The sequence below is a fragment of the Triturus cristatus genome, chromosome 1_1 (genome assembly GCF_964204655.1).
Source record: "Triturus cristatus chromosome 1_1, aTriCri1.1, whole genome shotgun sequence".
NCBI classification, from domain to species: domain Eukaryota; kingdom Metazoa; phylum Chordata; class Amphibia; order Caudata; family Salamandridae; genus Triturus; species Triturus cristatus.
The window spans coordinates 51,625,193-51,769,371 of NC_140579.1; the positions used below are offsets into that span (position 1 = coordinate 51,625,193).

Sequence of the window (144,179 nt, forward strand, 5' to 3'; positions counted from 1 at the left end):
CCAGTGTGTCCGTCTGGGGTCACCAGAAAAATCAGAGAGACTCACTGAATCAAACTGTGGAGATACAGCAAAAGAGTCCTGAATGGACTTGATCTTGTTATAAAAAAATGTGGCAATATTTGCAGTCCATTCGGCAGTGGGAGTGAAAGGATTCTGGGTAACACTAGGGGCAGTAAAGTCTTTCACTACTTTAAAAAGTGACTTACTGCAATTATTAGCGGACTCAATTTTATTTCCTAAAAACTTTTTCTTCTCGTTGCGGACCTTCAAGAAGTGAGCTTTAAGAGCCTGTTTATAAATGAGCTTGCTCTGGGGAAGATAATTTTTCCTCCAAGAGCGCTCGAGGCATTTACAGGCTTTTTTACTCTGCCTCAGTTCCTCCGAGAACCAGGGGGCCGAGGGGCTATTCCGCGAGTCCCTGTGTGCTTTAGGAGGAGCCAGGTAGAGTGTCCATGTATAAAGCCAATTGTCAAGAGTTGGGGAGAAAACAAAAGGAGGCACGTCAAAAGTATTGAATAATTCACATAGCTTTTTAGCTTCCAGATCGGTGTTCTGGTCAAAATGTAGAGTAAAATCCCCTAATACCATGCACTGTTTATATCTAGCAACGATGGGGGCCATAGCCGTGGTGATAGATAAATAACTGGTGCACGGCAAGTATACATGGACCAGCACAGAGAAACAACCCAGGCATTCAGAAGCGGCAGGCTTCTGAAGAAAATGTGAGCCCCGGCACCTATTCTTATACAAATTAAGCACTGCTATATTCCTGGTGGGGGCAGGATAGTTAAGACTGTCTCATTAAAACGAACATCCAAGACAAATAAAACCAGAATAAAAACGATAACATTCCTCTAGCCGCCTAACCGCTGTTTTCACGAGTAGTCCTTTGCCCTTTAACCTCTTCGATTACAACAGAAGTAGAAGAGCTGGTTATGTAAAACAAACACAGGGACCTTGGAACTCTGTTGCTCTAAACCAGGGATACTCGGGGACGGAAGTTACGCATATTACAGTAACCAGTGACTTATTCTTTTCGGTGCCTTTGCTTTAAAACAGTTTTGTCGCTTCTCCTGCTTCCAAACCCATATGCTGCCCCTCCAAGTCTCTTGCTGGTGTCCTCACAGCAGACATGCCAACCCTCCCGATTCAGGCGGGAGACTACCGATTTCAAGGCTAGTCTCCCGCCTCCCGATTCCTGCAAGCAAAAACCCGATTCCTCGGGGTTTCAGCTGACAGGGCTTGGTATTGTGTAACGTGCTAATTCTTCCAGTAATAGTCAGAGTGGTGATGCAGGGGCTCTAGAAGGGGTGAAAAACCAACAAAGCCTCATTAACAACCGAATGGTCTTTTAAAGACCTGTGAAGTGCTCGGGGGCGGCTGTGTGTAAGCTGTTTCAGCCTGGGCTGCCACACACGGAGAGGGGGGGTGGTATGCACTGCCAGCAACCTGCCAGGCCAGTGCAAAACTCTTGCATCACCCTCTCTCTGCCTGCCATTGTGCTCCATGCTTCAGAAAGGTAAGAAAACAACGTGCGTTTCAAATGTCCAGTCCTGCAGCAGCACGCTTCCAAAGCCCCTACATGTCAGTAACCCGATTCAAGGCTCCATTCTCCCGATTTTTTTTTTTTTTTTAGATCTACCACTTTGCTCTTATGAGATGTTGGCATGTATGAAATCCGCCAATGTCAATCAACAAATCGACTAAAGTGGAAGGGTTGACATCCAAGATAGCGCCCACTACCAGGACTACCTGAAACCAGAGGGGTAAGAATGGCTGTCTAAATAGAGTAAATCTTCAAAAGTGTTGGTACGTCGCAAAAGGGTCTACCCCCACCCAAGTATGAACCAACTTACTTTCAGATGGGCGACACCTTGGGGCTCAGCAGCTGTAGCTTTGCCACTCTAGCTCTTTTCAAAAACACCCAATCCCGCCCGAAGGTGCGCGCGCTGCCTCATGGGAAGGCTGCTAGGGCGAGCACTCTAAAGGCGGGGCCTATGTCGTACACTTCCTCGGTTGCTATGTGCACCGTCAGGTTTCACTATAGTCGTAGCCACACGTGATGTAGAAAAATGACTAAAAGAAGTCCAACTTACCAACTGATGTGGAAACAAATTGAGCATCCAGAACACGAATGAACCCAACGTAATCTAATCATCAAACTTTGCTTATGACATTATGTGCCAGCTACGGTGTTATAATAAAGAATGCGGGGGTTTGTATGAAGAACACATTTGGCAAAAGTGGTGGGAATTTTCGCACCACTGAATGGAATGATATATTGTAAACCGACCTATTCATAAATGCCAATTGACCCGAATCCAACGGGAAACTCTCTGTTTTAAAGCCAAAAGCTGCTTTATTTTATCCTCCTGAAAATGTCCAAGCAGCGGCTTTTTTGGATTCGGGGGCGTGTTTTTTTCTTTCTCTCCTCTTGCCATTGGCTGGAATGTTTACATTCCAGAGGAGAGAAAGAATCGAAAAAACACGCGCACGAATCTGAAAAAGACGGGGCTTGTTTGGAGAGACAAAGCTCTTCTCCAATGGCTGCCCAGCATTTAAGAGGACAGCCAATGGATAAGAGGAGAGAAGAGGGGCGGGTTCAAGCCCCACTACTCCGTCATTAAATCTCGCGAGCGAGACTGCGCAAGCGCAGCCTTCGCTAGCCGAGACCTAAAAAACGGCAGCTGACCAAACCCTACTGGAAAGTTTGGCATTTTATATGGACATACTATCTTAAATAATTTAACCTTTGGATAATTTTGGTCACTTGAGCTCCTTGGAAAGTTGTGAATAATAGAACTTTTACAGATTGTTTAACCAGTTAGCCAATGTTTTATGATCTTTATTAATGTTATTCAGATTTTAATATTGCCAAGCTCATTGCTGATAAAATGATATTTAATGGAAGAATAAGTTTAATTCTTTTTTTAAGTGTAAATTGTAACAATTTTAAGAAATCATAAACAAAAAACTTTTGACTTAACTTTCCAGTGGCTGTTTTCACTGATGCTAAAGTAGCGCAGAGGATTAAGATGCCTGCTGCAAAGAACATGCTCTTGTGTGCTCAGAAGTTTTAAGGCAACAATACAAATGTAAAGGTAATTTTGGCGATTAATGGTCCTGCTGGAGAGAGATGGAAGTTTTATCTAGTGGCTGTTTCCACTCATGCTAACATGCTAAAGTAGCGCAGAGGATTAAGATGCCTGCTGCAAGGAACATGTTTCTGTGTGTTCAGATGTTTTCAAGCAACAATAAAAATGTTTAAGGTTACTTTAGCGATTAATGTTTATGTCAGGCAACAATAAAAATGTAAAGTAAACTTTGGTGAATAAAGTTCCTGCAGGAGAGAGACAGAGTTTTATCTAGTGGCTGTTTCGACTCATGTTAAATTGATGCAGAGCATTAAGAGCCCTGCAAAGAACATGTCCTTGTGTGTCTGTAGGTTTTCAGGCAATAATAAAAATGTAAAGGTAACTTTGCCAATTAATATTCCTGCTGAAGAGAGATCAGAGTTTTATCTAGTGGCTGTTTCCACTCATGGTAAAGTAGTGCAGAGGATTAAGATGCCTGCTGCAAAGAACATGTTCTTGTGTGTCCTGGGATTCTCAGTCAAAAATAAAAATGTAAAGTTAACTTTGTAAATTAATGTTCCTGCAGGAGACAGATCGGAGTTTTATCCAGTAGCTGTTTCCACGCAAGCTAAAGTTTCGCAGAGGATTAAGATGCCTGCTGCAAAGAACATTTACTTGCGTGATCAGAGGTTTATAGGCGACAATAAAAATGTAAAGTTAACCTTTGCAAATAATGTGTCTGCGGGAGAGAGATCGGAGTTTTATCTGGTGGCTGTTTCCACTCATTCTGAAGTAGCGCAGAAGATTAAGATGCCTGCTGCAAAGAACATGCTCTTGTGTGTTCAGAGGTTTTCAGGCAACAATAAAAATGTAAAAGTAACTTTGGCGATTAAGGGTCCTGCAGGACGGAAATGGAAGTTTTATCTAGTGGCTGTTTCCACTGATGCTAAAGGATCACAGAGGATTCAGATGCCTACAGCAAAGAGCATGTCCTTGTGTATCGAGAGGTTTCCAGGCGACAATAAAAATGTAAAGGTAACCGCGGCAATTCACTTTTCTGTGGGATAGAGATCAGAAGTTTTATCTAGTGGCTGTTTCCACTCATGCTAAAGTAGCGCAGATGATTAAGATGCCTGCTGCAAAGAACATGTCCTTGTGTGTCTGTAAGTTTTTAGGCAACAATAAAAATGTAACGGTAACTTTAGCGATTAATGTTCCTGCAGGAGACAGGTCGGAGTTTTATCCAGTGGCTGTTTCCACTCAAGCTAAAGTTTCGCAGAGGATTAAGATGCCAGTTGCAAAGAACATTTCCTTGTGTGTTCAGAAGTTTTCAGGCAACAATAAAAATGTATAGGTAACTTTGGCGATTAAAGTTCCTGCGGGAAAGAGATGGAAGTTTTATCTAGAGGCTGTTTCCACTCATGCTGAAGTGGCGCAGAGGATTAAGGTACCTGCTGCAAAGAACATGCTCTTGTGTGTTCAGAGGTTTTCAGGCAACAATAAAAATGTAAAGGTAACTTTGGGGATTAATGTTCCTGCTGGAGAGAGATGGGAGTTTTATCTAGTGGTTGTTTCCACTGATGTTAAAGGATCATAGACGATTCAGATGCTTACTGCAAAGAACATGTCCTTGTGTATCGAGAGGTTTTCAAGCAACAGTAAAAATGTAAAGGTAACTTCGACAATTAATGTTTCTGTGAGAGAGAGATCGGAAGTTTTTTCTAGTGGCTGTTTCCACTCATGCTAAAGTAGCGCAGAGGATTAAGATGCCTGCTGCAAAGAACATGTTGTGTGTTCAGAGGTTTTCAGGCAACAATAAAAATGTAAAGGTAACTTTGGGGATTAATGTTCCTGCTGGAGAGAGATGGGAGTTTTATCTAGTGGCTGTTTCCACTCATGTTAAAGTAGCGCAGAGGATTAAGGTGCCTGCAGCAAAGGACATGTCCTTGTGTGTCTGTAAGTTTTTAAGCAACAATAAAAATGTACTTTGGCTGATTAATGTTCCTGCTGGAGAGCGATCGGAGTTTTATCCAGTGGCTGTTTCCACTCAAGCTAATGTTTCGCCCAGGATTAAGATGCCTGCTGCAAAGAACATTTACTTGTGTGTTCAGAGGTTTTCAGGCGACAACAAAAATGTAAAGTTAACCTTGGCAAATATTGTGTCTGACGGAAGTTTTATCGAGTGGCTGTTTCCACTCATGCTGAAGAAGCGCAGAGGATTAAGATGCCTGCTGCAAAGAACATGTCCTTGTGTGTCTGTAAGTTTTTAGGCAACAATAAAAATGTAAAGGGAACTTTGGCGATTAATGTTCCTGCTGGAGAGAGATGGAAGTATCTAGTGGCTGTTTCCACTCATGCTAAAGTATTGCAGAGGATTAAGATGGCGGCTGCAAAGAACATGTCCTTGTGTGTTTATACATTTTTAGTCAACAATAAAAATGTAAAGGGAACTTTGGCGATTAATGTGCCTGCTGGAGAGAGATGGGAGTGTAAATTAGTGGCTGTTTCCAGTGATGCTAAAGTAGCGCAAATGATTAAGATGCATGCCTGCTGCAAAGAACATGTTCTTGCGTGTTCAGAGGTTTTCAGGCAACAATAAAAATGTAAAGGTAACTTTGGCGATTAATGTTGCTGTTGGAGAGAGATTTAAGTTTTATCTCGTGGCTGTTTCCACTCATGCTCTAGTAGTGCAGAGGATTAAGATGCCTGCAAAGAACCTGCTTTTGTGTGTTCAGAGGTTTTCAGGCAACAATTGGGCCAGTTTGATTTCTAATGCTGAAGCATCACCTGGAAGGGCTCACACTGGCGCATAACCTTAAATATTTCAACTGTTGGGGGTGAGCAGCACTCGCGGAGCCGGAGTGTTGGCACGAAGAACTCAAAATGTCATTATCCTGCTCCGGATGACAATTAGATGCTCCGATGGCAGGCCGAATAGAGCAGCGGGAGGAGAGCAGCGCCCTACTCGCTGACTGCCCCTCCCCAACATGCTGCCACGACCCCGAGAGGCTGTGGCCGTGCTGGTCGGCACACCCAAGCGGCCAAGGCCCTGACCTGTTCTGAGATCCCGCATAGCGGAGAGTGAACAGCGCGGCCTGATTACCCCCCATGCGACACTTGCCCACGTGGGCAGAGGCCCCGTCTCATCTGCCCCCAAGCCTTTAAAGACCAATACGCCTTGGAAAAGACCAATAACATTCGCTCCTGGAAACGAGGGGAGAAAGTAACTTTAGGGGGACACTTTCTTCCCCTGCTACCCTGGCCGAGCCACTGTGGCGTTGCCCATCGTGACACTTCCCCCAGTACCTGATGATGCTTGTCTGGGAGTAGCCGAAGAAAGAGGGTGGAAATGCACTGCTGGCTCTTGCCTGCACAGATAAACAGAAAGTAAAAGCCTTAATCCACATTACCGCCCCCGTGCTGCGTAAGTGGCCCAACACAGCCAAACGGAAATTATTGCTGAAGTCACGATGAGGCATGTAACGCGTGTTGAAGCGTTTGAACCAATGACCGGATGTCCAGTAAGCGGGCCGGGCCCAGTCCTACTGCATGTGCCACCCCAAAATCACAACCATTAAGACCCAGGAAATAAACGCAAACCTTTGGGATAAGAGTCAGAGACCTTGCACCCTAGGCCATGGTGACTCATGCGAGACATCCCCGAAACCACCCCCATGGCCCGCAGACACTGCGCTAACCTGATGATTCCGAGGCACCGAGGGGGGCCAGGTGGGAGGAGAACCTGTGCCGAAGAGCCCAGCATGTGCCTGGCCAAGAAGCCCCCCACACCATAATCACAATGCAAGACCTTGTGTGCAAAAACTTCAAAACCTTTTCATTTGCAAAGCCCATTGCTCTTGATTTATCTACGACCTCCCTAGCGAGAAATTTCCTTTGAATTCTCCGATGTATTTCCCGGCATCTCCTCCACTATTAGCAGAAGGATGTACAGACTGTATGGCACAACTGGGAGACACAGAAATATGCTCTTCTGTATATGGAATTTGCATTACAGAAATCTGGTAAAAGGCAGGGGTGAGATAACCATGGTCAAAGGCAAAAGGGGAGCTTTAAGCGAGGCCCGCCATAAGCCCAGCCAAGCGCATCTAAGTCGTGATAATACAATACAATCTGACACGCACCAGAATGAGGCAGGTTTCCAACAACTATCGCGATTCCACTCTGGCCCTTGCTGTGACTTAGCTGGAAATCGAGATGTTCCCCATGGGCGCACAGAGAAACATGTCAAGGTGCCTGAAATCACGCAGCACCTCTCGCCGTCTGGCCACTAAAACAAGGCATTACACCAAGAATGTTTAATTACTCTATACCGTGCTAGTGATGAAATGCAGGAAACCCATTACAATAGTAATGACAAAACTCTGGCGTGTACGGAGACCATAACCGAGGGACAGTGCCACCCCGTGGCATAACACCTTACTGCACCCAGAGTATTGTACATGTACAGCTAATAATAGTGCAAACCCCAGCGGTCCCACATGCCTCCAATCACTCCAGGGACCGCTGACATGGGGACCTCAAGGGGGGAGCAGGGGCTTTGCGCACGCGACCCTGAATGCCTGCGCTCCCCTGATAACACCGATGCGGACCCTGGATGAGCGGCACGCCGCATCCCACCATTCAAGGCCTCTCCGAGGAACCAAGCACCATATGAGCCCTCAGTACAACAAAAGTGGGCCAACCCAAGCGACCCCACATGCCCCCGATCATTGCCGAGGCCGTGCACCGGAGTACCTCCCGGGGTGCAGGGCAGGGGCTTAGCGCACGCGACCCGCGGCTTGGCCTCTGCACCCCCACTGTCCCCTCACCTAAATACGGCGTGATGCCTGAAAGCACAACACAACCTGTGAAATCACAACCCATCCCCGAGAGCGAACGACTCACTGCAATAGAAATCAACCCGGCCACCGGAGGAAAAAACAGCACACCGACACCAGACCAGGCCTCTGGACGGAGCGACCAGAAAGCACACAATCGGCGTCAGGGCGAGGGGACAAAGAGGCCGCCAGGTGGGCGGGGGAGGAATTTATACCTCTCCCCGAACCCCACCCCGGCCGGAAGTGACGCACGGGACCCCAAAGGGGTCTCTGGACACTAGGCTGCCCAGTGTGCCATCTTGTGGCCCTAAAGGGGCCGCCCTCTTATGAGCACTGTGCACCACCCATAAGATGCTTGGGGGTAAGGGCCCAGATATTGTTTCCTCTTTTGTCCAACCTTACAAAGCTCAAAGACAGTTACGCTCTAGTGATCTTCATCTGGAGTTCGTTCCCAGAATTAGGAGGTCTAGAAGCGGCGGCCGCCTCTTTTCTTATAATGCCGCTGTATTTGCGTAAAGAATCAGATCACTCCGTCTTTCGTAAAAAGTTCAAGACCTGGCTCTTTCCACACTGATTGCCTTAGTCTATTGCGGTCTCGACCCTAGCGCTGGGATGCCTTTGGGTAACCATGCGCTTTATAAATGCTATTTCATTTAATTTAATTTTCATTCATTTCCCCTGCGGTGACTTTGTCGGTCAGCCTGCAGTGTGCGGGTATTAACCACAGCATCCCCGTGAACTACGTGGTTCATTTGAAAACCTGCAGTGCGCGGGTATTAACCACAGCATTGCCGTAAACTACGTGGTTCATTAAGGGGCGTTAGCGGACCGACCGTACATGTTCACACGTACCAGCGCGCACCTTGTTTTAGTTATTGTCTGTGTCTTCACCAGGTTTCAGGCTGGCCACTGTATAATTGTCATTTGAAATAGAATGAATACGTTGGTGCATCGCATGTGTGTCTTGGAATGCATTGTTGCCAACGACGCTGAACCCTTTTACTTTGCAGGCTCAAAGCCATACATACCCTCGTTTAGTGCAGCCCTTGAGCACCATACAGTCGCAAGGATCTTTCCTCCGGCAGGCTCATGCGGCTCCTGTTCACTCGCCACTCCAGCCTCACACTGATCCACCTTCCCAACCCCCTTTATAAATGCATGCGCAGTCTGCTGTCGGGGGACGTGAAACACTAGCGCAAAACGTATTACTGCTGCTTGATGTTGATACAGCTTTCTAAAGGTGGTCACATAAACGTCCCTGGCTCCCAGCAGCGTGCAACTGAGAACATGCCCCTTAACTCACTGATCTATAGAACAGTAATACATTTTGATAATCTAATACTCCATAATGCTCTAGTACTCCGTAAAGTTCTAATACTGTGTAATAGTCTGTAATATTCTAGTATTCTAAGTCCCGTAATACTCTGTAAACGCAAGCTTGACCCCAACCCTGCAAGATTAATCTCCCTAATCAGGCGCATAATTAAATCGTCGCAGAAAAGGATTCTTCTACACCAGTGAGTGAAACTTCGCCGCCTCTCTCGGTCTATGTCAGTTGTGTAGCTCTGCAGCAGTCTCGCTGCTCCAAGCCCCCGTAACTGACAGGGAGCGCTGCTTGTACCCCAGACTCTGCGAAGGGTGGGTGAGTCTCAGGACGGTGCTGCAGGGGGTCGGTGAGATCCACTCCTGTGATATCAGGCTTGCTGTTGACAGCCCTACAGCGCCTCCTGCTGCTGGACCAGGCCTTTAGCTTAAGCTCTGACATTATTTAGTGAAGCGCCTTGTAATATTGTGGGCGCGTGGGGCCTGGACACAATAAAGATGACTCTGCACACTGTGATATAGTTACGGGGTAGCTTTGAACTAACTCCCGCCCAGAGCCCTGGGCATTTTATTGACTCCCTCACGTGGTCTCACACTCCGTCGAGACCACTCCTGCTAACTCAATTCACGGGGGTCTTTATTGCTTACACTCCCCCTATCGTGGCGAGAGGCGTGGGCTGTCCCATCGCCTCTCGCGATATTACATTCCTCCCCCACCAAGTAATAACGAACACAAAAGCTACGAAACACAGTCAACATTAACTTCTAGTCCAAATCGTTGGTTTTCGGTCACCCCATAATATAATGAAACAGTCTTACTTGGAACGTGGCCCACACCGCTTGTTCAGGCTGCGACCCGACACTTGATCGCCGACTAGCCACACGTTACATAGTCCTTGTACCTCTGGGAGAGCTTGGGGCAGGGCCGGAGATGATACCGGCTTTGGCTGTCCCGCGGCTGCGAGTCCGGCGGCTGGTCAGCTGACTCGTGGGCGGGCTCTCTGCTCTGTTCTCCACACGACTCTTGGGCTGATGGCGGTGGCAGCTGCAGTCGGGGTGACTGGCCGTCGGGATCCGATGGTGCTTGGTCCGTCCTGCGGGTCCCTGGGCTCACGGACCAGCTGGGGGGCATTCTTCTCCGAACAGACGAACTGGCTGGAGTGTCCTCTTCCGCGGGGGGAACCTTCTTGAAGAATGATACATTTCGAGTGACAGTCTCGGAGCCTCTCTGGGCGGTGACCATGGTACCCTTGACCGCCGTGACAGTCCATGGGTTCTTCTCAAATGGTGTCCGGAATTTGCTTACGGGGTGCCGGTCTTGCACCAGTACCTGGTCACCAGTGGCGATGGAGGTCTCTCTGGCGCCCCTCCTCTGGGACGCTGCTTCATTGGTCCGTGCTCGCCTGAGATCTGATAGATTCGGAGGGTTTTCTGCTCTTTCCCACGTTGAGTGGTGGGGAATGGTGTCTGTCACCGTTCGGCCGAAACATAGGCGGCTCGGCGATATCCCGGTGGTGCAATGGGGGGTGAGCCAGTACTCGCGCAGTAACTGATATACCGCTTGCTCTATGTTGAGGCCCTCAGACATCGCGATTTGTATAGTCTTATTCAACGTTCGCATTAGGCGTTCTACTTCGTTGTTGGCTTGGGGCCATCGAGGCGTAATCTTGCGGTGTTTTATCTTGTGGGCTGCTAGGTACTCTGCCATTTCCATGCTGGTGAATGGTGGCCCATTGTCCGTCCGTAGTTCTCCAAATAGCCCGTGAGTGGCTATCACTTTTTCGAGTTTCGGGATGACTTCAGCTGCGGATGTGGAGAGAACGAATTCCACCTCTGGGTACCTTGAGAAATCGTCGACTACTACCAGCATATATCGTCCTCCCAGGAGACTCCCGAAGTCCGCGCTGACTCTTTCCCATGGTCTGCTGGGGCCTTCTTCCGTAATGACCGGCGCTGGTCTGCTTGGGAGACTTGTAGCGAGGCATGCTGGGCATTGCTGTATGAGCGTTTCAATCTGGTGGTCGAGGCCTGGGAACCATACTTTGCTTCGAAGTCGATTTTTGGACTTAACTATTCCCTGATGTGCCCCATGGGCTAGGAGCGCCGCTCGTCTGGTGAGGCTCGCCGGTAGGACTAACGGGCCTCGCAGGAGACATCCTTCCGCCGACACGGACAGCTCATGTCGGACTTGATGGAGCGACTTGAGCGTGGCTTGAGCGGTAGCCGTACGCATGGGTGACGGGTTCTGGAGTAGCTGCCAGTCACCCGACCTGACTGCCTGTATCGCCATCTGGAGGCAGTCGTCGTCCTGTGTGGCTACTGTTACTTCCTGTAGCGACATCGGGAGTGCCCGGGACCGCTCGACCACCATTCGGACATAGTATTCAGTCGCTGCCGCTTCCTCGGCTTCCGGAGGGGTCCACCTTCAGCTGAAACTCTTGCAGTTGCAGTACCCACTTCTCGATCCGTGGAGGGGGACGGGATGATGACCCTTGAAACAGCGGAACCAGTGGCTTGTGGTCTGTTATGACTGTGAAAGGGTGGCCGTATAGATAGATGTGAAAATGGCGGCATCCCCACAGAATCGCTATGGCTTCCCGTTCGATTTGTGAATAACGCTATTCCGTAGGCGTTAGAGTTCTGCTCCCGTAGGCTACCGGTGCCCAGTCTCCGCAGCTTTGACGTTGTGCCAACACCGCTCCTAGGCCAGTGGGACTGGCATCCACGACCAACTGGGACTCATGGCGGGGATCAAAATACACCAGAGTGGTGTCTGCCGACAACGCGGCTTTGGTCTGCTGGAATGCTTGTTCCTGCGTCAGGCCCCAGGTCCAATGGGCCGTAGTCTTGGTGAGCTCTCTCAGTGGGCCCGTCAGATCCGATAGGTTCTTGATGAACCGGCCACAATATGTAACCATTCCCGGAAAACTGCGGACTCCGGTCACCGACGTGGGGGCTGGTGCTTCTTGAATGTCTTTGACTTTGGCAGGATCTGGTCCGATCCCTTTGTCCGAGAATCGATACCCAAAGAAACTTATGTCCTTCCGCAGGAACTCGCACTTCTCTCTGTGGAGCGTTAGGCCGCGGTCTCTCAGGCGTGTGAATACTGTGTTGAGGCGGGCAATGTGTTCATCCAGAGAGGGGGCATGGACGAGGATGTCATCGCTCACGTTGAGCACCCCCTCTAGCCCTTGCAACACCGTCTTGATGATGTTTTGGAATACTTCAGCTGCGCTGGAGATCCCGAAATTGAGGCATTTGTATCGCCATAGGCCAGCATGAGTGGAGAACGTTGTTATTGGGCGCGAGTCAGGGTGGAGCGGGACTTGATGGTATATTTTTGAGAACCACTTGGAGCCTGCCAGCTCGCCTATGATGTCATCCACTGTGGGCGTCAAGTGGCGCTCTCGTTTGATTGCCAGGTTCGGGATGCGCATTTCGATGCATATGCGAACGGCATCTGGCTGTTTTGGCTTTTTCGCGACCACAATGGGGGACACACATGGCGTGGGTCCCGTCACCCGCTCTATGATTCCTGCCGCTTCCAGCATGCGGAGTTCCGCCTCCACTTTCGGCCTGAGATGAAAAGCAATCCTCCTGTGTCTGAGGGCCACCGGGGCTACCGTCTTATCAATGTGCAGTCGGACCGCTGGGCCTTTGAGGCATCCGATTCCATTGAAGAGGGGTGCGAATTCAGCTACCAGTTGATCTAGGCTATGCGTTTGTACTGCGCACGCAAACTGGATGAGATGCAGCTCCAGAGCTGTGCGACAACCAAGAAGAAATCCGGACCCTTCTCTGGACACGTATACCTTGGCTGACTGGCAGGACTCGTTGTGGGAGAGCTCTGCTTGAAACATTCCGCACATCTGGAGAGGGGTGTGGGTCCCAAACGCATATACCTGGACGTTGGTGTTGCGGAGCGCCGGCGGGTTGGGCAGCTGCTTGTACGCACTGACAGCCATGAGGTTGATCGTGGCGCCGGTGTCGATGAGTGTCGTCACTGGGTGTCCTTGCACATTCACAGTGCACATGGGTGCAGCTTGCGGAGATGCTGACAGGGCATGCAGCATGTGCACCACGTGCACCGTAGCAGCTTCATCATTGTCCATGTCACTGTTCGACGACTCTCCAGGTGCAGCTTCCAGTGTATGTACGGGTCGAGCCGGACCATGCGATCGCCGTGCGGGTCTTGAGCGGCACACTTTAGAAAAATGGTTGACCTTCCCGCAGGCACTGCATGTTTTTCCTTGCGCTGGACACCCGCCTTCATGTGGGAGTGGGCCTCCACACCAACCGCAGGGACGGGGTTTGGGACTTTGTCCGGGTCCTTGAGCTGCCTGCTTTCTGGGTTTCGGCCGCGGGCCTCGTGGGTTAGGTTGGATGGCACATACCGGTTCTTCTTTGATGGTTGCCGGAGCCTTCAGTTCCATATGGGCTGCTCTTGCTTTGGAAAGTTCTTTGGAGCGTCCCAGGGTCAGTATGTCCTTCATCGCCATGTTGTGTTCTTCTAGGATGCGCTCGCGCAGTTTTGAGGATGCGCACCCCTGGATGAATTGCGCGCGCACTTTATCATCTTCGTCGGGCAGGGTGCATGTGCTTGCTAGTTCCTTAAGCCTGGCGTAGAACACGTCAACCGACTCTTCTGGGAGCTGCTTCGCAGAAATCGCTCATAATCCGGGTTCACATATGGTTCAAAGTGCGCTGTGATCGCATCCCTCAGCGTGGCATAAGTCCTCGGGGGCCCGGCTTCTTGGACGGTCTTCGCAATCTTGTGGATATCCTTTCACCCTAAGTGGAGGAGCATGGACCGCTGACGTCGATCTTTAATTTCTGCGGCTGCGAAGAATATCTCTAACCGTTCCACCCATTCTTTCCACCGCACTGCTTGGGAGGGCGGCGGGCCTGTGACTGTGAATGGCTCCAAGGTCGGGACGGTGGTCATGATGGTACCTTTGGTAGCGACTACTGGGTTGCAGGCAGGTAATGAATCTGAGCCAGAGGGGCGCTAGTGCGTCGATGGCAAAAGTGGCTGGTGCGAATGTCTCGCGGCAATGCAACTTCCCGTGGTTCAGAGGTAAGTGGTGGCGGCTGGGGCCACAGTGGGGCACGCAGCAGTTCCTGTGCCCACGAAAAAGGGGTGTGTCCCCAAAGCGAAACCGTGTGGTGCAGTGGAGGCAGAGTCCTATGCAGGCGCTGTCCCTCCACAGGCCTGACCTTTCCCTCTCCTGGGCTTGCTGGGGAGGGATGAGAAACACTGTGAGGTCGGATCGCGTGGAGCGCATATGCAGCGCTAGTTGCCTTGGCCGGAGCACGTGTAGGTGAAGCAGGGTGACGGCCGAGACAGGCGCGGTACTGCTAGCGGCCTCAAGGGGGCAGCAGAGAGCACGCGCGCACTCACCGCGCTTCCCGGTACAACGTGGGACTCCAGCTGGTGCGTGTCCTGGTCCCGGTCGGGACGTCCTCCGTCAGATGCGGGCGGTTGTCGGGGACGCAGCAAGCCCACTGCGAAACGCCACATCCGAAGGGCGCGTAGCGGGAGTCACGCGACACTTGGGGCTTTGAGCCGGAGGGGTGACACGAACGGTGCGGTGCAGGCAGCGATTGCACCCTGGCTGCACGGCAGCACAGCACGGCACACTCCGTTGAGACCACTCCTGCTAACTCAATTCACGGGGGTCTTTATTGCTTACACTCCCCCTATCGTGGCGAGAGGCGTGGGCTGTCCCATCGCCTCTCGCGATATTACACGCCTCATGATCACTGTAGCGCCAAAAAACATATAATTAGCAGAGCACTGCTCCCAACGTTAAATTTACATTCCTTTAGAGTAGGTCATTTATGCCTGCAATATGCTGTACAACTACATCAAGGCAGCCGCTTGCATAAGGCAAAGTTGCACTAAATAACACCAATAGGTGGCAACAAATTTCACGACTAGACAATGGTCTTTTACTAAAAATAACATTACCGCGTTGTTTTTGATTAATTTACAGATTATCTGACACGGGCAGCTGTTCCATTCTTTAGTCACCTTTCCAACATGGCGGCACCTTTATTTTAAAGCTTTAGAGCGTATTTGGATAAACGTCAATTTTTTTGTACGTCACCAGCATCAAATAAACTGACCACGCACGTTAACACCATTATACTCCAGGAGACACAATGGCAGAAAGGCAGGAGCACAGATGCGATCTTATTTGGACACGGTGTAATGTTCCTATTTAATGCTATATACAGCGGGTCTGACACAGTGTGTTGAGCCAGCTTTCCTTTAACGACAGGAGAAAGACAAGAGCTTTCACATGGATACACTCTGTGAACCAATATAGTTGGATTATTTAAATCAAACCTGCCCTTTATCATCGATCAGCATGGCATCATAACCGGTAAGAGGAGGGAACCCGACTTTGCACTCAATTGATTCACCGCTATATCTTTTTTTAAGAAAAACACGCAGCATTTGTTTTCCATTGAGGTCCCAGCAGTTGCACACTGCTACCAGGCTGCCTGTTTAATTGTGTTAGCGCTCATACACATATATATATATTTTTGATTTACCATTGTAAAATGCTTATCTGCCATTTTGGAATGGTATATTAAAAGTGGCAAAATGACTGCCTGTGTGTTATGCGGGAGGCACACATGCATACCGGCATGCATCTTGCAATGGTGAAAAGCTTTTTTTAGGTCTTCCAAAATGTATACCACAGGCGTGCATGCATGCGCCTACATTGTGACAAACTAGCAGCAGTTTTTCATTTTTTTAAATTTAATTTTACTATAAAATATATATCCAAGGAGTGCAAAAACACAGTGGCATAGTCGTCACTTCGCTTTTGAAGGCGCGACCTATTGGCTTTACCAATGCTTGTTGTTATTGGAGCAGGGAGACCGCTTGTCTCTGTTTGGTGGAGGCCTCGTGAACACAGCCCCTTCTGTCAGACTGTCACTGTATAGCACTAGCATGTTGTACCACAAATCATTATTAGAGCTTATAGTTGCGTCCATCCCCGTCGGTACAACGTAACGCTGCATGCAAGCTTTCCCACCACAGAGGTAAACCTGACAGCATGCTTCCGCATTTACGGGGCGCAAACCTTATTTTGTTGGTGTGCGGCAATTAGAACCGAAATTAAGGGTCATCCGATAGGTCTGTGCCAAGCGTCGTTTCATTTAATCATATCCTGTATTTCCGTTTGGTTATCTTACATAATTGTTCATGTTTTTGGCCATTTCCTGACCACAAGTATGTCTGCGCACGTATACTACACGTTTTCTTCTTAAAGATAATCCTTCAGAAAAGCTACAGGCGCCGTACCTGGCTGAGAGCCGGCTGTTCCAAATTTTCCTGGAATCAAATTGGAACTGGGAAGGTAAAAGTGGCATCTGGACTTATTACGTGTGACAGTGGTCGAAGTGGGGGGGAAAAAGTAGGGGAACTGTGGGCGGAGAATCAGAGGGCGGGAATAACCCAAGGATTGGCTCATTGGGCGGAGCCAGAGGTGTGGCCAGAATGCGCAAACATCCCAATTTTTAGTATTTGTTTGGCATTTCACTGCCTAGTTTAATCAACCAATGGATACACATGATTATATAAGGTTATAATGAGTTATTGACATTAAAACACATTCACAAAGTGGGATATGCTTCTAATCACAGAATGTCCCAAATAGGATAAAATGTGGAAGCACAAGCCATTTGTCGCCGAGCCATGGAGTTTGTCATCAGCACTTCTCTCTTTTTCCACAACAGCAGTTCAAACATGAATGGCAAAATATCCTAGTTTGCAAATGTTTTCTATATAATTATGGCTCTTCCATATTTGCCATCTAATGCGAGATCTGTTGCATGATCTGACCATTTAAACTAATAAATTGTTTACAGCTCAAACGTATCAAAAGTTAATAAAAATGTGAATTGTTTTCCTATGAGTGGATGGCTCATTGCAAAGGTTGACTGATCACCTTTCTCACTGTTGCATTTGTATGTTACACTGGCACTGATAAGGCAGAATCTTTCCAAAGACTGTTAGCATGTGTACACATGTCAAAATAATAAACCATACACTCTTAAGTGCATTATAACCAAACGGTAAATGCGAACTTTGGGATGGCTGCACGGAAACATGTCGTGTTTGGTGTCAAACACCTTGGAATCATACCCCCACACCAGTAACTGGTGTGGGAGTATGATCACACCCTTCCAGAGGGAGAGACATGACAGCACCGGTATACCCGGTACCAGCTAACAGAGCCCTGGCATCACAAAATGGATGCTGCCAGCCACAGACACAAGTCTGCCCTCCTGCTGCTGGATGAAACTCTGGCAGGGGAGGCCTGGACAATAGGTTTCCTGGCACAGGGAGGTGTCACCACCTCCCAGACAGGCTTTAATGTATTGGGGCTGGGTGGGTGCACTCCAAGAGTGCTTTGAAGTTCAGCACTGGGATCACATTTGGTGTCCCTGTGCATAGTCCAGCTCAAACCGGTTGCAGGGGCTACCAGCCCCTGCTCTTGCACAAAACTGGACAAAGGAAATGGGTGTAGCCACCCCTCTTTCCTGACCCTCCCATAGGTGGCTCCCTAGAGTTTGTCCCACCCCTTCCTTGGGTATAAGAAAGGAACCCCTGGCTAAAGGACTTTAGATTACACCTGGACGAAACTCTGATACTGAATCCTGGAACTTCGATGATCTACGTTGAACTACATGAGTGAAGAATCTCCCTTGGAGATAAGGAGTTACTCCCCTGCAAGGCAGGCACCAAAGACACATCTAACCGGTTTGCATCTCCAAAGCTCCCGCCGGACTCGAAGAATTTTGCAACACAGGAGGTGGGTTTCCATGGTCGTAGAGGTTGATCAGTGTGCACAGCAAGTCTAAAGCCCGTATCCCTTGTGGCGACCGTGTAACTCGAACCCCTCGAACCCCTGGACACCGCGTCACATTGCAGAAGCATCAGCTTTCCAACGACTCCTGCAGCTGAGCTTTGGGTTACTTGTAGTCCTGACCCCGAGCAGCATTTGCATCGAAGATTGCTCACCTACACTCCACGAGTGTTCCGTGAGCTGGCCCTTTGTGTTTTCTCTCTAGGTCACTTCGCGATCCCTAGTCCGTCGACTGGTGGGTCCCTGTGAAGGTAACTTTACTTCTAATTGGGCTTACCTGGTTGCTCCAGACATGCCCTGACTCTCTGTTGCTTGGGGAGTCCTCAGAACCTTGCTGTTCAGCACCGAAGCATCTTTTCTCTTCCTGCGTGGGTTGCTGTTTCCAAGGCTTGTTGTGTTCAATCCGAGCACCAACACCGCAGCACTCGACATCCTTTGTGGGACAGCTCGAATCCAGCTCCTGGTTGTCGTCGACGCCTCCTGGTCCTCGGGGCTGCAGAGTCAAGCTTCGCCTTTTCGCATCTGAATCACCCGACATCGTTGGGCATTCGTCTATCGTGCCCCTGGTCACTGGCAAGTGACCCAGACACTGTCCCCTCTGCTTTCAGGTTCTTCTGATCTTTGATCCAGGCTTGGATCACACCAGACACTTTTCTCCTTCCTGGCAGCAGCACTTTGCAGCAGTTCGCCATTGAAATCAATGACGATTCCCGACACCATTTGACAACTATGCACCCGGCGTCCCTGGGTGAGGTAACTCCAGTACTCCAGTGCCCCCATGGGTGCTGGCCCTAGAAACCCCTAAGTGCTGCCGAAAATTGCTGGAGGCCAGGAAGGAGGCACCAAGCGCTTTTAAAACCTTAATATACTTGCAAACATAATGCCGCCACCCAAAGTCAGCACCCGGTGCGGTCACACCGGTTGCACTGCCCTAGAGCTAGCCCTTCTCAAGTGTCCTGTGACCTCAGTGACCGAGTCACTGTCACTATGGTATGCTGCTTCATAGGCTTGTCTGCAAGACTGGAGGTGAACTTTAGTATGGATTGTGGTGGACAAACCTTGAAGGTTAACCCACACTTGCCACTGCTAGGGTCCACCTGCTGGTCTAAGGTCTTGCGCAGCCTTCTAAGGTCTAGCATAGGAATGTGCTCCCTCAGGAGAGTGGTCAGGTGGACTGGTTATTTTTTTTTTTTTTTTTTTTTTTGAAACCGTTTATTGCAATCTCAAATAGTTACAGGTATGGGCCTACAACCGTCTGGCCGGCCGCTAGAGTGGCAGAAGCATATGACATATATACAGAAAAATCTCTTGGCGGTGCAAAAAGGTAAATCAGGAGATACCAGTAGTGCAGGCCACATAACTCCAAACCCACAATACGGTTTCCTTTTGTCAAAACACAACAACACAAAAACCACACCCGCAAGGCAACCCGCAATCCCAAATGACAGCACGCGCTCCTTAAGTGGGGGACCCCAACCAATCGCCAAACTCTGAAGAGGGGAATGAGAACAGATCAGGGACTGGGGAACCACGTGCCCGTGGCTGGGGGAGGGGGTCGGCTAGGGGGACGGAGCTGGTGAGGCAGCCGGCAGCAGTGGCGGCTCGCAAATACCCCCACGATAGGCGTTCCAGGGGCCCCAGATTTTCACCCACGCCCCAGGCTTACCCCTCGCAACATACACCACCTTTTCACGAAACATACACCAATCCATGTGTTCTTTCCAGGCCGACACCGCCGGGGGCCTCTGGGATCCCCACAATTGAGCAATGTCACGCTTAGCTATCATGTATCCCAGAGTCACCCACCGCGTCTGCGGTACCGAGTAGTCAGTTGGCTCCCACACATTCAGCAAGCATCTCCTCGCTTCAGGCAACAGCGCGACACGCGTAACCACTCGCAGGACCTCGTGCACACCACGCCAGAATCGCTCCACCTTTGGGCATTCCCACAGAATATGCAAGAAAGTTGCCAAAGCACCACAGCCACGCTTACACAGTCCATCCTCAGCAAAGCCCATACGTAGAAGCCTTGGCCCCGTCACGTAAACCCGGTGGAGGATCTTAAGCTGGACGAAGCGAAGGCGAGCCGGGATGGCCACCTCCTTCGGAGAGGCCACCGCGGAAATCCAGTCCTCGTCGTCCAACTCCAGCCCATCGGCAACCCAGGCCTCGCGGAGGCCAGTCAGCAGGCCCGATCGGTCGTTGATCAGTTTTTTATATATAAGGGAGATCGTGCTGTCTGGGACATGGCCATCCAGCACTCTGTCCTCCAGGGGGGAAGACTCCGGAATGGACGCGACATCCGGGAAGACGGAGCCCAGCGCGTGGCGGACTTGTAAGTACCGAAAGTACTCACTGCCTTGCAACTGAAACTCCGTCTGCAGCGTCTCGAAAGTTTTGAATCCCCCCCTCGTCCAGAGATCTCCCACTGTGCTGATGCCGATCGTGTCCCACTTCTCGAAGCCCTTCGAGGTCCACAGGGAGCCCAACCTCGCAGACGCATATAGCGGTGACGCCCGGGTCAAACGGTCCTTCCACCCCATAGCTGCGTTAGCCGCGTGCCATACACGCACCATGACACGCGTCGGTCCCGTCAGGCGAGGGTCCGGCACGCCAGAGTAGAGCGCTCGATTGTAGTCGCCACCGGGCAGGAGCATCTTGTCCATTTCAAATGCCGGGTTCAGGGCGGGCCCGTAAAGGCCATGATTAATCGCAGCTAGCTGGGAGGCCCAGTAATACCGTTTAATATCCGGGAGGGCAACCCCCCCATCGTACCACGGGAGCGTCAATTTAGCCAAGGCAATACGTGGCCTCCCGTCCCAGAACAGGCGACGCTGCAAACTCTCCACCTCACGGAAGTAGCGCGCCGGGACCAAGTCCATAGTGTTCTGGAGAGCGTACAGAAAGCGCGGCAACAACATCATCTTAAACAAGGCCGCTCGGCCGAGCGGCGAAAGCGGCAGACGCCGCCAACGCACCACGTCCTCCTTCAAGCGCTGGAGGGGGGGCAGCAAATTCCGCTCGTAGCGGGCCTCCGGGTCCAGAGTAATATATATACCCAGGTACCGAAACCCCTGGGAGGCAATCTGGATCGGACAGTCCCGTGGTAGGACCGGAGCCTCCCCGGCAAGCACATATACACAGGATTTCGCCCAGTTGATGACGAGGCCTGAGTTGCGACCGAATGAGCGCAAAACATCAACTAGGACGATCAGTGATTTACGCGGGGAGGCGAGATATAGAAGGATATCATCAGCGTAGAGGGACACACGGTCCTCATGCTCGGGGGTCCAGCGGAGACCACGGATGGAAGGGTGCCACAGCAGCCACTCCGCCAGGGGCTCCAGGGCCAGTGCAAACAGGAGAGGCGACAGGGGGCAACCCTGTCGCGTGCCCCGTCCCAGTGCGAATGGGGCCGAAACTCGTCCATTCACCACCACCTGCGCCAATGGGCCGGAATACAACAACTTGACCCAGCTGATGAAGCCCCGTCCGAAGCCAAACTTCGCCAGCATCGCCCAAATGTATGGCCACTCGAGCGTATCAAACGCCATGGTGGCGTCCAAGGACGCCAAGATGGCCGGTTCCCGCACGAACGGGACACGCGCTAGCACCCCGTGCAAGCGTCGCAGATTAAGGGCCGTGTTGCGATGGGGTATGAAGCCGGACTGGTCTTGGTGGACCAAATCGCCCACCACGCCGACCAGCCGGTTGGCCAGCACCTTGGCGAGGATTTTGGGCTCCGCGTTCAAGAGCGAGATAGGCCTATAGGATGTGACCCGCTCACGGGGTCTCCCCTCCTTGTGGATCACCACGATCGTGGCCAGACGCTGGTCCGGCGGAAGGGAACCCCGCGAGCGGGCCGCCAGGAACATCGCGCGCAGGTGGGGCGCCAGTACATCCGGTCGCAGCTTATACAGCTCGATAGGGATGCCATTGGGGCCCATGGCCTTGCCAGATGCGACCGAGCGGATAGCAAGGGCAATTTCGTCCGAGGTGGGAGGAGCGTCCAGCGAATCCCTGTCCTCCACCGAAAGGGAGGGCAGCGCGATGTCCCGAAGCAGGGCATGGGAATCCTCCTCCGAGCAGGGAGAAACCGGGGAATACACCTCGCGGAAATAATCCGCGAAGCAGGAGACAATGGCGTCCGGCTCGGTGACACACACACCATCCATCCTCTCGATCAACGGAACCACACGACTAGCTCTCTCCTTTTTGTCCAACCACGCAATCAATTTACCAGCCTTATCACCCACATCATACAGTCGCCCCTGTTGCTCTCTACTGAGGCCCCTGGCCGCCTCCGTGACGAGGGCCCTATAGGCCGCCTGCTTGAGGTGTAGAACATGCAATGTGGCATCCGTCACCCCGCTCCCCAGGTCACCCTCTAGTTCAGTAATTTCGGCCTCCACCCGGGTTACCTCCTCCCGCTCGCGCCTCCGGGCATGGGAGATAAAGGAGAGGGCCTCCCCTCTGAGAACTACCTTAAAAGCCTCCCACAGGGAGATAGCCGAAGGGACAGACCCCACATTCTCCTCAAAGTACCGCTGCAAGGATTTGATCAATTCGGCTCGAATAGTGGGGTCGCGCAGGTACCAGGCATTGATTGGGGCTACCCTGCCCTCCCCCCTCGGGAAGACATCAAAGTGCAACAATAGTGGGGAGTGATCTGAAATACCCCGCGCCAAATGGCGCACCTCTCCCACTCTCCCAGCATAGGCCGCAGGGACAAGGACATAATCAAGCCGCGAGAGGCTACCATGGGCACCCGAGTGGAAGGTGTATTGCAGCTGCGCGGGATGCTTTAGTCGCCAGCAATCCACCAATCCTAGTGTATCTAAAAGGCCGGACAGCCACGCCTGTGCCCGGGGGAGGTCCCTGGGGGGATGACGATCCATAGACCCAGAAGCCACCGCATTGAAGTCCCCCCCAACTACCAGAAGCCCACCCGGGAGGTCAAGGAGGAGGCGCCCCAGGTCCGCAAACGTGGTAGATTGCAACCCCGGCGGAACGTACACTGATACAAAAACGACCACTCTGCCCTCCATTCTACCCACCAAGACAGTGTAACGTCCCCTCTCATCATGGCGCACCTCATCAATCTCCAATGGGAGCGAGTTCTTAATCATGATGCCCACCCCCCGCGAGCCCGAAGTGAAGCCCGAATGGGCCACCAAGCGATAGCCTCGCCGATTCATGGCATGAAAGGAATTACCTATAAGGTGTGTCTCCTGCAGGAAGACCACATCTGGTGAAATTCGTTTCAGATACTGCAGGACCACACCACGCTTAATCCTATCCCCCAGTCCGTTAACGTTCCATGATAACACAGTCAAATCCCTACCCCCCATCATACATGGAAGCCATCAGTCGTCCCCCAAAGAGCATCTCGAAAACAACAATACAGTAAAGGGTTCGCCTTGCGGTGCAAACAAACAACACTCCACCCCCGCCCACCCATCCCAACAGAACTCCCCCCTCCCTGCACCCCTGCATGAGCCCAGACAGCCCCCCCAAAGTGCAGTGTGCCTGTCGCCCCATAGACGAAAAACTAACTAGTCCCCCAGAGGAGGAGGGAAAGCCCCCAATGGACCCCGTACGACCTCCATAGGAGGGGAACATACACGATCAGTGAATGGTAACCGGAATGTTGTCCAGAGCAAGGCCTACTATTCACCCCTCAGTTCTGATCCGGCGAGCCCTCCCCGCCAACCGCACCCCCCCCACCCCCCCGGCCCCGATCCCCAGGCAGAGTATCCAACCAGTCCCCAACCGCCTCGGGACGGTCAAAAAAGTGCGTGCGACCATCCACCTCCACCCTCAGCTTAGCTGGAAAAAGCATTGAGTACTTAAGGTTCAGGTCCCGTAGGCGACGTTTAACTCCGAGAAAACTCAGTCTCTGCTTTTGGACCATCGGAGTAAAGTCAGGGTAGAAATTCACGTCCATATTATCGAGCTTGACCGGTCCCTGTAGCCTGGAAGTCTGCAGGATAGCGTCTCTGTCCCGAAAGTTAAAAATCCGGGCAATGAGAGGCCGCGGCGGGGCTCCGGCCTTAGGTCTTCCTCCGGGGACCCTGTGAGCACGTTCCACCGCAAAAAGTTTACTCAGCCCCCGGGGCTGGAGACGGGTGAGGATCAGGTCTTCCACAAACAAATCTGCCGCCTCCTCCTCCCGTCCCTCCGGCACCCCGACAATACGAACGTTGTTCCTCCGGGCCCGACCCTCGGAGTCCTCCAATCGACGGTCCATCAGGGCGCTCGCCTGGCCAAGCCGGTGCACCTCCTTTTGAAGGGCCGCCACGTCTGTAGTGAGACTCGAGGTAGTGTGGGCCAGGGAATCGACCCGGTCATTTGTTTTAGACAAGTCGGCTCTCACCAGGCCCACATCCACCAGGGCCGAGTCTATCTTCTGCGCCAGAGTATCAAAGCGCTGGTCCACCGAGGCCTTCATCTCGGCAATGGCGCCCATGACGTCCCGGAGGGTCAGATCCGCGGGCTGAGCAGACGCCTCAGTCGGGCCCGCGGGGGATGTACGCGGTGCCTCTGGAGAACCCTTCTGGAGGGTGTAGCGGTCCATGCTGTTAGACTGAAGTGCCGGGCCACGGCGGGTCGATTTCACCTTTGCCCGGCCGCCATCTTGCTTTGTGGACATGTCGCACTCCCAAAGTCGTGCCAATCTCCTCGAAAGGGCCGATAAACCAGTTCACGGGTACCGGGGGGGGGTGACCACTGGGCCGCAGGACAACTCACAGCCGGCGGGTCAGCCGGGCACCGGGACAAGGCCACACCACCGCACCCTGCTCCGCAACCCTACCTCGCTTGAGGGCAAGGAGGGTGCAAAAGCGAAAGTGAAAGCGCGGGGTACGCGAGTCGCCCAGCCCTGCCCGCCGCTGTTGTTCGCTTTGTCCCCGGATCGCCCCACAACTCCAATCCGGGGGGCCGGCGCGGAGAAGGCCGCAATCTTCGATCGGTGCTCCCACCGGTGTCCGGGGTCCGATTCGAAAACGGAAAACGGGTGCCGCCTCAGCTCGGGTACACAGACACAGTCCCCTCATCAAAGACAGGATATAATCAGGATTAATTCAGGAGGTCGCGGAGGTCCTCGGGAGCTTCGCACCTACGCGGCCATCTTGGTTGCGCGCTAGGCTCCTCCTCAGGTGGACTGGTTATTAAGGCTGAACCTGGTTCCCCAGTTCCAAATTCAGTAGCTCTGGCCATAGTGCCACATCCTCTCCCCCACTGAACACCATACTGCCCCAATGAGAAAAACTCACACTGCCTTCAACTACAACCCAATTGCTGCCGGCTATAAACACCTGGATGCGGCTCAATTTAAATGACGCACTAGACAAGAGCAATGTGCGGCCTACAAAAAAAAAGTAACAACATCCTGGAAAAAGCAAACCCTCATAGGGAATGCAAAATTTAGCAAACCATGTGAAATGTAAGCAGGAACAACATGGTTACCTTAACACGTTTACACTCACTATTCAGAAATCAGTGAGTGCTTATGCCTGAAAAGTTAAGGACATGACTACAGGGCCCTGAATGGACCCATTTCAATGTCCATTGCTTATATCCTTACAAAACGTAAGCAGTATGGTAAAAAGACCACATCCCTGGACACAGAGTCGCAGTACACATTTTGTTTTCCAATCCACACTTTGCAGTACCTCACGGATTGGTGCACTAGTTGAAGCCCAAGACAAGAATACAACAAGCATTGGCATAGCCAATAGGTCTCGCCTTTGGGACCTTATAAGTGTTTAGCCATGCAACAGTTGATGCTGTTGCACCAAGGATATTGTGCTGCATAACTAAATACTTATAAGGTCCTAAAAGCGAGACCTATTGGCTATGCCAATGCTTGTTCAATATTATATACAAGTCATAGTTGCTGCTTATCTATCTAGTGCAACTAACAACCATTGACAAAGCCAGTAGTCCCGACCTGTTGTAGGTATGATGTTACTTGTTGTATCAGGTTCAAATGAAGGACTCTTCTTATGAATGAAGTAAATCCAATGGAAAACAAGTAGAAGTAGTTTTGAAGGTTTATCAAGATAAAGCGATGACACCACTGGAGTGCGTCCTTCCTCTCCGAAGTCCAAACGGAATCTGTTAAGTGAGACCGTTCATACTTCAGGAAGGAGGTTGAACGCGTGAGAGTTTGACGGATAAAGACGTCCAGTTCGCGGACTCCATTACGTGGAGATTGTTGTGACAGCACCACTTTCCTTTTCAAATCAAATTACCGTCCTTCAGAATTCACTATCAAAGTAGATGTCGGCTGCCTGCATAAGAGAGATGAGGAATCTATTTCCAATTAATTAAATCGTTGTCCCAGGTTCCCAACCCATCCCTTGTCCTGATGAAGACCCCCTTTGATGCATACTAATTGGCACCACCATATTGGGTCGAAACGTCGACGTTACTTGTCCTATGCTTCCGTGCAAATCCACATACAGAATAAGGAAATTACAGCCTATAGTGGTTTATGTACTTCAAGTTGGATCTGATTGTTTATTAATTCTATGTATTGTCTATTGTATATATCTGTTACATGTGATTTTTTGTCCAAGTACCCATTGTTTCACTAATTGTTTCATTTTGTATGTGCTTTCTGGTTGGGTCACCCTGTAAACACTTCGGTGTTTTCCATATAATAATTAATACAATTCCATCCAGCAACACGAATTCATTTCTGTTTCTTTGAGTTTGTGTGTGTTCCTTGCAGTTCTTCAGTGTATTTAGTACATGTCCAAATTAGTTTGCTTATTTCCCGACAGAACCAATGTTTTTTGCTTTCACTATTATGCCCAGGTTCTGAGGGCTACTGGGTTACCCCATTATCTTTAATGGGTTTCCTAGTTTCAGGACCATGAGGGTTCACTTCTGTGTTACCACTTGTGATCTTGAGGGACTGTGCAAGGGTCAGTGTTCCGGAGAGCATCATAGCTTGATGCCCTCAATTGGAGTCGGGTTCAGCCTGAGGACATCTGGATAGGTGATAAGAACATCTGGGGTTTTCGTGAAGTCCATGATGTGGGTCATTGTCACAGCTTGTAGGGTAATAGAGACGCTGTAACCATCTAACGTGACTGCAGAAAGACTCGCTGAAAGGGGCAGAAGTACGTGCATTTAACCGGGGGGTGTTGACTCCAGTGTACAGTTAGCTTGGCGACAATCTTTTTTAAAAATTTAATAAAAGGAAATTTTGTGACTGATATTTTATAAATAACTGTGTCCTCATACCTGCACCATAAAAATATTCCCTCACTTCGCCCTTGGCGATACCTCATCACAGTAGGGACATACCCGGGCACCATCTTTGTTCGCGCTCTAGCGGCCTACGGTATTTAAATGAGAGGAACGCAAGCGCGCAGCGCACGCGCGCAGCGGGCGCGCCGATGGCGCGCCGGAGGCGCGCCAGAGGCAAGCCCGTCTGCGCCCGTCCGCGCGCCGGCCGTGCCTAGTGCCACCAACGCTGCCCTAAAGGGATCAGGTAGGCGTTGTTATTCTCGAGACACCCTCCTTAAACTGGGCCACAGGCAAAAAAAGGAATTCCAGTATGTTCTGTCTTGTGGATTGATTAACAGCAGATCTCTCGTGAAACATCACCAAGATATCTATAATCTGCTGGAAGACCTTAACTTGGATTAGCTGTCCATAACCGAAACATGGCTGAACCCGAACTCCAGTGTGGAACTAGGATTGGCATGTCCTGCAGGCTATAAGATTCTTCACAAGCCTCGTTTAACGGGGAAAGGAGGCGGGGTAGGACTTATCTTTAAGCAGAAGTGGGATTGTGCCCTATTCTCTATCAACGATATAGTGGGCTATGAAATCATGGGTTTCACCCTTCAGGAGGCCAAAGGGAGAATGCTGACAGGGATGGTCTGTTACAGACCCCCTGGCTCGGATGTTAACCATCAGGCACTACTGGACACTATTGTCGCCTTGGCAGCTACTCACTCTAGACTGCTGATCCTAGGGGATTTTAATTTGTGGGGAACGGGAAGCCTTGGAAGCTATTTGCAAACCCTAAACCACACTTGCGAGAATTGTGGCCTTCATCAACTTATTCAACAAGCTACGCATCAGGGAGGTCACACGCTCGACTTGGTGTTTGCAAATGCATTGGAGACAGAGATACTCAGTATTTCCCCTCTAAATTGGACAGACCACTTCCTAATTCAATTTAGGTTATCTTTACATGAAGGAAACCTGGTAGTAAATAAAGCTGTGAATTTCAGGTGGGGAAGGGACTGGGCCAAGCTCCTGGGGAAGGATAATGTCCAACTCCTTTCCAAATGGGATCGGTTCGACCCAGGAAAGACACCTGGAGAGAACTATAACAGCTATAGTAACTCCATCCATCTAATACTGGAGGATCTCATTCCAAAAAAAAAAAGCTTCGCATGCGCAATACTCCATCAGCCCCATGGTTCAGTGAGGAGCTCAAGGCACTACGATTAGTGCGTCGTCAGGCAGAAAGAAGCTGGCGCCGACGGTATCTGGATACAGATAAAAAAGAGCTAAAAATAATTCAACATCAATATAAAAGGGCTATTAGGGAGGCCAAGTCCCAATTCTTTGCCAATTCCATTCTGCAGGCATCCAACGGAACCAGGGCTTTATTTAACATCGTGAAAGATCTTAGCAATCCAGGCTGTCTGGCTAGTACTGTCCAACCCTCACAAAACCTATGCAATGAAATTGCCACCTTCTTCATTGACAAGGTTAATAACATCGTAAGCGGGTTTGATCAAGATGGTCCTGAGACCTCCCCGATGTTAGAAGTCACCAGGAAGGTTCCCTCCCTGAGCAGGTTCCAACCTCCTACGGAGGAAATCTTCATCAACATTGCGCGGGAGATCTCGTCCGGGTCACCTCTTGACCCCCTTCCACATAAGATCTGGAAGGAACCTGGCCTTAACCTACTCCCTGAATTGTGGCATATCTGCTGCCAATCATTGACGGAGGGTACCGTACCTAGTGTCTGGAAGCAGGCGATGGTCACTCCGCTATTAAAAAAACCCTCGTTGGATCCCTCACTGCCAGCCAATTTCCGCCCAATATCCCTTTTACCTTTTCCAGTCAAAATTCTGGAGAAATTGGTCAGTAAATCCTTGTCCAATTTCCTGGAAGAACATCAGCTCCTGGATAGAGACCAATTTGGCTTTAGACCAGGGCATGGAACAGAGACCGCGTTGGTGACCGTTTTGGACAAACTTCGAATGCGGGCCGACGGCGGCAGCTCCTCAGTTTTGGTGCTGCTGGACATGTCGGCCGCTTTCGACACGGTTAGCCACTCGGTGCTACTGGCAAGACTGGAAGGACTAGGGATCACGGGCGGGGCTTTGAAATGGCTGAAGTCCTATCTGTCTAATCGTCAACAGGCAGTGACCCTGACACCTTTCGTCTCTCCTTGGCTCCCGGTTCACCATGGAGTACCTCAGGGCTCAGCCATCAGCCCAATCCTCTTCAATGCATACTTGGGACCTCTGATCCCCCTGATAAAATCTCATGGGATCGAGGTAGTTAATTATGCGGACGATATACAACTGATGTTCCCCCTGGAAGGAGAGCAGGCAGTCTCCTTAAACTCGTTCCAGGTTTGCATGAGGAAGGTCTCTGATTGGCTGAAGCTCAATTCGCTCCAGTTGAATGCCGGGAAAACGGAGCTCTTACACTGCGGTGCAGCTAAAATTTCAAAATTTCCTCTGTCCGAGTTTCGACTATGGCCGGAGGACCCTCCCATAACTGCAGTAAAATCAGTCCGCAACTTGGGGGTTATGATGGACAATGACCTCCAGTTGCAATCCCAGGCCAATAAAACTATTGGTTCCTGTATCGTTTTGCTGAGAGCTCTTCGCCAAATCCTCCCGCTCCTCCCAGATGAGACTAGGTCTCTGGTGGTCCAGAGTGTGATCCTGAGTAGACTGGACTATTGTAATTCTCTGTACTTGGGTGCTCACCTTTTTATTGTACAGGGATTACAAAGAGTTCAGTCGATGGCAGCAAAACTGGCTCTCAGAAGGCGGCGTGAATCATCTGTCACGCTGGCACTAAAGGACCTCCATTGGCTCCCGGTTAAGAGGAGGGTTGAGTTCAAGTCGCTAGTTATGGTTTATAAGGCCTTACACAATCTTGGCCCGCTGCCTCTGCGAGATAGCTTCTCCTGGTACCAACCAACAAGGTCCCTCCGCTCCGCTAGCCAGAGTCTGGCAGTTGTCACCAGAGTAAAGCGTGCTAGGATGGGAGGTAGGGCTTTCAGCACGACGGCAGCTCGTCTGTGGAATCAGATGCCTCTAGAACTGCGCCAGGCTAGTACATTGCTGGGTTTCAGGAGGCTTCTAAAGACCTGGCTCTTTCGTCAGGAATAGTATGGCACAAACTCTGACTCCTGGCTAGCAGTCTCTGTATTGTCCTTTGTTGCTGTGTCTTAGAGCACCAGGATACCCGTTGGGTGGCAGACTCGCGCGTTACAAGAATTTATACAATACAATACAATACAATATTGGTGAAAGTAGCCCCTCGGGGGCTCATGTCACACCCGTCTGTTTCCCCTTTGTAGTTATACTTGGTCCAGCCAATCATAAATGTAAAACCTTTAGAGTGGTCATAGCATGTTCGGGGGAACTGTCTATTTAAGATAAACATTAAAAATGTCCGTTTTTAAACATGTTTTCTGAAATAAGGACTAAAACTGCTATTCCTTTTCTTAATAAAATATATTTAGACAAAAAGTTAATGTTGAAAAAGATGATGCCCAGGGCTTCTTGTATTAATAAGGAAGCCAGGTTCTACTTTCAGATGTCTGGTTGCTAAACTTCCTCTTATTGGTGGTACCGCCTCCGTCTAGTTCTTGGCCCCTGGTGATCTGAGTTGTTTGCCCATTCTACCATTTTGCTGACCCACGTGGCGTCATTTCATGAAATAAATCCTTTCAACTTATCTCAGAATTTTCTCGTCTTCATTTTACTTCATTTGGCGATGACCGGATCCACATTGCCAGCACCCACCAACCAACTCCTCACTTATTTTCAGCGCCTTCATTGCCATTTTCTGCTTCACCGCGTACAGACAATGCGCACGACCGCGCCTTCACCGTAGATTTTTATGGACCTTATGATGTCTTACCCCATAACCTCAAGTTTCTCATCCTGATAGTTGACTACCATTCTAAATGGATTTATCATATGTTCTGTGACTCAGCCAGCACCTCTAATGCTTTCACATTTTTGAAAAATGTTTTTGATGTGGAAGTTTCGCCATCTATTATTGTAAGTGACAATGGTACCCATTTTGTCTCGAACAAGATGTGTACATTTTTAGCTGAAAACTATGTCACTCATTTTAAAGTTGCTGTGTATTCCCCAGCGTCCAATGGTTTGGTTGAAAGGGTGAACAGATTAATTAAGGATGCCATTCAAGCAGCTCTTTCGTCTGGTCAAGACGTTCAAGATTGTGTTGAGGCTAAATTATGGTCTTCTAATATTTCTCCTCACTGCACCACAGGAGTTCCTCCTTTTACCCTTTTAAGGGGTAGAAATGCCCACACCGATTTGTGTCTCAATTGGTTGCAAAACAAACATGATAAGGGTGGCCCTCGTAACAGAAGTCTTGAGTCTAGTGTGTTGCATTAGCAGAATCTTATGAAGTCCTTAAATGATTCAGGTAAATATTTTAATAATATGGAATTGAAAGTCTTTGATTGGGTTCTTATCAAAAATCCCCCAAAAGTTCCCAAGGAGTTGTCTACATTTTCTGCCCCTGTTCAGGTCACCGGTGTAAGTAAAGGTTCAGCACTCCTTGGTAGTAAGGGGTGGTGGAATAAAAGATCGCTTGTGCATCTTTCTGGATCACAGGTCAAGTCTTTACTGAAGTTGTCTAAACAAGAGGTTGAACATTGTGGCTGGACTAGTTGGTTGCATGATCCTACTTCTGGTGTTTCACCAACTGTGCGAGAACCTGATACTGGGAGAGTTTTTCCCTCTCAATGTTCACCCTCACACGTCAATCTGCAAGAAAGTCTTGTCTCTAAGACTGTTTCGACTTCTGCCGGTTTTCCCATGCGATCTGCTGATTTGGGTTCTCGCAATAGAAGATTACCCTCCAGGTTCAACGATTATGTTTTGTCATGAATTTGTAACCAGGACTTTTCAATACTCCTTTTGCATTCAATTTCAAGTTATGCTTACCATTGTTTTTGACAAATGTTTTTCTTCTGCTTCATAGTTCTATTTTCCTTTTGTTCTGGGGGGGGGGGGGAGAAGTTGTAGTGCGTAGCGTTGCTTACTTTGCTTGGAGGCATCATTGCGCTGCAGCGAGGGTGTCTCACTCTCTATGTATTGTTTGAATATGGTTCCATGATCGGTCTCTGCGCTGTGCGTGCCAGGATTCTGTCAACGTTAATCAGTTGGCCGAGATCCTGGCACGCAGCGGGAGCGCTCGGTCGTGGGTGCTTCAATTATTGGAAATAAATCCTTTTCACTTATCTCAGAGTTTTCCCGCCTTCATTTTACTTCAGCCCAACTCTGTTTTCCCGGGGCCCGACCTACCATGGATCCTGAGCAACTGGGCCAATTGCCCCTTCTGCACTTGACCCTGAGCAGTAGCTTTGGATGAGCAGTCAAAGGCTCCTTCAGGAGGGCGGCGGGGTAGGGATGTGTAGGTAGAGATTAGTGAACACAAGTCGTAACTCAAAGTGCACTCAGTAAAGTCAATAAATCAATCTCCAGTCAAATAATTGTTTTTACCATAGAAAGAAGGGTTTTATTTCTAACTCTATTCATTCAAAGAAGTGTACGATATTCGGAAACAATAACACAATCCACTTGAGGCCGGGGCTCTAGTCGTTATCCAGCAAACCCCTTTCGCACACTCTCCCTTGCAGTGTGTACAGGATAATTCTGCTTTCACTGATGGCCGCATCCAGGGAATGCTCACTAGTAGGCCTTACTCAAGAGTCCTCTTTGACTCTCAGGAAATCGTCAAAAGTGTCTACAGTGCCACATCACCTTCAGCAGCTAATCACCCGGGGCACAAATCAAGTCTTGCCCGCTCCAGCAGCACAGAAGCGTTCAGCACTTCAGCGGGTGCCCGTCTGTTGGCCCTTGCAATGCTCTGAACCTGCTCAGCATATTCGGGCAGCTTGTGGTACGCGCAGCAGCAGTCGCAGGCTCTCTCCCAAGCAGTGCTGCCTGTCTCGACAGCGATTGGAGGGGCTTCTGTTGGTGCGATAAGTTCAGCCAGTCCCCACACGGGGGGAAGGAGTTGATCTTGTACTCCCAGATTGGATGTCAGCGGCGGAATGAAGTCCACTCGGCGTCCTCCTTAATCCACAGGGTCAGTGAGGGGGCAGGTCTTGGTGTTCAGTTTCGACCCGCAGGTCGCAGCTTTAGTTTTCCCTGGTGATGGGGCGAACTTGACAATACTTTGTACCATGTCGCTCCTGGCATATGGGGTTGCTGCAGTAACTCTCCTGTGCCGTAACCTATACCATATAAACACGAAACAACAATAGGTGGCTGCGTCATTTTAACAATTTTACTTCTTTGTGAAGATCATTTTTACTCAATAAACATGACCTCTGTATATTTTTTTACAAATGCTCATATTACTTTTTAATCTTAAATATCTTTTCAAGCAAGAGGGAAATATCAACTTTCTATTATGAAATGTACAACGTTTAAAAAAATCTTTGTGTTCATTGTGACAAACAAATCTTAAAGCATAAACAAATAAAAAACATGTAAAATTCAATATTCAACCAGTCCTACATTTGGGGAGCCAGAGCGATAGATTAACAACAGGGGCTCTTGGTGTACAGTATGGGGTTCAAGATATCTAATATGGACTTGATGGGATTGTTTTTCTTTTACACTGAAAATTAACTTTTAGTCCTTCATATTGATCTACGTTGTGCAAGGATACCCCATTAGTCGTGGTCTATGCGTTTCAAACCCTAATTCCTTTACGGGTTCTCCTCAGGACAAGGTCTGGGTAATTTCTGAAATGGGAAACAATTGTGTATTACTTGAAGAGCGAGGAAAAGATTTTTGTGTTGGAAATGTCACTGTTTCTTTAGTTTAGGAAGAGTAAAAATCTTTCCGCCTCAAGGCAGAACCCAAATTTCTTGTTTGCGTGGCTTGGTTCATTAAAGGTTCATTTGTAGAAACACCAAAGAGTAGAACGATCCTCTTTGTGACCTTTTATGACTTGTATCATTCTTTCTTAAATAAAGATGAATAATAGCCGGCGGCGTCAAAGCACTAAATTCCTCATTTGTGACTTGTTTCAATTTTTCTGATACTAAATCCGTGAGTCACTGCCAGGGCTCATTCGAATCAGGACGTCAAAACATGTACCATGGCAGCCCCTCTTGGCATACTGGGTTGCCGCTAAGGCATACAGAAGTCTTGGCACTTTGTTGGCAATATTACTTCTATGGTCGCTCCCTCTGGCATTCTGGGTCACTTCAAAGAGCCAGTATGGGCTTGGCGGTCCCTGCACAGAACTCAATGCATGGCACAGCCCACAGTGTCCCTCTCCTGGCTTACAGGGGTCACCGATTCAGTCTTGCACACGGGCAAAATAAGCCTTGCAGTTACCATCTGGGATGGGTCAAGCCAAATATCCCCTTCCCATGCAAGATTACAAGCTCACCCTCTCAAGGGACCTACAAAAGGAAAACCGCCTTAACAACCGAGCTGACTCATGACTGCCTTTCCACACAAGCAGAACAACACTTGCCTAAACCACGCATCTGCCTTAACCATGCATATGTGTGGTTAAGGCATTCAGCGGTCTAGATGGGCGGGGAGAGGAACACATGGAGTATCTCCTGGCAGAAACCTGGACTTTGACAGACGTGATTAAAAGCCATGGGTGGTGTTAAGTCTAGCTGGGTGGCTGGATGGCGGTGGTGGAGCCTTTGGTTACTTGGGTGGCTGTTGGAGGTGTGCTGAATGCTGTGCGCTCCTCTTGTGTTACATGCGCAGAGCATGGCTGGTATGTGCCCTAATGTTGGAGAGGCACAAGTCGCACCGTACTAGTGCCGGCCGCCTCCACGCCTAGCAGCTGTTGTGTCGCGGCTCTAGAGCCTTACCACCTTGCTTGCTTATGCCGGACCCTTGCTCTGGACATGTATTGCCGGACGGTGGACCTGAGCATGGGGCACTGGGGCGTATGGCAACTGACGGGGATAGGGATAAACCGCCAACTGCAACTGGATCCTATTCATCCCCGAGGAACGTTGGCCAGCAAGTGTTGCTAATGGTGGTCTTGCGTTTACTGAGGAGATGACTTGCTGTGTGCTGCGGGCAGGTTGCCCCGGAGCAGTCAAAGCTGCCACTGGTTGCTGCAGACCGTCCCGTGGGCGTGACCAGCAAGTAGATGGCTAACCAGACCAAGGAGGTACCAATACGGCGGCCTCTGCTGTCTCCTCCCAGCTTCTGCACTCTGCTTTCTCTGCAATGCTTGTGGGGCGGTGGTGGCTAATGCAATGGGTGGCAGGGGACTCAACCCTGTCGGTCCCAAGGCCCCCAGAGCCGCCACTGACGGACCGGGCGTGGTCGGCAAGTAGATGTCAAGTAGACAGCTGACTGGACCAGGACGGTCCTAACATGCCCCAGCCCGCCCCCCTCCCCCATTCAGTTCTGCATATTCTGCCACCACGCCGCTCCACAGCCTCTGCAGCTGCCTTCTGCTCTCCACCCGGCATCTGCACACCTCTGCTCTCTCCGTGTTGCTCTGCATGACCCAGAACCGGAAGCAATGAAAAGTCACCTTCGAAAGTTCACCATAAAGTTTGTATGCCAGGGATTAATTTCTGAAAGAAAGTTTGGCTCCGCAGCCCGAAGCTTGTGCTATTGAAGGTCAGGATGCTTAATACAAAGGCTGCTGTAAACATGGCACCATGTCTCCCGAGCATTTACACACAGAAGGCATCTTGCTCCCAGTGGATGGTAGACACAATGTCATATTTATAACTGAAAATTACAGTCATTTTTTGAAGCGGGAGAAATTTAAAGTGCAAAAAAATGTTCCATATTATATTATTTTTTGCTCTTTAAATTTCTTCCATTTAAAAAAAGGGTTGCATATGGCGAAGGTATGTCCTGTGCCACAAGTACATATGACAGACTCATTCACCCCATACTCATATATCCCATTTATATACATACATGTTCATACATCTCCAAAGGCCACACTCACTGACACACATGGCAGCCCTGTCAGAGTGCCCTTTGTCAAAGTATTTTGTTAAAACCATAGTCTTTGGCTCCATGGACACAAGGCATGATGAATGAAACGGGCGTGGGGGTGTCTGGTAACATTGCGCGAGTGGCTTGGTCTTCAGTAGCTCACAATTATTTCAGGGGAGACTAGCTACTTTTAAAATAGATAGGGTACGGCGTGCCGTAAAACTCACCGATATGTTGCCTGTTGCCCTTCCTGACAACGAGCAGGAAAGAAAGGTGGTTTATTTCCTGCTTCCAAATACAGCCAATCCTTGAGCTGGATTGGTTAGAGCAGGCTAACCCAAAACTTTTTTGGAGGCTGGTGCCTGTGCCTGCAATCCCTCGACTGTTTTACAGCACTGGGTTTGCAGGCTCTGAGGTTCGCATGACAGATTTTGCCAATCTGTCATGATCTGTCATACCCACTTGAAGCAGTCATACTACAATGTGCAGGAATCTGTCTGCTCCCCCCCCACCATCACACATGTGGTAGCTTGGCCAGCGGCACATAGAATAATAAAATGGTAAGGTAACGACCATTTTATTATTCTGTGTGTACCTGCTGCACTCGCAGCAGGTGGGGCGACTCTCCTCCGCATTAACGGAGGTGCCGCCGTTGAATGATTTTCACTGATCATAAGTAGCTCTCACTGCAGAAAACGTTGGAGACCGGTGCACTAATGTTTAGAAACCTAAAAAACACTGAATTCCACAAGATATACATAATTTACCTAATTATAACTTGCACTGTCATCGATTACACTGTAGATTGCAGATATCATCAGTTATGTAATATGTAAGCTGATAAGCAGTGTATCATATCGGTGCATGACATGGTGTGGAAATGTGTGGAGCGCAGTGTTAGCAATAAGGACTGGTCTGACCCACACCCCACATTTTCCTTCTTTCATAAATTCTTTTTTGAGCCAGCGGGATTCCTCAGGAGCCCAGGGGCTGCTCTGGCATGATCACCCAGGGGACCTCACTGGGCCCCGCAGGACTCTTGGTGACAATGTCAAAAACTCTTGTAAATGTACCACAGAAACAGCGCACAGAAACATATATAGATTTATACAATCAAAGATATACCTTGGTTTCCAGGGTCCGGCCCCTCCAGATATACGAGGTATCTGGTTGAGGTCTCAATGATGAAGCTTGCCATGGCGAATCTCAGTTGGTGAGAGTCCTGAGCTGCGGTGCACCCTGCCTCATGGGCGAGGGCAGAAGGAGGATGATATCGGCTCCCCAGCTGTGGTGGTCGCTGCCGCATGTCGCATGGTGCAGCATGAGGAGGAGAGCAAGGGGTGCTTGCAGCCCCCGGTGGGGTGAGGACTGCCCCAGTTGTGGCACCCGGCGAGTGCTGCGGCTGACATCGAGGTGGCCGGCCCTTGCATGCGACCTGTGCCGTGGCCGGAGTCCCGGTGAAACTGCGGACGAAGAGCTGGTGGGGCCACTGCGTCAGTGTGTGCTGCGATGTTATTGAAGTGGTCCTGAGGGACCTATGCTGGGGGTGAGAAATTACGGGAGAGACGGAGGGCCATCGAAGAGAGGTGGGGGCGGGGCCCCGTCTGGCCTTCAGATCGGTGAGTCAGCGGAGAGGGATCCGCCAGGCTGGGCAATAAGGGATAGCTGCGAGCCCGAGGAGATGTGGGCGGACCTGCACAGATGACATTGCGACCCAGTGGCTTGTCAGGGGCCCCTGAGGGTTCTGTGGGGGGCCCGCCCTGGGCACAGCAGTGATCCTGGAACCTGGAGGATTCCCACTGAGTCGTAGGAAAGCCACGTTAGCAGGGGACGGACCCGGGTCATGAATAAGCACCACACAAAGCCTACCATATCGTTCTCATGTGGCCGCCTTCCCAGTTATGGGTAGAGCTGGAGAACTCTGATTGTCTACATGAGCAGTGGAACTGACTTGGAGCGCCTTGTACTTCGGTGCCCCCAGGGGCTTGACCACGGGTGGCTGGATTGAGGGCAGACTGGGTGGTGGTGCACCAATGGCCTTGGCCCCCACCATGGGACGGGGCGTTAAATGGACCCAGAAGCGCCTAGCCTTCTTTGAACATGCCATTGGAATTGTTGGCTGAAACACAGGATGCCCTGGACCTCTGTGACATGGGTAAGGATAAGGCACCGTGTCCCCTTCGCCAACACAATAACTCAATATACCACGATGCAACACCCCCAACAGTGGATAACTAGACAAAAGGGTACCAGCGAAGAGGGGGAAGATAGAGGTGGGGAACCCTCCAACATGGACCTGCTGGCAGCCATATAGGGCTCCAGAACGGCCCTGGAACACCAAATAGAAATAATCTCGGTGGACGTGAATCTACTGAGGGCGGACCTGAGAAAAGTAGTGGACAAGGTGTCCACAGCGGATGGAGACATTGTTGAGCTAAGAGGAGAGGTGGTTTTTATGAACAGCAGGTGGCTTAAATGGCCACGACCATGAGGGCTCTGGAGCGTTGGGTTGAAGATGCGGAGGGTTGGGCCCTGCGCAGCAATATCCGCGTCCTGGGGTTCCCTTAACAAGTTGAGGGGAGCTCGTCGGAACAGTGGATCCGTACTCAACTGTGCCCATGGTACCTGTCTGACTTTTTGGTTGTGGAAAGAGCGTTGGTGCCGCCGCACCCCCCTGGGGGCCCAGCCGTGGACTATTCTATCCAAAATACTTAACTACTGTGACCCCGACTGTAAACTGCATGTAGCATGTGAGCGCTAAAACCTTACCCATGGCAATAGTAAAATCACCATATACCCGGACTACACCAGGCAGGCGAAGGAACTGCTCAGGTCATTTCTGGGAGCCAAGCAGCAGCTGCGGACCTTGCAACTACAGTATATGCTTTTGTACCCAGCTAAACTGAAGGTTCTGGTGCAAGGAAAAGCACATTTCTTTGAGACGGTGGAGGAGTTGTGGGAGACTTGGGATTCGGGGAGATGCTCTCCTTCCCCATGAACCGCGTACCCAGAGGTGACGATGGGGCTCTCATGTCCAAGTGGGGGGGTGCAACGAAATGGACAGACCACAGGGGGGCCTAGCGAGATGCCTCTGGGGTAACAGAGGGTCACCTTTCGAGAGGATGGCACCATGCACCTTGGGACTTTAGAAACGCAGGCTTCAGACTCACATTCTCCCTCGTCCATACTGGAGCCTGGAGATGTGCCAGTGACCCTGAGCCCAACAGAAGATGTTGTTCTTGACTCCCTGCCAGCTCCAGCACCGGAAACGGAAGACGACTGAGAGTGGTGCCCAAGACTATACCTGATTGTTTCTTCTTTATTGTTATGATAGTGCAGTGACCATGTGCACTTGTGCTGTAGACCCTGGTTTCAGTGCGTGTGGTAACGCTGCAGAACTGTTTGATGGTCGAATGGTGGTGTGGCCGGGCGGGAGACTTGGGAGGGATGGTGGATGAGAGGAGCAACTGTCGCCTGCATTGTGTACACACTGGAGATTGATGCATTGTTGCCCCTCCGTGGGCTATGGCTGATCACAATGATGGTTTGATCCCGGTCAGGACTCTAGTTCTCCCTGGGGAATTAACCAGTCCCTGTTGGACTGAGGGTTGGCTGTGCACATCCTGGCACGAGCAGGGGGAGGGCACTAACGATTGCACAGTTGCACGTTATTTGTCCATGGGTGGGGGGGGGGGAGCTGTTAATGTATTGCTGGTTTATTAGATGCAGCTTTTTGCAGCAGCAGCACACAGTGGTTAAGGGTCGGCAACAGGGGATTTATTTGAAACACGCAGTACATGGGGATGGCAACTGAATTTAAACTACTGACCTGGAATGTCCGGGGCCTAGGCACTTGTACCAGGAGGCATAGAGTGCTTACCTTCTTGAAAAGACATCACTTATCTATAGCATGCTTACAGGAGACATCTAGACAGGGTGGCCAAGAAATGACATGGTCAGATGTACCATTCTTCCTATTTGACTTATGCTAGGGGTGTGTTGATATGGGTGGCTCCCGGGATAACTTTCACATTGACATATATGGAGGCGGACGTGAACAGTCGCTATGTGCTGATTAGGGGAACACTAGACGGTTGTGACTACTCCATTTTAAGCTCCTACGCCCCGTATGCCAATGATCCAGCGTTTTATCAGGTCATGGAAGACTTAATAATACAGGAGTTGGACGTACCCATTCTGTAGATGGGGGTCTTTAACTACATATTGGACTGTCCAGAGGAGAAGACGTTGTAGTGACACACTTAGCTCGTTTTCTATCCGACCATTCCCTAGTTAACTCAGTATTGAAGTGGGGAGGTCCTGTCCAGGTACCGAGGACATGGAGAATGTCTGCTAAAATCCTAGAGGACCCGGTAGGCAGGGAGGCACTGTCTCATGGACTGACGGAATATATGGCATTTAAATGGGAGGGGATGGCTAGTAGGGTCATGGAGTGGGAAGCACTGCATGTGGTGTTGAGGGATGTATGTATGTGACTAATGTGTGGGGTCTGCCGACAGCTCCAGCGGGAGCTCAAAGAGCAGGAGGACACCCTGGGGGCAGCCCAAGCAGAGGAACAGGTGCATTGGACCGCTGATGACCGAGAACTGTCTGCGCAGACTCATCAGCGACCTATGGGATAGGCTAGATAAATGCACACTCCGTCAGTACAGAGAACGTTACACAGGAATAGGGACTAGTCTGGGCACCTTTTGGCCTGGATCTTGCGGAGGGAACAAGCCCTATCGCTGACTACGTGTCTGCTCACGCCGGAAGCTACAATAGTGTACACCAGAGCAACCATTCTTGAGGCATTTCAGCGACACTTAAGGAAAGTGCACAAGGCGGACCCTGCTGTCCAAGCAGACCGCTATATACCACTTTTGGAGGGATTACCCCTGGCACACCTACCCCCGTTGTGTGTGGAGGCAGTGTATGCCCAGTTGTCATTGGAATAGGTGGGCGCAGCGCTACAGGCGCTCCCTAGGGCGAATGCTCCGGGGAGGGCGGACAGATTCCCGCCAGAGTTCTATCAGGCATTCTCGGCTACGGCGGGGCAGTCCCTACTACAAGAGTACGGAGAGGCACTTGATCGGGCATGAATCTGCAGCGGTAATCTCATATATTACATGAAGCGGAGCATAGACATGAGGAACTGGCCCTGGTGTTGATAGACCTGGAGAAGTCCTTTGATACTGTGGATTGTGGTTACCTACAGGAAGTGCTGAGAGTGGTGGGTATAGGGCCGTAGTTTCAGAGCTGGGTCAAATTGCTCTTACGGCCCACACGCTAGGATTCGGGTGGGCCAGAGTCCCTCAAGAATGTGAATAGGGGAATGTGTCAGGGGTGCCCACTCTCACCACTGTCATTTGCCCTGGCGATTGAGCCGTTAGCCGTTTGGGTGCGGCGAGAAATTGGTAAGTGGGCCTTTCGTCTAGGTGGAGCAGCACGTTACATTATATGCAGACAAAGCTTTGTTCTGCATAGCTTCACCCTGGATGGCACTACTTAATCTGTTGAGGCTCCTTTATGATTTTGGGCACTTTTCTGGCCTGCATCTAATTCGCCACAAATCCTTAATCTTCCCTTGGCGAACATGGCAAAGTTACCCCATGAATGCTTCCCTTGCCTTAGGTTGTGCTGGGAAACTGGCACATTTTAGCTATCTGGCTCTACAGGTAGCGCTTACAGATGCCCAACTGCTCAACCTAAATGTGGATAGAGTACTCTCTGCATTGTGGAGATCGGTGGCCTTTTTAGAACTTGTTGCCGCTCTCACTGATGGGCAGACTGGCACTGTCCAAGATGGTGGTACTCGCACACTGTCTTTATGCTTTGCAGGATACATTATGCGCTATCCCCAAGATTGTAAACAACTGAACTCGGTGTTCACATATCTGCTCTAGGCGGGTCCCAATAGTAGGGTGGCACTGAGCACCCTGTCTCGACGGTATGAGGAGATGGGACTGGAGGCGCCAAGGCGGGATTACTAGATTATTACACGACGCATCTGAAACATGCAACCCGGTGGTTTGATGAGGCAGACAACTGGGAGAAGAGACTATTGGTGTGGTCACAGGCGAAGTGGCCTACATAGTAGGTCAAACCTCTTCTGTTTGGCAGTTGTACGTGGAATCAGTCCTGAAACATGGCCCGTTTCATCAGGAACTGCCTGTATGGATATTGGCGCCAGTGCAACAAATGGTGGCACACATGTCATTCCAGGATTGGAGGGACGATGGCTGCGAAGTGATGGCAGACTTATACACTGGTGAGACTTTTAAAACATGATCAGGCGTGTGGGAATCTCACACTGGTACAAGGGCACTACTTGCACTACACAGGGTTGGTGGAAGCGTTTAAAGTGACATGGGCTGCCTATCCCGTGATCCTGCAGACAACACACACCATAGACCTAATTCGAACCTGTGACGCTGGACGTCGATTGATCTGCTTGCTTTACAAAACCATGAGGTTGGATGCTGCTGGTCTTCCCCCTAGGGCGAGGGTGGCATGGAATGCAGACCTGCAAACACCCATGTAAGATAAGATGTGCACCGCCATTAGTGGGCTGACACATACAGTATCCTGTAAAGCACGTTTTAGGTTGGTGCATTACAATTTTTTGCCCCACACATATATGCCAGCGAAACTTGATCGTATTACACCTTCTCGAACAGATCACTTTCCACGATGTGGGGATAGAGCAGCGGATTTTCTACACTTAGCTTGGAGTTGCCCTAGGATGGATGTATTGTGGACCCAGGTAAGGGCCGATGTACAGAGGGGAATATTCCAAATTGACTGCTCACCGCTACACTGTCTACTGGGTCACATTAAAAAACCTAAAGGATGCAAGATGGCTTACAAGTTAATGCAGCTGCTGTTAGTGTTAGCAAAACGTAGGGTTGCTATAACATGGATGGGGCATAACTCCTCCACAGTAGATGCATGGCACCGCAATGTGAGAGAGTGGACCATGGCCGAAGAACAACATATGAAATTGAGCCGAAGGGATGAGAAATTGGCAGATGACCTCAGGGAATGGAGGGAACTGAGTGGGGTGTTCTTAAATGCAGATCAAGATGAGCCCGATATTAGCGTGAGTGAGCCAGAATGGGAAACTAATCAATGATGGCTGGAGAGGAGAGCCCCAATGTGCTATTGTGATCAGTAAAGTCCTGACCCTAACTAGCCGAGCTCCTCATGAAGGTACTGTGGATTGCAGCCAATACTGTTTGTGTAACTGCTGCAGGATTGTTGAAAATGAAAATAAAAGTGTTAAAAAAAAAGATTGGCTGGATAACTTGCTGAAAGACCGATGGACTGACTGGTTTATACTTTAAAATACCTTACTTGACCCAGTCTCAGCAGTGAATTTTCTTGGATCTGAAAAGGAGAGAGGTCTTAGCTGCCTGCTGCTCTGATGAAGTCCAACCTGTCTGCTTAAGACCATTGATAAATGTTGCTCCAGAAGTGATGGCACTAGTCTGCTGTTGACTTGCAGGGCTAAAGGTGACTAAGGCCCTGAAATGAATGCTTATTTGTCATTATGAAACTTACCTCCTGAGGCTGAAATGTGTGGAATTTCCTGAGATGGAGGAAGATACAAGAGTAAGCCAAAGATTCCTCAAAGATACAAGTTTACTTTTCTTGGGCAGACTATTAAGGACTTGTTGGAGCTCAGTCACAGGACTATTGTATGTACGTATGTATGTGTTATATGTATAGCGCATGCCTTCCCAAAAGGCAGCCGAGAGCTGTACAGTGTCAAAGGCTAGGATGCAGCCATTTAGTGATTGGAAAAATAGTTGATTCTTGATAGCAAAAGTGTATTTCATCACGATGTGGTGTTCTTTAAAGAGATGCATATGCAACTCGTTGCTAAAGTGGAACAGGGATGGGCTAGTATTAATGGATATAGGGATGTTGTCTAAGATCCTTGGTGTATAGCCTAGTGCCTCTTTACTCTATAGCTTAATATCCTAGTCAGTAAAAGTGAGTCAGTGAAAGTGTGTTAGGGAATAAAAAAGGCTGTATGTCACCCCTTGAGTCAAAGTGTGATTTGCCACTGGTGGTTAGTAGTTGATTTTTGTGCGCCATGGAATTTTTCCACCCCTGTGATTATCACCCCACCCCTCCTTCAGTTTGTGATGTGCCCAATTTGCTCTCATGAGACTGCACAATATTTTTTTACAATCCATGGCTTGCGCAAGTCTGACAAGTCACATTAAGAAATTCTCAATTCTCTCAGCCTGTGAGTGATGGAGTTAGATTCAGAATTCAGACGTGCAACATTTTTAATCTCTCATTTTTAGTTGTTTTCAGAATTATTGAACAGATTTACACCAGACCAGAAAAGTATTTACATTTTGGCCAAGCAATACCATCTGGTTCAAGTTTGGGTTCAAATTGTTTCGAGGTTTTTGGTGTGTCAGTGAGGAAATATGCTTATGGGATTTTAAATGTGAATTACAGGTTTTGGAATGTCTTTACTAGACTCATGAAACCTATCAAACCCATGTGCTTCCGCATCTTTGAAAGGTTTGAGGATGACTTCTCAAATAGATCCAAAAGATATTCGAGGTCAAAAAGGTTGTTCTTATCAACTAACGATTGCAAACAGAACTACCACGGGCTCTATGTTTTTAAAGTGTTTTTGTACCCAAGATAAATTTATGGATGCAAACATTTTGATTGCCTGGCAAAAATTCCTGATTCTGGTTAATGAGAAATGACAGACTTTTCACTACATGCATTGACGAGTGCTGCAATTTTGCTAGTATGGTGGACTTTTCACAATTGTAAAAGTAGTAGTAGAAGTGTATTAGGTAGTGGGCCTTCTGGGTTTAGTCGACCTGTAAAGGTTCTTCAATGCCCACAGAAACTTAAGCTTGTGGGTAATCTCCAACAATTTGCAAGTAGTTTCCAAACATGGAAAAATATTTACTTCTTTAAGTTTGCTTCCACAATATGAATGGTAAATAATTGCCACCAAAATTAAGAGGGGATATAGAGAAAATGGTATGTGCAGAGGGGAAAATACTTTCTTTGTGGAGAAATAAAAATGTTACATGTGCAAATAGTCACTCGTGTTACATTTCCTATGAGGATTTGAAAACTTGTACACATTCTGCATGTATACATTTTACTCCTGAGACTTTTTGAGAATTTCGAAATAGATATATTCTTCAAATGTAGGAGCAGTCCGGTAGGTGCAAAGTTCGGCACAGATCTGTTATTCCGATTCTGTAATCCCCTAACCACCTTTAATGATTTTACTGCTGGACAATTCTATCCTGATTCCAGTAACGTTATCCAGCCCCACGGATGCACTTATCATTGAACTAGAGGCTGGTGAAAGCATTCCAGTAGTAAATGTACCTGCCTGGCCATGTGAATATGCCAATTGGGAAGTAACAGTAACACAGACTGTACCAAGTCTGAGTATTCTGTGTGACCAACTGTAATAGTACTTTGACCATTCTTAATGCTAAACCCTGTTGACGTGTATCTACTACTTTGTCAAGTGAATCTTTTCTTCACACATTTGGTTACATTAATCTAAGTGACTTATTTATGTAACTTGTAATCATACATTGTTCTTTTTTTTTCTTTCAGTGAATGGAAGCATAACAAAAGCAAAATTACATGTGTAATGAGTTCACAAATTTGAGAGCAGTGATCGCATGGAATCAGCCTAATTCAATAAGGGTTCAAGATAGTTTCTTGGATTAGTTTACTGAAACAGACAAAATGTTTGCTTGAACCGCCAAATAATGTCTGCAGCATTTTCTCCACTGTTGATCGCAGCAGCACAACGTCATCTGGGGACAGGGAAGAAGAAGAGGAATTTCCCTCCATCCATCGCCTTGAACCTTGCCACTGAAATACTAGCTGTAGATTGTGGGTTGAAACCTGCCTTCCTGTATGATTGCAGCACAGCTGGGATTGTGCCACTCTGCAACTTCCTTCAGGAACTTCAACTCATTGGTTGGATCAAGCACCACGTACATCTCCTTGACATAGTAGATCACATAATTGTGGTGAATGTGGAGAATGCAGTGTTGAATCTGGAATCTGCTCTGCACAGAAATGCTGTTGCCTTTGTTGATGCTTCGACAGGCCAGACAAGTCCGACGGTCTGTGAACCATGCCATTCCGAGGAGATCAAGGGACACGTTTTTGAACTGTTGAGTCATCTCACCCTATTTAGAAATGGTGAACCTGGAACTGTGTCTATGGGGGCAGTAAACTGCCAAGAATGGAATTTGTGCACCATATTTGGCGTTCTTTTGAGGTATCCTGCTTCCTACTGGTTTGATACAAGGAAAGGGTTTGAAAATTGCTTAGCCCTCACGCCTCTGCGGGTCTTCAGTGCAGATGGATCATGTTTAAAGAAGAGCGATAGCATGCGATTTCAGCTTTACTCCTTTAGCGTTCCAGAGGTATTGCACCACTGCTTGAGGGAGTATCTAGACTCTTGGACTGAAAACCTGAAGAATGCTTTTTCTAAACAGAATTGTTTTACTAATTTAAGTGTGACCAGTCATTTGACAGTCTTGACAGCCGTAGCTTTGTAAATTACATCCATGTTTTAAAAATTAGTGGTGTGAGCCTTCACCACAGATCTACATACGCCTCTGGCACTGTATCTCGCCATTGCTGGGAATTGTTGTTGGACTATACCAATACCATCCTACTTCGGAAGAATAATTGATACGGGGAATGTATTTCACATTTCTCTCCATTCATGCTTTATTCTTTTTTCTCTATCTTTGGGTGGGAGATCTATGTCTTAATGTGAGCACTTAACTACATTTTGTAATCCAGGGAAAATCACAGTTACAGGAGACCAAAATCCCAGGTTTATTCCTCTCGTGCACACATCTTGTAGACACCCCAGCTTTTAAGGAGATTCCTTCCTGATGTTGTGGCTTTTAGTAACTGAACAGCATTTTAGAAAAGTTACACGATTTAGAGTTTTCTTTTGTAATTATGAATATTCAAAGGGGCTCATTTGATAATCATCTCAATTTTAGTTTACTTTTCAATTTCAGTTGTTTTCGTTACAGAGTGTGTTGTATATTTAATACCTCGGTGCGATATGCCTGTTGCACTTCTCAGGTGTCTTTCAAATGTGTTAATTCCCCAAACTGTGAATAGATAGAAAGTAAACTACAATGCAGCCGTGTGTGTTCAGCAGAACCAAGACTATTGCGAAAGTGTCTAGTGCCAGGACCCTGTGCCGTTTCACCAAGAAGTGATATATTTCTGAACAAGCACAAATCAAGGACACGTACATGGTACAGATGTGCTATTCGGATAGCTTATTACAGACCAGGGAAAATAACGCCAGAGGCTAAATCACCATAGATGTTCGTTGTCCTTTTGAATACACTGCTTGCTGTTAAGCTGGTCTGTTCACTTTTTGCGTTCTACAAATCTGAATTTGCTTCTAAAATGTTTTCAGGTATTCATATTCAAGTGTGCCTTTCTAATATATCTTTATACTTAAACATCTCTTTCTGGTGTCAAGCCTTAGGTCTTTGCAATTAGGTTAATATTTTTGGTGTATCGAGTAATGGCCAGTATTTATCTTTACACAGGAATGTATCCAAAAGCATCTGCAGACTAATGTATAGAATATTTTACCCAGTTAAGACTTTCACGAACTTGCGCAGCATGTCTACAAGGCGAATCTTCTGCATCTATTAGATCTCAAAGGGACTTTTCAGTTGGTCAGTTGCTGAACACATACCTTCTAAGCCAATGGCAGTGCAGACCCGCCCTCCTCTTATGTGGAGATCGGCAAGAATGCAAGGAGTTTTAAAGGCAGGCAGGACTGTTCCTCTTTGTTCTCTCCAGGCATATGGTTTCACCTTCGAGGTCTACAAAACCCGTACTTGACTCATAAACAAGCTAATCGAGCTCTTGCGATTGGCTAAAGAAAGAATGAGTAGTGGTGACATCACTACTTCACCAGGTTGGTGTCTCACTGATGCAGACTATAGATGAACTTGCCTTGCCAAAAGTGAGGGAAGTCAAAATAGATCTAGGACAAGAACTGAACCAAGAGATCGGTAACCTAGAGAAGGAGGTTGTGTGTGGGGGGGCAGAATACTATTATACATTGCTCTCCTGAAAGTCTACAAGGGTAGCTACTGTATATTACGTGGATCACATTTTTTTGTTGTTGAACTATGTTATCAAAAAGGCTCATGCTAAAAAGAGTCTAACTGTCCAGTTAAATGTGCCAAGGCAACAGGTTTCCAACAGCATTTTTTCCCGCCAAGCAAATATTTTGAGAAAGAAGGACAGCCCAAAGTAATAGTATGTAAGCTACTAACATGTCCTTAGTTGCAAGTAGGGTTGCTAACATTTTGTTTTTTTTTAAATACTGTACGTGTAGGCTTCAGCCAGGTGGAAAAAGGTTCATGTGAGAGACTCACAATTGTAGTAGTCTCTGTATGCAGCCAAATAAAGTGTCATTCTATCATGTGGCAGCGCCTACCTGTCTATCCTGTCCTGTCACATTACTACTAAGCTCTATCCATTTAGATAATAAAAACCGACAACTTCAGGGTCACCCATCACATGCTCCTGCTTCCAATCACACTTGGCAACTCTGTACCGGAAGAGCAGCAGAACTGTCAAGTTTTTATTATATTACATTGTCCCAAATGAAAAAGTCAAACTCCCCAAGATGGTATAATGAGGTGAAGGTTGTAAACTTGGTGCTATACCACCTTTTCAAATGGTTGTTGCTTCATATGTAACCGCTACAGCCCAGTACAGTCGGGAGCTATGGTTTGTTTGCAAAACTGTGGACTTTGAATCTGCGCCCCTAGGTTCAAACCCAGGATTGGCTCTTGATGAAGAAGAGAACCAAACTGTGTACCTGTATCAAGTGCTCCAATGTTCTACAATACAAACGTGTTACACGCAGCGCGGTTCAGTGCAATAACGTGGTAGACGAGCAATGCAACTGGAATAAAGAAATACCAGTAAACACCTATCTAGTATTTGTACATTGCCAGCACCCGTCTTGAAGCCTTAATTACTGGGAGGACGAGAGAAAAATCCTACTTGCAGGCACGGTGTCCTCTGAAGTTGAAGCTGCATAGTCCAGCGGATATTACCACAACTAAACCTTATATCTGTATGGCAAGCGGGATTGCAAACGTTCGATTTCTAATGGCGTCGACTGTCCCAGCTAGACTGTTCGCAAGTAATGATGCAGTTTATTGAAGACATTAACATTTTGGATCATCTATCTACAAGTTGGTCTCTACAGCTACAGATGTCCTGAAGATATGAAGCTTAGGTCGTGTTTAACTCTGGGCAGCGGTTGACTAAGGCAGGTCAGGCATTTTGCTGCTGCTGAATTTATAAAACAAAAGAATGATCCCTTCAGGCGCATCAACCCTATTGATCAAGGCAAAGGTACAGAGCAAGCAATGTTTATGTGAAGGGAACCAAGGCCATCCTCAATGTACAAGGTAAAGCATGAATCAGCAACCGCGGAGAAGTAAAGCCTGGACTCAGAGCAGTTGGTGTCTGTTCATTTAAGACTATTGGAATAGGCAGCTAAGTTCCACTTTATTGAGAAAACACAGAAACAGTCACTGTCCTGTGGAAACTATGAGTTCATAAGTGGCGGTGTGAAAGAAACGAAGAGACTTCAACCAAGCGTTTCCCACGTAAACAGTGTGCAAGAGTGGTTGTAGCGAGGCAAAGTTGAAACCACCACTATCCCGCCGAGTGTCGCTTGCTCTTCATTCTCATTTCCGTGAAAGCCTGAAGCAGAGACACGGAGCACAGTGCGATACTATCTTGTTATTGTCTCCAACAAAGAAAATATTGCTTAGTTACTGTGTACTAGAACTGTAATTTGCCAAAGGCTTTCCACAGAATCCACCATGTTTTTGCATGTTAATGTATAGGTTACAGACAATCTGGCAAGCAATATAAGATTAAATGGGTTAGTTTGCTTTTTCCAGTATGGTGAATATAAAACAAGAAAAGAAAGAAATTAAAAACATAATTTCAACATTTGTAGGAAGCTTTATTAAATAGTTTCCTAAAATTGCAAGCAGGCAAAATACTCCATAAAACATTATTTAAAAAAATATTTTACAAATACGAAATTGCTGAGAAAGATTTTACCACTTTATGTCTAACGTCAGCCTAAAATCTGTAAGATGCATACTCCAGCTTATCGTATAAAACTGTGCTGTGGAACAATGATGCAGAATGGTGCTGTCGCTGTTGCTAGGAAGATCATCAGACATGGAAACCAGCAGCTGCCGCAGCACCCCTAAAAAGAGAAAGGAATCCGGTTGTGACTGTCACATAAAGTAATGTGCAGAAAGGAGAGAGACCGAATGAAAAAAGCCCCACACACTCTTTGAATTTCTTTGTGTAACAACAAAACCTGCTCTTTGGAATAGCATCATTTAACCAAATCTTAAGTGACATGGGAGGCGTAAGAATGCACTACCTAAAGCAGCTCCCAAAACGATGACTTTTTCGTTACTATGTTCAAATATCTAACTCATTACTCCTTTATATTAAGGTTCGAAAGTACGACTTATTTTATATTGAACTAAACAAATGGATCGCTGATTAGTTTGCAATATTTCTGTCTATTATTTCTAGAAAAAGGCGCTTTTATGATCCTGGTGATCGAAATCAAGTTTTACAACCAAACAAATATTTCAAACATTCGATTTTACCTTCTGCACATGACAGGAACTTTATCAAAAGGGTCTCTATTTATGTGTAGCACACTGTGGGCATCTTTTACCTTTGGCCTCTTAGCCTGAAATGTTTTGCTCTGGTTTCTGCATTCACGAAGCTTTGTCTGGCAGAAGAGGTACTCCTGACTCAGGCAGTCCAATTCAGATTGAAGGTCAGCACACTGAAATCGGAAAGGAGTCAGAAAAGTTAACTTAATACCAAGATAACAAATACACTAAGTGGTTATGACCAACATTAGAGTAATTCCACCCTGGTAGTACTCTGTAAAACAAGAACAGGAAGCACCATTAACTGCAAATAACATACACGAAGTGCTTACCAATCCAGTATTTTTGTTTTTCATTTTATGTTTTTCTTACATTTTCATACAATATTTCAAACTAGCTATCACTATCATGTACCAGCTGTAAATGTAAAATAACCTTTGCAATAGGATTTTAAAATGTGAAAGTGAGATATTGTACATCCACAAGATATCAGAAGTAGAAAAGATTGGCAGCCGTAAATCAACATGAAACCTGTAGGAACAGTCCATGACAAATTGTTTTTATGGTTGAGTACACATCCCTATTTTGAACCTAGTACCCAAGTTACAATAATGCACAGTAAGCAATCACAGTCAAAGATTGCGCCACCATTAAGGTGCCTTGAAGTGGTGTGATGCTGGCATCAACACTATCTCTGGCATAGTCTCACTGTCACTGCCAACACCTGATGAAAAGTGTTGAACCACTTTATTTCTCCTAGAGATAAATCCCTTCATGGCCCTCCATGATTATCACCACTATCCTACGACTTTTTGTACCAGAGATTAATTGCAGCGTACAGCGTCACTGCAGATAGAGTGGGCAGCTGTTGCCAGAGACTTCTAGAGACGTGGTGCAGTCTAGATGCAGAATCAATCGCTCTAACAGAACTTGCAAGTTGGCACACAGCCACTTGTAGACATCAGCATCATTTCACAAAAATGCTATAGGTAGTGGAGACATCACACACCATTTGACCTTACTTTGAGTCACTACACATGCTTACACATACACTCACATTTAAACACTCTCACAAGCACGCATACAACATTAGTTAAAAACATTTTTGACTTACCTTAGTTGCCAGATAGGGTCACATTCCAGCTAATTGTACTCCATGTTTATTACACAAATAGTATTATTTACTATTTGTGTATTTGTAAATAAACAAATTGGTAGAAAACCAGGAAATGGAGACCCGACTGACAACTATCAGGAAGAGCTACCCCTGTGTTCCAGGCACTGATTTTGCCACCTTTGAGAACAGTGGTCGCAAGGGCCATTCCAGTGGTCGCAACTGCGACCCCTGAAGAACGTCCATAGTTGCAGTCGGACCAAACAACAAAAAGCCCATTGAGAGGTGCTTTTGTGATATGGGTATTAGGCAGCAGCGGCTCTTCAGTTAAGGGGGAGGAGCATTGCTGGTCAGCTGGAGATGTTAATGATTAGTGTCAATAAAGAGTTTGGATCAATAGAGGTGTGCAAACCCTATCTTTACAGATTGCTTATATATCCCATTTATACTCGCGTGCTAAATTGCGTTTGCGTGTACAGAAAAACTACAGACTGCAGTTCAGACCGCTGTTATAAAGGAAAGACCATTGGTTTGGAGAAATGCATAATTGTGGTTACGCCCATTCCAGCCTTAGAGACTGTCACCAAGGCAAGGGTTCTAACGCCAAAGCCTTGCATCCAAGATGGATACAAGACGCCACCTCCTTAGCAGATACTGATGTTGACTGTCTTTGATCCTACTTTGTAAACACAAGGATTTCTCCAATATGAACAAATATACCCCGTGCCGGTGATATTTTGCCTCTTGAACAGTATGATTTTATATACGGATGGTTCAGCGCAGCCTGCAGTTGGCACTGAACAACGATACGGCATGTGCAGCAGTACGTGGTGTCATTGAAAATGGAGAAATTCACCCACAGTAATCTTTTACACAGTCCTTAGGCGGACTCTACCGATCAGCAGACTGAATTGAAAGGTTTAATTCTGGCACTAGAGAACACTGGTCGTGAATTCCCCACACTCATAATGTGTGATTTGTATTACTGTATCCAGTCTTTTAATGAAAACCTATATTATTAGTGCTTGAATGGATTCAAAAATTCCAAAGGAAACACCATCAAGCATAAATTGCTTTGGAGAAAAGTGGCACATTTTAAAGAATGCCTGCCATGCATGGGCTCATGTAGTTCATACATTGGGTCATCAGCGTGTTGGATTACATGTTGCAGGGAATTCACTGGCTGATGAAGCCGCCGAAGCAGCAGTTCCGATGGCTGTTGTAGCTGCGATCACTCATTCCCACAGAGGTGGATGGTGACATCCAGGTTGCTGCTGTCAGTGCTTTATGCAGTTGCACTCCATTAACTAAAACATCTCCAGCAAAATACTATCTATTGAGTGACCAAAACATACCTTTTGCTCTCGTTCCCGGAGTGGGGGATCGAGTGATACCCACCCAGGACCACAGGGCTAGAATGAATCATAACTGCTCATGAGGGATTAGCATCTGTCCAAGCAGGTGTGGTGGCTACAGTTTTAATATTTCAAAAACGCTATTGGTGGCAGACAAAACAATATGTTGTCAGTTGTGACATCGGTCAGCAAATTAAAAGTACCACTGCAGCTTGTCCACCTCTTTTAGTTTCAAATAAACCTCTACATTGTGTCTATTTGGGTAATTGTCAACCTCTTAACTCAGATGATGCGTCTCCATTTATTCTATTGGCCGTTGATTCATGTTTCTTGATTTCTATAGGTGTAGCCACAGCGATCGGGTGGAGCTAAAACTGTTCTGAAAGATTTGCAGTTCTTTGGGTGGCGGGGAGCATGATGGTTGTGAGCTAAGCAGAGGAAGGAACTTGTTCTTTTTTGCTATAGTGGGCTTCCGGCCCCCCCCCCAACCCCTTTGGCATATACCTTGTACCTTATAAAATAACCTCCGTGCCCTGCGCCAAATTGTCTGTCTGCAGCGGCCCTCTGAAGCGAAGCAGTGTCTAACGCGAGGCGGCTGGTGTGGAGATCCCACGCTGGGATGCTGCCGCCAGGGAGCTGCAGTGGATCAGGGCAGCCCACGCGCAGGCTCACCACGGCAGTGGCAGCACAAGTCAGCAGAAAAGTTAGGAGATCCTTTCACCCGCTGCAGCTGTATTTCTGGAGGCATCCAGCAGCCCTCACCTCACATCCAGGGGAGTAGTTGGTGGACTAGGAGGCTGCAGAAGAAGTCATGTGGGCCCAGCACCCTATGCTAATGGATAAGAGAGGTCAACCCACTTATAAGACTGGTAAGGTTAGTGGCAGGTTCTTAAGGTACACATAGCATACCCGAGCTATAACAACCACAAGGGTAAGTCCTGGGCTTGAATTTCCTCCGGTTTATGTGGCCACTGGTGCTAAGAATATGGTGAAGGGGCAGAAATGCCTGCCTGGAAAGGCAGCGAATGCTGAGACCACAGTTACTAATTTTGGGAAATCTGCAAAGCTGTTGGGGAACTGCCTGCGTGGAAGGGACAGAAAGATTCCAACCCCCCAGATTAAGGTTACCTCTTTCCTTAAATCCTTTTATAAAGTCCTGACCCTACTGGCCTCACAACGTGCAGAAGGAGGTGCGCAAGAGGACGCAAGCCATAGGATCCTGAGCATGGTTAATGTTTCTGTCGCATCTGTTGCTGGTAGAGATACTCCTTTAAGCAAAATCATGAATACCGAAGCAGAAAGTGGGCCACGCGAAGGCTTACGCAGCTCAGGTTCCTACGAATAACAATTGTAATGTTCTTGCACTAGCAGACAAACCAAGATCAGTTGTGGAGCATTGTCAGCAGGTGACTGAAACAGCAGGAGGTGCAGTTAGAGGGCAACCTGATGAATCATTGGCCGCCATCCTCTTAGGTTTAAAAGAGGAGATGAAAAACAGATTTAAGATATCGGAGGCCAGTTGGGCAGATATCCAAGCCTCCTGTACTGCGGTAGAACAAAAACTGGAAGAAGTGGCTGCTCGGACCAGAGCATTAGAGGAGGTGGTAGCCATGATTAGACTGGACATCGTAAAAAACACATCTGGGATAAACCTGCTGATCAAGCAGAACCAAGAATTAAGGGAAGACCTTGGGAGGGTTGAAAATCACTCATGGAGGAATAATCTTAGGTTTTTGAATATCCCAGAGGCGGAGGAGGGAACTAATATCAAGTCTTTTATAAACACACTGTTGCGAGACACAGTCCTGAAAGACAGGCCAGACATTATTCTTGAGCAATAAATACAGAGTGTACATAGAGACTCCTTCAAAAGGAACCTTCAAAGTCAGAAGCCAAGGAAGATTTTGGTGAATTTTCTCACCTATGCAGTAAAAGAGGTGATACTGAGTACAGCCTTTGTCTCCCTGTTCTCTGAACTATACGCTGTAGAGGTTTACCCAGACTTGGAGAGGCTTAGAGATTGGCGGAAACGTGTAGAGCTCACAGTGAACGGTAGAGATGTTTGGAAGCACCAATAACCAACGGGGAAATTAGGGAATACTTCTTACATATAAAGAACGGGAAGGCTGCCGGTTCAAATGCAATTCCATCAGAACTCTATAAGCTCCTAGTAGAGGAGATTGTCTCAGAACGGGAACCATTATTCAACTCAATATATCGAAGGGGGGGAGATACAGATCCCAAATTCGTGGAAAGAGGCCACAATAGTTTTGGTTTTAAAACCTGCTGAGGATCCTAAGAAGGCAGACTCCTATCGCCCAATCTCACTGTTAAATGCAGATTATAAAGTCATCACAAGCATCCTGGCACGGAGACTGGCCAAGTTAGCCCCCTCAGCTGATACATCCGGATCAGAAAGGATTCATGCCAAAGTGGCACATCTAAGAACTAACACAGCAGTTGATTGGAACTATTTATCATGTCACTGCTCGCTCAATCCCCTGCCTAGGATCACAATAGATGAAGACAAGGCATTTGACTGGGTATGCTGGCATACTTGTGGGGGGTCTTGGAAATATTGAGTTTTAGCCCTGTTTTATCTCTACGCTTCAGAAACTTTATGAAAACTCATCAACTAGAATTCTCCTTAATGGCTCATTGACTAGGAGTTTAACCTCATCGCTGCGGCGCAAATTCCGCCGCAGCACTGCCGCAGTGCTGGACATTCCATTTGTGGGCGTGGTCATGACGTCTCCCGGCCGTCGTCCGCACACGCCCATCGTGGACTCATGACGGCCGGGAGGCGTCATGAGCATGGAAGAGGTTAAGTATTCAAGGCAGGGTTGGCCCCTGTCGCCTCTTTTGTTTGACATCTATATTGAGCCATTCACACAGCTACCAAGAAGAGACAATCTGGGTATCCCTTTCCACTTCCCTTCTCTTAGCAGTAAGATTAGGATATACACCGACGACCTGATCATTTATACATCTGACCCTGTTCAAACTATGCCTAGGGTCGAGAGACTGGCGGCGGAGTTTGGCGCCTTCTCTGGATACTTGGTGAATAACTCTGATAATGTGTTCAAATTAAGAAGACTGGAGGGGTGCAGACATAAAATATCTAGGAATTGTTATTGTCAACCTTGTGGATGAAATACCATTATATAACTTGAAAAGGGTGGCAAAGGATATAGATACTCTATTGTCCTGATGGAAGAACTTGCCATTAACAATCTATGGGCGTGTGAATCTCATCAAGATGTCGATCCTTGAGGAGGAGGAGCCTAGCGCGCAACCAAGATGGCCGCGTAGGTGCGAGGCTCCCGAGGACCTCCGCAACCTCCCACGTCTATCCTGAATTCATCCTGCCTCGGTTGAGGGGACTGTGTTGGTGAGCCTGAGCTGAGGTGGTACCCGTTTTCCGTTCTCAAATCGGACCTCGGGTGCCGGAGTGAGCACCGATTGAAGTTTGCGGCCTTCTTCTCGCCGGACCCCGGATTTGCGTTGGGGGGTGACCCAGTGGCAAAGTGAACAACAACGGCGGGCCGGGCCTGGCGAGTCGCGTACCCCGCACTTTCGCTTTCGCTTTCGCACCGTCTCTGCAAGTGAGATCGCGGAGCTTTTTGTGTTGGTGTGGCCTCGCTGGGGGACCCTGCCTGCCTGCCGGCTGTGACCCACCCCGCCGATCTGGGGTGGCCCCCCCGGAGCTCGTGGCCCTGATTGCCTGCCCTCTACGGCGTTGCTGGTGCGATTGTGGGACCAGCGGCGATGGCCACGAAACAAGATGGAGATCGGTCAAAGACCAAGTCGACCCGGCGTGGCACCGTCCATCAGGCCAACAGCATGGACCGCTATACCCTCCAGAGGGGATCTCCCGGCGGACCGCACAAGTCCCCTGAGGGCCCTTCTGATGCCCCGGGCTTGCCCACGGATCTGACTCTCCACGACGTCATGGGCGCCATTTCCGAGATGAAGGCCTCGGTGGGCCAGCGGTTCGACACCCTGGCACAGAAGATCGACGCGGTCCTTGTGGATGTTGGCCTGGTGAGGGCCGATCTTTCCAAGACCAACGACCGAGTTGATTCTTTGGCCCAAACCGCATCGGGCCTTACGACTGAGGTGGCGGCACTACAAATGGAGGTGCGCCGGCTTAGTCAGGCGAGTGCACTTATGGATCGGCGCCTTGAGGATTCCGAGAGTCGGGCCCGGAGGAATAACATCCGCATCATCGGAGTACCCGAGGGACGGGAGGAAGCGGCGGCGGATCTATTTGTGGAGGACCTGATCGCTACCCATCTCCAGCCTCGGGGACTGAGTAAATGTTTTGCCGTGGAGAGGGCCCACAGAGTTCCCGGGGGAAGGCCGAAGGTCGGAGCCCCTCCGCGACCTCTCATTGCCCGGATTTTTAACTTTCGGGACAGAGACGCGATCCTGCAAGCCTCCAGACTACATGGGCCGGTTAAGCTGGAAAATATGGAGGTGAACTTTTACCCTGATTTCACCCAAGCGGTCCAGAAGCAGAGACTGAGCTTCCTGGGCGTCAAACGCCGACTTCGGGACCTGAACTTAAAATACGCCATGCTCTTCCCGGCCAAGCTGCGAGTGGAGGTGGAGGTGGATGGTCGCGCACTTTTTTGATCGTCCCGAAGCGGCCGGGGACTGGCTGGACACTCTGTCTGGGGATCGTGATCGAGATGGCGGGGGGGGGGCGGCGGGAGGAGACGGCCCACTGGATCGGGACTGAGGGGTCAATATCGGGCCTCACTCTGGACGAATAAGATGCTATTTTCGATCAAGCGTCTGTCTTTGTACACTCCCCTCCCATGGAGGTTGTGTGGGGTCTAGAAGGGGTACTCTTTCCTCCTCTAGGGGGTCTAGCTAGTTTCATTCTATAGGGGCGACAGGCACACTGCAAGTTGGGGGGGCTGTCCGGGCTCATGCAGGGGTGCAGGGAGGGGGGAGTTTTGTTGGAGTGGGTGGGTTGGGGTGTTGTTCGTTTACACCACAAGGCAAACGTATCATTGTGTTATCTCTACAGTGCTCTCTGGGGGACGAGTGATGACTTCTGTTTATGATGGGGGGTAGGGGACTGAGTTTGTTGTCCTGGAATGTTAATGGACTGGGGGACAGGATAAAACGAGGTGTGGTCCTGCAGTTCTTGAAGCGAATTTCGCCCGATATAGTTTTTCTGCAGGAGACGCACCTCATTGGCAACTCCTTTTGCGCTATGAATCGACGGGGCTACCGCCTTGTGGCCCATTCGGGCTTCACGTCTGGTTCAAGGGGTGTGGGCATTATGGTTAAAAACTCGCTCCCGTTGGAGATTGATGAGGTGCGCCATGACGATAGGGGACGTTACACGGTTTTGGTGGGCAGAATGGAGGGCAGAGTGGTCGTTTTTGTGTCAGTATATGTCCCGCCGGGGCTGCAGACGACCACCTTTGCGGACCTGGGGCGCCTCCTCCTTGGCCTTCGAGGGGATTCTAGTGGTGGGGGGGGATTTTAATGCTGTAGTTTCCGGAACTGTGGATCGTCACCCCCCTAGGGATCTCCCCCGGGCCCAAGCGTGGTTATCTGGCCTCTTGGATACCCTGGGGCTGGTGGATTGTTGGCGTTTAAAACATCCCACGCAGCTACAGTACACCTTCCATTCAGGGGCTCATGGTAGTCTCTCACGGCTAGATTATGTCCTGGTCCCAGCGGCTTATGTGGGGAGGGTGGGAGAGGTGCGCCATTTGGCACGGGGTATTTCGGACCACTCCCCGCTCTTGTTGCACTTTGATATTTTGCCGAGGGGAGAGGGTAGGGTGGTCCCGATCCATCCCTGGTACCTGCGTGACCCCACCATTCGCGCAGAGCTGATTAAATCCCTTAAGCGCTATTTTGACGAGAATGTGGGGTCTGTGTCATCGGCGGTCTCACTGTGGGAGGCGTTTAAGACAGTACTCCGAGGAGAGGCCCTGTCCCTTATTTCCCACTCCCGGAGGCGCGAGCGGGAGGAGGTGACCCGTGTTGAAGCTGAGATAACCGAGTTGGAGGGTGATCTAGAATGTGGGGTGACGGATGACAAATTACATGTTCTCCAACTCAAGCAAGCGGCCTATAAGGCCCTCGTCACGGAGGCGGCCAGGGGCCTCAGTAGAGAGCAACAGGGGAGACTGTATGATGTGGGTGATAAGGCTGGTAAATTGATTGCGTGGCTGGACAAAAAAGAGAGAGCGAGTCGAGTTGTCCCGTTGATTGAGAAAACGAATGGTGTGTGTGTCACTGAACCGGAGGAAATTGTCTCCTGCTTCGCGGACTATTTCCGTGGGGTATATTCCCCGGTGTCTTCCCGCTCTGAAGAGGATTCCCATGCCCTGCTCAGAGATATCGCGCTGCCTTCCCTTTCGGAAGAGGACAGAGTGTCGTTGGACGCCGCTCCAACCTCCGAAGAAATTGCCCTCGCCATACGCTCGGTCGCTTCCGGCAAGGCCATGGGTCCTAATGGTCTTCCCATCGAGTTGTATAAACTGCGACCGGATACGCTGGCGCCGCATCTCCGTGCTATGTTCCTTGCGGCCCACTCTGTGGGTTCCCTCCCGCTAGACCAGCGTCTGGCTACCATCGTGGTTATCTACAAGGAGGGGAGGCCACGGGACCGGGTCACATCCTATCGACCCATTTCGTTATTGAATGCGGAGCCCAAAATTCTCGCCAAGGTGTTGGCCAATCGGCTGGTCGGCGTAGTGTGTGACTTGGTCCACCAGGACCAGTCCGGCTTTATTCCCCATCGCAACACAGCGTTTAACCTGCGGCGTTTGCATGGGGTGCTCGCACGTGTCCCGTTCATACGGGAGCCGGCCATCTTGGCGTCCTTGGACGCCACTATGGCGTTTGACACACTTGAATGGCCATATATTTGGGCGACGCTCGCGAAATTTGGGTTTGGCCCAGGGTTTATTAGCTGGGTTAAATTGTTGTACTCTGGCCCACTGGCGCAGGTGGTTGTGAACGGTAGAGTGTCGGCTCCGTTTGAGTTGGGCAGGGGCACGCGGCAGGGCTGCCCGTTATCGCCGCTCCTTTTTGCGCTTGCCTTGGAGCCCCTGGCGGAGTGGCTGCGGTGGGAACCTTCTATTCGGGGTCTCCGCTGGACCCCCGAGTATGAGGACCGCGTATCTCTATACGCTGATGATATTCTCCTGTACCTGGCTTCCCCACGTAAATCACTGATAGTACTGGTTGATGTACTGCATTCATTTGGTCGTAACTCCGGCCTTGTCATCAACTGGGCTAAATCGTGCGTGTATGTTCTCTCTGGGGAGGCTCCTATCCTTCCGCGGGGCTGTCCTATCCAGATCGCCCCGCAGGGATTTAGGTACCTGGGTGTCTTCATTACCCTGGACGCGGAGGCCCGGTATGAGCGGAACTTGCTTCCCCCCCTCCAGCGTCTGAAGGAGGATGTCGCGCGTTGGCGGCGTTTGCCGCTCTCGCCGCTCGGCCGGGCGGCATTGTTTAAGATGATGTCGCTGCCGCGTTTCCTGTACGCTCTGCAGAATACAATGGACCTCGTCCCGGCGCGCTACTTCCGCGAGGTGGAGAGTTTGCAACGCCGCCTGTTCTGGGACGGGAGACCGCGTATCGCCCTGGTGAAGCTGACGCTCCCGTGGTATGACGGGGGGATTGCCCTCCCGGATATTAAACGGTATTATTGGGCCTCCCAGCTGGCTGCGATTAATCACGGCCTATACGGGCCCGCCCTAAACCCGGCCTTTGAAATGGATAAGATGCTACTGCCGGGTGGTGACTATAATCGAGCGCTCTACTCCAGCTCGCTCGACGCACGTCTGACGGGCCCCACGCGTGTCATGGTACGAGTGTGGCACGCGGCTAATGTAGCGATGGGGTGGAAGGATCGTTTGACCCGGGCGTCACCACTATACGCATCTGAGCAGTTGGGCTCCCTGTGGACCTCGAAGGGCTTCGAGAAGTGGGACATGATAGGCATCAGCAGGGTGGGGGATCTCTGGACGAGGGGGGGATTCAAAACGTTCGAGATGCTGCAGACGGAATTCCAGTTGCAGGACAGGGAGTACTTTCGGTATATGCAGATCCGTCATGCACTATGCTCCGCCTTCCCGGACGTCGCCTCCATCCCGGAGTACTCCCCTCTGGAGGATAGAGTGCTGGATGGACATGTACCGGAAAGCACGATCTCATTAATCTATAAAAAACTGATTAATGACCGCTCGGGATTGCTGACTAATCTTCGTGAGGCTTGGGTTGCCGATGGATTGGAGCTGGACGACGAGGACTGGGTCTCTGCGGTGGCCTCCCCGAAAGAGGTGGCCATACCGGCCCGCCTTCGCTTCGTCCAGCTCAAGATACTCCATAGGGTCTACATAACGGGGCCAAGGCTATTGCGTATGGGCTATGCTGTGGACGGGTTGTGTAAGCGTGGGTGTGGGTGTGGTTCTTTGGGGACCTTTCTTCATATTTTGTGGGAATGCCCAGAGGTGGAGCGATTCTGGCGTGGTGTGCATGAGGTCCTGCGGGTGGTTACGCGTGTGTCGCTACTGCCCGAAGCGAGGAGATGCTTGTTGAACGTGTGGGAACCAACCGACTACTCGGCGCCACAGACGTGGTGGGTGACTCTGGGATATATGGTGGCCAAGCGCGATATTGCTCAACTGTGGGGTTCCCAGAGGTCCCCGACTGTTTCGGCCTGGAAGGAAAATATGGACTGGTGCATGTTTCGGGAAAAGGTGGTGTATGTAGCGAGAGGTAAGCCTGGGACATGGGTGAAAGTATGGGGCCCCTGGAACGCCTACCGCGGGGGAATCTGTGCCCCGCCGTTATTGCCCGATCCATCGCCTGCCCCGTCCCCTTAGCCGGTTTAGCTCTCCGGTACCGGGCACGGAGTCCACCCAGTCCCTGTACTGACCTTCTCCCCCCCTTGATACTCCTATGGATCGGTAGGATCCCCCTTCTAGGGGAGCACATGCTGCTGTTTTTGATTGTGGGTTGCCTTGTGGTTTGATTTTTTGTTGTTATTTATGTTAAAAAGAAACCGTTATGTGGGGTCCGGATGGTGTGGCCATCAACGCTGCTAACTCCTGTACGTTTCCCTTTGCCGCAGCATGCGTTCTACTGTGTGTATCATATGCTCCTCTTGTTTGCTAGCGGCCGGCCTGAAGGTTGTAGGCCCATCTTTGTATATTCTTTGAACTTTGTAATAAACGGTTTCAAAAAAAAAAAAAAAAAAAGATGTCGATCCTTCCCAAACTGACATACCTAATTGTGCCCCCCTTACATTTCCAACACAAGTAGAATTAAAATCCAGGGGAGAATAACTAGTTTTATATGGGCCTCTCGCGCGGCAAGGCTGGTGTGGAAAATGTTGAGGCACAGGCTTGAGAAGGGAAGCTTAGCCCTCCTGGACCTGAATCTGTATTGCATAGCTTTTCAGTTTAAAAACTTCCTAATGCTACTGAGTAAGCCGGACAGTTCAACAAGGGGATTATCTTTAGCACAAATGATCAGGGAGTTTGGAACTACCGGATTTTTGTATACGTTTGGAACCCTGAAATCTTTCAAAAAGGTACGATTGAAGGTTTTAAAGACAGCATTAAATCTTTGGTGCAGGATGAAAAAGATCCTGAGTATTGTATATTATTCCAATTATCCACTTATATGGGATTCCCTTGGCACCCCAGAATGTATGAAGGATGGGCTGAGACTTTCTCTATGTTGGGCAGGGTTGCTACCTGGGGGAATTGATGACAGTGCAGGGGGTATTACTCTGGAATGTCTTGAGAACTAAAACTGGAGAGTCCCTATCAAGTTTCAACTATGTGCAGCTGTCTTCCTGGCTCACGATTTTGGCCCTGGGGACCCGGGAGATAGGTAATTTGAGTCCACACTCCAGGATGTGGGATCCAAAAGTAAGGAGGTTGCTATGTAGTACTTGAAACTTCTGGAGGCTGAAGACAAGATGATGTAACCATATCTAGTGTGGGAAGATACTTTCCAGGGGGTGGACAATATGGCAAAACTATTTGAAATTATTTTTATTCAGTGGTTAAGCAGCAAATATAAAGCAAAATCACCTTTTCACAATTAACAGATTATATTGGACCCTCCAAAAGATCGCAAAGTTTGTGTCGCAGCCCACCCCAGATGTAGAAGGTGTGGTCTCAGGAAGAGACCTAATGAGGAACATGTCTTTTTCACTTGTCCTGGGATTAAGGCATTCTGGGTGGACATTGAGAGCATCTTAAAGGACATTATGGGGGTTACTATAACATCAAACCCTGTATCAGTCCTATTGGGGGTGGATATGACTTCACGTAGTCTATTGAGCAGGGAACAAAGAGGCCTCTTGTTCTATCTGATACTCTTGGCCAGGTTGGAGATCTGTAAATACAGGATTGATCCCTCGCTCCCTTGTGTTACAGACTGGCTTTAAGCAGTAAATTGAACGTGTCATCTAGATATTGAATGCAAGTCTGGAAGATTGACAAAAGTATGGGCTAAGTATACCACTTTGGGTGGGATCAAGTGAAAACTTCTGATAGAGCAAGAGTTCCTATGATTACCCCAAGGCACCGCTCTAGACGATAGTCCGGTATGCTTGGTCAGTTTGGTGGGACCTAACCTGAATGCAACAGACAGCGAGGCGGATAGTAAGAGTAAAACGCCTGAGACCTGCAGATGCTATGGTGATATGAGGACAAAAAATAAATAAAAAAAGATTTGCAGATCTTTATAGGGACCCGTGCAGGAGCAGCATTCTTGGACATGCAACTATCGTTTGCCTCTAAGGTTTACCGGGACTACCATGGGAACCCTTGGTGTTGCTGTGTATTATTCCTCCCCATCGTGCTGAGGAAATTCGCTAGTGGAAAAGAAGAACTGTGACTTAAAGCAGCCCTTAACAGCTAGAGTATTAGGTTCAGGTCGTAGTTGGATCCATCACTTGTATGGAATTCAGAGAGCTTTAAATAATCTGCCTAGAAAATCCTTGGATGGACAAAACCCCTATGAGGTCCTCTTTGGCATCCAGATGTGCGTTTTAGAACTTGATATAGGAGCAGGTCCTGCCCTTGATTTGGGGATGAAAGTCATGGGTAATTTTGTCGTTGTCTCTGAAATTATTTTTTCTAATGTTAAAGGTGAATCAGCGTCTTAGTCTATACGCCAGTGACTTGCCATGGTGACAGCAGCCGACCGCAAGCGTGAGTTGCCAGTTATCGTTGCTAATATATATACATATTTAGGACACAATAGTTTGGGAACTAGACCTTCAGTACCACTACTTGGCAAGCCTACCATGGACAAGGAGGCCAAACCAGCCTGTGAGTTTGCTAAAAAACAATGGGATAAATCTAAACAACAACAAAAGAAAAGTAGACAAAGTGGAGGTTCTCTGCCCCTGGAGTCCTCTGAAAGATGATACAATTTTCGTGATCTCACTAAAATAAAGACTCTCGATAGGTATCCGGCACCTGATGCACGTTCTCCTTGTTGCTTTCAGGAATTGTCTGATCAACAGTATGACAGAGGAGGGCGACCTGACAGCAGACAATAGTATGTGAAACCAAAATGCTCATCTGACATAAAGATAAATAAGGAGGACAGACCTCCTCCATGTAAACCCCTTTTTCAGGAAAAGAAAGTTGCGGCTTTAACTGCTAAATATGCCACTGACCATGAGAACCCTCCTCCTGAACAGTTGGGTGGTGACTCTCCTGGACAGCGTGGCTAAAGTCACAACAGTACGCCGGACTCTCCACCAATTTCTGGTAGCAAAAGCTACTGAAACATTTATTACAGTTGAAACCGCGGATACCTGCATGGCCCCTCCAGACAGGCTATATCACTTAGATATTAAAATTGTATGTGACGTAAAGCGGACCATTAAAGTGATATCTTGGGACAACTTAACTACGTCGTATGACATACTTCTGGCAGAGGTCGATTGCCCCCTCCCCCCCTTTGTTCTTGCATCCCCCAAGGTGAGGATGTGATTCTACCTTTTTTTTCACACTTTGTCCCGGACAAAGTCAAACAAGCTTATGCTTCTGAATGCGCCTTTGCATTGGCCCCTGCACTTTATTGTAACCACACTGGTTGGTAAAAGGATTGTCTTTATTATGTTATGTTATAAAATTCTTATAGAGCGCACGTACACCAATTGGTTTCATGGCGCTGTTTCTAGGACTTACCTAACCCAGTTGGAGTTATTCATAAGCTTGTGTAAACAACCATGTCTTAAAGGATTTTCTGAAGCTCAGTAGGTCAGTGCATGACCTAATTTTCAGGGGAAAGGAACTCCACACTCTGGGCACCAGGGTTGCAAACCTGCAGCCCCCTTGATGCTTTAGCTTAAAGGCAGGAGTTGCCAGGAGATGGAAGTGAGCCAAGTGTAGATTACGTGAGGGAGTGTACCTTTGAATAAGGCTATCGATGAATTTGGGGCACCATCCATGTAGGGATTTAAAAACCAGACACACTACTTCAAAAGCACCACATTGGGGGATGGGAAGCCAGTGCAGCTTCCTCAAAAATGGGGTGACATGTTGCCACCTAGGTTGTTGGTGAATCAATATAGCCGCTTGATTCTGTACCATCTGTATACGTTTGGTTAAGAACAGTGGCATGCCAAGGTAGACTGAGTTTGTGTAGTCTAAGTGGGACATAATCGTGGCTATCACAACCTGTATTAATGCTGCCTATGTGAGTAGTCTGCTGATCTTTCTAAACTTCCGTAATTGGGAGAAGCAGGTAGAGATCACAGTGCAAACTTGGGTTTTTAGTGACAGGTCGTTATTGTGACGCCAAGGCTTTTTGCAGAGGAAGAAGTGGTGGGGGGAGGACCCTAGTTCGATTGGCCAAAAATGTGGGCCCCAAAAATTGCGGCTGCCCCCCGTCAGGACCAATTTGGTATTGCCTGGGTTAAGCTTTAAATGGTTACAGTCCATCCAATGGCGGATGTGCAGCATGGTAGACTGAAATTCAGAGGCTGATTGAGGTGAGTTGTTGATGGTGAACATTAGTTGTAAATCATCGGCGTAATTGAAAGTGGCAACTTTCCTTTCCTTGAGGGACCGGATCAGAGGGAGAAGGTAGGGGTTAAACAAATGGGGGGATAGGGAAGAGCCCTGCGGGACCCCATATGTGATTATTAACTTTGGAGCCGTGAACTGGGCTATGCGGACTACTGACTGGGAGTGAATCTCTAGAAAGGAACTGATCCAGCTAAGGGCTGAGCCCAGGATGCCAGCCTCCTTGACACGGTCCGCCAAGATACCATGGTCGACTGTATCAAAGGCGGCAGCGATATCCAACAGCACCAGGGCCTGGGGGGTGCCCCTGTCAGCCTTCTCTCGTAAGGTGTCTAGTACTGCTAGTATTACCGTCTCCGTTGAGTGGGCAGAGCGAAACCCAGCTTGGTGGGAGTCAAGATAGTTGGATTGTTCAATGAAATTGGACAAGCACTTCACCACATGGGCCTCCAGTACCTTAACCAGGTAAGGGAGCAAGGAGATTGGGGAGTAGTTCGACACGATCTAGGGGTCGGCCCCTGGTTTCTTCAGAAGGGGAACCAGAATTGTCTCTTTAAAAGCCTTGGGGACACGACCCTGGGATAGGGACTCATTCAGAAGAGCGAGGGCAGGCCCCGGGAGGCTGGTGAAGGTGTGTTTTAGGACATGCGGTGGGCAGCAGTCCGTAGGGGATCCAGATTTTACTTTAGACAATAGGTCCTGGAATGCCTGTGGCCGAGGAATGTTCGAGAGAGCAGGGGTTTCCAGGCATAGAGGGAAATCTCTCATGGGAGGTGCGTGTAGGAATGCTAGCTTTGATAGTGGAAATCTTTTCAATAAAAAAGTTATTCAAAGAATCGCAAAGTGCTTGAGTGGGTGTGGGTTTAGTTAAGACTCTGGCCGGGTTGGACAGTTCATTTACAATTGTGAAGATTTCCTTGGATCTGTTATAGGAGGTCAGAATTCTGGAGGAGAAGTGAGCGGCTTTAGCGGTTAAGATAGCTTTTTTATATTCTCTCATAGCCACCCAGTAGATTTGTTTTCCTTCTGGTGAGTAATTCTGTCTCCACTGCCTTTCCAGTTGGCAAAGGGTAAGTTTTTGTGATTTTAGTTCAGTGGAGAACCATCTTTGTGCATCAAAACGGCGAGCCAGTTCTATTTTTGTGAGTGAGGCGTGCTTATAAGTGGCTGCTAGTATCCAGGCTGAGATGGTTTTCTCGGTAAGATTAATATCGGATTCAAAGGTTGGAGCTGTGTTGGCCAGTGTGCCATGAAATTCATTTCTATCAATAGCATTCCATGTCCTAGCCATCCCACCCTCACTAGCGGGGATTTTGCCTGTGGTAACATTCATTATGGTAAACGTATGTCATTCCTATACGGTCCACACCTCAAATACAACCCCAGTATCCTATTAAATGGGATGCTAACGCTTCTGTTAAGGAGATTCTTTCCCAACTGGAGTACCAGGTAGTAATTGAACCCTGTGTATCTCAAATGAATAAACCTCTTTTTCCTGTTCTGAAACATGATCATTTCTATCGCATTGTCAACTATAGACTATAGACATTTGAATATTCATACACACATTTGCAGTGTTAAATACACAAATTACTGCTCCCATCAATAAATTAGTCCATAAAAAATAAATAAAAGTATTCCAATGTTTTTTTCAGTTACAATTTGGCTCCCGAGAGCCGTGACTGGTCTTCCTTTAGCGCCCTAGGTTTTCAGATGCACTATGCTCGAATTCCTATGGGTTATTAAAAAAGTCCACGAGTTTTTGCTGCACAAATGTGTTGCTTCTTCATGAGATTGACACTGATGCTCGGTCCTATATGGATGATATCTAACTGACTGATGATGAACCAAACCCCCATTTGTCGAGAGTAGATCGCATAATATTGGGATTTGCTGAACTTGGCTACATATCGAACATAGCTTTTCTCAGTGTCTTTTTCTTAGGATATGAATGTACCAATGAGGGAAAGAGTCTTGATCTAATTTTTTTGAGAAATGTGCACAGTTGCAACCTCCAAACTCGCTTAAAAAATTGCAGTCCCTGCTGGGATGTTTGCATTTTGGCAGAACGTACATACCGGATTATGCACAACGCATAAAACCCCTGTATGCATTAATACATCCTGATTTTTGCCTTTCTTTCTAGACATCAGAACCCACAGAAACACTCAGATCTTTACAATCTGATTGCTTGAAATATGACACTTGCATACACGTGTTAATACCACGAACTTCGTCATCCGACTTTTACCGGGTGCAATTGGATTTACATTAGGCCTGGGCGGCAAATTCCGTTCCGCTCGCGCAATTTGCGTAATTTCGCGTTCCGTGGAGAACGCGAAATTGCTCAAAAGTCTGCTTTCCGCGATTTCGCGAAAGTTTTGCTTGTTCGCGTTCTCAAAATGCATGTTCGCGAGATATTTCTCCTCGAGCACGCAACAGCAATTGCGAACAGGAAAAAAGCATCGCGAACAAGCAATTCCGCGTGTTCGCGGAATGTCTGCGTGTTCGCGGAGATTTTTTACCGTTTCGCGGAGATTTACGTAACGCAATTACGCAAATTCCGCCCACCCCTAATTTACATGTCACCTTTAATGAGGGCGAAACAGTTCCTATAGCTTATAAATCGCATGTATATTCCACTGCAGAAAGCCTCACCGCTGAACTTCATCGCAAGGTCCTTGAACTGTTAGATTTGTTGGCCACGATGCCGTGATAGCGCTGGTTCGTGCCATCAACTTTAAGGAACTGGATTTTTGAGGTATTCTTTGAAAATTAATATCATTGCTTGTGTATGTTGGATTTTTGTCATTTTGGTCTTGTTTTGTTTAGATAAATATTGGCTATTCTAAACTGGTGTGGTGTTCCTTTTGTAGGGTTTTCACTGTGTTACTCTGTGTGTTTTGTACAAATACTTTACACATTGCCTCTGAGATAAGCCTGACTGCTCGTGCCAAGCTACCAAGTGAGTGAGCAGGGGTTATCTTAGGTGTGAAATCCCCTTATCCTGACTAGAAGAAAGCGTCCCAACTTTGACAGGGTGTATACCACTGTCAACTAGAAACCCCCATTTCTAACAGTTCCTAATGCTAAATACCTTGATGGGTTCAATGGGCTACGTCCTTAACAGCCATAGATGTAGACTTTGTCTTCGACCCTTCTTTGCAAACACAATCATTTTTACAATATGAGCATATCTATCCTTTATTATCACTAAAGGCAACTGTTGTTTAACTGTTATCCCCTGTGGGTATACAGTTATACCAGGAAGCCGGATATCCTATCACAAGACCTCTGGATATCTTATCTGTTGTTGTTATCACTTAGTAGGGTGGAATATCCAAGATATTGGAGAAGACGCCTCACTCACTAATAGTGACATGCTTCATCATAGGCGTCTTCTCCACACCCAGATAAGGTGGTACTATCTGGGCGGACTCAACCAAAGGTGTTTTGGGAGTTCTTATATAAGATAATAACTGGTTAAGCAGGGAACCAGATGTTGTGATATAATAAAAATACCTACAGGTATACCCCACTCAAATATTTTTTATTAGGGTACTTGTGGTATCATTAAAATCATGTATTGGGGTTCTTTTGAAAGTAATTTTTTCAAATGTACCATCGTTATAGTGCCAACATGTTTTGGCCCACGTTGCATGCCCTATCGGGTCTGGGGCCTTCGTCAGGGCTTTGTTGTTCTGTTCCTTACTTTAAGGTCCCTGCCTTATGTTTACGCATTTGTTGCATGCATACCAATCATGAGGCCTATTGCACTCACCTAGACTCTTGAACTCGATAGCCAGTAGATTTTCTACAAGATCAAAAAAGGGGGATATAAACATATGCACACAGTTATATGCTTCTTCATAATTTGGTATCCCTGTCATATTATTTTCACTACTATAGTGCAACGTCTGTGTGAACACCCAGACTAAGTGATCGTTTTTCTTCGGTGTTATTAGCCGTGTTTCTACCTCATCAAATTATACTCAGTTTGTGATTTCCCAAACCACACTCTGTGTTCATTAAAAAACTTGTGGCTCTCAGTTGTGAATCACCTTCCCACAAGAATATGTGCAACTTTTCTTTCATTCACACGTGTGCCATTGTGTCTATTTAAACACATGCTTCATGGTACAATGTTATTGTGTTTGGAGGCTACCCCACTCCCATGGTATCCGTGTCTCTCTAGAGTGTATCTTTCCGAACATTATTATTTTCCCATACATTTGTGTCTTTTTTCTCACCTACTGGTTGATGCTTATTAGCATCATGCAGGTCTTGTGTGTCACGGTAGCGTCCTGTAGTCACACACTAAACAAACAAATCATAGATTACAGAAAACATTGTGTTTTTAGCCCCAATACTTTTTATATTGATGGTTCGCCCTGCAATACAATACTGATTTATTGTTCTTGTTTTTTTTTAAAGAAATAAGACTGCTTTGCCTGAGCTTCGCTTACCACGGACCCAAGTATTACGATCCTTATTAAGTACTGACGGTGATATTAAGTCACAGGTCATTTTTATACTCGTCTGCTGTGAGCGTTATTCTAGCCAATGCCTCTATCCTTTCCCTCTAACACATCTTTGTTAAGAAGGGTTTTTGCTCCCTATACCTGGTCTAGAAAAACCTGCCCCTTACGGATTGTTTGGGATTTGTGGTATAGAAAAACAAGGGTTCGGACAGAACGGGTCAAGGATAGTTTAACCATGGCTATATTTAAATCCCTTCGTCTCTGGATATAACGACTTACTTCGTCAAGGATCCACCACCGCGTGTGTACCTAATAGACACACCGCCTGCCGTCGAGGAGGTCAAGGGTTTTTTGGCGTCTTAAGTAATCACTTCACTTATCTCGTAGTATTTTTACGCACAGCGCGTCGTTCTCTCTATGGTTATTTTGGCATTTCCGGTCTACGAAGTATTACTATGCTTCCGGTCTATAGGGGCTTCTGGGTAATGTAGTCCACTCATTTTTACAAGCCCCAACCATTTTCACATAGTTCTATTCTTTCCTCGTTTTTTATTGTAAATTTTGATTCCAAACAAGTGAAAGAGATGTTCAAGTTGGTAATTATTTACTTATCGTATCGTATGTTTTTACTTAATTGAATGTTGGTTATTTATTCCAGGGCTTAATAGAATATTATTTTTGCTGTTAATACGCTTGCATCGCTAATGTTGCAACAACCATGATGACCATTATGATTTCATCTTTTTTACATTGTTCGACTCCAGGCTGGCGCCTGTTAGTGTGGTACAGTTAGTGCCCTAATCTGTTGTATATGTTATATTCTCATTGTTTTGTTAGACTGAATGTTCAATGTCATATTGATTTTTTGAGAATCTGTCATGTAACCCATATTTCACCAATTCCTCCTCTCACGTCAGAGTAGTCCACGGGATTTCCTCGTTAAGGCATTGTGTTGCACTTGATAAGCGGTAAATCCACCTCTGCTCGAGTTTCAGGAGCTGTTTTTCCGTGCAACTATTAGGTAGACGTTCAATCACTGTCCACATGAAGTCATTTTCAGTGTGGTTTTTTGTCTGAAAATGACGCATCATTTTGGTAATTGTCTTTCCACATCTAAACGTGCTCCGATGTTCGTTTATTCAGATTTTTACTTTTCGGGTAGTCATTCCTATGTACCTCATGTTGCAAATGCACGTCATCGAGTATACCACAGTTTGGCTATTGCAATTGCTAAAGCTTCGCTGTTCCCAGGGAGTTTTTAGGCCCACATCGATCTCTCTGCTGGTTTTTGTTAAGCAGCATACATTACATGAGCCGCACGGAAAGTGTCCAACCACTTCAGGTAAGTTCCATAAAGTGTTCATCTGTTGTCCTGTATTCATTTTTTTCTTTTTAGGGCGAGTGTGTACCACAGAATCCCTTATTGATTTCCCTCTTTTAAAGGCAAACATGGGTTTTTCCATTTTTAAACCACCTGAGTTTAGTGTTTTCCAGTGTCGCAGAACGATTCCTTTTATTTTATTGGATTCCGTACCATAAGTGGTAACACACACAATTCTTTTATTTTCAGGTTTTTCATAGGATTCCAATAGTCCATCTTGGGTGTTGTTCTTAGCCCTTTTGTATGCCTGTTTTATCAATCTTTTGGGATATGATTTCGTTGTCAATTTTTGTGTGAGCTTCTTAGCGTGGATTTCATAAGTTTCTTTGTCTGTACAGTTTCTTCGTAATCTTAAGAATTGTCCCACCGGCAGATTGTCTTTTAGGGTCTTCGGATGGAAACTATCGTACCTTAATAAGTTGTTCACATCGGTTGGTTTATAAAATACTTCTGTTTTTAGTGTACCCTCACTTGGCCAGATTTTCAAATCCAAGAAGGTTATGGAATCTTTTTCCAAAGTCATAGTAAACTTGAGGTATTCATCCCTAGAGTTCAGCCATGCAAGAAAGTCTTTTGCTCTATTTTCATTCCCTTTCCAAATGAGGAAAATATCGTCTATAAAACGTTTCCAAAACACCATGTTATTATGGTACGGATTTGTATCTTTATAGATGAATTTCATCTCAAAATCGTGGACATATAGACAGGCTATCTATCCTTTGCCCTCTACTATTCTGACTATTCATCAGTATAAACATGTAATTTACACTGACGTTTCAGCTCAACCTGCTATAGGTTATAAGCAGCAGTACTCTTCTACATGTGCCATTGTTATTGGCATTATGTTAAATGGTGTTTTTCACCCCCAAACTCACACACGGTTTCTAAGAGACAGTACTGCGCAATTAGCTGAACTGAAGGCTTTGCTTCTTGCACTTGAAAATGCAGATTCTAAATTCTGCACACTTATTGTGTGTGATTCTTACTACTATGTACATTCTTTTAATGACAATATACATTTTTGGCAACAAAATGAGTTCAGAGATTCAAGGGGTAGCACAATCAAGCACAAATTGCTTTGGGTTAAAGTGGCAGATGTTAACTATAGGTTGCCACAAACTCATGTAATACATACACACACTGCTGGGAATTCTCTGGCTGACGAAGCAGCCAAGTCTGCAGTAGCCACAGCTAAAATAGCAGCGGTCGCACACTCTAAAACACTTATAATGATATCTTGGTGCAGTGAATGTTATGAAAACAGCACCCCTTAACCACAGTGCTTTTCTTGTAAGTACTCTTATCACTTAAATGACTAGACTGTTCCTTTTGTAACTATTCGTGGGATTGGCAATTGTGTGATTCCCAACGAGGACCACAGACAGGCTTTAATTGTTGCTGCACATGAAGGTGTTGCTTCCGCCCATGCGGGACTGGCTGCCACTAATGTCGCTTTTACAACAACGTTATTGGTGACACGACTTATACCGACCGACCAAAAAATATGTCCTGTGTTGCGACATCTGTCAGCAGATTAAAAGCTCCACCATGTCTTGTTCACCACAGACACATCTCTTCATTTCTCACAAGCCTTTTGGCTGTATTTACCTCGATCACTTTGGTATACTGATTTTGGATACTGCATTCAAATTTATCTTGGTTGCAGTTGATTCCTGCTCTAGATTCCTTTGGGTTTGGCCACAGCGCTCGGCAGACGCTCAGAACTGTTATTAAAGACTTGCGATTCTTCTTCAGGACTTCTGACTGTTGAGCATTCCATTCGGACCAGGGTCCAGCTTTCGCTTCTAAAGCATACTGTGATTTGATGACGTCCATGGGTGTACAAGTGCATTAATCTTCTCCATATAGGCCTGACGGCAATTTTGTTGTGGAAAGAATAAACCGTGACTTAAAACAGACCTTAACGGCTAGAGTATTAAATACAAGACATGGTTGTTTGAATCATCTCTATGGGGTCTAACATGCACTTAATAATCTCCCCAAAAGATCTCTGGGTGGGCGGACCCCCTACGAAATGCTTTTTGGCATCAAGATGTATGTTCCAGAGCGTAGGTACTCAAAGTACGGCCTGCAAGCCATTTGCTGTCCGCCAGACCTTTCCATGTGGCCCTCATGTGGAAAACAACAGCAGGCCGTCAGCAGCCATTATTCTGCCTGTTGTTTGTTCCTCGGGGGACACATTCACAGTTTAAGGAAAAAAATGCTTCAAAGGAGCATGCTGAATAAATTAGTGTCTCACCTGCGGGCCTCCTCCCTATTTTGCTCAGTGACGTCGCTCGCGTGCTAGGAGATGGGAGGCACCAGATGAGTGGTGCTGTATGGTGAGTGCATTTCTTTTGAGCCTCGTGCCCTTCTTGTGTCTGTGTGTATTCATTACGTACACAAAACTAAGTGCACTCACTGCACCGTTTCCCTGGTGAAAGATATAAGTGACTTCTCAAAGTGAGAATAAACAATTAAACAATCTCTGGTTGCTAGACAGATTTGTGTAGCACCAGCTGCTGTGGAAGGTAGACTCTTGCCCCCATTGTCCCCAAAATATTTCTCCATAAAATATTTTCCACATTCTGCTTCTGAGGAGTCTCGTTTTAAGCACAGCTGTGCTGCCTTCCTTTAATGTGAAGTGATGCTACTGTTGTCACAATCCTAGACAAAGGTTGAAAAACAATCGGATGTTTTATTGGAAAGTAAACATGAGCTGGGCTTATCACACGCAGTATAAGCATTATCTCTGACTGAACTGGGGTAAGATGAGAGAGAACCATATCTCCCCACAACAGCCTTAGTGGTGCAGCAAGGGGACATTGGCACCCACAAGTAGTGGAAATGGCCCCTATTCTCTGATTCAGATAGTATAATAAATCCATAACTTGGTTGAAGTGGATACCAAGTGCCCCAGGCTCGATGCCACTGCACCTGATGCACTATTGATAACCCTGCTCCTAATCACCAGTTGCTTGTGCAAAATTAAGGAATGTGCAATGTCATTATTGTATAAGCAAAGGTGCACATAGTTCATCGAGGTCTAATCGTACTTTTCCTATGTCAGCCCTGTGTCGTAGATTTTCCAACATTTGGGCCCAATTTGTAGCTGGTGCTGGAAATAGTTGTACCATTTTCTTGTCTCCTTAAAATCTCATATTCTGCCTTTTACAGGCCAATATTTTCCCTTGTTGTGTCTAACAGTCGCATTTCCCCAGAGGGAGCTCCAGCATAGCCCAAGCATCTGACTCCTGCCCCGAACCCATACAAAGGCTGGCCCCTGCCCCGTCACCACCACAGGGACACTGATGCAACTAGTGAGGGACATTGACCCTTCACCGGTATCTTTGGCAGACAACTCTACAACCATCTCAATGTAAACTCCACTCAGTCCCCATTACTGGATTCTGTCACTTGCCCCTGCATGTATGGGATGAGTTGTGACACATGTCATACTTATAAGGCCTGACTGGCTGTATAGGGCATATCCATGAGAGGGGGTGCTGAAATGATGTGGTGTCAGTTTTGTGAGTGGGAGCAGGTTTTGTAGCAGTGCAGCAGTTTTAACATCACTACAAAGTTCCTTGTATATTCAGCAGTTTTCGGGTAACAATAAAAGTATCAAGTTAACTCTGGTGATTAATGTACCTGCTGAAGAGAGATGGGAGTTCTGTGTAGCACCCGTTTTGACTCATCTAGGGTAGCGCAGAGGGTTAATATGCCTGCTGAAAAGAACATGTACCATGCATATCAAAGAACAATATGCTATGAGCAAAGCTCACTGGGTTACTGTTTTTGTCACACAGACCCTTTTGTCACTGTGCTGTGCATAAGTTACAGTCATAATCTAGCACAGTGAGCTATGAACTGCCACCAAAGAACGGCATGCAAGCTGTATGGTACAGATTAGAATGTTATGTTTTTTTCCAGACTTTCTTTATCCTGATGTTGCTAAAAAAAGGTTTGTTTGGGTAGAAATCCATTCCTATTAATAAAGTCAACCCTAACCACTGTGTTATGTTCTGAATCCTGAGCTTGTGCTTTTCTAGACCAAGCACTCTTAAAAAGTGCCTACCAGTGTGGATGGCATGTGAACCCTACACCTTGTAGTCCTCTTTGCCTTATGTAAAAATGGTATACTCTGACTTACACATGTATGATTCATTGTCTCTGTATGTGTGTGTGATGTAACATGCAACAATACCCTACACTGGTATGAGAGGTGCTATAAAACAAATAAAATACATGTGAGAGAGAGGGGCTATGGGGAGATGAGAGGCGCTGTTGGAGGGTGACAGTGAGGGCATCGTTGAAGGGCCCCAACACATATTGTTGAATCCTTCTGCACTTTATAGTCCTCATTTACTATGCTTTAAAAACGAATCCATTGAATATATAATGAAAAATGTGTTGTCGAATGCACCATTGCCCCCACATTTTCTTAGAGGGAGAACACTCTCAAAACCCCTTTTGAAGGGGTCAGCCTTGTTCGCTGCACTCGCTATGCACAGTACGGGAGCTGGTCTGACAATTTGCCAGGGCTGCTTTGGGCTCCCAGTTTGGCCCTCCTTACTTACAGTACACAAACAGCTTTCATTTGCTGTGTGGATTATGCCCCTCCACAGCAAGTGTGGTTCAAGATGAAGGTTCCCTTTCATGTTGCCTTGTGGACGTATTATGATCTCTGCTGCCTTTTAGATGGGTGTGTGCTATAGAAATAACACATACATACATACATACATACATTCCCCTGAAGGCCCCCTTGCAAAACTCAGTAGCTCACGTGGAAGGGTGTGAGAATCAAATGTCGCTCTTACCAGGTTAATAATGGAGAAATAAGGAGAGACCAAAACCAATTTGAATGCTTTTGGCACCTGTCCTTGCAGAGCTGCCAGGCATCAGGCTAACCCATGATAGTGTTTGGTCCATCTCTCTTCCAATTCACATCTTCTGGCCTGTCGTGGCCTTTCTCTTTTGACATTAATTGTGAGATGTGTGTAAACCACAGACACCACTCTCGGTATGCCTACAGTTCACCCTTGGAATATACATTCAGGTCACTGGTAGTTAGTCATCTAGGGAAGAACTTATGAAATAAATAAATATTTATTTGTCCTAACAGTACAAACCCCAAATTGAGTGCCACGCATGGCTTCACTCCAAATGGTAGAATGTGTCCACCAAACTACCCACCATGCCATGTTTCACCCATCTGAGCCCTGACCTTAAATCACACATACCCCACCCACCCAGCCACGGTCATCTCTGCGGCCCCTGGTGATACCCCAGAAAGTACATTTCGGCCCCTGAGGAAATGTTTGTGAGTACCCCTGTTCCAGACCTTGACAGTCAAGACATTGTGGCGGGATCCGCAACCTTTGACGTCAATACCCATTGTGTTGTTTTATAGGAACTACAAACATTCTGTGACGCTCAGTCTCACAAACACTTGCCTGCATTTCTCTCTTCGAGTGCTGAGGACCAAACTCCAGTTTCTGGCTGGCTTCCAAAAGTTTGAGATCTGGTTTGGGAGAAGGTGGCGATAAAAAAATGAATTCGGCCCAACATACTGTGCCCCTGTTCCAGTCCTTGGCATACAAGGTGCACGAACTGTGACCTTGCCACCACTTCCACGCTCCAAAGACAAACAGTTTGTCTCCATTGAACATGTCAAACAACACAATGTGGCTGATTCTCAATAGTATGCCCCAAAGTGTTCATACCCTTCCACAAGACTTTCCTTTATGGCCCATGAGCACCACCAATTTGATTCTCCACGGCTGTGGGGGAGAGGGGTGACAGGACGGGTTGAATCCTCTGCCAATAATCTGACAGACAGTTTACTTGTTTCTACTATTATGTCTTCTACGATGGGTGCTATTTATATGGATCGACCATGGGCAAGTCCATCTCAATTAGATTTTGTGGGTCCTACTACTGAGTCACAGCCTCCAATTTTCCAGCTGAGTACCTCTGGTTACCATACGAATCCAGATGATTTTTTTCTTCAGACATTTCTTCTGTTTTGCATCCACATAGATTTGTGTTTTTATTTCATGGTTAAAATACACGTATCCCGCCTTGGATGTATGTCTGGATCATACTCTCCTTGGTTTTCCTGTTCATGTGGATTGTATTTGTATTTGTATGTGGATTTATATAGCGCATGTATACCAGCAGGTCTCTTAGCGCTGACAGAAGGAGATTTTGCATTCGACCCAGTATGGACAGTCCTGGTGACGGGAAAATTAGAATGTGTCTCTGAACAGCAGAGTTTTCAGTAGCTTCCGAAAGGGGAACAGACCTGGTTCTTTTCGTAAAGCATCAGGCAATTGGTTCCAAAGTCGTGGCAGGATAACAGAAATAGCTCGTCCACCCTTGGTAGCCAAAGTGCTCCGAGGGCAGACTAGCTGAAAGGCATCTGTAGACCGGAGTAAACGTCCTGGAACGTACTTGACCAGGCGTTCCCTAATATAGCTGGGGGCGTGACCATAGAGGGTTTTATGAGCAATACATAGGCCCTTGAATTTTGCACGCTGTCTAACAGGCAGCCAGTGTAGCTTAAGCAGCAGGGGTGAGGCATGGGTCCTCCTAGGAAGGCTGAAAACCAGCCTAGCGGCGTCATTCTGTACAACTTGGAGTCGATTTGTGAGTTTCAGAGGAAGTCCTAGGTACAGTGCATTCCCATAGTCAAGGCGTGATAAAATAGTAGCCGAGACTATGGATTTCATAGAGGAAGCTGATAGGAGGGGGACCAATTTCCTCAGTTGTCTCAAGACGCCAGTGCAGGTGCCCACCACTGAGGAGACTTGATGACTCAAAGAGAGTTCTGCATCAATCTTGATTCCCAGGCTTTTCACAACTGGTGATGGACAAGGAGGGGCCCCAAGTTCATTGGGCCAGAACAGGCCACTCCAAGAGTTATTAATTGTTGGAATGACGAGAACCTCCGTTTTGTCAGGGTTCATTTTTAGGGAATTAACTGTCATCCAGTTAGTGGTGAATCTTAAAATGCTTTGAACCATCTCATGGGCATGGGCCGAGTTGTCAATCCTCAGAATAAGCTGAGTGTCATCAGCATAGTTAAAAACTCGACAATCCAAATTGGACAATGCAGTCACTATATATATATTAAAAAGTAAAGGGGACAGAGCGGAGCCCTGTGACAGTTTTTTTACCTGTTAATTAAAACATCCTGCTATGGAACTGGTCGATGAGGTGTTGGTCCCCCATTCTTCATTCCACAAACTCATAGGAGACTTGTCCCTCGTCAACATTTCAGCTATTCCAGTAACTGATGGAATTGTTTGGGATAAAGTTCCTTTCTATATATTCAGCCATACGAAGATCCTACAAATACCATATGGGTTCAAAGTTTCTATGGGTGATGTAATAGTACCTGGGTTACATTCGGATGATTGGGATGATGTTACTGCAAATTCTATTCTTTCGGTATTACAGTATTATACTGTTTTCAAATCTAAGGACCTATATCTTAACTCTGCTAACTATGCCGATATGGTCTGTTATCATCATTATGGACATCATTTTCTGCACAGAGCTAGTGATCAGTGTCCACATTTTAATTACACACAATGGAAACATTATCCAACTCCCCCACATGGGAGTGCTAAAAGGTAAAAAGACAAATTCACGTATTTTACAAGATATGACACTGATCCTGTGTCATACTGTTTCAAATTAGTTCCTACCCCACCAACAAAATATATGCTCACAAAGACTAAGCTCATATATATAGCTTTGTTTGTCAACCAGTTAGCCCTTAAAGGCTATGATTCCTGGAAGGACACCATTGATTTGAAATCACTTTGGGGAACTAAATCTTGGCAGGTTCAGGGAATGGAAACATTATTTCGAGCGTGTTTAATTCCCACCTAAATGATTGTCTTGAATGAAATGATCTGGCAGACTACTGGTCTTGGATTGGCAAAAATGAGCGCCCGACAATTTCCTCTATTGCCCACTTTCATAGCTGGTACAGCTTCTCAAATTACACAGAAGAACAGTTAAATAGCATGGTGCAGAATGGTACATTTAATTCCTCATTTTCGAGTCTTGATGGGTGGGTGTTGTGGCCAGTAGACACTAATGGTTGTCACGCTAGTTTTCTTAATTCCACACCTGGATTCTAATCAAACAGACTTGATCCCTGATCTGCTCTGTCAACAAATTCTGGTATTATTGCCACCTGTTCAGTGGGAAGGTGATGTCAACAATGGCTGGAGCATTCCACACTGTATGCAGTGAAGCAACATCTTTCTCTCTTGTCCAAAGGCATGAATTTATCAGATTTTATGGCACGACACGGAGGCCATAGTATGCAAATCTCCTTTATTGCCACAGCTCAGCAGCAACAATTGAAGAATACAGAACTTCAATGAACATTCTAAACAAGGATAAAGTCCCTTCGTGACCAGCCATCTTCCTTCTTTGTTGCTGCTGCTCAGAAAGATAAGTACTCCTCAACTCGTCCTTTATAATTTATCTTCAATATGTTGATTTTAATTATTTAATTAATTTACTACAGTTTACTAACCTTGAATTACTATTACTCTAACATTTCGTTATTATCAAACAACAGATAAGGCTTTATCAGTGCCCTTCTCTTTCCTTCCTTGGACACCTTTTCCCAACAAAACCTTTTTTCCCCTCCTCCGATCCCACTATGGATTGGATTCACCCGTTTTTTCTACATAATTTAGTTAATCCCCGTTTCTGATCGCCTAACGCTCGCCGTTTACTCTTAAATGTTTAACCTCGCGCTCATAACTCTTATCACGCTCATCATATTCCTCGCGCTCATCGCGCAAAAATACCCTCCTTTTTCATATATTCTTCCCAACTTAAATACTCTCACCGTCTTCAGGTGCCTTCTATCAATGCCTCCCTTTACACCGCAAACGCGAACATTTTGGACTCTGCCGCCTCAAGACGTTTCTCTCGCGTCTGAGGCACGCCGAGGTTAAAGAAAAGTACATTAGCAGGCAGCCACGCTCGCGTCTGCGTGCGTGGCGGCCATTTTAACGCATTGGGATCCATCTGATCCTTTCTTTTACTCATCCATTTTACCGGATTGGGAAAATTCCGGTTTTAAACAACTAACCAACTGCCTCCCTAATCATTCAATCGCCAGAGCTTCTGAACATCGAGATTTAGCGATCAGCTGTTTTTTCACTCACATCTTCGGTAGGATTTAAAATAATTTAAAATAATAAAAAAAAAAAGAGGATTAATCCTTTTCAGAGCCAATATTAATTCTACTTACTACATAATCATAATGTCAAACCCCCAATCATCTATTGACGATAGATTGGAAGACCTTATCAATAAAGCAGTGGAGAAAGTAATTGGCTCTATTGATGACAAAATTAATGAGAAACTCAAGTCCTTCTCACTCATTACCCCCCGCCCTTCCACTAGTACACAAAAAGAAGGAGCAAACAAGGCTCCCAAAAAGAGGACGCTTGGAGAAAAAGAAAGATCTGGGTTTAAAAGAGCATAAACATCCGCTCCTCCTTCGCGCTTTCAAGGCGGTAATAAGACTGGTGCCTCGGGCACCCAATGTGGGCATGATATAGGCCCTGAGCTTCCAATTAATATCGATAATGAAGGCAATTCCGATACAGAAATCAAATTGTCTTGCTCCTCTGGTTTCAATACTGACGTGGAAGAGGCACCAAAGGGGACGGGAAGCTCCGAAGAGGCTTCAAAGGCCTCACAACCCAACATGGGACTCTTGGACCCTTTTGGCGACCTAATGTTTGACCCCTTATTAATAAAACATCCCTTATCCCCAGAATGGACCCCATCCCAACACGTAGCGGAGTACCTCACCTTCTGGCTCAGGAAGGAGATCCCCCAAGGGGTGAGATCTAGATTACGCTCCGAATGCCCGAGACCTTCCCTCCCAAATAAAATAGCCTCAACACCAGAATTAGACCCCAAAGTTGTGGCATTTATATCTAAAACCTCAAGAGACCCGAGAAAGGGGATAGATAAAGGATTAAAATCATGCCAAGATCGCCTTCTTGACACCATTGGTCCCCTTACCAAAATATTCAAAATGGCAGAATCCTCTTATCTGGAAGACTCCCTAGTCGATCCAAAGGAACTAAGGGAATGGGTCCAACGGGCTATATGCCTTATAGGAAATGCAAATACTGCTCTCTCCACCGAAAGAAGGAAGGGAATTTTGTTCAAAATAGACCCAAAACTAATTGAATTGGCAAAGAATGATCCAGGACCTAACTCCCAAGGCTTCCTCTTTGGTGAGGACTTCATCAAAGACATGGCCAAATACGTCGGTGCCTTTAACTCCATACAAAAATCACAAAAGGACATTAAAAGGGTATTCCAAGATCGGGTTTTCACCCGGGCCGGGAGAATACGGGGTCGTTTTCCCGGCCGAGGAAACTCCATTACAAGACCCTTCATGTCCCGAGGAGGGAGATATAACACCAATTTCGGGAACCAACAATTCTACCCACAAAGACAAAAAAGTCGAGGTCGTCCCTTCAGAGGAGAACGTAGACAACGCTCCTTTTCATCAGGTAGGAATCTTGAAAGACCTTTCAGATATCCCTCCAAAGGTGTGTGGGAGACTAATTCGCAAACAATTGGAAGTTAGTAACCAAAGACCCTTGGGTCTTAGACACAGTGAGAGGTTACAAGATAGACTTCACCCATACACCTTTCCAATCAAATCACCCTCGACAAATTACTTTTTCACACAAAGACAGACTTCTGGTTTCCCAGGAAGTAAAAGATTTATTAAACATAGGTGCTATTGTCGAATCCAACTTCATAGGCTTCCTCAGCAATATTTTTCTAGAAAAAAAGAAAAACAAAGAACAGAGACCTGTCATAAACTTAAAAGAATTAAACCAATGGGTAGTATACCAACACTTCAAAATGGAAGGGATACACCTCCTAAGAGACATCCTACGAAAAGGGGACTGGTTAACCAGACTAGATCTAAAAGACGCTTACTTAACAATTCCTATCTGGGGACCTCACCAGAAATTCCTTCAATTCATCTGGGAAGGGAAATGATTCCAGTTTCGCAGCCTTCCCTTTGGACTTTCACCCGCCCCTTGGTGTTTCACCTAGGTTCTCCGACCTGTTGCCGCTTGGCTCAGACAGAGGGGAGCCAGACTGATTATATATCTCGACGACCAAATCCTCATTATGGCTCAATCAAAACAGACCGTATCCCTTCACACAGATCTTACAAGTCATCTTTTACAACATCTTGGCTTCACTATAAACATAAAGAAATCCTGTGTAACCCCAAGTTAACAGACACAATTTCTGGGTTTCTTAGTAGATACAATAAAGGCAGAACTGAAACTTCCTTCAGACAAAGTAAGGAAAGTGAGGAAAGAACTCAGGAATTTACTCAAACTAGATCGATTCCCCTTAAGGTACTTAGCAAGGATCCTGGGCCTTCTTTCTTCAACAATTCAAGCAATCTTTCCTGGCCCATTACACTATCGAGCTCTTCAGAGACTCAAAACCAGATGCCTGAGATCGACTCTCTCCTACTCCCACTTGATTTCCCTCGACCAGGATTCGAAGACCGAAATCCTATGGTGGTTGAAAAGTGTAGAGGCATGGAATGGCAGAGCCATTTTTGGGGAGGAACCGGATCTAATAATAGAATCAGACGCGAGTTTGGAAGGATGGGGAGCCAGATTTGGGAACTCATCTACAGGGGCTCGTTGGATTCTTCAAGAGAAGAAATTGCATATCAACTGCTTAGAATTATTAGCAGGTTCATTCGCGATTCGTTGTTTCACCCAGAATTCTGCGAAATGCTGTGTAACGTTACGGATGGACAACGTCTCCGCTGTACGATATGTCAGCAAACTAGGGGGTCCTCACTCGAAGGGTCTATCGGACCTAGCGAAAGGTTTCTGGGACTTTTGCTTGAACAAAGGAATATCAGTTGTGGCGGAACATATTCCTGGACTGAACAATGGTGTAGCAGATTGGTTCTCAAGGAATTTCAAGGACTCCAGCAACTGGAGACTAGGCAGACAGATTTTCTTAACCATCCAGTCCAAATGGGGTCCCTTCCGTACAGACCTATTTGCAGACCGTCTGAATACCCAGTTGAAGAATTTCTTCAGTTGGAGGCCGGACCCTCAAGCTCAGAAAGTAGACGCATTCCTCCAAGATTAGAGAGGTCTGGCCTCTTATGCCTTCCCACCTTTTGCCTTGCTTCCCCGTCTTCTTCTTCATGCTCGTCGTTACAAAGAGAGCATGGTGGTGATAACCCCACTATGGAAATCCCAAGCGTGGTTCCCGATAATTCTAAAAATGACTATCGACTTTCCCATTCTGATCCCTTCTTTCAGAGAGGTACTCCTAGGTCCAGAAGGAGACACTCATCCCCTGGTAGAACAGGGTCTTCTGGTTCTGACGGCTTGGAAGATTTCAGGAGACAGTGGCGAATCCCAGGTCTTTCGTCAAATGCTTTCACACTCATTTCCGAATCATGGGCACCCGGTACAAGGAAAGCTTATCGATTGGCATGGAACAAATGGGTTCGCTGGTGCCTTCAACGACGTTATGATCCCGTTTCAACTGATCTAGTCCATGCTGTCAATTATCTTTATGATCTATTTACGTCTGGTCTATCTTATAGAACCGTTAATGTCTATAGATCTGCTATTTCTGCTGGCCACTCTTTAATTAACGGAATCTCCGTTGGACAAAGTTTATTAACTAAAAAAATAATGAGAAGTATGAGAATTCTCAACCCTCCTTCTGCTAAATACACCACCATGTGGGATGTCACTTTTAGTCTTAGAACTCTGTCCTCTTGGGGAGATAATTCTTCTCTTTCTCTTAAACACATTTCTTACAAACTTACCGTCTTACTTTGTCTAGCATCTTTTAGAAGAACGTCAGACGTTAAAGCTTTAGATATTTCTAACAGGGCATTTCAACCTGAAGGAGCTTGTTTCTTCCTCAAGAAGAGAACCAAGACTATGTCTTCCTCCATCTTTTATCCCTTTTTTCCTCAAAACGAAAGACTCTGTGTTGTTAAGTGTCTGAAAGAATATGAAAAAAGAACTGAATATCTGAGAATGAATGAACAACAACTCCTCATTTCTTATAGATCCCCTCATAAAGCTGTTTCCTCTCCAACCCTGGCAAGATGGGTGAAAGATCTTATGCATGAAAGCGGAGTGGATGTATCTATTTTTGGAGCACATTCCCTTAGAGGTGCTTCGGCTTCCAAGGCCTTTTTTCTGGGAGGGGGACTTCAAGATATCCTTAGGGCAGCAGACTGGTCAAATGATACTATGTTTAAGGCTTGCTACTTTAGACAAATCCCTAATGTGATTGATAACGTTCTTAATTCACTTTAAACTTGCATAATATGGCCTCCGTGTCGTGCCATAAAATGTAGATTTTTCACAGCCTGCTGGGCAGAAAATCTGGATTTTATTGAGGACACAGAGGCTAATATTATCCCACCACTAGTACTCTATTCCCTCCCTATGTGGATACAAATTATTACGTGGTATTATTCTTTTTTCTTTCAGAATGAAAAAATTGCTTCCTTCGGACCACTCCTTGCAAAACTTTCTTCAATCATTTTCCTGTTTCATCACGTTGATTGATCTTTCATCGCAACTTTAACAAAGAAGGAAGATGGCTGGTCACGAAGGGACTTTATACTTGTTTAGAATGTTCATTGAAGTTCTGTATTCTTCAATTGTTGCTGCTGAGCTGTGGCAATAAAGGAGATTTGCATAATATTAGCCTACGTGTCCTTAATAAAATCCAGATTTTCTGCCCAGTAGGCTGTGAAAAATCTAAATTATGCATGTTAGCACCCTCTTGTAAATAGGGTGATAGTTTTATCTCCGCTTTTTTGGCTTTTTGAGCCAAAAAAGCATAGATAAAGCCCTTGTAAATATGCCCCTAAATGTAGAAAAGTAGAGGTACCCATCGCCCAGAATTTGAGGATGTCTGAGGGAAGAGGGGAGGGCAGTAGTATGCTGATGAGTACAAATGTACTTTTGGATGGAATCTATTTTTCTATTTACAAGTATTCATTCACATTGTTCATCGCGGAATGTGTACGTATTTAGGCATGCGAAAACTGATGAGAGGGTGAGACAATCTTGGATTCCCAGGAGACACCTGGAATTATTTGGACATTTCAAGGATGTTTTATCATTCTATACACGTAGGAATAAACCTACAGAAAACAAACTGATTTTCTTTGCCAGTTAGAGTGTTTAATATAATACCATGCATTTCCTTATGTTTTACTCAAATGTTTTTCACGCCGCTCGGCGCTTTGCAAGAGGTGGTCGCCACTGCCACCTTGTGGACTATTGTAACATCAATAATCCTAGTGAGAAAATAGGGTCTACGGGAAAGAAGTATTTATAGACCTGCCAAAGTTCCAATCCCATGTTAATAAACTATACACACAAAACAAGAACTGGGGGTCTAATGACAAACAGCACAAAAGTGATGAGCAAAACTAAACCCACGTGCAACAAACCAAACCTAGCCAAGAGCAGAGCATGGATTACCATCAATCTTACTCGAAGGACAGAGCAAATAGTGAGAGAAAAGTAGCTCTCATGATCATTAATATCATCTGGTGATACAACTATTGGCAGAGGTGTGTCCCTTGATCATGGGAACTGCCTCGCTAGAGTTGACCTCTACATAGCAGTCACTTGTAAGCACTGCTATAACTTTGTTACACCCTTTTAATCAAGGTGTGCAGAGCACTTGGAATATTAAGGTTTTTCCTCTCTACACAACCTTTTTTAGTCCTCACTGTTTCCTTTTCTTTGCACTGCACACTATAGGATTACTATCCTTGTTCATTACAATTCTCTACATCTGGTGTTTCGCTGGTTAATACTCACCAGCCCGATTGAGCAACAGAGCTTCAAACTAGCGAGGCAGTCCCCATGATCAAGATACACACCGCTGCCAATAGTTGGATCACCAGATGATATTAATGATCATGAGAGCTACTTTTCTCTCACTATTTGCTCTGTCCTTCGAGTAAGATTGATGGTAATCCATGCTCTGCTCTTGGCTAGGTTTGGTTTGTTGCACGTGGGTTTAGTTTTGCTCATCACTTTTGTGCTGTTTGTCATTAGACCCCCAGTTCTTGTTTTGTGTGTATAGACTATTGTAACATACCAGGCAAGAATGTCATTTCTCAGCCCGTGGTGTTCACAGGCTGCTGTCACGGCTGACAAAACTTTACGGAAGATGTGTTAAAGGTGGCTCTAACATTAGCACACAATATACAACTAGGCACCCAGAAGCCTCCACATTCGTATTGTGCCCACACCACTGAAATTACCAATTCAAAATCCCAAATATTATCAACCATCCCATGCCATTTGGATAGATCTTGTTGGCACAGTCTTATGGTTTCGAAGCGCTAGTATTTACAAATATAGATATAATGTATCCAGGCATAATATATAGGCGATCAGCAGAAGGGAAACATGACCTTGCAAGCATTCTGCCCAAATGCACCTGTGACATCCTGGCACTTTCCCCTGATCTTTAGAGCAGGTGAGCTCTCATACACTGTGTGGGATACCACAGTGACATACAATGCTGATGAGTTGGAGGGTTGGGGGCTGTGTGGCCATTTAATGCACTAAATATTCAAAGGCTGTGCATGTTTCCTCTCTGGGACACATGTCTGCTGTTCAGTGCGTCTCTATTCTTTGGAAGTCTCTGGGTTAGCAACAGGCAGGGTGCTCATTCAGGCCTAGATTTTCAAAGGTTTCGCGTCAGGTGAGCGTTATCTTTCCAACGCCAACCTGACGCTCAACCTGTTCTGGGATTTACAAACCAATGCTATCTGGTCTCAGCGATGGTTTGCATGTAAAAGTAGCTCACGGCAGCACAAAACACTGCTTTTCCTTACCTTGTGTCAAGAGGGCGTTACATGGGCGGTACATGGGCGTTCCCATGCTTTAGAAAGGGTCTAGCGCGGCGTTCTCATGCTTTAGAAAGGGTCTAGCGCCAAACATTAACGTAGCTGAACTGCAAGCGATGAACAGAGAACTCTACAGCACACACACAGCTTTTAAACTTGTCTAGGCACAGCATTTTGCACAGGAAGGGGGCCCTTCCTGTACAAAACCGAAGCTCTACTAAGGCACAAACCCTAGCACTATGGCGCTAAGGTGTGTGCCTGGCGCACGGCAGCTGGAATCGGCGTCGGCGCTAGGGAGAGGGGAGGAGAGTGCCATATAACATGGCACTCTCCTGCTCTGTCACGCAACCTATCACGGCATCTTTGGGTGCTGCGCTGCATTGCCTGGCACCTTTCAGAATCTGGGCCTCAGCATCCAATAGAAGCAGTGCTCATCGCGCAGGCTACGGACAGTCGAAGGGTTTTACGGAAACCTTTAATATAACACTGAAACCTTTGTTTTCCCTCTTCTGATGCAGAGCGCAACGCACCTAATGAAACATGGTTTATGATGATTATTAGTTGGGCACCACTGCCATCTATTTCAAACGAATGCACTGAGTTGCTTTGTTGCAATAAAAATGCAAAGAGTCGCCAGTCTAAAAATGTTGTGCAGTTTTGAAATGTGTTGGTGGTGGAACCTTTTCCCAACTAAATCTCAACAGTAAGGTCGACGTAGTATTTAAACAGAGCTTAATCATACACAGATCTCAAATGAAACATACAATCAATTGCTTGAAAACATAAAAATGTTTTAATCAAAATATTTAGTAAATAAAAACGTAATGAGTTTTCTAAACAAAACAGATATTAATCACATTGCTTTGACAAGGGAGACTTGGTATGAATCACAACAAATGTCCCGAGAAAAACAAAGAGCCTCATTTTGACTTTGACAGACGGAGAGAACGCCATCTGGATGGTGGAGGACATTACTTCTGCCATCCGAGGGACTCCCGCAAGCTAAATCTAGTGTTGTCTGCTAGCCCTGTGGACATCTCTTAATAGCAAATGGAACCGCCATCAAGGCGGTTCCTGTCAGTGTTGTAAAAGTTTGGCCGGCGGCTCCGTCAAACCCAACGGCTACCCGTCCAACTTTTACGCAGTTTTTCAATTTTCAAAAATAAACTCCACCCGGAAGCGTTTCTTTTTGAAAACTTAAAAACGGACGTCCCCAACGCCGTAGGAGCTTTCTCCCTTGAGACCTTTCTCCCATAGTATGTCGGTCTTTATTTATTTTTACTGTCCGTCCCCGCCAGGTCTTACCTGGTCGTGACGGACAGCTAAAAAAAGTCATCTATCCTCCCACACTAAATAGGGTACGCTGTTGGATGGCTAACCTCCATGACCTGTACTCCGCCCGGTCATCGGCGGAGTATGTAGGCTCCATCATTGACATACTTTTGTTCCAGCCACCTCTAAATGAGTAGGGCGAACTGACAGTTTGGCGGAGAAGGCAACCCGTTGCCATTATGTCAGAGTTTACCCTCTCTGCCATACTTTAAATCTGCCCCTTTATTATTTATTTACATAATTTAGACAATTTGTCAAGTTGTATAGTCTTTGAATAATGTATTGAGCTATGGAAGGCTATGAAGGAGCTTGCTATATTTAGGAAAATCACTTCTATCTGTGGTAGATATTATGAGATGTATCGAAACGGTCGCTATGCGGTTATAAAACACTTTCTCCTGGTACAATTATCCTCATTTTATGAAAGACAACCTACTGATTTTTTGGGAGAGATTAGAAAAAAGCTATGGAAAAGTCAGTATACTTTGCTTGCATTTTAATTTACAAGCCCAACCTTTTGGCTTTGAAATGGTTACAGACAAGGGGGCACATAGGAGCTGCAGAAGCTTAGGGGATGTACAGAGGGAGTGCTGGGGGCAAATGGGCACAGAGGGGTCGCGTGGCTAGGGTAGGGTGACATATGAGCTCCAGGGACGCACGGAAATCAAAGGAAGAATATGTAGAAACAAAAATGAACAAAGTTGTAACAATAAAATCATTTGCCTTTAGCAACATATCATTTCAATTAACGACTTCTGGAACTGACTGATTTTGCCACATGTGAACTTTTGATGGCTACTTGTACCTCAGCTTTAGTAAGAATTGATGGCAAGTAAAATTTCTAGTCTATTTTCTAAGCGACCAATTAATAGATGCATTATTGAGTATGTAAACTAGTATTCCTTAAGAGAATTGGCCATGAAAGGTCAAACTCCCTGTCAGTGAAAGCACAGTTCTAGCTATTTCTACTAAGGGGGCGATTACGATCTCGTTAGGAACGGCTCCGAATGGTATTCGGTATTGCAGAATCCGATTTGGAATCCTTGTTTCTGAATGAATCGTACACATTTCCCAATGACCGATTAGGATGCCCAGAACCGGTTCGGACAGTCCGAATCGGATCCGAAAGTCATTAGAACAGCCTGAGTCTTTTGGAGCCGATTCGTACAGCTCTATGGACACAATTTCCGGAGGAGCGAATATGATGACCAATTAAGACAGCTGTTCCGTTTTATTCTGCCTGACATGAAATTACTGTCGGAATCTGTCTATGGGGGGTGTTACGGGCCCACCTTCACCTGGAGGCGTCTGAATGGGGCCTGTGGGGGAACCCAAGAGACCCCTCTTCCCAACCATGCACAATGTGGAAGGCACCATGGGTGCCCGCCAAAGGGTGCACGGTTTTCCCCACCCACCCCTTTTTTCAATGGGAGCCTGTGTTCTCGTTCGGAACACAGGCTCCCATTGAAGTCAAAGAGAATCCGACCGAACGATTTAGGGAAGCATTGTAATCAGTCGGTTGGACTCGCAGAACCCGATTCGTTCGGAAACGATTGCGAAACTGATTCGGTCGGAATAGTTTCCTAACGAGATTGTAATCAGGCCCCAAGTGTTTATGAATAATCTCTAAATATTCTGAGGAATTATAAGGAAAAAGTTTAAAAACTGGCCCTTGGTGAAATGACAACCATAATAGCAACCAATTTTGCAATATGTCAGATTTCTGCTGATAATTGGATTGTTTTGTATACGGACGATAGAATATTTGGCAAGCAATACTTGTGTACCTGTAGGCACACCTTGACACCACAGCCTAGACAGTGCTACTAAAAGGGCAACACATAAGCGACTGAAGGTCAGTGGGGGTTAGTAGTGCAGTCTCAGCCATTGTGAACTCATGCAGCTACTGTACAGAAATGTATTATGAGCACAGGTTCTAATCCCAGCTGTTCCATACAGGCTGTTCTTTTGAGGTCAATAAATACGCTGGAAAACAAAATACTCCACTTAATTGCATGTAGATACTACTCAGAGTGAATATGCTCTCTGCCAATAAGCCTATTACATTACAGAGACTGAATCATTAATCTAATTTTAGTTAGATATGGTTCTTCATTCATCTATACGTTTAAGATGTTAGACCTAGGGTGGACCAACAGCAAGCTTTATGAACAGCATCATTATTACAGAAGGAGTATTTTCAACATTAGATGGTTTATGCAAATTATAAAATGGTGTGCGGGGTCTGGTTGAGCCTGTTTCACCAATACTGGAATGATGCGTGTGGTAATGAATGGGGTTACTAGCCAGGATACTGAACATTTTAACAATGTACCAACTTTACACTTTTATTTTTTGTTGCTCAATGATACATATTTTTATTATAAGAGAAATATTCATAGTTTCAGGTTTCTTAGTTTTTTTGGCAATGTGTCCCTTGTGGGTGAGGCTGTTGGCCAGGGTGAATCCAAGTGGCTTGGCATTGGAGAGGATGAGGCGTAACGGTCAGAGCTGCTGGCTTTGGAACTGTGGAACCAGATTCGAGTCCTGGTGTCGGTTCAACATCCTATGATTCGGAGCAAATCACATACTAACCCCATACCTACAAAAAAATGAATGTATCCTTGTGTAACTGGTGCTCATGTAAAATGCTCCAATGCCTTCGGGTCAAGTTCGTGCTATATAAAACTTTTTTAAATTCAGTGAAAGTAGGGCTTCAAAACCATTACAGTTCATTTCACTGAGTCACGTTTGTACTGCATCTTGTTTGTTGTTCTTGGCACATTTAACTTCACATAAGAAGAGAGGTTGGCGCAAGCGTGCAGCGTTACTTCTCCTGAGGCTTGAGCCGGGAGACATCGAGGCACTTTTGCTTATTTGCACTGCTGCACAGCACTGTTGATGTATTTTGCACATTTTATGAAGATATGAATTTTAAATTTTAGCTTTTTTAAATCGACTGTTTTATCTGTTTTGGCATACTTTTTGTTTTAATGTTGCTCAATGTGGACTGAAGCTCTGGTGGGGACAAGTTGAAACTCGTATTGAGTTGGGCGGGGGCCGCCATCTTGGGGGTATGACGGACGGTGGACTAGGCATTTCCCTGACCTTCACATAAGTAGAGAGGCTGGCGCGAGCGCGCAGCGGGAGCACGCATTGGGCGCGCGAGCCGACGCCCCAAAGGAAAGCCCATCTCAGCTTGTGAGGCTTTGTCTTGTAATTTTAGCCTATCCCACCACCGTACCTTTAAAGGTTTTTTATTGTATAGACCACCAGGAGCAGGGAACCCCTTTGCAGCATCAATTGGAAATTTACTGGAAGACGGCCATTGCTTGGTTTCCTATACTATTATGGGAGATTTTAATTACTATCTGGAGGCTTCCTCTAAACACGATACAGTGACTCTGATCGACATGATGAACAGTGCTGACCTTAGGCAGCACGTCATTGGTCCGACTCATGCGGAACGACATACCCTGGATGGTATCTTCTCTAACCACCCTTGTCTTCTGTACCTTGTTCACCAAGCAGGTCGATCCCCTCACCGCCACGCAGCCCCCTGTGTGACGCTTGCCGTTGCTTAGACCTGACTGCCTGCGACCGAGTGCCAGTGCCCCCTTCTCTTTTGTACCCGTGTGAGTGCCTGCCTTCATTTGTGACTTCTTTTGCCTCCTTTGTGCCCTCGTTTGTACCTGTGTATTCTGTTGGCCAGTGGTGCTCCCTTTCTCTTCTGTTCCCGTCCCTCGCTGCCCGCTTCCTGCCACCGCGTCCCATAGCTCCGCCCACTCTCACCCCATTGGCCGCCCCGCTACCACCTCCCAGCTGCTCCTCCCTCCCTCTCCCACTCATATGGAGGCCGCGCAGCGGACGCGCGCAGCGGCCGGCAAGCCCGTCTGCGCCCGTCCGCGCCCGTCCGCGCATGGCCCGCGCCCAGCACCGGACCCCCTGGCCCCCGCAGATGCCAGCCCTCCCGCCAGACCTACAACACCGCCACTCTCATCGCACTCAACACCGGCCGAATCCCCGGCTGCTGCCGTGCCGCCCCAAGACGCACCCACGGACCCTTCACCTGCCAGTCCTGCAAATTCTCCTGCATCCAGACCCATACTACACCCGCCAAGCCAAGCACCAGCAGCAACCACCTGAAGTGCATCCTGCTCAACACCCGCTCCGTCCACAGACACGCCGTGGAACTCTGGAACCTGCTCGACACCACATCTCCAGACGTCGCCTTCCTCACAGAAACATGGATGAACGCCTCCTCAGCGCCCGACATCGCCATCGCCATCCCGGACGGATACAAGATCACCCGGAGGGACCGCATCATCCAGACTGGAGGAGGCACCGCCATCGTCCACGAGAACACCATCCGCATCATGACCAACTCCGACGACACCCTCACAGCCGCCGAACATCTTCACTTCCAGATTCACACCGACCCCAAGACCACACTCAGAGGCACCCTCATCTACAGACCCCCAGGACCCCGCACACAATTCAGTGAAGACATCGCGGACTTCATCAGCCCACACGCCCTCCCCTCCGCTGACTACATCCTTCTAGGGGACCTCAACTTCCACCTGGAGAACAACAGCGACAACAACACCACCACCCTACTGGACAACCTCGCCAACCTCGGACTCAAGCAACTGGTGAACACCCCCACACATTACGCCGGACACACGCTTGACCCAGTCTTCTCCTCCAGCAAGCACATCTCCTTCAGCCACCGGACTCCACTGGACAGACCACAGCTGCGTCCACTTCAGCTTCAGAAGAACCACGACTCACCACCACCAGCAACAGGTTCCCCGCAGGAGCTGGAACAAGATCACCGCCGACCAGCTCTCCACAGCACTGAGCCAGAATCCTCCCGCCAGCACAACGGACCCCAACCAAGCAGCCAACAACCTCTCACAGTGGATCACCAACTGTGCCAACGACCTCGCACCCCTGAAAAACCATCCCAACAGGACCAAAAGCAAGACAGCCCCCTGGTTCAACGACGACCTCAAGAACTCCAAGAAGAACTGCCGCACCCTCGAGAAAGCCTGGCGAAAAAACCCGACTACAGACAACATGAACGCCCTCAAGCACGCCTCCCGCAAACACCACCAGCTGATCCACACCACCAAGAGGACAGCATTCAAGGAACGACTAGACAACAACGCACACAACAGCAAGGAACTCTTCAACATCGTCAAAGAGCTCTCCAACCCCAGCGCCGAAAACAACGACATCACTCCCTCACAAGACCTCTGCGACTCACTGGCCTCGTTCTTTCACCGCAAGATCGCCGACATACACAACAGCTTCGGCGCACAGACCACGCACCCAACCACCGAACCGACGCCCCCCACCACCACCCTCCGCGCCTGGACCCCGGTCAGCACCGAAGACACCATCCGCACGATGAACACCATCCACTCCGGATCACCAACCGACCCATGCCCCCACCACGTCTTCAACAAGGCCGACTCCGTTATCGCACCCCAACTCCGGGACATCATCAACTGCTCCTTCAACACCGCCACCTTCCCGGAGAGCTGGAAGCATGCCGAACTCAGCGCCCTCCTGAAGAAACCATCAGCAGACCCCACCGACCTCAAGAACTACCGCCCCATCTCGCTCCTCCCGTTCCCTGCCAAAGTCATCGAGAAGACCGTCAACAGACAGCTTGCCACCTTCCTCGAGACGAACGGATCCCTCGACCACTCGCAGTCCAGCTTCAGAGCCAACCACAGCACCGAGACCGCCCTCATCGCAGCCACTGATGACATCCGAACCTTGCTCGACAACGGGGAAACAGCGGCCCTCATCCTCCTAGACCTCTCCGCAGCATTCGATACTGTCTGCCACCGCACCCTAGTGCAGCGCCTCCGCAACATCGGAATCCAAGAGAAGGCCCTGGAGTGGATCATCTCTTTCCTCGCCGGAAGAACCCAGAGAGTCCGCCTCCCCCCGTTCAGATCCGAGGCCACCGAAGTCATCTGCGGCGTACCATAAGGATCATCAGTCAGCCCCACCCTCTTCAACGTCTACAGAAAAGACTCCAACGCATCCAGAACGCCTCCGCACGACTCATCCTAGACATCCCCCGACACAGCCACATCTCCGGACACCTGAAAGACCTTCACTGGCTCCCCGTCAGCAAGAGAATCACGTTCCGACTCCTCACCCACGCACACAAAGCCCTCCACAACCTGGGCCCCAGGTACCTCAACAACCGCCTGACCTTCTACACTCCCACCCGCCAGCTACGATCGTCCAGCCACTCCCTCGCCGCCGTTCCACGCATTCGAAGAGCCACCATGGGAGGAAGATCGTTCTCCTACCTGGCAGCCAAGACATGGAACTCCCTCCCCATCCACCTCCGCCTCACCCAAGACCACCTCTCCTTCAGGAAGCATCTCAAGACCAGGCTGTTCGAGCAGTAGCGGACCCCCCTTCCCCTAGCGCCTTGAGACCCTCCGGGTGAGTAGCGCGCTTCACAAATATTTTGATTGATTGATTGATTGGTACCTTGCCCTGCTAGGTCACTCCCCAGCCACTGCGCTGCCCCCCTTTAGTGCCGCTCTGGTTCGCCCGCTGCCTGATTCTGATTCCTATTCCCTGATCGCCGGATCACCGATTCCCGCCGTTTCCCGCCGTTTTTTCTTTTCTTTTCTTTTTCCCCGCTCCCCTTCCCCTCACTGCCTTGGTTCCCGCCCCCCTTTCCCCGTTGCCTGGTTACCCGCCACTGCTCCCCTGCGGCCCCGCCCCCGAGCATCCCATTCGCCACCCCACTCCCGCCTCCCAGCTGCCCCTCCCTCCCTCAGCCCCTCTTTTGGAGGCTGCACAGCGGCTGCGCAGCGGAAGCGCGCAGCGGGCGCGCTGAAGGCACGCCAGGCCCACGCCCAACGCCAGAACCCCTGGACCCCACGCTCACCACGACGCCAGACTCAGATACGACGCCGACTCCCTCCACGCACTCAACGCCGGCCGACACAACACCTGCTTCCAGGCCACCCCGAAACGGACCCACGGACCCTTCTCCTGCCGCACCTGCAGCTTCACCTGCGACAGACCCACCAAACCTCCTAGAACTGGACCCAACCACCTCCGCTGCATTCCACTCAACACCCACTCCGCACGCAAACACGCCGTTGAGCTCTGGGACCTGCTCGACACCTTCGCCCCAGACGTGGCCTTCCTCACCGAGACCTGGTGGAACGACTCCTCGGCACCCGACATCGCCATAGCCATCCCGGACGGCTACAAGATCACCTGCAGGGACCGTGCCAATGGCATCGGAGGAGGAATAGCCATCGTCTACAAGTCCACCCTCAAGGTCACCACCCACGCAGAGGACACCCTCAACACCGCCGAACACCTGCACTTCCGGATCCACACCGACCCCAACACCACCCTCAGAGGAACCCTCATCTACAGACCCCCCCCGGACAACGAGCACAGTTCAGCGACTCCATCGCCGACCTCACCAGCACCCATGCACTCGCCTCCACGGACTACATCCTCCTCGGGGACCTGAATTTCCACCTTGAGAACAACTAGCTGCTTTGTTCGGGTTAGGTATTAGGGAGACTGTACTTTCAAAAGATGAGGGATGTTTTTTTGCAATTGCCATGTCGGTTGCCCGTTCTTTGATTTTACAAAATTGGAGATCATTGGAAATACCTCTATTTGAGAAATGGTTGATTAAGATGAAAAGGACTATGTCTTTCGAAGAAGCTTATGCCAAACGGGTGGGGGCAAGTAAGACATTTTCGAGGGTTTGGGATTTTTTTTTCTGATTCTTAATTTGATGACGGTATATTTTTTTTTTTGGTTGTAATGTGTAATTACTAATGAGTGAATATGGAATTGTGATGTTTACAGTTCAAGTTTTTTTTTTCTCTCTTTTTTCTTTTTTATGTATAAATAATGGTTGCTTCTTGATGGCTCTGCTCAATAAAAATTAAAAAAAGAGAACAACTACGACGCCAACTCCGCCACTCTGAACGAAAACCTCGCCAACCTCGGCCTCAGACAACTCGTCACCACACCCACCCACATGGCAGGCCACACGCTGGATGCCGTCTTCTCCACAAGCACCCACGTCGCCTTCGACCACACCTCCGAACCCCACTGGACCGACCACCGTTGCATCCACTTCACCTTCAAAAAACCAACCACGCACCATCGCACCCAACAGCTGCCGCGCCGCTACTGGAACAAAGTCACCGAAGACCAGCTGACCACCACCCTCACCCAGAACCCACCTATCAACCCGAACTGACCTGACGCCACAGCCCGCAACCCCAGACAGTGGATCGACGACTGTGCCAACACCCTCGCCCCACTCAAGAGACCATCCTACAGCCACGCCAGCAGGAGAGCCACCTGGTTCACCGACGAGCTCCTGACCTCCAAACGCGCCTGCCGGAAGCTGGAGAAGAAATGACTCCACAAACGAACGCCAGAAAACCACGCAGCCCACAAGCACGCCACCCGCAGACATCACCACCTCATCAGACTTGCCAACAGATCCTCCTTCAAAGACCGCCTGGATAACAACACACACGACAGCAAAGAGCTCTTCCACATCGTGAAAGAACTCTCCAATCCCGACGCCAGCGCCAGCGCCAACGACATCCCGCCCTCTCAAGAACTGTGCGACTCACTGGCCATCTTCTTCCACCGCAAGATCGCTGACATCCATGACAGCTTCAACTCCACGACCGCACCAACGATGCACGACTCCTCCCGCCTCGCGATCACCAACAGCGCCAACCGCCTGACCTCCTGGGCCAACACCAACGACGACGAGACACGCAAGATCATGAACTCCATCCACTCAGGATCTCCGTCAGACCCATGCCCACACCACGTATTCAACAAAGCAGACGCGGCCATCGCACCCCAACTACGAAAGGTCATCAACATCTCCTTCGAAAAAGCAACATTTCCGGAAAGCTGGAAGCACGCTGAAATCAACGCCCTCCTCAAAAAGCCGAAGGCGGACCCCTCGGACCTCAAGAACTTCCGACCCATCTCCCTGCTCCCGTTCCCGGCAAAGGTCATCGAGAAAATCGTCAACATCCAACTGACCCGCCACCTCGAAGACAACGATATCCTGGACCCATCCCAATCCGGATTCAGACGCAACCACAGCACCGAGACAGCCCTCATCGCCGCCACAGACGACATCAGACGCCAACTGGACAACAGCGAAACATCAGCCCTCATCCTCCTGGACCTGTCAACCGCATTCAACACAGTCTGCCACCGCACCCTAAAGACACACCTCCAAGAAGCCGGAATCCAAGAGAAGGCCCTTGACTGGACCACGTCCTTCCTCTCCAGCAGAACCCAGAGCGTCCGTCTCCCACCTTTCCGGTCAGAAGCCACCAACATCATCTGGGGCGTCCCCCAGGGCTCATCCCTCAGCCCGACGCTGTTCAATATCTACATGGCCCCCCTCGCACAAGTGGCCCACCACCACAACCTCAACATCATCTCCTACGCCGACGTCACCCAGCTCATCCTCTCCCTCACCAAGGACCATCACACCGCCAAAACCGGCATTCACGAGGGCCTGAAGGCCATCGCCGACTGGATGAGGAGCAGCCGTCTGAAACTGAACTCAGACAAGATGGAGGTCCTCATCCTCGGACCCACCCCCTCAGCCTGGGACGACTCCTGGTGGCCGACCGCTCTGGGGACAGCACCGACACCAACCGACCACGCACGCAACCTAGGAGTCATCCTCGACTCCTCCCTCTCCATGTCCAAGCAAGTCAACACCGTCTCCTCCTCTTGCTACAACACCCTACGCATGCTCTACCGGATCTACAAGTGGATCCCAACCAAAACAAGAAGAACAGTGACACAGGCCCTCGTCAGCAGCAGACTGGACTATGGCAACGCACTCTACGCAGGAATCCCAGCCAAACACCAACGGCGGCTACAACGCATCCAAAACGCCTCCGCCCGACTGATCGTCAACGCCCTCCGCCGCAGCCATATCACCCCCGTCCTGAGAGACCTGCACTTGCTCCCCATCGACAAGAGGATCACCTTCAAGCTCCTCACCCATGCACACAAAGCACTCCACAACGCCGGACCAGCTTACCTGAACAGCAGACTCAGCTTCTACACCCCCACCCTCCAGCTCCGCTCCGCCAACCTCGCCCTCGCAGATGTCCCCCGCATCCAACATACGACCGCCGGCAAAACCTGGAACACCCTCCCAACCCACCTACGACAGACCCAAGACCTACTCGCCTTCAGAAGACTCCTCAAGATCTGGCTCTTCGAGCAGTAGCGGCACCCCCCCCCCACCCCTCAGCGCCTTGAGACCCTCACGGGTAAGTGTCGCGCTTTACAAGTACCCTGATTGATTGATTGATTCACTGCTTTACTATATCTTGTGTGGACTGACCATGCTGCCGTCCAATTTGAGTTGACTCTTACGGCTCAGCGCGCTAGCGGGAAATGCCCGAAAGGACAGATAGAAATCAGAACCTGGAATAAATTTGAGAGAACCGTTTTGCAGGAACTCCTTACCTCCATGCCGGCCCAAATGCCTTCAGGAGTGGAGGAGCCACCACTGCATATACCAAATGGGTGGAGCAAGCCTGTTGTAAATTAGCCCCAGTAAAAAAACTCTTCCCCAGAAGATTACTACCCTCCACTCCATGGTTTTCGGAAGAATTGAGAAATCAAAAACTCATATGCAAGCGCCTTGAGCGGAGCTGGAGGAAAAGCTACAAAGAAAGAGAGAAAAGCTATATAAAAACAGCCTCCAGAGTTATAAACAACTCCTTTCTTTCCGCTAAACAAAAGTTTTACGCATCCTGAATTGACTGAGCGAAAAACTCAACGAAAGAGCTGTTTAAAACGGTATCAAGCCTGGCCGCTCTTGGCCCGGCTAGAGTTCAGTCGAGTCAGGATCTATGTGAAGATATCGCCAAGTTCCTTTTGAATAAAGTGGAGACTATCTTCTCGCACCTTAGCGGCCTAAGTCGAGCTGGAACAGATATGGTTAGAGAGGAACTTAAGTCTATGGAGGTTCCCCCCATATCTTTGACAAGTTTGTGCCATTGTCCTCTAATGATACTCTTAAGCTCCTTATGGCAGCAAAATCAGGGTCTCTCTATGATCCATGCCCTGTCGCTGTGGTCAAATTGGCCCCGGGTCCGGTTGCCCAATCACTGTCATCTATTTATAATGGCATGTCTGAAACAGAGCAGTTCCCTAAACTCTGGAAGGTTGCCTCAATTCCGCCCCTTCTAAAGAAGCCTAGCCTGGACCCTAAGGATCCAAATATCTTTCACCCAATTTCTCGTCTTCCAGCAAAACTGATTGAAAAAACCATGAATCGACAACTTAGTGCCTTCTTCAGCAAAACACAAGCCTTGGATTCTACCCAATATGGCTTTAGAGAGGGGCATAGTACTGAGTCAGCTCTCATCAAGGCCACAAAGGAGATTAGGGAAGCCGTGGACCGGGGTGGCAAAGCAGCTCTGATCCTACTGGATCTGTCAGCGGCCTGTGATACGGTCATTCATGCCATCCTGATAGATCGTCTAAAGGCATGTGGGATCCAGGCTAAAGCATGGGACCTTGTAGAATCCTGCTTAACAGACAGAGTACAAATTGTATCTCTGGGCGAATACAAGTCTAAACCTTTTGCACTGCTCTGTGGCGTCCAGCAGGGGTCCTTACAAAGCCCCACACTTTTTAATGTGTATGTCTCATCGTTGGCCCCTCTTATTAGTGCTTTTGGGTTTGGTCTCATACGCAGATGACACGCAAATTGTGGTTTCTGAGGTACCAGGTCAGGAGGTGGGATTGGATAAGTGCCTCCAAGATTGTATGGAATCAGTTGGGAGATGGATGTCTGAAATTGCCTAAAACTTAATTCAGGCAAAACTGAAGTCGTACTGTTTGGAAATGATACCAACTTTTGGACCCCAAAAAAAGTTAAATTCCTAGGAGTAATAGTGGATGAGAGACTTACCTTTGGTGACCAAGTAAATGTAGTGGCATCGACTACAGCGTATGTTCTGAGAACAGTTAAGAAAATACTGCTGTTTTTACCACCCGTCAGCCGGCAAACAGTGGTCACAGCACTGGTCACGTCAAGGCTGGATTATTGCAACAGTCTCTATTTAAACATTCAAGAAAGATTCATGACTAAACTCCAGCTGCTGAAAAACGCAGCTGCTAGATTACTCATTGGTATATCCAAGTTTTCCTCAATCTCTAAAGAAATTAAAAAATTGCACTGGCTCCCGCTGAGGAATCGAGTTCATTTCAAATCCCTCTGTATGGTTTTTAAAGCTCTTCAAGGCATAGGACCCGACCATTTAAAACGTCAGTTTCAATGGTATACACCGAAAAGTACTCTACGCTCGTTGGGAGCCAAGTGGGTCACAGTGCCATCCACAAAAAAGCATTGTGGGGTGGTAGGAGTTTTTCTTTCTGTGCGGCAAAAGCCTGGAATGACCTTCCATTTCACCTGAGTGCCACTGATCTTTTGGCTTTCAGGAAGGGGCTAAAACCCAGGCTTTTTTAAAAACTCCTTTCTTCCGTTTCTGCTTAAAGGAGAAGTGACTACTAGCTCCAGGACACCCTCGGGTAACCGCTGCGCTCTAAAAATATCTATAACATAACATAATCCTGTCTTGGTTGAGCTTCCGACAGGCATTGGACATCAAGGCTTGGATGAAGTGCAAGTAGTGTTTGAGGTTTTGAATGTCTAAAGGAGGGGACCTTTCAAGCAGAGTTGTGCATTACCTGCATACTGGTGAACATTGATGCTGCTATCTGTGAGTAGAGCACCAGGGGGTCCATGTAACGGTGGGAGATGACAGGACACTGCATGGAACCCTGGGGGACTCCACATGAGAGGGATCTTTTGTAAGCTGGAGGAGCCCATGTGAACATACTGCTGTTGGTTGAAAAGGTAGGAGGAGAACCAGTGAAGGACACTGCTGATGAATCCCGTTTCAGACTCAATGGCGCGTAAGAGGGTGGGCTGGTGGAAGGCGGGGGAATATAGACTTCTAATGTCTTCCTCCTACCTCCTACCTCCACGGAGGGCTTATAGAATCCCAGTCCATCAGCACCATGTTTTAATTGGCTTCTAAACCTCTTAAAGTTTTTAGGACATTTTTTAAAATAAATTAAGTCTAGGAATTTGGCGGTGTAACAGAAAACCCCAAAATCTCTCATGAAGTCTATGAATTTTGGGATTATAAAAAAGGTTTAGGAATATCAATATGCCCGTCCTGCCCTTTAAATTACACACACAACCTAATGGCTTTGATATTGTTACAGACTGGGGAGCACAGAGGAGCTGCAGAAGCTCGGGGGTTGCACAGAGGGAGTTCAAGAGCACAGAGAGGGGTTGCATAGCTAGGGGAGTTCCCTGCCAGGGATGCAGGATTGGAAAGAGTTCATGCAGGGGAGGCAGAAATATACAGCAAAACTGTAAGGAGCTAAAGGACACCCAGGTGTTAGAAGAGCAGCACCCAGAGCCTGTTGCAGGGCAGGAGCAGACAGCGAAGATGCAAGGGGCCGGGAGCTTGGAGGTGGGGGGGTGGGGGGGAGGGGATGGCACAAATTGGCAACTTTTGATGTGGGAGCGCTCTAGGGGCTGCAGTGGGATATGAGCACAGGGAGGAAGGAAGACACAGAGAGGGAGGAGGACAGAGAGAGGGAGGAGGACACATCGAGGGAGGAGGACAGAGAGAGGGAGGAGGGAGGAGGACACAGAGAAGGAGGAAGACACAGAGAGGGAGGAGGACAGAGAGAGGGAAGAGGACAGAGAGAGGGAGGAGGGAGGAGGACACAGAGAGGGAGGAAGACGCAGAGAGGGAGGAGGACAGAACACAGAGAGGGAGGAGGGAGGAAGACACAGAGACGGAGGAGGACACAGAGAGGGAGGAAGACACAGAGAGGGAGGAGGACAGAGAGAGGGAGGAGGACAGAGAGAGGGAGGAGGACAGAGAGAGGGAGGAAGACAGAGAGGGAGGAGGACAGAGAGAGGGAGGAGGGAGGAGGACACAGAGAGGGAGGAAGACACAGAGAGGGAGGAGGACAGAGAGAGAGAGGAGGACAGAGAGAGGGAGGAGGGAGGAGGACACAGAGAGGGAGGAAGACACAGAGAGTGAGGAGGACAGAGAGAGAGAGGAAGACACAGAGAGGGAGGAGGACACAGAGAGGGAGGAGGACACAGAGAGGGAGGAGGCACAGAGGGAGGAGGAAGGAGGACACAGAAAGGGAGGAGGACACAGAGAGGGAGGAGGACAGAACACAGAGAGGGAGGAGGACACAGAGAGGGAGGAGGACACAGAGAGGGAGGAAGACACAGAGAGGGAGGAGGACAGAGAGAGGGAGGAGGGAGGAGGACACAGAGAGGGAGGAGGACAGAGAGAGGGAGGAGGACACAGAGAGGGAGGAAGACAGAGAGGGAGGAGGACAGAGAGAGGGAGGAGGGAGGAGGACACAAAGAGGGAGGAAGACACAGAGAGGGAGGAGGACAGAACACAGAGAGGGAGGAGGCAGGAAGACACAGAGAAGGAGGAGGGCACAGAGAGGGAGGAAGACACAGAGAGGGAGGAGGACAGAGAGAGGGAGGAGGGAGGAGGACAGAGAGAGGGAGGAAGACACAGAGAGCGAAGAGGACAGAGAGAGAGAGAGGAGGACAGAGAGAGGGAGGAGGGAGGAGGACACAGAGAGGGAGGAAGACACAGAGAGGGAGGAGGACAGAGAGAGAGAGGAAGACACAGAGAGGGAGGAGGACACAGAGAGGGAGGACAGAGGAGGACACAGAGAGGGAGGAAGACACAGAGAGGGAGGAGGACACAGAGAGGGAGGAGGACAGAGAGAGGGAGGAGGGAGGAGGACACAGAGAGGGAGGAAGACACAGAGAGGGAGGAGGACAGAGAGAGAGAGAGGAGGACAGAGAGAGGGAGGAGGACACAGAGAGGGAGGAAGACAAAGAGAGGGAGGAGGACAGAGAGAGAGAGGAAGACACAGAGACGGAGGAGGACACAGAGAGGGAGGACGGAGGAGAACACAGAGAGGGAGGAAGACACAGAGAGGGAGGAGGACACAGAGAGGGAGGAGGACAGAGAGAGGGAGGAGGGAGGAGGACACAGAGAGGGAGGAAGACACAGAGAGGGAGGAGGACAGAGAGAGGGAGGAGGACAGAGAGAAGGAGGAGGGAGGAGGACACAGAGAGGGAGGAGGACAGAGAGAGAGAGAGAGGAAGACACAGAGAGGAAGGAGGACACAGAGAGGGAGGAGGCACAGAGAGAGGGAGGAGGGAGGAGGACACAGAGAGAGGGAGGAGGACACAGAGGGGGAGGAGGACACAGAGAGGGAGGAGGACAGAACACAGATAGGGAGGAGGGAGGAGGACACAGAGAGGGAGGAGGACACAGAGAGGGAGGAAGACACAGAGAGGGAGGAGGACAGAGAGAGGGAGGAGGGAGGAGGACACAGAGAGGGTTGAAGACACAGAGAGGGAGGAGGACAGAGAGAGGGAGGAGGACAGAGAGAGGGAGGAAGACACAAAGAGGGAGGAGGACAGAACACTTAGAGGGAGGAGGGAGGAAGACACAGAGGGAGGAGGACACAGAGAGGGAGGAAGACACAAAGAGGGAGGAGGACAGAGAGAGGGAGGCGGGAGGAGGACACAGAGAGGGAGGAAGACACAGAGAGGGAGGAGGACAGAGAGAGAGAGGAGGACAGAGAGAGGGAGGAGGGAGGAGGACACAGAGAGGGAGGAAGACACAGAGAGGGAGGCGGACAGAGAGGGAGAGGAAGACACAGAGAGGGAGGAGGACACAGAGAGGGAGGACGGAGGAGGACACAGAGAGGGAGGAAGACACAGAGAGGGAGGAGGACACAGAGAGGGAGGAGGACAGAGAGAGGGAGGAGAGAGGAGGACACAGAGAGGGAGGAAGACACAGCAAGAGAGGAGGACACAGAGAGGGAGGAGGACACAGAGAGGGAGGAGGGAGGAGGACACAGAGAGGGAGGAAGACACAGAGAGGGAGGAGGACAGAGAAGGGAAGGAGAGAGGAAGACACAGAGAGGGAGGAAGACACAGAGAGGGAGGAGGACACAGAGAGGGAGGAGGACAGAACAGAGAGGGAGGAGTACACACAGGGGCTACATGGAGGCAGACAGACCCAAAAAGGGGCAGCAGGTCCAGGGCAGGGGGACATACAGGAGTACAGAAGGGACTGGGACACACAAAGGGGCCCAATGGGGCCGAGGACATATAGAGGCGAAGCAGCTGGAACACTTAAGGGCTGCAGGGAGAGTAGGAAGCCCACCACTTTCGGCAAGCAGGGATGAAACAGGGAAGCATGTGTGGGCGACAGGAGGATGAGAGTGCACATAGGGGATGCAGTGGAGTAGGGGGGGTCATAGGACACACAGGCTCTGAAAGGTGGCAGAAGACGACACATATGTGCATTAGGGGCATTAGGGGCAGCACAGAGGACATACAAGGGGCATACAGATTGGCTGCATGGGGAAAAGGACATATAGAGGGCAGGAGGGGATACACAAAGGGGCTACCGGGAGCAAGGCACATAGACGGCAAGCAGGCGTAAGGGTGGTGCACAGGGGCTGCAGCTTGGACGTGGCTGAGAGGATTTAGGGCGCTGGGAAGCACATTGAAGTGCACCAGGGTGTGGTAAATAATTTAATTACCGGGACTTAATTTGATACAGAAACATAATAAAAATAGCTCAGTAAATAAGAGGCAGAATCCGTGGTATTAGAGGTTCGGAATGGGCTTTATTCCAATGGACGATTCGAATCGGTTGCTCCAAGTTCCATCACCACGAAGGTTCAGGAAGTGAAGTACATACTTTATTGATAATTAATCACTTTTATACAATAGGCATTACAGTGAAGCAAATGCAAGAGGCGTAACAATTGATAGTGTGGATAAGAGATACATACGTAGCAAAAAATAGGCGTAACTGGGTGTGATTAAAGAACGTCATCAGGTGTGATGTCATAATAGGGTGGTTCCATGAAAGAATTACGCAATGTCAGCAGAAATACTTGGCAGAAATGCGCGCGCAGCAGCATGACGTGTGATTGACGTGCAACTAGGGGGTGAAGGGGACTTGACATTTAGCTCTACATGTGGCGACAGAAGTCTGGAGGGTCAAGTCAACCTAATCCCAAATCATATCTAACATCCTATGTTTAAAGAACTATGTTATCCAAAAGAGAGGTCTCTTAGAGTAGAATCTTATTCTATACTGACTATACTGACTGTTAGTGCGTGTACAAGCGTCTAAGTGTCTACACTAGATGCGAGGGTAGAAATCTTCCATAATAATAGGGCTATGAATTACTTGCATAAAGACAGAGAAGCCGGGCCTTTGCTCGGTAGCTGGAAGAATGTTTACTTAAACTACTAGACAGGAATGCATTGAGCAGGGAGCGAAGCAGATAATTTCGAAGGTGAAATACAGTTTTTGGCAGGCAACAGGCTGATGTCAGACTTCGTGAGCCGCGCAGGGAATGAGACAAAGTTCATGGTCACAGATGCAGGCTCAGACTGGAGCTTTCAGAGGCAGAAGGCAAGAAGAGCTTGATGACAGAATCAGGGCCTACTTGCCTGGACTGTAAAATGGCATAAGTGAACCATATAAAGCCGGTGGCCTTTCATACTTAGGAATGGAATATCCGGCATATTCATGGCGGATCTGAAACAGGACATGTTGACGGTGGACGCACATGTGTTTGCGTCTTCATAACTGGAACTGGAGGGAACATACATGTACTTGTGATTCATACATGGAACCGTTGGGGTCCAAGATAGGGGACATAACTGATCAGAAAAATCCATATTTCCACATTCCCTCCTTGTCCCCTACTTGCCCGTTAAGAGATATCAATCTTCATCAATCCATTGATCTGTTCATATAGCATCATTTGTTCTTCTTTCTTCTTCCGTGATGAATGAAATCTTGGTGGTGGAATACACGATGTGGCACACAGACCACAGATCGCTGGTCCACATTGTAGACATAGACAGCAACTGAATAGTATGAGAAGGCCAATACCTAGGAAGGATAGGACCTTCCATCCAAAGGTAGATAATACACTCCAAAACCAACCGGACCAAGTCCAGGTGCCTGGGTTCTGGTGTATCTGGCTTACAATCTTATGAAGGCGAGTTATGGCTTTATATACAGATGGCGAATTTTCTGGTATGAAAATGCAACAGCTTGATCCGATGACCCTACAGGCTCCGCCCCTATCGGCCAGGATGACGTCAAGGACAAGACGATTTTGAAGCACAACAATCCGCATAGCAGACTGCTCTTCTGTTAAATTGCCTAAGGCGGAAATAGTTTCGTTCACTACTGCTTCAAGGGTTCTAGTTAATCTACGTATCAGCTTACTATTGGTAACTGTACCTATATAGGGAAAGAGACCTTTATTGAAATCTGTGTATTTTTCCCATGCTGTTTCAGTGTAATCGACTATTGGGAGATCTCTCCTTACTCTATTATATACTAAATGAGTATTTCTGTGATAATCAGGAGGAGCTAGAAAAACAGGTGGCAAAAGAAATCCAATGTAGCAGGTACCATCCCAATCTAGAGGCAAACGTACATATGCCGTCTGACCACATATAAAATAGGAATGGCGGGAAGCTCTAAATGTAGACTTGCCCTGATCACTAAATTCTACTACAGTGGTGCATCTACTATGGCCCATATGTATGGAACCATTCTTTCTTACACATAATTCACCTTTTACTGGAAATATTGACATAGCGGGCAAGATTGGAGTAGCTTCGGATTCGACATTTAGGATCATAAGATTAAGCGTAAAATTACCTAATCCATACACTTCATTTTCTAGATCAGTTCCTGTTCTCCTGGGAAGTCCCTCCTTGTTAGGGTAGCAGACTTTAAGTAAAACTAAGTTCAAATTTCCCCATACCCAGTTATCTTGATAAACTGCAGAATTCGAATCTAGGGAATTAATTAAACTAAACCATGCTCCACAGGAGCCGTTGTGTGTGAACGGGTATGGAAAGAGAGGTAGAATTCCTTTATAATTCTGATAGGGAGGGAGTCGGCCACATATCCAACAATTTGTAGCATTGCTAACCTGATGGGAATGATGTAACATACTAATAAACGTGTTATTGCGCAGCGCAAATCTATAAGACAACTCAAGCGGAGGTAATTCACTAAAAGAATGTTCAGCAGTAATATTATAAACATGTCTAGAAATAGGATAATATATGTGCAACAATATACTTGCAGTAATTATTAAAAGACTTAAGAAAAACAAAATTAATAACGTCACTGTGCAATGACTACGCAGTGATTTACAGTACGCCTGTCGTTTCAACATTTTTCGGGTGTGTTCTCTATTCAGGTCTAAGGGATACATGTCAGAGACAATTCAACCGCTTCACCTTGGAGAGGACTTAAACAATCAAATTGCTCGACTGATTAGACCTGAGTTTTAGTTTATATTGTTCGGAATTACTCGTTTCAACCAAAGGAAGTTTTGAGTCAATGGGTGAAGACACACGAGGTGTGGTATTCACATCCGATGGTAGTCCATGAAATTTCTTGATATGACTTGAATGAACCCAGCCTTTTCTGCCCTCGATCTTTACGGCTGTCCTTGTGGTGAGCAAGACCAGCTGCGGCGACTTCCACCTAGGATCCAGCTGAGTCTTTCGATCAAAGTTCCTCACCAGGACCAGGTCCCCCGGAACTACGTCATGGGGTTTCACCTCAGTGTTGTCAGGAAAAGCTGCAGCTACCTGTGAACGACAAGATTGTAGTGCAGACATCAAGGAAGCCAAGTAATCTGTCAGCATATTACAGTCAATATCAGTTATTTTGCGTGGTATAGGCGTCCCCCACATATTTGGTGGTCTGCCAAAGATCACCTCATACGGGGATAGCCCTGTTCGAGAGTGTGCTACCATTCTCATGTAAAAGAGTGCAACTGGTAACGCTACTACCCAGTCGACACCTTTCTCTCTGCATATTTTGGACAGTCTGATTTTCAGGATCTGATTATGTCTTTCTACGAGACCTGCTGCCTCGGGGTGTCGGACACAGTGGAATTTCCACTGATAGCCTAACAAAAGTGAAACGTATTTCATTAGTTCGGATGAGAACGGCTGGCCGTTATCTGAGTAGACAACACGTGGTAAACCGTATCGTGGGAAGAATTCTCGAACCAACTGTTTGGCAGTAGTCGGGGCAGTGTAATCTGAAACCGGGTATGCTTCTGTCCAACGGGACAGAGCACAGACAACTACGAGAACATATTTGAATCCTCGACATCGTTCCATCTGGATATAATCCATCTGGAGGACTTCAAAAGGGTGATCAGGAGGCTGAAATCCACCCTGTTCTACGGGAACGCTTTTTCCTGGGTTGAACTGACAACAGATCATACAGGTACGAACTTTTTGTTTAGCTGCTGCTCGTAAATGTTTATTGAACCAAATGTGTTGAATGCTGTCTAGCATAGCTTTTTCTCCTAGATGCGCTGGACTATGTATAGTGTTAATTATAACTTGGACCATTGAATCAGGAAGGAACCACACAGACTTTTCCTTCATCATCCATCCTTGATCCGTTTGGATCCCTCCTAATGCAGTCCATTTCTTTATTTCGTCTGGTGTAGCATGTGTCTGTATATCAATTACGTCAAGAGTAGGATCTTTAACCGTCATACAATGTGTTGGCGTCGGAACTATTGTCTTTGTCATGTCGGATGTTTGAGTTTGAGCAGTCTGTTTAGCTGTTCTGTCAGCTAGATCATTGCCTTGAGAAATGATATCAGTAACTTTCGTATGAGCTTTACATTTCATAATTGATATTGCAGTGGGTAGATGTATTGCATCTAATAAGGCATGAATGAGGGGTCCGTGCTGAATGTGGGCACCGTGAGAAGTTAAATAACCTCTCTCTCGCCACAGCACGCCGAAGTCATGTACAACTCCGAATGCATAACGTGAATCAGTATATATGTTGACTTTTTTATTTGTGGCTTGAATACAGGCTTGTGTCAGAGCGATGAGCTCTGCGGCTTGAGCTGACAAGGTATTTATGCAATTTGTTTCAATGATTTCAGTATCTGTTGTGACTGCGTAAGCGGCCACTAACTCTCCTGTACTTGTTCTCATACATGAACCATCTACATACAACGTCAGGTCTGGGTCTGACAATGGGACATCTGTCAAGTCTTGTCTGGGTTTCGTCGTGATTGTAATAACTTCAATACAGTCATGAGCTAGTGGGTCTGTTCCGATTACAGGTAAAAGTGTGGCAGGATTCAATGTGTTACAACGTCTGATTTCTATATGTGGCTGAAACAATGTTAATTCATACCCTGTAAGTCGCGCTATAGTCAAGTGTTGTGTTTGCGTTCGATTCACAAGAACCTCTACTGCATGTGGTACTTGAACTGTCAATGGATGTCCTAACACTATGGCATCGCTTTGTCTGATTGCTAAAGCTGTTGCTGCCACTGATTTCAGGCACGCAGGCAAAGCCTGAGCTACGGGATCTAATGTACTAGAAAAATAAGCACATGGTTTGTGTGATCCTGCTTGTTCCTGTGTGAGTACTGACAAGGCAGTACCTTCGCGTTCTGTAACAAAGAGTGTAAACTGTTTACTGTAACATGGCGTTGCTAAGACAGGTGCTTGGCATAAAGCTTTCTTTAGGCTTTCAAAAGCTTGTGTATGTTCCTGAGTCCAAGGGAGAACAGTCGATGTGGCTGCCTCCTGTGTTGTCAATTGAATGAGTGGTTTTGCTAGAAATGCATATTGAGGGATCCACTGCCTACAATATGAAGTGAGGCCTATGAAAGCCCGCACCTCCTTTTGTGTCTTGGGTATTGGCATGTTAGCTATTAATTGAATGCGGTCGGGTGTAAGCTGCCTTCCCTCCTTGGACAGCGAGTGTCCAAGATAAACAACTCGCTGGACACAGAATTGCAGCTTAGAAGGGGACACCTTGTGCCCCTTTTCGGCTAGAAATTGTAAAACTGTCAGTGATGCTTTCTCACATTCTGGTTCGCTTCTCGCGGTGATCAGCAGATCATCGACATATTGAAGCAAGGCAGTGTTAACTGGCATGTGGATACTGTCGAGTTCTCGTTTCAGTGCTTGGCTATAGATGCTGGGGCTTTCTGTAAATCCTTGAGGTGCGCGTGAGAATTTAAAGCTACGTCCATTTAAATTAAATCCGAACAAGTATTGGCTTTCCGGATCTATTGGGACGCTGAAAAAGGCATTCTTGAGATCAATTACAGTAAAGAATGTTGCTTCGGAATCAATAGCTGTCAGTAACGACGAGATATCTGGGACCACAGGGAATTGTGGCACAATGCACTTGTTTAATTCGCGCAGATCAATAACCAATCGATATACTGGCGGGGCCTTTGGATCTGTTCGTTTAAGAATCGGAATTATCGGTGAATTACATACATTGGAGTCTGTTTCCACAACTACTCCTTGGGCAATGAGCTCGTCAATGATTTGCAGTAAAGCCACTACAGCATCTGGTGGTAACTTGTATTGTCGCATTCGTGGTAGTACCACTCCTGCCTTTAGTGTAACTCGATATGGTGTAATATTCATACAACCAACATCAGTAGGGCCTTGTGCCCATAGATGTGTAGGTAAAGTCTGCAGTCGGGGATCCATGTCTCTAGACACATAGTGACCTTTAAAATCACGTAAAAACAATCTTACTCCTTCCGGAGAACAACATATTATAGCTCCTAGAGCTTTCAGTGTTTTTATACCTAACAAGTTTTCTGGACATGATTTAGTAAGCAATAAATCTGTAGTTCGGGTCAAAGGTCCTATCGTAAGTGGAAGAGGCTGTGATACTTCATTAACAATAGGTTTTCCTGAAAAACCCAGGGAAATATTCTGTGAGCCTGAGAGGGGTGCCCCTGGAACTTCACTACGTTTTATGGTTGTTCGACTTGCCCCTGTATCAAGTAAAAATTTTCTATCTTGGCCTAATAATTCACTATGTACATAAGGTCCTTCTTGGTCTACAGGGACCTCGATAAGGGGTAAGTCAACTTCCCTCTCTAGGCTGGTTCATGTGTATCGTTGATAATCAGGATAGTCGTACTGTGCGGTCTGGTACAGCTGTCGTGTCGTGGTTTGTGTGGCAGCAACAGGCAGCGCTGGTGCAGCTGGCACAAACTGTATAGACTGTGGTGGAGCTGGCATGGACTGTGCATGCGGCGGAGCTCCTTGTTCATTCTGATCCTGTCTAGGTGGTCGTGGTCTTTCTTTTGTATTACCTATGGCGATATTATGTTTTAAAACTGGACAATCGTGTACGTAATGACCTGGCTGTTTACAATAGTTGCATGTCCCTTTTACAGGACCTGCTGAAACACTGGACTGTGTCGTACCCTTTTTATGTCCTTCAGCTGGAACTGTCTGAGAAACTAACATTTTCATTTTCGTGTCTTTCATGCGTCTTTGTTCATGTTCTTGTTCCTCTCTAATTCTATTGTGATGATACTGTAACATTTGTAACATTTGTGATGGGGTGTTACCTTGCCAGGTACTCTCGAATTTTAACACTCTATTCTTCACTTGAGGCAAGGAATTTTCAACTAATTTTGTCACAAACAGATGTGGGTATGATTCGCTACTTGCTTTTATGCCACTATTTATACCAAAACATTTTTCAAATCGGGCATAGAAATCACTAGTGTCTTCATCTTGCTTTTGTTTACAGGCTGAAATTGTACCCCAGTCTTCCTTTTTCGTAGTTAATAAACGTGGCAGTACCTGTACTAGTAAACCTGGTAGTGCTTTAGTTTTATCCCCAAGCCCTGCTCCTGCAGTTCGGGCCTTTTCTTCTGCTTCTAATGCTGACCATTCTATCTTTTGGTCTCCCACCTCCCACTCTTTTTCCTTGAGTTTTTCATAAATGCCAGCAGGCATTAATACCTTTAATATCGTCATAATGTCGGGATAGGTATACTCTCCCATGAGTAACATGTCTTTAATTTCTCGGTGGAAACCCGCTGGGTCTTTGTCATGACTGGGTACCACTTTCTTCATTTGTAACAATTCTATTTTCGATATGGGCGTATATACAAATACACGTTTAAACTCATTGTCCTCGCCTTTTATTGGGTGTACCTCTCGTAAAGGATTCTGTCTGTCCATGTAATACGTAGTTCTTTCCTTGATGGGCAATGAGACATGTTCTGGGCATACAAAAAGAATGTACTGCTTTCTTGATTCTAGTATTTCTTTAATTAACTTAGTACCTGAACCTCTCCATCTATTCGTGAGTAATTCAGTCAATATATCAGGTAAGGGACCAGGATCTGAGTGCTGACTCTGATATAGTATAAGGAGTTGTTGAATCATATAAATCCCAGCTAAACGCTGTTCATCTGGGGTGAGATTCAAAAATGTGTGTGCTACTGTATCATCACCATACTTTCCGGGACTGTCAACCCAATGAACAGCTGACCTGGCTAATTCTTGTTCATCCATAGAATCGAGAAAATGATAACCCCTTCGTTCTCGGAGTAATTTGTCAGCGGCTTGGAACGAATGCTCGGGGGACCTTATATTTATTATAGGTGTTTGGAAATTCCTGTTATTATCTGGACATATCGGACGTATCGGGTCAATAAAACATCTAGTACTATTACAAGATCTTCCTCTACCTACATAGGCTATGGTATCTGACTGTCCTGTGGGCAGTCCTGATCCTTCCTCCTCGCTTTGTTCGAACTGGTCTACCGCTAATCTCTCTTCGTGTAGGCGTTCTATTTCTTTACGGATCTTTCGGCACATGGCTATTATACAATTTTGCTTGGTGTAGTCTACCCATAAATCAAGAAATAATATAGCGTCTAAGCCATGTTAATGATACATGAAGTACCCTGGAGTGTCCCTAGGAGGAATGGGAACGGCTTCTTCGAGTACCCCTTTTCTTGTTGTGATCTGTCTTAATTTCGAAAAGAGCGGCATATTGAGAACTGATCTGATACTTGATCTTGAACAAACTTAATACAAATAAACACAATAATGAACAGTCATTCATACCACAATATGCAGAACGTATTTAAAACATTTAACATTTAACATTTAACTGAGCAACAATGATGATGACGATCTAAGGAAAACTTAATCACTAAACATAATACTCGGCATTATCTGGATTATTCTGAATTTATATACTTGATATACTAGATATACTGCTAAACAGTACAGATACACTGCTGAAACAGTGCAGACCGGATTTGTGTACCCAAACCCGTCTTGACCGGCACAACCTATGTGCACGTCAGAACGCCTCCCCAGTAATGGTACTCACCGGGTAGCTCGGAACGGAAGGCCTCGGAACTGAACTGAACTTGAACCGGACTGGACTCGACTCGGGACTTCGGAAACTGGACTCGACTCGGGACTTCGGAAAACTGGTGGGCCTCTGTATACCTCGGATCTTGCTCTCTCAGCTAGGCTCTGGTCGGGATACTTCGCACTTCTCACCGCCTCGTCTGGGTGTTGATCGCAGCCTCAGTCGCCCCCGCTTGACCGGAGGGAGATACAGGAAATCCTGCTGGTACGCGTTGTTGTCCGTCCAGCTGTGGCAGGAGACCGGGCCTGCAACGCACCGCCGGCGCGTGAGATGAGAAAGTGTCCCTGTTCGGGCGCCATTCATGTGGTAAATAATTTAATTACCGGGACTTAATTTGATACAGAAACATAATAAAAATAGCTCAGTAAATAAGAGGCAGAATCCGTGGTATTAGAGGTTCGGAATGGGCTTTATTCCAATGGACGATTCGAATCGGTTGCTCCAAGTTCCATCACCACGAAGGTTCAGGAAGTGAAGTACATACTTTATTGATAATTAATCACTTTTATACAATAGGCATTACAGTGAAGCAAATGCAAGAGGCGTAACAATTGATAGTGTGGATAAGAGATACATACGTAGCAAAAAATAGGCGTAACTGGGTGTGATTAAAGAACGTCATCAGGTGTGATGTCATAATAGGGTGGTTCCATGAAAGAATTACGCAATGTCAGCAGAAATACTTGGCAGAAATGCGCGCGCAGCAGCATGACGTGTGATTGACGTGCAACTAGGGGGTGAAGGGGACTTGACATTTAGCTCTACATGTGGCGACAGAAGTCTGGAGGGTCAAGTCAACCTAATCCCAAATCATATCTAACATCCTATGTTTAAAGAACTATGTTATCCAAAAGAGAGGTCTCTTAGAGTAGAATCTTATTCTATACTGACTATACTGACTGTTAGTGCGTGTACAAGCGTCTAAGTGTCTACACTAGATGCGAGGGTAGAAATCTTCCATAATAATAGGGCTATGAATTACTTGCATAAAGACAGAGAAGCCGGGCCTTTGCTCGGTAGCTGGAAGAATGTTTACTTAAACTACTAGACAGGAATGCATTGAGCAGGGAGCGAAGCAGATAATTTCGAAGGTGAAATACAGTTTTTGGCAGGCAACAGGCTGATGTCAGACTTCGTGAGCCGCGCAGGGAATGAGACAAAGTTCATGGTCACAGATGCAGGCTCAGACTGGAGCTTTCAGAGGCAGAAGGCAAGAAGAGCTTGATGACAGAATCAGGGCCTACTTGCCTGGACTGTAAAATGGCATAAGTGAACCATATAAAGCCGGTGGCCTTTCATACTTAGGAATGGAATATCCGGCATATTCATGGCGGATCTGAAAGAGGACATGTTGACGGTGGACGCACATGTGTTTGCGTCTTCATAACTGGAACTGGAGGGAACATACATGTACTTGTGATTCATACATGGAACCGTTGGGGTCCAAGATAGGGGACATAACTGATCAGAAAAATCCATATTTCCACAAGGGGCTGGCCTGTGCAGTACAGCGAGGTTTGCAGTCAGGCGTGGAAACAAGAAGGGCCTGCAGGGCTTGGTGTCAAAGATGGACAGCGGGGGGAGCCGAGGACACACGTGGAGGCCAAAGGGGTGCGGCAGGGTGGCCTATGGGGGTCAGATGTTTGCTCAGAGAGGTAACACAGATGCTCACAAAGGGCACTAGGTGCAAAACTGGGGTACAGGAGCAGCAGTTGGGAAGGGCATAGAGAGGAGCTGTAGAGTGGCAGGGCACACTGAGGGGAGCCAGGGAAGGCGGGTTGTAGAAAGGTGCAGCAGGAAATGTAAGGGCTACATACAGGGTCTGTCTGACTTAAATCAGCTAGATCGCGTGACGCTGGGCATATAATGTGCATTATTGCCTTGCTACAAGCTTAATAATGCTACATTACCTTCTGCCAAATGTAAGCCAAATATGTGAAAGAAATGTCGATGAGAAAGAAATTCCCACTTTATTTGTTGCCTTTGGGCCTTCTCTTGAAGTAGCCCTCTTCTGTATGTGCATACTCCCAAAAAAGTAAGAATGCACATTCTAGCTTCTCGCAATTATTCAACAACAAAGCCGTTTTATGCACAACTGCCGATAAGGCGTTTTAAAGAAAACATATTCTCTTCCTTCGAAGTGTTTATTTGAGGGGTGTTCTGAATTCTCTGTACTTTATGGTATCGAGATCTACGCCTGTGGAGATGACACGTTATTGCAATTAAAATAAACAAAACAAATTAACAATTCAAAACCAATTCTTTTAAAACGAGTCATACATAGGTGTATTTTGTCTATTCTTGCCGAATGTTGTTAGCTCAGATCCCATTGACCTGTAGGAATAGCAGTAATTTTCTTCAAAGCTTATTTTCACTCTTTGAAGTTTTTATTGATTGTTCTCTCGCCTGTCATCGCTTGGCTGAGTTCGCCGCAGGTCGGCAAATTGATCTTGGCATCAGTGCGCGGATACTTTGGGAATATTCGTCAGATTAGTCTGCAATGCACCAAAATGACCACTAGAGGGCAGCATCACGAAGCATTAAACACGGCCGCTATTCTGTTTCGCATACAACAATTGAACATATTTAAGAATAAATGCTTGCATAGCCCTGGAGTAGGTTTAAGGATCAATCATTTACATTTCTATGAAAAACAAGCACTAGCAAAGCCAATAGATCTAGCCGTAGAATGCGGGTGTAATGGTAAAAGGAAATGAGACCACCACCTAAATGTGGCCACAATGTGCTTGCAATACAAAAGATAAGTTTTAAAAAACCATTCTGCTATAATAAGGATCTTTTACTTTATATATGTATATAAAATATATACATATTTATTTCAGTTGTGCCATGCATTCAAAGATTATTTTTTTGTGAAGTCGACTAGGAAAAATCATCACCCAACTACACACTCAAATTGCAGGGAGTTATAATGTCAAATACATATTTTTAACAGAAACTTATAAAAGGAGACAGGAAATTCATTACCACCTAACTGGGCATCTGAAGTGCAAAAGCTGTTTTTTAAAGGTTATATACAAAAATAAAATTAAAAAACACACTTTATATGAGCGTTGTTATTTAAAAGGAAGGAACTATTTTTAAGTGGATGTGAACAATACGCACAATCTTTGTGCAATCACTCAAAGTGAAGGGAGCCAATGGGTGAAGTGAGCTGACTCAGTGCCCCATGCTATATGCCACGGTGGGCTGAAGAAAAATGCACCGGACACTTCAACAGACAAAAGTATGAAGTCTGTTGACAAAATGCCCCTTTATGAATGTGTACTATATATGATTTTTTTTTAAACAATAGTCTTTCTCAAAGGCCAGCCCTAAAAACCAAGAGAACATTTGCAGGATTCAGCTGCATACATGGAATTTGAATGGAACTCAACTCAACAATGAATGTAAATCATGCACATACTATTCAGAAAGCCACCGAGGAATGGTGGATTAGTAAGAAATTTAAATGCTCCCAAAGACAGCAATTCTATATATGATTCCCAGAGTGCATACGAATCCCACGGAAATGCTGTGTTTCAGCTATTGGTGGAATACATATCACTTCCAAAAACCATTCGAAAACGGAATGAGGTCTTTTATAGAAGAAATGTGAGATTTTCTCAATATGATTCTACAACAAGGAGAGAAAACCCACTGGGATAGTTTGCAGTTTAGATGTAACTAATATTTCCATAAATAATAGTGATTGCATTGTATTATTGCATTCCTGTAGTACTCAGTACTCTGATGAGGTGTTGACGTGCTTTAAAGCAGGTAGCCCGCTACTTCAGAACCCCAGGTTAATGACGAAAAGGGAAGTGTATTTAGAGCCCGAAAGATCATGATATGGATGGAAGGAGCTCAGCACTTCTTATGGGACTTTTAGAAATTGTCTTCATGTGTAAGGAGTTTATGTGCAAAGATCAATCAGTCAATAGTCATTAGCTCTACTGTAGCCCCACTGGTAGGCTGTACTGTGGCTCTATCGGTTCTGCATCTGTTCCTGAGAGGTTATGAAGAGACAAATCATTTTAACAACCAGGAGTGGTGTCAAAAGCTGGATTTGAGAACGTGGTATTGACAAAATATTTCTGACTTCTTCAGGGCTAAATAAAAACTGATGAACATCACCATATTAAATGAAAAGTAAGAAAGGGTTCGATGTCCGAATAACCATCTTTGATGTAACATAATAAAACAGTAAAAAAATGGCGTACAACTGCATTAGCGAAACTTACTGACAGAAACAATCTAATGTTGGCCAGTAGCTCAGAACCGCTGGAGGGTTGTTTTCTTTACGGCCCAATGATCACATGGTAATTCAACAAATTGTCCAGCAAAAGACAAGTAATGCAAAAATTGTAAGAAGAAATGGTTTTTCAGCATGGTTGTCCAGGGAGTAAGATCAATGAACCCAGTTGATCTCAATGTATTGTTAAGTGTAGGATGGCAAATAAAATGTAAGGAATTACCTACATGCACGAACCTGATTGGTAGTAAAGAAGTTCAAATCATGGTGGATTTCTGTGCATAGTACAACAGTTTAATGGCTAAACTAGTAGCAAAGTTTGTGGAAGCCAGGTAAGTTATTACCTACCAACATTTGTCCGGGGGATGGGTGAGGTGGGCATTACCAGTCAAAGAAATAATGTTCTGGTATACTTCTGGTGTGAAAGGAATTTTAAGCGGTGAAGGACAACTGGGAAATATATGTAGTGGTCATGGGGGATGTCATCTTACATTGGCCTCATCAGGAGAAGGTGGGGATTTTATTTGGATACCGTGAGCAAATCCTCCAGAATACTAATCGGTTCAGGCAATCTCAGTGAGAATACCAAAAGGAATGAGTAAGTGAAGAGACTTAGGGAGAGATTCAATGATGTGTTTAGTACCAACCTAGAGATATATACCATTTTCAAGCATCACATTATACTGAAGGAAGAGGCCATTCCATTAGACACTGTATGTAGAATTTCCCTTTATCATACAGAGGGAAACATAAAGGAGCTTTACATTTTGTGTGCAAAAAATGTACCTGTGAAATCTTGTCCATGGGTGGCTCAATAGACATGTCCCTCAGGAGCTCTAGAAAAATGTGGGGAATATGTGCAAGCTGCTAACACCACCAGAGCATCAATTGTTTTGACGCTCCGGTGGTGTAGCGCCATTTCCCATATTTACAAGGTGGCACTAAGCCACTTCACGTGCCTTAATGCCTCCTTGTAAATATGCCCCTTTCCGCCGCAGTCCTATTTGGCAAAGGGGCGTGCAATCGGTGTTGCTGTGAACGTTACACTGCAACACCCATTGCTTTTTGACGCTGCCCCAGATTTACATGGCTGAGGCAGTAGCAAAAACTAACGCCAATTTTTTGTTCTTCCCATGTGTGCGGCTTTCTGCAGCACACGTGGAAAGAGAAAATGGCCATGAATGATTGTTGAAGGTATCCCTTCCTGCACATAAACAATCGCCCCTGCAGCGCAGGCACAATAAACACAGGGGGGCACCGTATTCTTGTGAATGCGGCGGATCCCTGTGTCACTGCTGAATTTGTCCCAGCTCTGCACTCCGACATTTTTTTGTAAATATGCCCCTTTGTGTCTGCACTAATTTACATAGCCGGAATGATTGCAACTACTCCGACAGAACCCAGCGGATCCGACTCCCTCCCTTCCTCTCCAAACCCACGGAAATCAGCTGCGGAGTACCCCAGGGATCATCACTCAGCCCCACGTTGATCAATGTCTACATGGCCCCCCTCGCCGCCATCATCAGACAGCATGGGCTAAACAACGTATCCTACGCCAACGACACTCAGCTCATCCTCTCACTCATGAAGAATCCCGAAGATGCCAGACTCGTCTTCCAGGAAGGAATGAAGAACGTGGCCGCCTGGAAGAAGGACTGCTGCCTGAAGCTCAACTCAGAGAAAACCAAGTTCTTCATCCTCGGACCCTGCACCACCGCCTGGGACAACACCTGGTGGCCCTCCACCCTCGGGAGCCCACCCACCCCTACAGACCACGCTTGGAACCTCGGCATCATCCTGGGCTCCTCCCTCTCCATGAACCGCCAGATCAATGCCGTCGCCTCCACCAGTTTCAACTGCCTTCGCATCTTCCGTAAGACCTTCAAATGGATCCCCCCCGACTGCAGAAAGACCGTCACCCACGCACTCATCACCAGCAGACTGGACTAAGGCAACGCCCTCTACGCCGGAATCAACAAAACTCTTCTACACAAACTGCAAACCATCCAGAACGCTGCAGCCAGACTCGTCCTCGGGATACCGCACCACAAGCACAGGACCCAACACCTACGAGGCCTCCACTGGCTCCCCGTCGAAAAGAGGGTCACCTTCAAACTCCTCACCCACGCCTACAAATCCATCAACAACATCGGACCCAAATACCTCAACGAGAGACTATCCTTCCACGTACCCAAGAGGAACCTCCGCTCCGCCGACCTCGCCCTGGCAGAGGTCCCCCGCATCCGCAGAAACAGAACCGGTGGGAGGGCTTTCTGCTACATCGCAGCGAAAACCTGGAACAAGCTCCCTGTGAACATCAGACGCTCCCCGACTCTGCACACGTTCGGGAAGAACCTCAAGACCTGGCTCTTTGAGTGACCCGGAGCCGCAGCCGCAGGCCCCTCCTTCTCCCAGTGCCTTCAGACCCTCACGGGTGAATAGAGCACTTTATAAACCTCTGATTGAACTCGATCGAGCACCATCCACTAACTAAAACACATGAGTCAGCACAGCAGCATTTTCCATTTTAGACCTTGCAACAGCGCTTACCGCCATGTCTTGTTTGAAGAGGAATCTAAACAACTGGCTGCCTATGTATTTAGAATAAAACTTTATTCGGTTGACCAAGAACCATCAAAGTATACAGAAAACATACACATATAAAAAAATATAAAACAATTACATTTACATTTCGCTTGAATAAAAATAACATTCCGCTTGAATTTATATCTTTAAAATTATTCATACCACCATAAAATTCATAATAGTAGGTGCACAGATGTTTAAAAATATGAAAATCATGTTATGCACATGGGGTCTAACTTGAAAAGTGCCCCTGCAAAAATATCCTACAACTTTATGCCATGTGGAAGACACATTCCACTATAAGCGCAAACGTAGTCCCGAAGAAATAACTAATATGTCCCCTCATACAAGCCAAGTGTAATATAAACTAAACATCACAGAATCTCTGCTAGCGGAAGTTTGCTGCATTTGCACCAGACACAACATTGCTGACGGCAAAAACAATTAGAGTTGATGCATCACTCAGTAAGAGTCTCTAAGCTACAAGACACTGAGTTATCTCCAAATTCAAGCAAATTGGCTGGATCCACTTCCCACGTTACCCAAGATTCTCCGGGCAAGAAAACAATCTGTGCCCCTCAGTCTCAGAATCCAGGCCGCAGGCAGGGCACAGGCTAGAAGGCCGCGCTTTGTCCATTTCTATGTACCTGATCTCAGCAGCAGAGTGCCCATCCGAGAGCGAACAAACAGACTCTGATCTCAGCAGAAGAGTGCCTATCCGAGAGCGAACGAACAGACGCTGATCTCAGCAGAAGAGTGCCCATCCGAGAGCGAACGGACAGACTCTGATCTCAGCAGAAGAGTGCCCATCCGAGAGCGAACGAACAGACTCTGATCTCAGCAGAAGAGTGCCAATCCGAGAGCGAACGAACAGACTCTGATCTCAGCAGAAGAGTGCCCATCCGAGAGCGAACGGACAGACTCTGATCTCAGCAGAAGAGTGCCTATCCGAGAGCGAACAAACAGACTCTGATCTCAGCAGAAGAGTGCCCATCCGAGAGCGAACGAACAGACTCTGATCTCAGCAGAAGAGTGCCTATCCGAGAGCGAACGAACAGACTCTGATCTCAGCAGAAGAGTGCCCATCCGAGAGCGAACGGTCAAACTCTGATCTCAGCAGAAGAGTGCCCATCCGAGAGCGAACGGACAGACTCTGATCTCAGCAGAAGAGTGCCAATCCGAGAGCGAACGAACAGACTCTGATCTCAGCAGAAGAGTGCCCATCCGAGAGCGAACGGACAGACTCTGATCTCAGCAGAAGAGTGCCAATCCGAGAGCGAACGAACAGACTCTGATCTCAGCAGAAGAGTGCCCATCCGAGAGCGAACGGACAGACTCTGATCTCAGCAGAAGAGTGCCAATCCGAGAGCAAACTAACAGACTCTGATCTCAGCAGAAGAGTGCCCATCCGAGAGCGAACGGACAGACTCTGATCTCAGCAGAAGAGTGCCAATCCGAGAGCGAACGAACAGACTCTGATCTCAGCAGAAGAGTGCCCATCCGAGAGCGAACGGACAGACTCTGATCTCAGCAGAAGAGTGCCCATCCGAGAGCGAACGAACAGACTCTGATCTCAGCAGAAAAGTGCCTATCCGAGAGCGAACAAACAGACTCTGATCTCAGCAGAAGAGTGCCTATCCGAGAGCAAATGAACAGACTCTGATCTCAGCAGAAGAGTGCCCATCCGAGAGCGATGGCTGATGGAGGATACATTATCTCCAGCAATGGCTCAAAACACAGGTAAAGCTCATGCTCTAGAAACTTGTTGGTCAACTTGGCCCAATTGATTGCATATTGTGCATGAATGAACGCACAGTAGCAAGATTCCAAGCCATCGAGCTCCACTTTACGAAGGGAGTAGGGCTCATCCCACAATCTCTGTGAACCCCACCTACGCATCCAGTCAAATTTGATCCATGGTGCTCTCTTGGCATCAGTGATGTGAACTAGGTCCCTAAGGGAACCTCTACAGTCGCTAACTTCGGGCATGGACCAAAGGTGGACCCCATACCCAAGACGTTCAAGTGCAGCCAGGTCAGGTATTCTTTTGAGTTCTAAGTCACAAAAGAGGGGAATAAGAGGGGAGCTAGTCGGTACATAGACCAGATTCTGCACAGAATTATTCTCAGTAGTAGCCACTTGGAGAGTCAGTGCAACCCCAGACTGCGGCACCATAGCACAGCACTTTGTGCCTTTGCCCGATAAACCTCTAGGGCTTGTGATATGGAGCTTGAACACCTTCTTTTATACAGTCTTAGACTAGCACTAGATCTAGGCTCAATTAGCAACTTAGTAAGTTGTGCAGCCCAGTTGTATTTTTCCATTAATTTGACCCCTTGATAATAGAAACTGTGTACCCTCTCAGGTACTGCATCACTAACAAGGGTGATTGAGTTCTTAACCTCTCCTGGTCCAAAAACGATGACTGCCTGTGTAACACAAGAAGGATGTATCAATACAAGTGCGCGCCTTTCGCCATGCCACTGCCGCATCAGTGCTTCAATACATAGTAAAGGAGACACTGAAAGGAGTGGATGTCACTGTTCTGAACATCATGGTCTTTGGCAGGTGCCAAAAAACAACAAGATGAAAACCTAGAATAGGTTCTCCGAGTTCTCTCTAAAAATGTATTGATGGTGAAGTTATAAAAATGCAAATTTTAATGTTGTGAGGTGGAATATCTAGGGTATAAAATCTTAGAATAAGATATACCACCTAAGATTGTTCCACTTGAAAATGATAACAGAAGCACCTGAACCAGCCTTCAGGGAACAATTCATTTCTTTCCTAGTATCACAGAGAGCTACTCTAAGTTTGCTGAGAGATTTTCTAGCAAGGTGGAGCCTTGGAGAGTCTTACTAAAGAAAACTGTTAGCAGAATGCGGTATTCAAATCACTCAAGGAACAGGTTGTGTGTACACTTTGTCTGAAATATTTTTATGATGGGTAAGACAATGCGTCCATTCGTTGGCGGCATGACTCGTGGGAATGGGTCACGCGGGGGAGGCGGGGGTTTTTAATACATGTTTTTTTTAAACTTACCTTACTGGGTCCTGCACCGCCTCAGCTCCTGGCCGGTTCCCACATTTTCCTGCTGCTCTCCTGAACAGGAAGCAGCCACAGGCAGCCTCCTTCCCCTCCCCTAAGCCAATCACAACGCTGCAATGGCAGCGTTGTGATTGGTGAGGACGGCGCCCAGCCGGGTGCCTTTGGGGAGGCCATTTTCTCTATGTAGGCTGCAAGCAGCCTACATTAAGAAAAGAGGGAGTGCACATGACCAAACAGTCAGGGCCCACAGCATTGGGCAAGCCACTCCTCCCCTGCTTTCAAGCAGTCTTGCCCAATCCCAACCAAACCCTTCTGCTTTCTCGCAGTGCGAGAACCATTTTATGTTTCTGCTTCTCGCACTGCGAGAAAGCAGTGGGGCAACACTCCTCCGCCCTAATGGAGGAGCCACACCTGAATGCATCATGGCTGTTGACGCTTGTAACTGTGAGCTTGGGGAGTGTATTGCAACAACTTGATGGCCAGGAGTTGATTGTAGGCTTTTGTTCTAGTGCCGTGCGTGAAACAGAGGGACATTATTCTGCCACTGAGAGGGAACTTCTTGTATGTGCTTGGGCCACAGAGCATTAGTGGATGTTATAGTGGGAGACAAAGTTTGTAGTTAGCACAGACCGTAAACCTTTACTGAAAGTACTGTCTTGTGGGCGAGGAAGAGTCTTCACCGGTAGGCTTGCCAGGTTCACTTTAAAATTACAAGCTTTTCAATTCGCGATTGAAATGTAAACAATTACCAACAAGCTGGAGAGAGGATGTAGCCTTATGGCTAGAGCGGTCGACGTCAAAGCTGGGGAACCGGGTTCGAGTCTGGTAACAATGCTCAACATCCTGTGATTCTGGGCAAATCACTTCATCTCCTGGTGCCTAACAAAAATGAATGTGTCCATCTGTAACGAAACTGGTGCCATGTAAAGCGCTCTGATACCCGATGTCTTCGGATCTAGTTTGCGCTATATAAATCTCTACAAAAAAAGCTGATTGTATTGTTACACTTACTTTTAGTTGTAGGTGACACACAGGAAAATGGGCATGAGAGCGAGCTTTTACATCACCACATTACCATTTGCGATGTAGGGTCACCAGATCAAGGCTTTTTTGGTGGAGAGGTCACGGAGTGAAATTGGAGTCTAACCATGGAGAAGGACCCTGTTCTTAATGAGATAAAAGAATTATCGATTGTTTGTTGGCTGGAAACTAAAAAAAAACAATGGCAGTTGCGTTCATTTGTGAAGTTCCAGGATAAAAAGAGGCATGAAGACTATTCAAGGATGGCTAGCACTCAAAGGCTTGCCTTTGAAAGGTAATAAACCCCAGGTCATGACTGCAAAGTTGTCACGTTTCCTAGTTAGGCGCGGTGTCAAGCATACAATCGCATTATGAAGGAGGGTCTTCCGGTGTCACTCAGTGGAGGAATTAATTTGTAAAAAGCCTTGCAAGCAACTACACTTTCTGTCTGGACCACCCCTGTATTGTAACATGTTTAACACAATTTCAGCTCTCGAGAGAGTGTAAACAAGGGACATTGTTGGTGCTATTGTTGTTGAAAAAGAAGAAAGCGTTGTCTAAACGACCAGACAAAGGTACAGGGAGAGTAGGAAAAAAGTGGGTATCTCTGAAAGCACCCTTGTGTGAGAGTTCATTCATGTTAAGTTTCATCCCTTGTGGGAGAGTTCATTCATGTTAAGTTTAGAGTTCATTCATGTTAAGCTTCATCCCTTGTGGGAGAGTTCATTCATGTTAAGTTTCATCCCTTGTGTGAGAGTTCATTCATGTTAAGCTTCCTCCCTTGTGGGAGAGTTCATTCATGTTAAGTTTCATCCCTTGTGGGAGAGTTCATTCATGTTAAGTTTCCTCCCTTGTGGGAGAGTTCATTCATGTTAAGTTTCATCCCTTGTGGGAGAGATCATTCATGTTTTGTTTCATCCCTTGTGGGCGAGTTCATTCATGTTAAGTTTCATCCCTTGTGGGAGAATTCTTTCATGTTAAGTTTTATCCCTTGTGGGAGAGTTCATTCATGTTAAGTTTAGAGTTCATTCATGTTAAGCTTCATCCCTTGTGGGAGAGTTCATTCATGTTAAGTTTCATCCCTTGTGGGAGAGTTCATTCATGTTAAGTTTCACCCCTTGTGGGAGAGTTCATTCATGTTAAGTTTCATCCCTTGTGGGAGAGTTCATTCATGTTTTGTTTCATCCCTTATGGGAGAGTTCATTCATGTTAAGTTTCATCCCTTGTGGGAGAGTTCATTCATGTTAAGTTTCATCCCTTGTGGGAGAGTTCATTCATGTTAAGTTTCATCCCTTGTGGGAGAGTTCTTTCATGTTAAGTTTTATCCCTTGTGGGAGAGTTAATTCATGTTTGGTTTCATCCCTTGTGGGAGAGTTCATTCATGTTCATGTTAAGTTTCATCCCTTGTGGGAGAGTTCATTCATGTTTGGTTTCCTACTGGTCTTGAAGATATGAATTGGAGTTGAGCCCATTCAGGTCACCACCATTTTGAGAATGCCAATGCAGTGGTATGTTGAACAGTATGTTATTGTTCAGAATGTAGACAATGTCCTGCTCCATCTGGAGGTTCCAAATAATGAAGACCATCACAGTGCAGATACAAGTGAGGGTGTGTTGTCCACACAGATGAAGAATGGAATGCCTCTCTACACAGGTGATACAGCTCCTTCCAGGTCTGCAGTAAGATCTACAATCCCATGGAGTGTAGAGGGGATCATCGAGGCACCGGGATGAGCGCGCTTCCAGAGAAACGGAAAGAATTTGTATTTTCTTAGTATTATCAGTTGGCCTGGGACCGGTCAATCCTTGTTCGAGTGTGAGTGTTTGTTCTCCTATTTGTATTGTAAGTCTTGTTCTCTTTGTGTTGTGTGTGTGGGGGTTCGTTTGTACTGCTGAATCATCTGTTTTAGTTTTGCAAGGAGGGGAAGATGCATAGCACCTGTAGTGTCACTCCATCTGCTGGGTGAATAATGGAAGGTTTGCTTCTGATGGAACGTCATTCAGACACGGATGCACCACTTGCATCCACATCTGGCCCGAGGCGCCCCTAACCTCTGACGCTCTCTGAATTGTCGAGAACAAGATACAAGGGGGGACCCTACTCACGAGGAACCGGGGTAGTTGCAATTATTAACAGAAACAAGGGTTCCTGTGTAATACTATAGTAATCTATACTGATATGGGTATGCACAATTGCAATTAAAAGGGTTAGGGTGATGTTAGAGGGAGAAAAGACCATATACTCCTTTGTTTATTTTATCACAGTTGATTTTATTTAATTGTTTTAAAGAAAGGAGTTAATCAAATATATACAAAAAGAAATGATATAATTGTGCGAGGTGTCCCCAGTGCAACTGGAACCTAAAACGTTGGTGACATATTTGTGACATTTGTGCTTGGTTTCCAAAATATTATAAAGACGGCCATTTTGTAATATACATAATATGGACCGCGACTATATATAATTAACAGCGCTGGTTAATGGTTCGCTTTAGTACTTTGTAGACGACGTTTCAACCCTTAGTGCAATGTAGGGTCTCTTCAGGACCTAGAGATGTAGGTACATCTGAGGGAGTAATTGCGCAGCCGTGAGAAGGTGGTGTGCCACAGGCGAGTGATAAAGAAAAGGGAAGGATACTCACATAGGACCCAGCCGGGTGCACGAATGAGGGTGGGGATGGCTGGCAATCTGGAGAATAGCACAGCTCAAACAGTCACGTAAATGCGTAGTAGAGATTTGCAGGCCCACAGCAGTGTGTGCGGTCTTGTGTGATCTCAGAAAAGGGATACAGATCAAGGGAGGTGCGGACACTCCGACCTGTGGTCTCTAGTAAATGCCAGCGACTCGATCAAAACAGAATTGTAGATACAGATATCTGGAATTAGGATGGAAATCACACAAGGTGCGGGCGCTTCGATCTGTGTCCAAAAAAAGCCAGTGACTCAATCAATCGGGCATTTAGGTCTAGATAGCCTGTGGAATCTTGTGAGTGGAGATCCGTGGCATGTGCCGATGCAGCACACAGCAGCCAGAGTCAAATGACCAATTGTAGCTAGTGTCAGGAAGAATAAAAGTTACTTTTACAGTCTGATCATCTCATTATTCTTGAAGCCATACCTTCAATAGTGATCCCCCCCTCCGCTGTGGCTCTGTTTCTTGATGCCCAAAACGTGTTTGATTCTCTGGAATGCGTCTTTATATTTGAAGTACTATGTAAGTGAGGAATGGGTAATACTTCCTGAAAATGGTATGACTGGCGTATTCTACTCTCTCTGGCAGGTAATGGACACACAATTGCTGTGTGATTGTTGATGAAAGTTGCAGCATTAGTCCTGGCTGCTCAGTGTCGTGCTCACTTTTTGTGCTTGCTGTGCTAGAGATGCTGACTTTTGTGCTCTTGTGACTCTGAAAGTTTTAATCTCACTGTGGGATATATGTTAGGGGACAGTCACATAACCTCGCTATATGCTGATGACATAATGCTGTATAGCAAAAACATACAGATAAATCTAAGATCTATTAACTGGGACAAGTCTGACATTTTCACTTTCACAGAGATGAGCAGAACTTTACTAGGGAGTTTTACTGCAGTGGTGGGCTGACCGCTTATATACGTAGGGATCAGTAGCGGCTCCTCTGCTATGGCGGAGGAGCGTTGCCTCACCAGCAGCTTCAAAAGTTGAAAAATAAAACAATAATATAACAGTTCTATGTCGTTTTATTTTTCAAGTTTTAAAGGCCCAGTCTTGGGGGTGGGGCCATGGGGATGACAGTCACGGCGGGGAAGTGATTGCACTGCTGTCAGTGCGCATGTGGGTTTGGCTAGCCATCTAAGGACACATATAGTGTCACAAATATTGTTTACAAAAATTATGCTGCGGTTGGTGTTATTAAAGGAAAATCAACATCCACTGGAGCAATATGTTTGTAAACAATACATAATGCCATGGTATTTATATTTTTAATTTCAATATTGGTATGTTATTTCGATTTGTATAGTGCACTAATCACCCATGAGGATATCAAGGTGCTTGAGCAGGTATGTGGTCCCCGTAGAGTAATTCGAAGAGCCAGGTCTTCAGCTTCATACGGAACCTCCAGAAGAGAAGATGAGGCTCTGATGTGATGGGAGTGCGTTCCATGTTCTGGGTGTGATGTAAGAGAACAAATGACCTCCTGCTCTGCTTAGTGAATGCTAGAGATATGTGTGAGTGCGAGTGAGGCTGAGCGTAGGTGACTGGCAGGCTAGTAAAAGTGTATGTAACTATTCAGGAATGCTGACACAGTATTGTGCAATGCTTTGTATGTGTGTGTGAGAAGTTTGAATGCTTTTGTGAATGGAAATCCAGTAGAGATCTCTGAGGTGGGGTGAGATGTTGGTGCAGCATGGGGGGTTGAGTATGAGTCATGTGGCGGCATTCTGGATTGTCTGATGCCTGTGTAGGAGCTGCTTGGAGATTGCGGCAGCATGTTGTGGTATTCCGTGTCAAATGCCACAGAGAAGTTGAGCAGGATCAGGTCTGGTGTTTCTCCGCGTTCCACAATGGTCTAGATGTTATCGGTGACTGTGATGAGTGCTGTTTCTGTGCTGTGTCGTTTTTTCAAAATCCTGATTGAGTGTTGTCCAGTAGATGGTGTTGTTTAAGGTGGGTTGTGATTTGCTTGTTGATGGCTTTCTTTATCACTTTGGCTGGGTACGGGAGCAGGGAAATAGGACGGAAGTTGCTCACTTGACTCGGATCAGACAACAGCTTCTCGAGGAGGGCGTTGACTAATGCATGTTTTCAGTCTTCCAGGAATGTGGCGGATGTGATAGAGGTGCTGATGATGTGGGTGAGGGCGGTGCTGATGAGTGATGCTCCAAGGTTGTAGATGTGGTGGGGACATGGGTACATGGGTATATTTAAAGTTCCAGAGTGGATGGTCTGCATTATCATCGAAGTATCCTCTCTCATGAGAGTTTTCCATTCTGTCAGGGGGCCGTCTTGGTTGGTGATGTGCAGGTTTGTGATGAGATCGATGGGTCTGGTTGGTGTGCGGAGTTGCTGTAGATGTTTGCGATTTTGCTGTGGAAGAAGTTTGACAGGTTGTCACAGAGTTCTTGGGAAGTGGTGATGCTGTTGATAGAAGTCGAGGGTGTGGTGAAGTCCTTGATGATCAAGAACATCTCCTTGTACCTGTTGAAGCTCCCTTTGATGCGTTCAGCTAGCTCTCTTCTCTTGATGTCTATCATTTGCTTGTGGTAGCATTTCAGTGCCACGGGGTGGTCCTGACAGTTGTTTCGTGGCTGTCTCTCCATTTCCTTTCTAGCTGTTTACAGCAGTGTTTTTCAACCACTGTTCCGCGGCACACTAGTGAGCCGCGAGATGTTGCCTGGTGTGCCGTGGGAAAACGTGGGAAAAATTGAAACATTCGAAAGATTTTTTTTTAAAATGTCAAATTTTCCCCCACTAGGCCGGGCGGCGGGCGCCGGACTGTATCCTGGGTATGGGGGGGGGGGTTTGATTGGCGTTCCTCAGGGGGACACCCTCCACTTTTCTGATGTCCGGGCTGTGATTGGTCCAGACTCCAGCCTGGACCTATCACAGAGCAGTATCTTCCGACTTCCTTCCCGCCCGAGCGCAGTGTGCGCAGCAGCGGAGAGAAGAAGACGTCGTGACTCGAGTCACCAGGAGGACCGGAGCAGGAGGAGACGGACGGAGACCAGGACTCGGCGGGAGTCGGCACTGCAGAGAGACCGCATCCGGATCCAGACCAGGCCGCAGGTGCAGCGTGAGGTGAGTCTCACTCATTTGCACCCTCATTGTATTTGGGTTTCATGCCTTTTATCGCACATCTTTCACCCTGACTCAGTCCTCGGATAGGAGTCTTACTCTTTGGTGGGAGTCCCATACCTTGGTGCAGAGCCTCATTTATTTGGTACATGGTTGGACCCATGCAAAGGTTTCCATTGCACACGCTTCTTGGAGAGCCATGCTCATGGGTCCATGATTAACGTCGTTTTTTAACGTTAGTTTATTTATGTTATTTGAAAGGTTTTTTATAGAGCTGGCTAGACCCGTGGGCATCAGAGCGCTTTACAGGAGCAGACACAGAACAAGAGATAACATATTTGCTCTGGGCAAAGCACAGACAGTCAATAACACAATTGAATTAGAAATAAAAAGGGCCATTGGAAAGAAAATGTACATGCGAGGAGGGAATAAGGGTAGGACAAGAGGAGGGAATAAGGTAAAGCAATTTTACAAATGTAATACAATTTTTTATTTTTTTTAAACACCCAGGTTGCGCTCAACCAGTTCAGTAATGTGGGGGGGCCAAAAAAAAAATCTTGTGCAGAGTAACGTGAAATGCAACGCTTAGGAATATAAGAGGAGGGGTGCAATGTTAAGGAGTAGAAGAGAGAAACGTAGGAGAAGAGATCGAAGAAAGATGAGGGGGAAATGGAAAGAGGACATGGCGAGAGGGTAGAAAGGGGGGCAGGTCGCAGGTAAGAGGGTGGATGTGTAATGTGGGGAGAGGAGAGAGCTAGGGGGGACACAAAGGATCATCAGTAAAGAGGAAGAAGAGAGTAGATTCAGAGGAGGTAATTATTGACCAAAGTATTTGTTGAGAAGGTGAGATTTAAGGTCTTTTTTTAAAGCTGAAGTATGAGGGGTTCAGCGCATGTCCTTGAGTGAGTTCCAGATGTGCTTCTGTGATGTGGTCCATGGTTTTCACTCCTGTGGAATAGATGTATGGTGTGATCATAAGCTTGCATGTATCAAGGAAAGCTATTGCGCACCTAGTCTGTGGGTAGAGAGCAGTTTTGAGTGATGCAGCCAGGCTTCCATCAATTTAATACACATATGACAATACCACGCTGCTTGAGGCAAGATGTATTTACAAAAGTGTCTGTTTAATTTACATGGTCACCCAATATCTGTTGCATAAATTAACTATCTTTGGAGAATTCCGCATGGGTTGTAGCAGCACTAACCTTTGTCTCCAGACTAGACGAGCAAGCGTTATACTAGTACTGTGGTTCATTATCAGTCTTTAATACACAATGAGTACTAATGAATTGGGCAGACGTAACGTTTGTAGTTAAAGCACTTGCTAACCTCAAAATTGGCATCAAGGGCTCTCTGAGAAACCATCCAGTCACAATTTGCTCCTTATAGATACAAATCTTAAATTTCTTTTATAGGTAACTTGCAGGTGCAGCGTCCTTGTGTATGCCTAGTACTGAGTGACAGTGAGATACTGCAGTGATGGACACGTTTTTGAAAAGGAAAGAACTGGACTCTGAACAAAATTTGGAGCCAGATGAGAGCCCAAGTATGAGTGGGGATCAAAAGAAAGCAAAGATGGTTAGCTCAAGCAAATTCTCTGGCACAAGGCAATATAGCGAAAGCTATATTTCATTTGGATTTACTGTCACCGGAGATGCAAACCAACCAACTCCACTGTGCGTGGTGTGTGGTGAAAAGCTAGCTAACAGTGCTGTGGTCCCAAGCAAACTTAAACGCCATCTCCAAACGAAACACCCTTCGCTTCAAAACAAGAATGCGGACTATTTTGTTCGCCTGCGTGAAAACACGGATAAACAGGCAACTTTCATGAGAAAAACCACAAAGGTAAATGAAAGAGCTCTTAAAGCTGGCTATCAAGTTGCTGAACTTATAACCAAGTCAAAAAAGTCGCACACTGTGGCAGAGACATTAATACTTCCCGCCTGCAAAGCTATTGTAGAGGAGATGCTCGGACCTGAAGCAGCTAAGGAAATAGCCAAAGTCTCTCACTCAGACAACACAATTTCCAGACGTATTAATGACATGTCTGCAGACATCGAAAGTGTGGTTTTGGAAAAGATCCGTATCAGTGAGAAATTTGCATTGCAACTTGACGAGTCTACTGATATCAGTGGACATGCTCAACTCTTGGCCAATGTGCGTTTTGTTGATGGTGATGCAATTAGAGAAAACTTCTTTTTTTGTAAGGCATTGCCAGAAAAAACAACAGGAGAAGAAATTTTTCGGGTCACATCAGAATACCTTGAACAAGGAGGACTTAAGTGGGAAAACTGCACAAGTGTCTGCACCGATGGAGCTGCAGCCGTGGTCGGGCGCACCAAAGGCTTTGTAAGCAGAGTGAAGGAAAGAAATCCAGATTTGATTGTTACGCATTGTTTTTTACACCGTGAGGCCCTCGTAGCATAGACTTTACCAGCAGACCTAGTTCATGTGTTGGATGATGTTGTGTGCATGGTAAACTTTGTAAAGTCACGACCCCTGAAAAGTCGCATATTTGCAGCTTTGTGTGAGGAGATGGGAGCGAAGCATAAAACCTTGCTGTTTCATACGGAGGTCCGGTGGTTGTCGCGTGGCAAGGTCTTGGTTTGTGTGTATGAGCTGCGGGAGGATCTTAAAGTGTTTCTGACAAATGAGAGGTCAGATTACGCAAAGCTGCTTGCAAGTGATGAGTGGTGTGCAAGGCTGGCATACCTGGCAGATATATTTCATCATCTGAATGAACTGAACACACGAATGCAAGGCCGAAATGAAAACCTGCTTCCAAGTACAGATAAAATAAATGGATTCCGTTCAAAGGTGCAACTCTGGCATCAACACGTGGAAAGTGGCAATCTTGAAATGTTCACACTCACCAAGCAATGGCAAGGTGTTCACACTGCTGCACTGTGTGAGATAATAGTTAAACATTTAAAAACTCTCGAGGAGAAGTTGTCATTTTATTTCTCTTCAGTCTCCACTGAATGCCTTGACTGGGTTAGGGACCCTTATAGCTCAGCATCAGTTAGTGGAAAGGACATGACTTTACAGGAGCAGGAGGAACTAACTGAACTGAGACAAAATCGTGGTTTCAAGCTAAGATTTGCTGATCTACCTTTGGACAGTTTTTGGTTGGATACTGCCATGGAGTTCCCCCTTCTGGCAAACAAAGCTATTTTGACATTGCTCCCATTTTCCTCTACATATCTGTGTGAGATGAGCTTTTCAAGCATGATTGCTATAAAAACTAAATACAGAGAGAGACTGAGAGCTGTTGACGAAGAGCTACGTGTGTGTCTTTCTTCGATTCCAGCCAGAATATCAGCTTTGTGTTCAGCCAAACAGGCCCAGGTTGCGCACTGATCTATAAGTATTTTATAATTTTTCATATTTCTGTTTACTTACTATTTCATAATAAAGTAATTATAAAATACTTTCTTTGTGTTTATTTGATTCCTATTCAAGAGAATTACTTTATATATAGTCAATATAGGCACAGAGTTAAATTTTTTAACATTTTCTAATGGTGGTGTGCCTCGTGATTTTTTTCATGAAACAAGTGTGCCTTTGCCCAAAAAAGGTTGAAAAACACTGGTATAATGTGATGATTGAAAATGGTATATATCTCTAGGTTGGTACTCAACACATCATTGAATCTCTCCCTAAATCTCTTCAATTACTCATTCCTTTTGGTATTCTCACTGAGATTGCCTGAACCAATTAGTATTCTGGAAGATTTGCTCACGGTATCCAAATAAAATCCCCATCTTCTCCTGATGTGGCCAATCTAAGATGACATCCCCCATGACCGCTACATATATTTCCCAGTTGTCCTTCAGCGCTTAAAATTCCTTTCACACCAGAAGTATACCAGAACATTATTTCTTTGACTGGTAATCCCCACCTCACCTATCGCCCGGACAAATGTTGGTAGGTAATAACTTACTTGGCTTCCACAAACTTTGCTACTAGTTTAGCCATTCAACTGTGGTACCATGCACAGAAATCCGCCATGATTTGAACTTCTTTACTACCAATCAGATTCTTGCATGTAGGTAATTCCTTACATTTTATTTGCCCTCCTACACTTAACAATACATTGGGATCAACTGGGTTCATTGATCTTACTCCCCGGACAACCATGCTGAAAAGCCATTTCTTCTTACAATGTTTGCATTACTTGTCTTTTGCTGGACAATTTGTTGAATTACCATGTGATCATTTGGCCGTAAAGAAAACAACCCTCCAGCCATTCTGAGCTAATTGCCAACATTAGATTGTTTCTGTCAGTAAATTTCACTAATGTAGTTGTACGCCATTTTTGTTGCTGTTTTATTATGGTCACATCAAATATGGTTCATTCTTTCCATTCTATGTTATTCGGACATCAAACCCTTTATTACTTTTCATTTAATATGGTGATGTTCATCAGTTTTTTATTTAGCCCTGAAGAAGTCAGAAATATTTTGTCAATACCACGTTCTCAAATCCAGCTTTTGATTCCACTCCTGGTTGTTAAAATGATTTGTCTCTTCATAACCTCTCATAAACAGATGCAGAACTGATAGAGCCACAGTAGAGCCTACCAGTGGGGCTACAGCAGACCTAAGGACTATTGACTGATTGATCTTTGCACATAAACTCCTTACACATGAAGACAATTTCTAAAAGTCCCATAAGAAGTGCTGTGTTCCTTTCATCCATATCATGATCTTTAGGGCTCTAAATACACTTCCCTTTTCGTCATTAACCTGGGGTTCGGAAGCAGCGGGCTACCTGCTTTAAAGCACGTCAACACCTCATCAGAGTACTGAGTACTATAGGAATGCAATAATACAATGCAATCACTATTATTTATGGAAATATTATTTACATCTAAACTGCAAACTATCCCAGTAAGATTTCTCTCCTTGTTGTAGAATCATATTGAGAAAATCTCACATTTCTTCTATAAAAGATCTCATTCCAACTTCTAATGGTTTTTGGAAGTGATATGTATTCCACCAATAGCTGAAACACAGCATTTCCGTAGGATTCGTATGCACTCTGGGAATCATATATAGAAGTGCTGTCTTTGGAAGCATTTTAATTTCTTACTAATACACCATTCCTTGGTGGCTTTCTGAATAGTATGTGCATGATTTACATACATTGTTGAGTTGAGTTCCATTCAAATTCCATGTATGCAACTGAATCCTGCAAATGTTCTCTTGGTTTTTAGGGCTGGCCTTTGAGAAAGACTATTGTTTAAAAAAAAATCATATATAGTACACATTCATAAAGGGGCATTTTATCAACAGACTTCATACTTTTGTCTGTTGAAGTGTCCGGTGCATTTTGCTTCAGCCCACCGTGGCATATAGCATGGGGCACTGAGTCAGCTCACTTCACCCTTTGGCTCCCTTCACTTTGAGTGATTGCACAAAGCTTGTGCGTATTGTTCACATCCACTTAGAAATAGTTCCTTCCTTTTAAATAACAAAGCTCATATAAAGTGTGTTTTTTAATTTTATTTTTGTATATAACCTTTAAAAAACAGCTTTTGCACTTCAGATGCCCAGTTAGGTGGTAATGAATTTCCTGTCTCCTTTTATAAGTTTCTGTTAAAAATATTTATTTGACATTATAACTCCCTGCAATTTGAGTGTGTAGTTGGGTGATGATTTTTCCTAGTCGACTTCACAAAAACATAATCTTTGAATGCATGGCACAACTGAAATATATATGTATATATTTTATATACATATATAAAGTAAAAGATCCTTATTAAAGCAGAATGTTTTTTTAAAACTTATCTTTTGTATTGCAAGCACATTGTGGCCACATTTAGGTGGTGGTCTCATTTCCTTTTACCATTACACCCGCATTCTACGGCTAGATCTATTGGCTTTGCTAGTGCTTGTTTTTCATAGAAATGTAAATGATTGATCCTTAAACCTACACCAGGGCTATGCAAGCATTTATTCTTAAATATGTTCAATTGTTGTATGCGAAACAGAATGTAAATGTAAATGTGTTTGTACTTGTATAGCGCACTGCCACCCCCAACGGGGGCATCCTGGCGCTTTTACTCATACCGCTGTGGAACCCTTCCTGGCTTTCCATGTGAGGTGTCCACTCCTGGGCACCCCCATGGTGAGGCCAGGCATCCCAGCGCTGTTGGGGCCGTTGTGGAGATTAAGCAAGCTATTGCCCAGAGTTGCAGCGTGGGACCCATGATTAGAATAGGCACTGAGGCGAGAATATCCGGTCCGCGGAATTTATAGCCCGAGACCCTGCCGTGACGGGAATCGAACCCTGGTCCCGGACCAGTGCTCTGCATCGAGGTCTGCCACTCTAACCATTGAGCCACACTTCTCCACAGTGGCCGTGTTTAACGCTTCGTGATGCCACCCTCTAGTGGTCGTCTTGGTGCATTGCAGACTAATATGAAGAATATTCCCAAAGTATCCGCGCACTGATGCCAAGATCAACTTGCCGACCTGCGGGGAACTCAGCCAAGCGATGACAGGCGAGAGAACAATAAATAAAAACTTCAAAGAGTGAAAATAAGCTTTGAAGAAAATTACTGCTATTCCTACAGGTCAATGGGATCTGAGCTAACAACATTCGGCAAGAATAGACAAAATACACCTATGACTCGTTTTAAAAGAATTGGTTTTGAATTTTTAATTTGTTTTGTTTATTTTAATTGCAATAACGTGTCATCTCCACAGGCGTAGATCTCGATACCATAAAGTACAGAGATTTCAGAACACCCCTCAAATAAACACTTCGAAGGAAGAGAATATGTTTTCTTTAAAACGCCTTAACTCGGCAGTTGTGCATAAAACGGCTTTGTTGAATAATTGCGAGAAGCTAGAATGTGCATTCTTACTTTTTTGGGAGTATGCACATACAGAAGAGGGCTACTTCAAGAGAAGGCCCAAAGGCAACAAATAAAGTGTATGATTTCAAAAATGGGAATTTCTTTCTCATCGACATTTCTTTCACATATTTGGCTTACATTTGGCAGAAGGTAATGTAGCATTATTAAGCTTGTAGCAAGGCAATAATGCACATTATATGCCCAGCGTCACGCGATCTAGCTGATTTAAGTCAGACAGACCCTGTATGTAGCCCTTACATTTCCTGCTGCACCTTTCTACAACCCGCCTTCCCTGGATCCCCTCAGTGTGCCCTGCCACTCTACAGCTCCTCTCTATCAGGCACATGCATCATCATAGTGTTTTGCGATTCCTTAATAGCGATTATTAAGGAATCGCAATTAAGGAATAGCAAAACCCTATGCATGTAGGAATCGCTAAAGAAATAGCGATTCCCACAAATTCCTTAATTGCGACTAGCAAATTGCGAGTCGCAATTAAGGAATGTCTTCCCATTCATTCCTATGGGCCTCCAGGCCCATAGGAATGAATTAGAGATTGCGGGAGCAATTTGCGAGTACCAGTATGTACTCGCAAATTGCTCCCGCAATTTCGATGGTGCAAGGGTGTCAAAATGACACCCTATTGCACCCATGTATGTTCACTCTGCACAAATGTTGCATACACACATGCTCTTAGGGCATGTGTGTGGGCAACATGAAACTTAGAAAAATGCAAATAAGTGCATTTTTCTAAGTTTTCGCAAATTACCATGAGGTCCAGCCTCATGGTAATTTGCTCACGCTAATAGCGAAATCGCTATTTTTTAAACTGTAATGCATTGCATTTAAGGAATCTCAATTAGGGATTCCTTAAATGCAATCGCTATTTAAGGAATCCCAATTTTGAGATTCCTTAAATAGCGATTTTTGCATTTGGGATGATGCATCCCAAATGCAAAAATACCGGGAGCAAAGGGTCAGATTCTGAGAATCTGCCCGTTTGCGACCGGTATTTTGCTTGATGCATGTGCCTGTATGCCCTTCCCAACTGCTGCTCCTGTACCCCAGTTTCGCACCTAGTGCCCTTTGTGAGCATCTGTGTTACCTCTCTGAGCAAACATCTGACCCCCATAGGCCACCCTGCCGCACCCCTTTCTCCTCCACGTGTGTCCTCTGCTTCCCCCGCTGTCCATCTCTGAAACCAAGCCCTGCAGGCCCTTCTTGCTTCCACGCCTAACTGCGAACCTCGCTGTACTGCACAGGCCAGTCTCTTGTGCTCTTCAATGTGCTTCCCAGCGCCCTAATTCCTCTCAGCCACGTCCAAGCTGCAGCCCCTGTGCACCACCCTTACGCCTGCTTGCCGTCTATGTGCCTTGCTCCCGGTAGCCCCTTTGTGTATCCCCTCCTGCCCTCTATATGTCCTTTTCCCCATGCAGCCAATCTGTATGCCCCTTGTATGTCCTCTGTGCTGCCCCTAATGCCCCTAATGCACATATGTGTCGTCTTCTGCCACCTTTCAGAGCCTGTGTGTCCTATGACCCCCCCTACTCCACTGCATCCCCTATGTGCACTCTCATCCTCCTGTCGCCCACACATGCTTCCCTGTTTCATCCCTGCTTGCCGAAAGTGGTGGGCTTCCTACTCTCCCTGCAGCCCTTAAGTGTTCCAGCTGCTTCGCCTCTATATGTCCTCGGCCCCATTGGGCCCCTTTGTGTGTCCCAGTCCCTTCTGTACTCCTGTATGTCCCCCTGCCCTGGACCTGCTGCCCCTTTTTGGGTCTGTCTGCCTCCATGTAGACCCTGTGTGTACTCCTCCCTCTCTGTTCTGTCCTCCTCCCTCTCTGTGTCCTCCTCCCTCTCTGTGTCTTCCTCCCTCTCTGTGTCCTCCTCTCTCCTTCCCTTCTCTGTCCTCCTCCCTCTCTGTGTCTTCCTCCCTCTCTGTGTCCTCCTCCCTCCTCCCTCTCTCTGTCCTCCTCCCTCTCTGTGTCCTCCTCTCTCGCTGTGTCTTCCTCCCTCTCTGTGTCCTCCTCTCTCCTCCCTCTCTCTGTCCTCCTCCCTCTCTGTGTCCTCCTCCCTCTCTGTGTCTTCCTCCCTCTCTGTGTCCTCCTCCGTCCTCCCTCTCTGTGTCCTCCTCCCTCTCTGTGTCTTCCTCTCCCTCTCTGTCCGCCTCCCTCTCTGTGTCTTCCTCCCTCTCTGTGTCCTCCTCCCTCCTCCCTCTCTCTGTCCTCCTCTCTCTCTCTGTCCTCCTCCCTCTCTGTGTCTTCCTCCCTCTCTGTGTCCTCCTCCCGCCTCCCTCTCTCTGTCCTCCTCCCTCTTTGTGTCTTCCTCCCTCTCTGTGTCCTCCTCCCTCTGTGTCTTCCTCCCTCCTCCCTCTCAGTGTTCTGTCCTCCTCCCTCTCTGTGTCTTCCTCCCTCTCTGTGTCCTCCTCCCTCCTCCCTCTCTCTGTCCTCCTCCCTCCTCCCTCTCTCTGTCCTCCTCCCTCTCTCTATCATCCTCCCTCCTCCCTCTCATGTCCTCCTCCCTCTCTCTGTCCTCCTCCCTCTCTGTGTCTTCAACCCTCTCTGTGTCCTCCTCCCTCCTCCCTCTCTCTGTCCTCCTCCCTCTCTGTGTCTTCCTCCCTCTCTGTGTCCTCCTCCCTCTCTGTGTCCTCCTCCCTCCTCCCTCTCTGTGTTCTGTCCTCCTCCCTCTCTGTGTCCTCCTCCCCCTCTGTGTCCTCCTCCCTCTCTCTGTTTCCTCCTCCCTCCTCCCTCTCTCTGTGCCTCCTCCCTCTCTGTGTCCTCCTCCCTCTCTGTGTCTTCCTCTCTCTCTCTCTCTGTCCTCCTCCCTCTCTGTGTCCTCCTCCCTCCTCCTTCTCTCTGTCCTCCTCCCTCTCTCTGTCCTCCTCCCTCTCTGTGTCTTCCTCCCTCTCTGTGTCCTCCTCCCTCCTCCCTCTCTGTGTCCTCCTCCCTCTCTGTGTCCTCCTCCCTCTCTGTGTCTTCCTCCCTCTCTGTGTTCTCCTCCGTCCTCCCTCTCTGTGTCCTCCTCCGTCTCTGTGTCTTCCTCTCTCTCTCTGTCCTCCTCCCTCTCTTTGTCTTCCTCCCTCTCTGTGTCCTCCTCCCTCTCTCTGTCCTCCTCTCTCTCTCTCTGTCCTCCTCCCTCTCTGTGTCTTCCTCCCTCTCTGTGTCCTCCTCCCTCCTCCCTCTCTCTGTCCTCCTCCCTCTCTGTGTCCTCCTCCCTCTCTGTGTCTTCCTCCCTCTCTGTGTCCTCCTCTGTCCTCCCTCTCTGTTTCCTCCTCCCTCTCTGTGTCTTCCTCTCTCTCTCTGTCCTCCTCCCTCTCTGTGTCTTCCTCCCTCTCTGTGTCCTCCTCCCGCCTCCCTCTCTCTGTCCTCCTCCCTCTTTGTGTCTTCCTCCCTCTCTGTGTCCTCCTCCCTCTGTGTCTTCCTCCCTCCTCCCTCTCAGTGTTCTGTCCTCCTCCCTCTCTGTGTCTTCCTCCCTCTCTGTGTCCTCCTCCCTCCTCCCTCTCTCTGTCCTCCTCCCTCCTCCCTCTCTCTGTCCTCCTCCCTCTCTCTATCATCCTCCCTCCTCCCTCTCATGTCCTCCTCCCTCTCTCTGTCCTCCTCCCTCTCTGTGTCTTCAACCCTCTCTGTGTCCTCCTCCCTCCTCCCTCTCTCTGTCCTCCTCCCTCTCTGTGTCTTCCTCCCTCTCTGTGTCCTCCTCCCTCTCTGTGTCCTCCTCCCTCCTCCCTCTCTGTGTTCTGTCCTCCTCCCTCTCTGTGTCCTCCTCCCCCTCTGTGTCCTCCTCCCTCTCTCTGTTTCCTCCTCCCTCCTCCCTCTCTCTGTGCCTCCTCCCTCTCTGTGTCCTCCTCCCTCTCTGTGTCTTCCTCTCTCTCTCTCTCTGTCCTCCTCCCTCTCTGTGTCCTCCTCCCTCCTCCTTCTCTCTGTCCTCCTCCCTCTCTCTGTCCTCCTCCCTCTCTGTGTCTTCCTCCCTCTCTGTGTCCTCCTCCCTCCTCCCTCTCTGTGTCCTCCTCCCTCTCTGTGTCCTCCTCCCTCTCTGTGTCTTCCTCCCTCTCTGTGTTCTCCTCCGTCCTCCCTCTCTGTGTCCTCCTCCGTCTCTGTGTCTTCCTCTCTCTCTCTGTCCTCCTCCCTCTCTTTGTCTTCCTCCCTCTCTGTGTCCTCCTCCCTCTCTCTGTCCTCCTCTCTCTATCTCTGTCCTCCTCCCTCTCTGTGTCTTCCTCCCTCTCGGTGTCCTCCTCCCTCCTCCCTCTCTCTGTCCTCCTCCCTCTCTGTGTCCTCCTCCCTCTCTGTGTCTTCCTCCCTCTCTGTGTCCTCCTCTGTCCTCCCTCTCTGTTTCCTCCTCCCTCTCTGTGTCTTCCTCTCTCTCTCTGTTCTCCTCCCTCTCTGTGTCTTCCTCCCTCTCTGTGTCCTCCTCCCTCCTCCCTCTCTCTGTCCTCCTCTCTCTCTCTCTGTCCTCTTCGCTCTCTGTGTCTTCCTCCCTCTCTGTGTCCTCCTCCCTCCTCCCTCTCTCTGTCCTCCTCCCTCTCTGTGTCTTCCTCCCTCTCCGTGCTCTCCTCCTTCTCTGTGTCTTCCTGCCTCCTCCCTCTCTGTGTTCTGTCCTCCTCCCTCTCTGTGTCTTCCTCCCTCTTTGTGTCCTCCTCCCTCCTCCCTCTCTCTGTCCTCCTCCCTCTCTGTCTTCCTCCCTCTCTGTGTCCTCCTCCCTCTCTCTGTCCTCCTCCCTCTCTCTGTCCTCCTCCCTCTCTGTGTCTTCCTCCCTCTCTGTGTCCTCCTCCCTCCTCCCTCTCTCTGTCCTCCTCCCTCTCTGTGTCTTCCTCCCTCTCTGTGTCCTCCTCCCTCTCTGTGTCCTCCTCCCTCTCTGTGTTCTGTCCTCCTCCCTCTCTGTGTCCTCCTCCCTTTCTGTGTCCTCCTTCCTCCTCCCTCTGTGCCTCCTCCCTCTCTGTGTCCTCCTCCCACTCTGTGTCTTCCTCTCTCTCTCTGTCCTCCTCCCTCTCTGTGTCCTCCTCCCTCCTCCCTCTCTCTGTCCTCCTCCCTCTCTGTGTCCTCCTCCCTCTCTGTGTCTTCCTCTCTCTCTCTGTCCTCCTCACTCTCTGTGTCTTCCTCCCTCTCTCTGTCCTCCTCCCTCTCTGTGTCCTCCTCCCTCTCTGTGTCTTCCTCTCTCTCTCTGTCCTCCTCACTCTCTGTGTCTTCCTCCCTCTCTGTGTCCTCCTCCCTCCTCCCTCTCTCTGTCCTCCTCTCTCTCTCTGTCCTCCTCCCTCTCTGTGTCTTCCTCCCTCTCTGTGTCCTCCTCCCTCCTCCCTCTCTCTGTCCTCCTCCCTCTCTGTGTCTTCCTCCCTCTCTGTGTCCTCCTCCCTCTCTGTGTCTTCCTCCCTCCTCCCTCTCTGTGTTCTGTCCTCCTCCCTCTCTGCGGCTTCCTCCCTCTCTGTGTCCTCCTC

The 144,179-nt window shown here is 47.4% G+C and overlaps 2 protein-coding genes and 1 long non-coding RNA gene across 4 annotated transcripts; 2 read left to right on the top strand and 1 right to left on the bottom strand.

Annotated features, from left to right (window-relative positions):
* Positions 1-32,645: 32,645 nt before the first annotated feature.
* Positions 32,646-71,501, bottom strand: LOC146869344 (uncharacterized). Of its 2 annotated transcripts, XR_014981031.1 has the most exons (4): positions 71,364-71,500; positions 51,148-51,261; positions 50,508-50,658; positions 32,646-33,625 (listed from the first exon to the last, which is right to left on the bottom strand). It is a non-coding gene; the product is annotated as an uncharacterized LOC146869344 (long non-coding RNA). The 2 variants fall into 2 exon arrangements; XR_014981027.1 differs by lacking the exon at positions 32,646-33,625 and having other exon boundaries at positions 50,386-50,658; positions 71,364-71,501.
* On the top strand, positions 46,118-47,704 carry LOC146869345 (UPF0739 protein C1orf74 homolog). The gene has a single exon (XM_085651153.1). The coding sequence runs from the start codon at positions 46,118-46,120 to the stop codon at positions 46,919-46,921; it is 804 nt and encodes a 267-aa protein (XP_085507279.1). The 3' UTR covers positions 46,922-47,704.
* A 61,868-nt stretch (positions 71,502-133,369) lies between the features above and the next one.
* Positions 133,370-134,317, top strand: LOC146869346 (zinc finger BED domain-containing protein 5-like). Its single transcript, XM_085635170.1, has one exon. The coding sequence runs from the start codon at positions 133,370-133,372 to the stop codon at positions 134,315-134,317; it is 948 nt and encodes a 315-aa protein (XP_085491296.1).
* Positions 134,318-144,179: the final 9,862 nt, after the last annotated feature.

Bases quoted from the DNA above. Each gene is read 5' to 3' on its own strand.
- LOC146869345 (XM_085651153.1), top strand. From the start codon at position 46,118: ATGTCTGCAGCATTTTCTCCACTGTTGATCGCAGCAGCACAACGTCAT.
- LOC146869346 (XM_085635170.1), top strand. From the start codon at position 133,370: ATGGACACGTTTTTGAAAAGGAAAGAACTGGACTCTGAACAAAATTTG.